This window comes from Pituophis catenifer, unplaced genomic scaffold, assembly GCF_029215685.1.
Source record: "Pituophis catenifer annectens isolate HBS135680 unplaced genomic scaffold, rPitCat1.0.hap2 SCAF_7, whole genome shotgun sequence".
NCBI classification, from domain to species: domain Eukaryota; kingdom Metazoa; phylum Chordata; class Lepidosauria; order Squamata; family Colubridae; genus Pituophis; species Pituophis catenifer.
In genome coordinates, this window is record NW_027256887.1 from 73,761,394 (window position 1) to 73,882,809 (window position 121,416).

The window sequence follows — 121,416 nt, forward strand, 5'->3', positions numbered from 1 at the left end:
TACCCCCCCACCAAGCCATGCCCATAAAATAAGCCACACTAGTAGTAAAAAAATTTAGAACCCACCCCTGCCGTAAGCGCAGAAGTGTTTTGATGACCTCGGGGTCGGTGGGCGGAGCCTCCCACTGATTTTACCACCAGTTCTATAGAACCGGTGCAAACCAGGGGCAACCCACCACTGATTTATAAGTTCACCTTTTATAGAGACCAAATCTGATATCAAACATTTAGGTCCCTTTTACAGTACATGGAATGTACATGGAATGAGGTGAATAATATCTTGTGACAAGCAGGCCTTCTTTATTCTTTATTCTTTGTTCTGAGGCATGCAGATTTTGAAGATTATTGTGAATTGTCATCCATTTGCTTCTGAAGAACCGAGGAATAGAAATTGGGGTGGTATGACAATGCTCATTAGACTTGCATTCTTTAGCAGTCACAAGTTTCAACACTGGCTATAATTTATGTAGATATCCAACCTGGATATCTGTAGGAGTCGGACAGATATAAAATAGCAGGCAGCTTATTGACCAATAACAATTGTTGATGGAAAATTATTAAGGAATTGAGCTGTGCTAAATTATTAAAATGCTTTAAATTTTGCACCTTTGCAGAAAGAATGGCTGGTGAAAATAAGGCTTGGTGTTGGTGATTTAAATGACTGGTGACCTGCAGCAAAGTTTTAAATAAATAAAAAAAACTAGCTATATTTTAAAGGGATGGCTTGCTGATGCCACTGATTACCCAGATTCGTATTAATATTACCCTTTGTGCCAATCAGACATCCTTTCAGGTTATTTTAATTAAAAATAAGAGAAAAGTTGAAATGAAAGTTCCACCTTCCAGCACTGTATTTATTTCCAAGAATGCCATTGAACCAAAGATTGTACAAACAAGGTTTTTTCTTTGTAGCCTTTTGGTTTTTCTTTTTGTTTTTAGCTGTCATTTTCACTGTATTTCCAAAGAATTCCTTTGGATTTATCCCACTTTGGTGCAAATTCATGAAAAGCTAAACAGCCTAGAATTCCTTTGAAAGTTTGGGGAGAGATAAACTTAATTAAGCTTGATTTAATTCTGATTTTGATTTATATGTAGAAAGGCCTTCTACATGTATTCCCCAGTTTTAAACAAGCAGATGGGACATTTAAAAAATAATAATAATAAATTGTCAAAGGCATCCTTTCAGCAAATTTTGGTTACCTGTAGGAAAAGGTGGACTAACTTACTGTATTTTTCAGATGTCAGAGTTGGGATATCTATCTTCGGTTACCTATAGAATTAAGGAACTTCAGACTTAACTCTTCCTTAAGTTGACCCAGAGTTAACCAGGTCAGTTTTTATAGCTGCATTTAATGCTAGAAGTTATGTAGAAAAAAAAAACTGGGTTGCAGATACAATTTTGACATTTCCACCAGTGGTGGGTTTCAAAATTTTTTACTACCGGTTCTGTGGGTGTGGCTTGGTGGGCATGGCATGGCTTGGTGGGTGTGGCTTGGTGGGTGTGGCAGGGGAAGGATACTGTAAAATCTCCATTCCCTCCCCACTCCAGGGGAAGGATACTGCAAAATCCCCATTTCCTCCCGATCAGCTGGGACTTGGGAGGCAGAGAATAGATGGAGCTGGGGCCAGTCACAATTTTTACTACCGGTTCTCCGAACTACTCAAAATTTCCGCTACTGGTTCTCCAGAACTGATCAGAACCTGCTGAAACCCACCTCTGATTTCTACCCATAATAAGCTTTACATTAGAGAATAGCCACAACTTATAACTGGTGAGTAAATTTGTTTCTGGAACAAATGAGACCTGGTTAATGATTAATTTGGATCACTTCATACAGCCCATTGTCCACACAGTTTACAACTGCTCGGTTCCTTCTGTTCACCAATGTAAAGAGGGATTTAATAATCTCCACTTCAGGTTTGGAAGAGGACATATTTCAGATAACACCAAGCTCACACTTGCTTAAATCATCAGCCAAGGCGGTTATCTGGCTGCTCAGAATCCGGTCCAACACCTGTTCATGCACCACACAATTCCATTAAGAATTTTTAATAGACAAGCTTTGCTACAGGGTGTGTCTCAAAACTGGACCTTTGAACAGCCTAAGGGAAGAAGCTTTGTCTTGATTTTGTTATTGGCACATCCACTCTGAACGGCGTAACACGAGCCAGCAATCTATGCAGATTCGCAACATGTTTTATCCACTTATTTCTCTTTTTGAATACTGGGCCACTTCTGTCTTGCTTATATTCTTCATCTTTTAGGCAAATTGTCTGCACAGACAGACCGATATATCAATGCTAAATTTCCCCAAATATATTAGACTGGATGCTTGTAAAACCATGTTTTATAGGCACACTTCAATGCAAAAATATGAGCTTTTTTTTTTTTCAAAACAGGAAAGACAAATCAAACTGTCTTCTTCAGCAATAAGGAAAAGATAAATCTCGCATGAATTCAGTTAAATTCTGGTTTAGAATAATAAAAAAAAATCTCCCCAAGGGCCTGGGAATATAGCAACATCTGTGCTCATCCTAGCTGGGAATTTATTAGAAAAACACTTGAGTGTCTGTTTATCTTGGAATGCAGTATCGCACTTTGTGTTATGAGCTCATTTTTCTGCATTGTGTATTCATGGATTTTGTGCTCAGAAATAAAACTGTAATGACCAATTCATCCATATTTGATGATCAAAAATGATTCCCCCTGTGTATAAACCTATATGTAAGAGATTTCAGTAACATGGCTGGCTAAAATTCATACACTAAGAACTGCAGGCTGGGTTTAAACTAGACCCAGCTGTTTTGCATTATGTTTCAACAGAATACTTGAACAGAATTCACAGTTGTCACCGTTTATTTTGTTTTTAAAAAATTACAAAATAGAAAAGTCTTAATTGTTCTTGGAGGAAAGAAAAACTAAATACAAAATGTATGCTAGGTTCACACCTTCTGCTAATTTATTATTTATTTTAACTTTTAATTCCACAAGCCATAATGTGGATGATTGTGGTTCACCACCCTAATTTATAAAGCATGTTTTATTGACCTCAGAAGGATGGAAGGCTGAGTCAACCTTGAGACGGTTGGGTTTGAACTTCTGGCAACGAGCAGAGTTAGCCTGCAATACTGCCACGAAGGCTCATAAGGCATTAAGTATTTTTGCTGAGTTATGTTATAAAGTAATAGTAGTGGGATAAAAAAATCAAATAAATAAATTAAAAAAACACCTACGTTTGAGATGTGCAGAAGTCGAAGAGAAAGCCATCATGTCTCTCTCACACAAAAAGTTTTTAGGAAAAAATAATTCCTTAGGATTTTATACTGTATGAAGTTCAGCAATATACATTCTCCTGTTGTTGTTTTTTTTGAAACTTGAACTGACAAATTACTTCCTTAGAAGAGCAAATAAAGTTTGTGACAGACTGTAAATTAAGCGGCATCCATCATAAAGGTACAGTACATTATATTTTCTCAAGAGCTTCCAGGCTTCCGGTATAAGAGTCATGTTCTTCTGAACCCAGTTTATTGAGTTTTATGGCTTGTCTCCCAATAAAAAAGAGTGATTAGAAAAAAAATAGAAAGAAAACTTGCAATGGTTATAGCCCTAATTAGCCCACAATCAGGCCTAAGTACATTTTGTAATAGTCACATACATGCAAGATGTGGTGACTTCAGTACAAAGAAAACTATATTAGTGTGTCCTTAACACATTAAGGGGATGCGGTGGCTCAGCGGCTAAGACGCTGAGCTTGTCGATCGAAAGGTCGGCAGTTCAACGGTTCGAATCCCTAGTGCTGCGTAATGGGGTGAGTTCCCGTTACATGTCCCAGCTTCTGCCAACCTAGCAGTTCGAAAGCACGTAAAAAATGCAAGTAGAAAAATAGGGGCCATCTTTGGTGGGAAGGTAATAGCGTTCTGTGCGCCTTCGGCATTTAGTCATGCTGGCCACATGACCACGGAGACATCTTCAGACAGCGCCGACTCTTTGGCTTTGAAACAGAGATGAGTACCACCCCCTAGAGTCGGGAACGACTAGCACATATGTGTGAGGGGAACCTTTACCTTTACCTTTTAATAGGTAAATATTTCCAGGTGTCAGCATAGCCATGGAAAAAGCAATAAAGATGATGTGAATACGTATGTATATCTTTAATATTTTAAAAGTTCTATCCATTGAGCAACAAAAGGCCTTCTAGTGTTTCAGAGAAATCATGGTCATGAAAGATAATGTGGTTTTTAATAAAAACACCACTGGTATTAGCCAACTCAGCATGTAGCAAATTAAAATAAAAAATTGTATCTTGTTGATGGATTCACCACTTGAAACGAGAGATGTACTCTGAGCAGCAACTAACCCTACTCTGAGGAATGGTGTAAATATTTCACTAAAAGTGCCAACTCACAACTTAAATTGTTTTCATTCTATAACTACAAAGCTTCTTAAGGGATTAGCCAGCGGCAAACATGGGTTACATTTAATTATTCATTGCACTTAGTTACATGCATTTAATCAAATTAAATTTGGAGCCTGCATATTTATCTCCATCTGTTTTCACCCATCCTGGTTTCTAGTTATTTTCACACATGACTATTCTATTGTAAAGTAACAAAAGTAATCATTTGTAAACTGCTAAGAGCCTCTGTGGGGTTAGGGGAACAAATGGGTTATAAATAAATAAGGATGATGAGGGTTTGTTAAGTATTCCAATTATTTCCTAGTTCTTCTCTCTTTCATTAGGTATCAGTCTAAAATATTAGAAAGAAAGAAATGGAAGTGATCTACATTCATAATCATTTAAGAAATCAGGGGGAATTTTCCAAGGAGGAAAACTTTCATTAATTAGAAAGTTAAAGAAATGAGGAAATCTACAGCATAAAACAGTGTTTCTCAACTGCAGCAACTGTGATATTCATTTCCCAGAATTCCCTGCCCCACATGCTGGCCAGGGAATTCTGGGAGTTGAAGTCCAACATTTTAAAGTTGCCAGAGTTGAGATATCCCGGTATAAAGAGATAGTCATAGGTACTAACATGGAATTACTCAAAATCCAGCTTCTTATCTGATCTAGACAGAACAGACCATAAAAGAGGTGTTGTGGGTCAATTTACTGCCCCAAATCTGATTTTGTTGTTTTAAGGACTATTGCAAAACTACTTTTCACAAAACTGCCTTTTCAGGATCTGTTGCCCAGATTGAGATAGTTTTTTATAGGGTTTTTTTAAAAAGTTTTTGAAATATGTTTTACTTCTCAAGGTGGGTGGCTGAAGCCACTGCTCTTAACAAAAAGTTTTATCTTCACATTTGCATGTATCAACTTTTCTTCAAAGTAGGATCTTGCCTTTGCAACCAAAATGAAAATATGGCAGTGGAATCCCAAAATCTATTTTTGTTTTTTAATGACATTTTTTTTAAAAAGGGAAATCTTTTATCATTTTGAGCACATGATTCAGACTTTACTATTATCAATAGAATGGTCCTAAATACAGTCAATGAAGCTAGCTTGTATATGTTCTAATTTTTTTTTTATTAGCTATGAGCTTTCAGATTGTTTCAGATCTCACATATATCACCCAAATCATGTACCTGAAAATGCCAGGTAGTCCCAATAATGTTGACATTAGACACTCTTTTCCAGTCCCTAAAATGACAATCTGTCCTCTAATATCTGCAATATGGAATTAAAAATATTGTTTTTTTTTCATCACTGTCATAAAGAATTACTGAGATTCATATTTGGCATTGAGACATCCATGGGGCCATGCTGTTATTGTTCTTGTTGACTATTCCTCTTATGGATCGTCTGTGGAAGCTACCAGTAGTAGTTGAAACCTCTAGTTTTTGATGACTCATTTCCTATGTCTTTGGTAGAAAGTACGGTATTATTGGGAGATTCACTTCTTAGGAAATTTCATGAAGATTCCTACAATATTTTACCTTGCAGTTTAATATCTGGAGAGGAATTATTTAATTACAGTGGGCAGGAGTACATGCAAATAGAATCAGGGCATCTTGGAACAAACTTTACACAAACCAAGTAGGTGATTCAGTTGCAAAAAAATGCAAATGAAAACCTAGGATGTATTAACAGAAATATATTAAGATCAAAAGAAGTCAATATTCCTCTCTGTTAGTGAGATCTACAGTACAGTATAATGCATCTGGTTTTGGACACCGGATTTTAGGAAGGACATTAACAGACTGGAGTGTGACCCAGAAGGCCCAGTCAAAATGATAAGGAACCTGGAAGGAAAAATAATTAAGGAACAATTAGAGATATTGTGTATGTTTAGCCTGGGAAAAAAAAGATTGTTGTTATAGTTGTTCTCAACTAATAGAAAGGTTGTAATGTAGAAAACAGGGCAAAATTACTTAGTTGATCCAAAACAAGAAACAATGCAATTTGACCTAGGTTTGACCTACCAGAGGTAGGGTGTGAATCTACCCTATATGGCTAGTTTACTGTTTAGTGTAACTATAGCTGGACTAACCACTGGTAAACATACCATGCATGCACAGCCTCTCTCATTGCAAAGATCTCTTTGGTTCGAATCAATTTCTGATCACAGGCTTGAGCTAAAGGCAGAAAACTGAACTAAAGGGAGATCAATTTCTCAGCTCAGAATTGAGCTAGAAGGAGAAAAACGCTTGAAGCAATTGAGCATAATGGAATAATGCAAGAGTTCAGCTCTTCACCAAGGAAGAACCTAACAAAGATTTGTAAAGATGGAGTCAGCAAAGCGAATATTTAGACTGAGCTCAGAATGTCAAGGAAATGGGAAATAATAATATGCAAGCTGTCTAATAAAGATATTGAATAGTAAAAATTAGAACTAGTTTGCTTCTATTTTGATTCTGTATCTTCTCTAAGAAGATGATAGGCAATCCCATTGTAAAAAGTTTGTTGAAAGAGCAGGATTCCAGGTTAGAGAGAGATGCACAATCAAGAAACATAACTTTGAAGGAAAAAATACCATGCTGAAAGTTTAGATCTTTTCACATTGCAAATAGTGCAAGACATGAGGTAATGGATTTAAATTACAGGAAATCCAAATCCAGTTGAAACTTTAAAAAAATTTTCTAAGTGTTAAGAACAGTTAAACAATAGAACCAACCACTAAGGTAGATCATAATTTCCCCCTCGCTCAGGAATGCTTTCATGTGGATTCTTGTATTGACAAGTGATTGGATTTAATATCTTACATGGCTCCATCCAACTTCATAATTCTATACTCCTTTTCAAGAAAAAAGTAGACAATTCCCATCTCACACTGAGTATTTTAAAGAAAAGATATGAAGAAACCAATATGGTGTCCACAATAATATCTCTGTTGGCTTGCGGATGTGGTCTCCTGTTTAAGAATGTAGTATCTGCAGCCTCTTGCTGAATATTCAATCTCAGCATTTCCCACTATTGCTCATACTGATTACGACTCTAAGGGGCTGTAATTCAGTAACATCTGGAAGGGTATAGAGGAGGTTTTCCACCCCTGCAATAGTGGACTCTGGTGAATTATTTTTCTCTTTAGCTAATGGGAGCTATGCAGGAAATGATTACTCTTAAATACACAGGATAACCCAAACAGTAAAGGGATTTCCTACTGACAGCCTGTAGATTGAGATAATCCAGTTCTAGTAGCTTTTGAGGAAGCCAGCTGACTTGAACTAACCTTTCTAAACATTAATGCTGCATCTAAAATCACACATAGAATCATAAAATTGTAGCTCCTTGAGTTTAGCCTTTGTACATGTTGGTATCCACCCAAACGTATGGTTTTAAATTGCTGGAATTGACACATAACTGTGTCATAAACAGTGAAACTATAAGTATCAAGAGGAACTACTTCTTTTTGCTTTGTATACACACACACACACATATACACACACACATATACACACACACAATAGCACCATCACATTGCCATCACTGCATTTTATCCCATTCTTCTCCTGTGTCCAAGAAGTTCAAATTCCATGCATATTTTCTCCTAGCAACCATTTATATACCACAGTTTTATGCGGTGGGCTTAATTGATATTCCAACAGTATTATGTAAACCACAAAATTTACTTGAAATTATAGACCACGTCTATAGAGAGAGCTGCATTACGTTGTTAAAGACCACTAGAACTGTCTTTGTAGACCACAGGAACCACGGGGATAATTCATTGGTGAAATCCAAATTTTTTTACTACCGGTTCTGTGGGCGTGGCTTGGGCGTGGTGTGGCTTGGTGGGTGTGGCTTAGTGAGCATGGCAGGGAAGGATACTGCAAAATCTCTATTCCCACCCCACTCCAGGGGAAGGATACTGCAAAATTCCCATTCCCTCTCCACTCCTAGGAGAAAGATATTGCAAAATAACACCATATAACATCCCTCCTGCGTGAGCTGCACTGGTTACCAGTGGTTCTCCGGGTCCGCTTCAAGGTGCTAGTTCTCACCTATAAGGCCCTATATGATTTAGGACCAGGATATTTGCAGGACCTTCTCCTGCCTGCCTCTCACCGTCCTGTTCGCTCACATAGGGCTGCTCTCCTCAGGGTTCCAACGGCGAGCCAATGTCGCCTTGCTATGCCCAGGGGTAGGGCATTCTCTGTGGGTGCTCCCACCCTCTGGAATGAATTACCTACCGAGCTCCGGACAGCTCCTGATCTCCGTTCCTTCCGTCAGGACCTGAAGACTTGGCTGTTCAAACAAATAGGCTGACTCTGATTCCGGGTTTTATTATTTACTATTAATTAGTTATTTGGTTTAAAATGGGATTTTATTATACTTGTTTCTTAACTTGTGTTCGCCGCCCTGAGTCCTTCGGGAGAATGGTGGCATATAAATACATGTAATAAATAAATAAATAATAAAATCTCCATTCCCACCCCTCTCTGGGGCCAGCCAGAGATGGTATTTGCTGGTTCTCCAAACTACTCAAATTTTCCGCTACCGGTTCTCCAGAACCTGTCAGAACCTGCTGGATTTCACTCCTGGGATAATCCCACTGAGATCACTAGACCTTGCTAAAATCTACCTATTCTTCAACTTCAATTTGAGGAGGATTCTTCCTTCCCAATTCCCCTTCCTCAAACATTTTGCATTTTTGCCAGCCCAAATCTTCATGCTGCATTTGTTGTGTTGTAAAAAGGAAAGAAGTACTGCATTTTCTCTTCCTGATCCATGTTTCCAGGATTTCAGGAGCTCACACCTTTTTTTCAGAACAGGGAAAAATAATGAGTAACAGAAAGGTGAGGCAAATGTTCTCTTAAAGCCCATAGCTTCTCTTTCCTCAACAGACAATCTAATCAGTGACCTCAATCATTCCATTTGCTTTAGTGTTCTTTAGAGCTGGCTGCAGAAAAAGATATTACCTATTATTCGGTGGCTAGCAGACATCACTGTGCAAAAATAATTATCGATACTCTGCTTTGCAGTGTTATTCAATTAATATTAATCCCCAAAGGGTGATATCTGCAGTGTTGCTGTTTCTAATATACTTTCCCAGTTTAATTCCTGTGTAAATAGATAGGCTTGCTAGATGTTCCTTTGCTCCTAGTCATTTCTCTGGGATCAAAATGCAGCCTGTGACCGCATCCAAAACATTATTCTGGATTACAAAATAATAATAGAAACATTACCAAAACACTTTCCCTACCAATAACTACAAATTGGCAAGCTCCCAAGCTGGGTTTTTTCCCCAAATTGAAAGGAAGACTGAAAGCTTGTGTATCGCTTTCAATCAAAACCTTCCCTCTATTCAATTTTCTTATCGTGTTGTAAATATTTGCTAATGCACCCTCTGATGTGAAAATGCATTTAGCGCTGAAAATGAGTAGGATCTAAGACTAATACTTTTGCAGCATTGAAGTAACACCATATGTAAACATTCTCTAATATGATTGGTGCTGATCTATTGCTGTAAACACCAGATATGGGATGCAGGACTCTGAGAGAAAAAACCCCACATGGGAGTTTAAATTCGGTTATCTCAACTGAACTGCTTTGGATTACTCAGCTCGTTTCTAATTTATCATAAGCATTTTATCTTTGCTTTTCCCCCCAGTAGAGACACATTCTCCTGAAATTCCTTTAGGGCTTGAAACTGGGATTTAAAGCAGATTCAGAAGTGATTTTCTTTTTCCTGGGGTTAAAGTTCAGTAGTGTTATTTATGCAGGGATGTATTTACTGTCAAATGGATGCCTTCATGCCCCTGGGACCAGTCCTTCTCTAACATAACGGACGATCAATCACTGGAAGTGCACTGCAGAATTTTAGCTTGTGTGAGTTCTGAGATGCAGAATTTGGAGATGAAGCAGAGGAAAGAAAGTACTTTTGTCAAGGAGATTATGTTTCGGGGGAGAGGGGAAATTGTCTCTTTTTTTTTAAGAGGTAACATAAGAATATTAAATAAACTAGTTGAATACCCGTGTTCCGCTACGAAACTATGTGATCGAGCTTGATAAATCGACACTACAGCTTGAAAATTAATGAGTAGTTATGATCAGCCTCTCCTCTCCCCTTCCCTCCCTCAGCCTTGCCCCACAGAAGCCTCCCCTATCCTATCCCCTTCTCTCCCTCAGCCTTGCCCCACAGAAGCCTCCCTTATCCTATCCCCTGCTTGCTACTGTGAAAGTAAAACTGAAACGGAAACTCCTCTCCTCTGCTTGTGTTTTGCATTTGGAACATATTTCTTTTCAGGTGGGGAGTGGGAGTAGAACTCCTTAGCATCAGAGCTTGTTAATAATAATATAGAAAATACTAATGCTCTGATGATCATTTTGAAAAATCCTTACTTAGTGAGCACCTAGAAGCCAAGAGGAACATACGTGGCAAATTTCAAGTTTGTAGGCTTTACTGTTCTGGAGATTTCGTAATGATGCATGAGTGGTATTTTGCTTTTATATATATAGATGAGAGAGAGGGAGAGGGAGGGTGGGAGAGGGAGAGAGATGATAGGTAGGGGATAGATAGATAGATAGATAGATAGATAGATAGATAGATAGATAGATTAGATAGCGAGAGAAAGACAGACTGACAGACAGACAGATACAGACCATAAATAGAACATGAGAGAGAGGGGGAAGAGAGAGAGAGGGAGGGAGGGAGGGAGAGGGAGGGAGGAGGAGGAGGAGGAGGAGGAGGAGGAGGAGGAGAAGAAGAAGAAGAAGAAGAAGAAGAAGAAGAAGAAGAAGAAGAAGAAGAAGAAGAAGAAGAAGAGCAGCCAGTAAGTTGTTTTCAGCTCCTAGTGACACACTGATTTTCTCCATGACTATCTGCCCCTAACCTAATGTTTCAGGTTTTCCAATGGTGCACTCATTGCCGCAGTAACGGAATCCATCCATCTTGCAACTGGTCATCATCTTGTTTTCTTCCTTCTTTTCCAGCATTAAAGCCTTTTCCAGAAAGCTGAGTCTTTTCATGAGTCCAAAGCAGTGGTGAAATCTAAAATTTGTTACTACCGGTTCTGTGGGCATGGCTTGGTGGGGGGGTTATGTGACTGGGTGGGCATGGCCAATTTTTTTTTTTACTTTTAAAACCATTTTTTCTACCACCTCTTCAGCAAAGAGGTTGTTAAAAAAATGCTTTCAAAAGGCTCTGACGATCCCAGCTGAGTTGCCTGATCGTCAGAGGCGTTTTAAAAAACTCAGCTTGGATCGTCAGAGGCATTTAAAAGAAAAAACCCCTATGCCTCTGACGATCCCAGCTGAGCCGTGCGATCATCAGAGGCTTTTTTTTTTTACTTTTAAAAGCATTTTTTCGGCCGAAGAGGTTGTAGAAAAAATTCTTTTAAAAGTAAAAAAAAAAAAGCCCCTGATGATTGTGCAGCTCAGCTGGGCATGGGGAGGGGGGCAGGGATTTTTGCTATCGGTTCTCCGAACCACCCGCCTCCATCGCTACCGAATCAGGCGATCCGGTCCGAACCAGGAGCATTTCACTCCTGGTCCAAAATAGGATAATTTGAACTCGGTCATTTGTGCCTCCAATGAGAATTCTGAGTTTTGTTTGGTACAGTCAGCTGCTGATAACAACAACACATTACTAACATCCTAGTAATAATTCCAGAGGGTATCCATGTCACTGAAAGGGCATCTGGGAATGACTTTGACTGACAAGAACTACAGGCAAGGAAATCAGCATGTAAAAAAAGTCTCAGTCCATAGAAGGACATGGGGCACGAGGGGTTTCAGAAGACACTCTCTCTAGTTTTATGGGGAAGAAAAAGAAAGGAGGGGATAAATACTTTCAGTCTTGCAAGAATCTGTTCATGAGCGGTCCTTGGAGCTCTTTGAACTTGCTTGGTTTCTTGCAGACGTTTCATTACCCAACCTAGGTAACATCATCAGTGCTAGAATTACTTAGTTTGGGTAATGAAACATCTGCAAGAAAACAACCAACTTCAGAGAGCACCAAGGACCACTCATTTCAACCCCGAGCTACAAATATTCTCCTTTATTGGAATCTGTTAATGTAACTTATAATAAAGATAGGAGTTAGTATTCATGGTTGTGCTTCTTGGCTGGACTACCTTGAAAGGCTAACAGCGACAATGTTGCTTTGCAAGCTGCAATGGGCTCCCAAGTGGAGTTCAAGGTGCTGAATTTTCCCTTTCGTGGCACAGGATGTAGTGATCTGTGGGATCTCCTGTCTCCAATTAATTTTGCCCATCCAATAAAATCTGACAAGTTGGGTATGCTCCAGATCTCCAGATCATTTCAATAATCCTGTCTGGTGAAACCCAGGAGACACTCTTCTCTGTCAACATGTCTGCCAACATTGCTAACAACAGCATTGCTAACATTCAGATAGTCTGAACCCTGCCTGGTTTTCAGAAGGCGCTGAAGATCTGTTTTTTTTCTCCTAGGCATTGGCTTGGGAGGTTTAACTCTTTATTTTGACAGTCTCTAATGATTTCTGCTGTGTGTTTTGCTGTTTGAAGTTGCCCGGGTGAGATTTAATGTAATGATTTCGATTGTTATTTGTTGTTTTCAATTTTGTACATTACCCTGTCAATCACACCTCATTCTGACAGCTCTATAAACTGATCTGATGAACAAAAAATAGTAATTACAAAATAGTGTTATATTTCCAGAATGCTTCTACAGGAATTAAAAACATAAAGTCTGCATTATGTTTACCTTACAAAACCTACCAGGTATGCAAAATTAGGTCTGAGAGGAGCTAATTGGTACTTTTAAAAGCAGGGGGGAAAAAATCAGAATGTAAGAGTGAAAGCAGGCAATGTTTTGTCAGTTGAAAAAAAAATCTGTTTTGGCATAACTTTCAAACAAAGGGTTGGATCTGTCTAAAAAAGCATCTAATAAATTTAACAGTATTTTAAAAGATTTGACATTTTGACCCCAAGATACTTGGAACAGAGATTAGCTCATTCCACAAGCACCCAGATCCATTCATACACATTTTTTTTTTAAAAAATCTTACTAAATAGAAACTTAAATTGGGATGAAATGAAAAGGCCATCATTTTACTTTTTAAAATAGTTCAATAAACAAAAAAAACCAACTTGTCTATAATAGAATAAACCTGTCTATTCATAACTTTAAATCTACTCAAAGGTAGATTTCAGAAATATAAGATTTACAGTTTAACTGTAATGTTTTTGACAAGTGAGGCTTAAAATACTTTTGTTTCCAGTAGAATTAAGTGTATCGATGTTTGTCTTTTTAAAAAATACTCCATTTTAAAAAACGATTTTGCCCTTGCCTTCTGTGAGATCATTATGAGGATGTTATGTCCCCGAGATCCTTAGGTATCTTTTTTTTTAACATATAGTCCTTAATCACTAATAGCCTACTCACTCCTGTTTTCCCCAATATATAAAATCTGATTTTCAGTTTCCAGAATTCTCAGCAATGGCCATTTTGAGACCTCTTCAAAATGGAAAATGAACCACTTTGAAAAGTACCAATCAAAATCCATGAACTCTATGTTCTTCCCTTGTTCTTGGCATCTCACACCACAGATATTTTATAGAGTTGCTGAACTTTTTCCATTTTTAGTTGGAATTAGATTTTAAAAAACAGTTCCATAGACCATGTAGTATTTTATTATTGTCTTAAAAACCTAGCTATTGCTACCGATGAATAGAGGGCCAGTTTGGTGTAATGATTAAGGCACCAAACTAAAAACTAGGAGACCATGAATTCTGATCCCACTGTAGCAATGGTGGGTTCCTCCCGGTTCCGCCGAGCTGGTCGTGGTGACGATATGACATCACCGAACCAGTTCTGCCCCCCTGCCCCCAGTTATTCTTACCTTTTATTTGGCCCCACCCCCAATCTATTGCTGCCTCCTGAGTCCCAGCTGATGGCTAGTGGGAAAAAAACTGTTTAAACTCTTGCCGCGAGGCTTCAAAGAGCCGCCCTACAGCTGATCAGTGTTAAAAGAAAACAAATGAGTAGACCGGTGCTTGCAAAAATAAATGGGTAGACCAGTGCCTGCAAAAATAAATGAGTAGACCAGTACAGCTCTGCAAGCAGTTAAAAGCCTGGTAGACCAGTACCTCTGCTAAATCCTAAAGAATTGTCACATGATCATCAAGCCACACCCATGAAATAAGCCACGCCCACAGAACCGATAGTAAAAAAATGTAGAACCCACCCCTGCACTGTAGGCACAAAACCAGTTGGGTGATCTTCAGCCAGTCATTCTTTCTCAGGCCTAGGAAAGAGGCAATGGCAAACCACTTTTGAAAAACCTTACCAATAAAACTGCAGGTACTAATTCAGGCAGTCTCTAGAAGTCAATACTGTTTTGAAGGTGTGCCCACAACCACACCCACTAGACAGTATATATCTTAAATTACATGCAAAAAAAGATAAATGAAGACAATCCCATTCCTTGTTCAGATTCTAACTCTCTTCCTTTTCACACAACAAAGTAGCATATCTTGGCTTGATCTTATCTCAACCATTCTCAGAAAACAAGCAAACAGAAAGTCACACTAAGACACCCGTTTCCTAACCAAAAAAAATTCTAGATGTAACTTTCAGCCACAATTCTAAATTTTAGAATTGCACTGGAGCACATAGTAGTTTTCTTTGTATTGCACAGCCTTTTGGGTATTATACTGTACTCTCTGTTATTCCGCATTCTTCGTGGAACAAAATGGTTTTATTTATTTATTTTCTATAGTTGTAGCCGCCCATTTCAGATAAGTGACTCTGGGCAGTGAACGATAATGAAGTTCTTAACAATATGGTTCAACATTAGTAGAGTATAAAAGGCATGTTGACACACTTACAATATGCTACCTATAACCTTTTCCAAAAATTCAACTTATTTATTTTCCCGAAGCACTAGAAGGCAAGACAAGAAACAATGGATGGAAACTAATCAAGGGGAGAAGCAACCTGGAATTAAGAAGAAATTTCCAAACAGTGGACAATTAACCAGTGGAACAGCTTGCCTTCAGAAGTTGTAGGTGCTTCATCACTGGAGGCTTTTAAGAAGAGACTGAACAGCCACCTATTTGAAATGGTATAGGGCAGGGATCAGCAACCTGCGGCTCCGGAGCCACATGCGGCTCTTTGGGCCCTCTGCTGTGGCTCCCTATCAGGTGATCCCACCACTGGCTGGCCCCACCACTTGCCCTCCCCTCCCAGTCACTCCTCGCCTGGCCGGAGAAGGTAAGGATTATTGTGGGGGATGGAGAAGTGACCAGGGCAGAGATAGGGGGATATAGAGAGAGGGGGAGAGAGAGAGAGACATAGAGAGATACAGAGAGAGAGGGAGAGAGAGAGGGAGGGAGGAAGGAAGGGAGGGGAGAGAGAGAGATGTCAAAAGGATTTTGTGGTTCCTGGTGTTTTTTAACAACGGGTTCTCTGCCCTAATGACCGGCTGGGTAGGCGTGGCTAGGGGGATCATGTGACTGGTGGAAGTGAGTGACATCGAGTTGGCCACGCCCACCCAGGTTTTGTGGCTCCCAGTGTTTTCTTTTCTGTGGGAAACAGGTCCAAATGGCTCTTTCAGTATTTAAGGTTGCAGACCCCTGGTAAAGGGTCTCCTGCTAGAGCAGGGGTTAGACTAGAAGACCTCGAAGGTCACTTCCAACTCTATTCTGAATGATTGAAATTATATAATAAATTCTGTGATCAGAGTCCATTAAAACTATAGTGGCATAATTAGAGGCTAAGTACAATGCTGCCATCTCCTGGAATGAGAGATTGTAGTGATTTGGAGGCTGGAATGTCTCTAGAAGAGACTAGAAGAGACTAGAAGCATTTGAAATGTGGATTTACAGGCGGCTGTTATGTATAAGCTGGGTTGACAAAATCAGAAATGAGGTGATAAGCAGCCTGGGAAAGCAAAGGGAAATAATCAAAACCATTAAAAAGTGAAAGTTAGAATATTTTGGATATGTGATGTGACACCTGGAAAAATTTGCCATACTTCACTTAATCCTCCAGGGAAAGATTGAAGGCAAATGAGGTCCAGGCAGAAGAAAAATATCATGGCTTCAAAATCTAAGGGACTGGTTTGGACAAAACTCAGCAGCACTTTTTCATGCGGCTGCTGATAAAAATAGGATTGCCATCATGGTCGCCAACGTGCAATGACGGATATGGCACAAGAAGAAGAATGTCTCTAGATCAGTGTTTTTCAAGTCTGGCAACTTTTAAGACCTTTTGAAGTTAATTAGCTAGTGCTTTGCTATAATGAGTTGGACTTGTATTATCAACTTAAGATTTAAATAAATAAATTGTTCAAGCTGGTATGAAGCATGCTTGTTGTGGTTCGCCAGCAGCCTGCGGAGCTGGCGGCGGAGTTGGACAGCGATGAGGCTGAGGAAGAACATGGGCCCGTCCTGGAGGCTGGGGAAGGCCCGGATGAAGGCTCTGCGTCGGAGGCAGAGATGGGGCCAGGGCCATCGGGGAGTGATGTGCGGACTCCGGAGCCTCCAGAGGCTGACAGTAGAGAGTCAGAGGAACAGAAGGAGCCTGTTCCTAGTGCACGTATGAGAAGAGCTGCCAGAAGGCAAGAGCAGCTAAAGCAAAGAGGAAGGCTTGGGAGTAGGGCCAAGAGATGATTGGGCCCTCCCATAAGACTTAAAAAGACCAGCAACGGCTCTTGGGCTCTTTATCAAAAACAACGTTGATAGTCTTGCTGCACTTATCTCGTCGGCGTCTTCTGCTTTTGAACTTTTGCCAAGAGAAGCCTTTGGCAGTTTGCCTAATTCTACCAAGGTTGGTGATTAGACTGAAGAATTTGTGTTATGAAGACTTTGTTTTGATTTAGTTTGGACTACGCTGAGAATGAGTTAATTCTCAGCTGTTCTAATAAAGTGTTTGTTTTGGAACTGTTTGCGTCGAATACTACCTACTTGGGCCTGGGTCACAACGGTGCTCTGAGTCTTCATTGTGAAAGTGTCAAGTGGTAGGTCCAAAAAGTATAGCTTCTTTGCCCTTTGCAAGCCCGAGAAATAGGTGGCCCTAACTTTATTGACCTCTCAGGCGGCTTGAACACCTGATTCTTCCCTAGGTATTAGTGCTGGGATGTCAATCATAGTTGCTCTGGCATGGGTATATGTGGTCAATGATCACTGAGCTTCTTTTGGATCTTGGCTTGGTTTCTTTTATTTATTTATTGCCTGCCTTTATTATTTTTATGAATAACTCAAGGTGGCAAACATATACAACATACCTTCCTCCGATTTTCCTCAAAACAAGAACCCTGTGAGGTGAGTTGAGCTGAGAGAGTGACTAACCCAAAGTCACTCAGCAGGCTTTCATGGCCATGGTGGGACTAGAACACAGACTCCTTGCTTCTAGCCTGATGCCTTAATTCAGTGGTTTCAAACTGGCGGCCTGTGGGACGGATGTGTCAGACTTAGGCCACGCTCACCCATTCTGTGAAGGGGGAAAACGTTGTGATACATCACGTGACGGCAACGTGACGCCGCAAGTTTGACACCCGTGCCTTAATTACTAGACTGAACTGACTCTCTTTTAATAATTTTGATTTAATAATTAAAATTAATTTTAATGAAATGCTTTGCTTTTTTTAGTTCACTACCCAGAGTTTCCTTAGATGGGCAGCATGCAAATTGGATTGATAAATACATAAACATGGAAAGGTAAAAGAATATAACGTCAACCCTGGAGACCATCTTTTCCTTCGAACTTCAGGGCTACCACATTTAGTGCCTGGGAAAACGGGAGGGGGGATTTACAAGGAGTTGGTGAAGATATATAGCCATAACAACATTCTTTTCTCGGAGAGTCAAGGACGTTTAGCTTGCGCCTGGATAGCTGTCTCCAGTTTGGACGGTGGATTGATTGGATCGTGTGACGGACATGTGGGTGCAGGGGATGGGTCTTTGACTTTCTTTTGGGTGGGGAAAACCCGGGAATTTTCAGATTCGGGTTTTCCCAGATGTGCCAGTATGACATCTCTAATAAAATGGATCTTTTGAGGAATTGCTAGCCTCAGAGTCTTCTTTAGTTGGGGGTGTTACTTGGAACCCTGACATATAAATTTGGAAATGAGGATAAACAACCCTAAACAAGAGCCGAGGTGGCGCAGTAGTTAAGAGTGCAGTACTGCAGCTATTTCAGCTGACTGCTAATTCAGGAGATCAGCGGATCAAATCTCACCGGATCAAGGTTGACTCAGCCTTCCATCCTTCAGAGGTGTGTAAAATGAGGACCCAGATTGTTAGGGGGCAATATGCTATTTAGTATACTGTCTTTGGTGTAAGCCGCCCAGAGTCCTCGGAGAGTGGGCGGCATAGAAATATGACTAATAAATAAATAAATAAAATAAAATAAAATAAACATCCAGTACTAAAAGAATTAAAAGGATTAATTTCTACAAAAAGGAAAGAGTTGCCAATTTTGGTAAACCGTAAAAAAATGGGTTAGTTTTTACTATAGTCTGATTTTTAAACAAATAGTCCTCAGGTTAAACGGCAATTAGGACTGGTATTGCCTCCTTGCTAATTGACAGTTACAGATCGTGACATCACATGACTGTGTTGATTAGCGACACTCCTGGCAGTCCTGGTTGCCATTGTAACCCCAAGATATGTGGGTCCTAAAGTGGGAAATAGTGGGTGTCCCAAGTAAGGAGGTAAGGACATCATGTGAGGGGGAAGCAGGGTGCAGTGCACCACACAGGAGCGAAGAGAGGCTGAGGGGACTTGCCGGAGCCAGTTTGGTCTAGTGCTTAAGGCACCAGGCTAGAGAGAAAAAGACCAGGATATCTCGTCTTGCCTTAACTCTGAAAATCAACTGGATGACCTTGGCCAATTATTCTCTCTCAGCCCAACCCACCTCATAGGGTTGTTGTTGTGAGAACAATAAGAGAAGGAAGTATGTTGGATATGTTCGCCACCTTGAGTTATTTGTAAAAAATAATAAAGGTGGGATACAAATAAAATAAAAACTTGCAACCTTACTGCTGGCTTCCCCATTAACTTTGCTTGTGGCAGAGAAGATTGCAAATGGTGATTCCATGTCTGTGGGATGGTACAGCTGTTGTGTGGTGCCTGAATTGTGATCATGTGAACGGTGTGACAGCCGGAACTTCTAAAACCAGTTGTAAGTAACAAAAAGGAACTGTATGATTGTATGAGCTATCAGCCAATGGAATGGGTTGTCGTGTGGTGCGTTCCGCCCTAGAAGTCTTCAATCTGAGGTTGAATGAATGATTTGTCAGAGATGCTGTAATGGATACAAAAATAAGCAGGGGTTTGAACTAGATGTTCTCTAGGATGCCATCCAACTCCAATTCTATGGTATTAACCTGATCGTTTCAAAAAATGCTGTGGTGGAAATCTGCATGACCCTTTTTTTTAAGATAAAAGAAATGTACAAGATCCTCACATACGTCAAACATTCATTCTTCATTCTTAACATCACTCCATCCATCCCTGCTGGGAGTGAGGTACCCATATTTACTCTGGGGATACATAATAGAATTTTCTACATCCTTCTAAAAAATGAATGTAGACGCTAATTAAGAGAGGAAAAACTAGAGAGGAAGTCCTCCCACTTATGACTGCATGACTGTAAATTTGTTGCTTATATCCTTACGATTTATATTGATATTGTTTCTTAGTATGATTTGATTGCTTATTTGTACCCTATGACTATTATTAAGTGTTGTACCTTATGATAATTGACGAATGTATCTTGTCTTTTTATGTACACTGAGAGCATATGCACCAAAGACAAATTCCTTGTGTGTCCAATCACACTTGGCCAATAAAGAATTATATTCTATTCTATTTCTATGAGTGTGTTTTCTTTTAGTCTTGGGGGTGAACCAGGCTTCTTTCCGTCTTTATCCTTCAAAGGAAAAAGATCCCATTTCTGATGCTTCTACTGTGTTATCCTCGTTTACTGTCTATATTTTGATACATAAATATTCTGGAAGAGGAGAGCATGACATTCCACATGGCAGCAATTCGTTGATTGGTTGGCTTATATTTAACATAAAGGAACAGCTCTTTTTCTCTAGGGTGGACAGAATGTAAGCAGTTTTGGATGCAGAGGAATCCAAGTGCGGTTATCCCCAAGCTCTTCACAACCAATACTGGGTGAGCAGCCAACACTCCCTCTTCACAATCGATTTGGAAGTTCATCCGACAGGAAATGAAATAGGCTGCAGCCCATTCTGAAATGCATGTCTAAAGCTTAAGGCCGCTGCTTTGGGGGACAATTCCCCACCACCTTCAAGCCAGCAAATTTGGAAACGTGGGAATCTCAAGGAAGCATCCCTGGCCCCTCAGGTTCCAGTCCGGATGATTCTGGAGGCAGCGATTTCTTCCCCCCTCCCCCCTGCCGCTGCTGCAACTAGAGCAGAGGTCTCCAAACCTTGGCCACTTTAAGCCTGGCGGACTTCAACTCCCAGAATTCCCCAGCCAGCTATGCTGAATTCTAGAATTCCAAAGCTGGCTGGGGAATTCTGGGAGTTGAAGTCCGCCAGGCTTAAACTGGCCAAGGTTGGAAACCCCTGCGCTAGAGGGATGGGACGCTTTGGCCCCGCCCCCATCCCGACATGCCTCGCGCTCAAAGCACAGCGGACTTTCCGTAGGCAAGATGGCGACGCCCACGCTCCGGGCCGGGCGCCTATGGTTTCTTTCGGCTCGGAGGCCGCCGCCGCCGCCCCGACTCCTGGTTTCGCAGACGCGGCGGCAGCGTCACGACCAGCAGCCAGACGCCCGTCCGACGCCGGCCTCTCCCGTGGCGAAGGGTCTCTTAGCCACCCAGTACCAGCGCGGTCTGTTCCAGGAGGTGTTCCCGCCTCAGCCCGCCGAGGAGCAGCTCATCGAGCTCCTCCAACCCGGCCGCCCTCCCGTGACGGCTTACTGCGGCTTCGACCCCACGGCCGACTCGTTGCACGTCGGGCACCTGCTGGCGGTGCTGGGCTTGCTGCACTTCCAACGGGCCGGCCACGACGTCATCGCCCTGGTGGGCGGCGCTACGGCGCAGCTGGGCGACCCCAGCGGCCGCACCAAAGCCCGGGAGCCGCTGACGGCGGAGGAGGTCCGGGAGCGCGCGCGGGGCCTCCTCGAGGGGCTCCAGCGGCTCTTCCAGAACCACCGGGAGCTCTTCTGGGCCGAGGAAGGCAACCGCCTGGGCAGCGTCCATTTCCTGGACAACGCCAGCTGGCTGGAGAGCGAGTCGGTCATCGGCTTCCTGGCCGGAGTCGGGGGTCACCTCCGGATGGGCACGTTGCTGAGCCGCCAGAGCTGCAAGGCCCGCTTGAAAAGCCCCGAAGGCATGGGCTTGGCCGAGTTTCTCTACCCGGCCCTTCAAGCTTACGACTTCCTGCATTTGTACCGTGGCTACGGCTGCCTCATTCAGCTGGGCGGAGCCGACCAGTTGGGCAACATCATGTCTGGCTACGACCTCGTCTCTAAGTAAGACAGGAAGGAGTTGGGGAGGTTTGCAGGGCGCCCAGCAACTCTTGATGTGGCAAAGGGATGCGTTGGCATGTCATGTTCATTTACGGTACATATTTGCGGTACATAACTCTAGTAAGTCTAAGGTATGTAAGTGATGCCATCACACAAAATCACATTCATACTGTGAAGCGGTATATAAGTCTAAGGTATACAGCGGGGCAAAAAAGTATTTAGTCAGCCACCAGTTGTGCAAGTTCTCCCACTTAAAAAGATGAGAGAGGCCTGTAATTGACATCATAAGTAGACCTCAACTATGAGAGACAAAATGAGAAAACAATCACATTGTCTGATTTGGAAAGAATTCATTTGCAAATTATGATGGAAAATAAGTATTTGGTCAATATCAAAAGTTCATCTCAATACTTTGTTATATATCCTTTGTTGGTAATGACAGAGGTCAAACTTTTTCTGTAAGTCTTCACAAGGTTGGCACACACTGTTGCTGGTATGTTGGCCCATTCCTCCATGCAGATCTCCTCTAGAGCATCCAGTGATGTTTTGGGGCTGTCGCTGGGCAACACGGACTTTCAACTCCCTCCAAAGATTTTCTATGGGGTTGAGATCTGGAGACTGGCTAGACCACTCCAGGACCTTGAAATGCTTCTTACGAAGCCATTCCTTTGTTGCCCGGGCAGTGTGTTTGGGCTCATTGTCATGCCACGTTTCATCTTCAATGCCCTTGCTGATGGAAGGAGGTTTGCACTCAAAATCTCACGATACATGGCCCCATTCATTCTTTCCTGTACATGGATCAGTCGTCCTGGTCCCTTTGCAGAGAAACAGCCCCAAAGCATGATGTTGCCACCCCCATGCTTCACAGTAGGTATGGTGTTCTTTAGATGCAACTCCGCATTCTCTCTCCTCCAAACACGACGAGTTGTGTTTCTACCAAACAGTTCTACTTTGGTTTCATATGACCATATGACATTCTCCCAGTCCTCTTTTGGATCATCCAAATGCTCTCTAGCAAACTTCAGACGGGCCCGGACATGTACTGGCTTAAGCAGGGGGACACGTCTGGCACTGCAGGATCTGAGTCCCTGGCGGTGTAGTGTGTTACTGATGGTAGCCTTTGTTACGTTGGTCCCAGCTCTCTGCAGGTCATTCACTAGGTCCCCCCATGTGGTTCTGGGATTTTTGCTCACCGTTCTTGTGATCATTTTGACCCCACGGGGTGAGATCTTGTGTGGAGTCCCAGATCGAGGGAGATTATCAGTGGTCTTGTATGTCTTCCATTTTCTAATTATTGCTCCCACAGTTGATTTTTTTCACACCAAGCTGCTTGCCTATTGCAGATTCAGTCTTCCCAGCCTGGTGCAGGCCTACAATTTTGTTTCTGGTGTCCTTCGACAGCTCTTTGGTCTTCACCATAGTGGAGTTTGGAGTGTGACTGTTTGAGGTTGTGGACAGGTGTCTTTTATACTGATAACAAATTCAAACAGGTGCCATTAATACAGGTAATGAGTGGAGGACAGAGGAGCCTCTTAAAGAAGAAGTTACAGGTCTGTGAGAGCCAGAAATCTTGCTTGTTTGTAGGTGACCAAATACTTATTTTCCACCATAATTTCCAAATAAATTCTTTCCAAAACAGACAATGTGATTGTTTTCTCATTTTGTCTCTCATAGTTGAGGTCTACCTATCATGACAATTACAGGCCTCTCTCATCTTTTTAAGTGGGAGAACTTGCACAATTGGTGGCTGACTAAATACTTTTTTGCCCCACTGTATAAGTGATGTCATCACACAAAATCTATGACATACTTGCATCTGGTACAAGTATGTAAATCATGGATATTGTGAGATGATGTCACACTTTTTGTTATTTGACTCCCTTGGTCTTTCTCTTGTGGGTTCCATGGGAGGTAAGCTTTAATTTGACTAGGTGTTGTGGGACAAGGCCTGCCTTAAACAAGGAACCAAAGTGTTTGAAGTTAGATGCAACAAAGCATATTTTATTATCAGACTAGACTAGGGATAGGGATAGGGATAGGGATAGGGATAGGGATAGGGATAGGGATAGGGATAGGGATAGGGATAGGGATAGGGATGATAGGGATAGGTGGGGTGGGATGGGATCAGTGGTGAAATCTAAAATTTGTTACTACCGGTTCTGTGGGCATGGCTTGGTGGGGAATGTGACTGGGTGGGCGTGGCCATTTTTAAAAAACTTTTAAAACCATTTTTTACATGTAAAACCATATTTAAAAATGCTTTCAAAAGGCTCTGACGATCCCAGCTGAGTTGCCTGATCGTCAGAGGGTTTTTAAAAAACCCTCTGCCGATCAGGCAACTCAGATGGGATCGTCAGAGCTTGGCTCGTCAGAGCTTGGCTCGTCAGAGGCATTTAAAAGAAAAAAAGCCTCTGATGATCGCGCGGCTCAGCTGGGCATGGGGGGCAGGGGCAGGGATTTTTGCTACCGGTTCTCCGAACTGCCCACCGCCATGGCTACCTACTCGCCCGAGCCGGTCCAAACCGGGAGCATTTCACCCCTGGATGGGATGGGATGGGATGGGATGCCAAGTGTGATGGGACACACAAGGAATTTGTCTTTGGTGCATATGCTCTCAGTGTACATAAAAAGACAAGATACACTCGTCAAGAATCACAAGGCACAACTCCCAGTGACAGTCATACGGTACAATAAGCAATCAAATCATACTAGGAAACAGTCAATATCAATATAAATCGCAAGGATATAAGCAACAAGTTACAATCATGCAGTCACAAGGGAGGAGACTACAGTGATCTCTTGGCCACAAGAATGTAAAAGAATCCCAAACTATTCAAGGTTATGGGTTATATACTTCCAGAACTGACCCAGGGTTAAGAAAGCAGTGTAAATCAGATTATCATCTTTGTAGCTGGAATGTATCATCTGATAATACTATAGGATGCCCTTACTGGAGTTTCACCCAGAGCCTCTATAAAGACTCCAAACCTCTTCTACTGATACTAGCATCTTTTAACATAAACAATGTCCTTTATTTTTTCTAAATGTCTGTGGAGATTCTCAGTCATCCAGGTCATGGTTGTTCCAAAGGTGCTTTTTCAAGAGACAACTGGACTTTCTGGTTTTTTTTCCTTCAACTCTGTCCTTTTTTGACCTTTAATGTACTCATGTAGTGTCTCTTTTCACACTAGAAAAAGGGCCATAATTTCATTTCAGTCTCCTTCCCCTTTGGGGTTTTTGGGGGTTTTCAAGTCTGCTCTGTCTAATAATACATTTCAGAACCATAAGAAAATAATTGAATATTATTTGTCTCCCAGTGTCTTTTGGGGAGGGAACTGAGGTGAGTGTTAATGAACTTTTATTAGTGGAAGTGTTTTTCAAAATTGTGGACTACATTTCACCACTTCTTTGCAGTTGGATATTCTGGGTAGAGCTGATGGGAGTTGGTCCAGAATATTTGAAGAAAGTAAGTTGTCTACATTTGGACTAGCAATAGCACTTATATACCGCTTCATAGTGCTTTTACAGCCCTCTAAGTGGTTTACAGAGTCAGCATATTGCCCCCAACAATCTGGATCCTCATTTTACCCACCTTGGAAGGATGGAAACCTTGAGCCAGTGAGATTTGAACTGTTGAACTGCAGCTAGCAGTCAGCTGAAGTAGCCTGCAGTACTGCACATTCACCTCGGCTCTTCTCTCTTGGACATACATTCCTTCCACAACCTAATGTGCATCCAATGTCCTAGAGCATAGCTACTGTCATATACATAGGTGATTGAAAATAAAATAAAGCAAGTTGTAGTTTGATATATCAAGTCTCTATATATCAAGATGATATCAGGCTGAGGGACACTGTTATAAAACTTAAAATATATTTGGTTTGTAAATGGTTGGGTTTTAAAAAATATATGCTGGCCATTTAATATGACCTAAGAACTTAAGAGCCAGTTTGATCTAGTGGTTAAGGCACTGTCTAGACTCTAGGAGCAGGGAAACTTGAGTTTTAATCAGGTTTTAAAGGCCTTGGAAGAAGGCAACAGCATACGACTTCTGAAATACTACGCATGAATTTGTCCATGTTGTGTCCAGTGTTAGGTGTGATCAGTTAGATAGTATCAAATATATATCAAGCTCTATTGACAATTAACTTTCCATTTTTGTTCTCTTCAGAGTAACTGACAAAGATGTCTATGGAATAACTGTGCCTCTTATTACAAGTACTACTGGAGATAAACTGGGAAAATCTGCTGGGAATGCAGTTTGGCTTAACAGAAATAGGACTTCTCCTTTTGAACTCTATCAGTTCTTTGTCAGACAGCCAGATGCCACTGTTGAAAGGCAAGTCTATTTCTACATGGAAAGTTATTTTCCTGCTACGAACAAAAGGACTAGTTTGCTAGAATGATGATTTGTAGGATGCTGGACTATCAACGGGGGAAAGCAGAATTCAAAGCTTTATAGCCATAGAGCTCGCTCACTTTCAGTCTAGCACAAATAGGTACGCAGATGCTTTCTAATTGTTTCTATTTACATTTTCAATAATGTTGGTATATAAAGGGCAGAAGACTCCATTTCTTTAACTGGTTTTACAGAATTGTTGTGACAATCAAGTTGGAGTGAGAAAAAAATACTCATCTTGAATGTCCTAGAACAGTGATGGCTAACCTTTTCCAGACCAAGTGCCCAAGCGTGCATGAACTCCCAAAACCACCCGGCCCCCACGCATGTCCCCCCCCCCCCGTGCATGCGCGGCAGAGACCCAAAGATCAGCTAGCTGGTGGGAGACGTACATGTATGCGCAGCGGAGCTGAACTGGGGCGATGGCTCACGTGGCATCAGAGAGGGCGCTGTGTGCTACCTCTGGCCAGCGTGCCATAGGTTTGCCATCACGGCCCTAGAAGTTAGAATATATGTGGTAGGTTGTTTTTTTTTTAAATGATGCTTAGAGCACTCCTCACAATTGGTTTATGCCATCTCAAACTTCAGGAAGTAGTACTTTTGACACCCAAAGAGCCTAGCTCTGTTCAAACTGATCAACTGGATACTCGATAAACTTTAAAATTAAATACTTAAAACACATCCTCAATTTTATGGGTTGATGAATAACAAAGAAAGTTCACTGCTTTGACTCCACTGCTTGCTGTTTAAATTACACTACAGATAATACATTCCTGATTTTCAAAACTTCTCCCAATTTTCAGAGCTGAATGTTTCTGAATTTGCTGTGGTTAGTTTGTCATATATTATTTTAGCTCTAACTGATCAGAAACAATTTTTTTTTTATTTGATTTATATGCCGCCCTTCTCTGAAGACTCAGGGCGGCTTACAATGTGCTCAGCAATAGCCTTCATCCTTTTGTATATTTATACAAAGTCAGCTTATTGCCCCCACAAACTGGGTCCTCATTTCACCTACCTTAGAAAGGATGGAAGGCTGAGTCAACCTTGAGCCTTGGCGAGATTCGAACCCTGCAGTAATTGCAGACAGCTGGTCTTAATAACCAGCTTAATAACTTAATTACTGCTAGTGTCAAGTTTTATTTTCAATATTTCTAGAAAAGGAAACATTAATGTATTTGTCCCACTTTTAAATTATGTACATTTTTTCAAAAAAAAATTGTAAATCTGCATTATGTGACACTGAAGCAAAATAATGCTATTTCCTCTTTAAGGTATTTGAAGCTTTTTACTTTCCTTTCTGGTATGGAAATTGATCATATCATGCAAGTGCATGCTAAAGAACCTGAGAGGCGGGGACCTCAGAAGCGGCTTGCTGCTGAAGTAACTAAGCTTGTTCATGGCAGGAATGGTCTGGAATCTGCCAAGAGGTAAAGACAGATTGAATTTGTTAAATCTCATTTGGTGGACAAAAGTTCTGTTAATGGATATATAAACAAGGCTGTAGCTTTACACATAGCAAAAAGAGAGGCAATTAAATTCTGGATTTCCCATCTTAATTTCTCCATCCCAAATTGGAAACTTCTAAACCAGGAGTGTCAAACTCAATTTCATTGAGGGCCGCATCAGGGTTGTGCTTGACCTTGGGGGAGGGGGGGCTGGGTCTGTGTGGCCAGGGTGGGCATGGCCAGCTCGACGTTACTCATGTCGGAGGCACCTGTGGTGGCCCAAGCGCTCTGCCAGCGAAAACAGGCTCCCAAACCCCATTTTCGGCTGCAACGGCCTCCTGCAACCCTTTGCCAGCAAACACGACCTTGGGAGTGTCGCACACAGCCGTCGTGAGCTGTTTTCAGCTGCGATGGCCTCCTCCAACCCTCTGCCAGCAAAAACGGAGCTAGGGAGAGCCACACACGGCCCTCCCGAGCTCCGTTTTCAGCTGCAACAGCCTCCTGCAACCCTCTGCCAGCTAAAACGGAGCTCGGGAGGGCCCCGTACAGCCCTCCTGAGGTCCGTTTTAGCTGACAGAGGCACTGCTGGCCAATCCGCTGTTTTAATGGTGGCCCCACGGGCCAGATCTAAGCACCCTGCGGGCCGCATCCAACCCCTGGCCCTTGAGTTTAACACCCCTGCTCTAAACCAAGAAAGGAAAATCTAATGTAAAGATACTTTCTCATCATTTATTTCATAAATGGTGTGCAGGGATGTTGAGGCACATGATTGGTGCAGAGGAACTTTGGAACTGAAGCCTTTCCAGTCCTCTAAACCTACTCTATCCCCAAAATGAAAAGAGTTTCTTCCACTGGGAGCAGCAGATATTTATTTTATTTTCTAAAGTGAGGGAGAAGACATGAAGCTGTCATTATTCATGGTATTTTTCCAGCAGGATGATTGTAAACGCTAGAGCACTTTGAAGCATTCAAGTGCTCTTCCTAAATTGAGAAAAATTGGAATAGCAAATATTGGTGCAGTGCGCGTTTTGATACCTACTTCTTTATTACCAGATGTACAAAGGCCTTTTATTACAGCAATGTGGATGCATTAGAAAATATGTCTGACGAAGAGCTACAGGAGCTCTTTAGAGAAGCACCTTACATAGAAATGCTACTTGAACCTGGAACAACAGTACTTGATTTGTGTCGGAAAACTAATGCAATTGCAGATGGACCAAAGGGGTAAGTTAGGACATGTTTTTGTCTCTTTGTACTCCTGCTTTCTATAGGATATGCTACAAATTGCCTTGATGTAGAAGTTATTTTCCATGAATCCTATATACAGGTAGTCCTCAGGTTACAATGGCAATTGGAATTGGGATTGCTATCACTTAAGTGAAGGGATGATAAAGTACATCAGATGGCATCATTGCTTAACAATGGCAATCCTGGTTGCTGTCATAACCCTAAGATATAGGGGTCATTAAGTGGGAAACACTGTGAGTCCTAGATAAAGAGTGAAGGGGTGTCACAGATAGGTAGGAGAAGTCAGGGATCCTTGGAGTTGCAGGCAGCCTGGGAGCCTAGCAGAGGTGATGGTCATGTGTGGGCAGGAGATACTTGCAATTCTATCAGAATATAGGGTGTCTGCTTTTTCCAAGTTTTAAAAACAACAAATCTGCCCTACTTAATGTTCCTGATAAATGCTCATTGCTTCTAAACCATCTGAGATTTATTAGCAGTAAGTCCAACTGTACAATTTCTTCTTCCAGATACCGTGACATAACAGTTGGTGCGGTTTCTATAAACCATATTACAGAAACTAATCCTGAAGCTGTACTTATTCTTGGACAACATATTCTCAGTAATGGTTTATCACTACTGAAGATTGGAAAGAAGAACTATTATATTATAAAATGGCTTCAGTTGTCACATGAAGAATGACAATATTAAGGTTTGTAGTAAGTTATGAAAGTCACCTTCCTTCAAAGATATCAGAAAGGCATAACATACAGAAGTACACATCAAGGACAGTGGAGCAGTTGTGTAAAGTGTTTTTTTCTCACTGAGTGAGACCTGCTTACCTACAGAATCATTTGGAAAATGGATGGTGTTTTACTTCATCATTCAGTCATGAAAATACCCTGTTCCCCCCAAAATAAAACATCCCCTGATAATAAGCCTAATCGGGCTTTTGAGCACATGGCAATAAGGCCAAGTGCTTATTTCGGGGTTCAAAAAAATATAAGACAGGGTCTTATTTTCGGGGAAACATGGTACATGTAATGGTTTCAGTTATAATGGAATTTAAATATATAAATCATTGTGGAAATATTCTCTGCAATAAGTACATTAAAGTGAATTTTCAAAGACTTACTAGTTGCAGTATTATTTGAATTACAAGCTCTAGGTAAAATGGCCTATTCTAAACACTATAACCAATTTTGTTCACTATTTTCTAAGATAATATGCTGAGAGCTTATGCACCTGAGACAAATTCCTTGTGTGCCCAATCACGCTTGGCCAATAACAAATTTTATTTAGTGTCATTTTATGGGGTGGACAGTTTGGACAAAAACGTAAGAATGCCTTGAAAAATGCAGCTAAGTTTCTTATTGAAACATCAGTGGTTTCAGCTTCAAAACAAATACTGGGATAGGTGAGAAATGTTAATTTTATTATAACTTAGCTTTGAGATCTAATCTAAGTGAAAAGTCTAATTTTTAAAATTATCAAATATCAGCAGGAGCTTTATATATCCTATGCTTTCCAAGTAAGATATTACAGATATTTTGCAATAACCAAATGCTGCCTTTACTGCTTTCCCAGCTTGCTTTTGTTTAAAGCTTAGTTTTCTCTGAATCTAGTTACTATCAAATTGCTATTCATCAACAGTAGTGCTGGGCTGTAGCCATAAATTGCATTTATATAATTGGAATCAGATTTGTAGTTTAATCTGACATGCCCAGTCTGTAATAGTGGGGTGTGCTGATCATATGCTGGCAATTAAAATATTTCTTTGGATGGCCTTACTGTCCACAAGAACCAGAATTGCTAACGTCCACATCTTGTGAGTACATTTGATATATTGTTTCTTATTTACTAGGATAATGTTTCACAAAGCTATATTATAATTGTATTAACTTCATGTATTTATCCTTCTTAGACACTTCATTAATAAAGGAGGATTGAAAAACAGTAGTAGCAGAAAAAATTGGGCTACACTTCTTTTTAAACAAATCTAAGCAACTACTACTATCGTAGTTACAACTATTTAAAGCAATTAAAATACTTGCATTTACTGAAACTTCACTCAGCTGCCTTGACAAGTGATTATTAAAACTGACCATACTTTAAAAGTTGATTTATTGGTAAAAAACTATCAACTTTACAGAGTTAGTTAGTTATAACTTTAGCAACTGACAAATTGTCTATGCATAATCTTCAGTTTTTGTAGATTCAAACTGCAAATCATTTATCTTTGCAATGTTTGCTATGGCAGATGAGGTTTACATTGCTTTAGACCCAAAAAATCTATTAAAGAAGAAATATTTCTGTAAAAGTTAACTGTGATCTGATCCAGGACTAGAATACTAAAAAGCACCTTGCCTTGACATACATTTCATACTTTCTATTGTACCAGAACTATTGAAAATTATAGAAATTGGACTAGTGTAAAACATGTACTGGGAATGGAACAATTTGGGAAACATTCCATCTTCTTAATCTTCCCTAGTAGAGAAGGGGTTTACTTGGAACATCAGAAACAATTCCTGTTCCAAAAGAGCTACTTCTCAAGATTTAGGAGACCATCACCAGAAAGATCAATCAGTGTAATCTGAAGAAAGTTGCCATATGCCCAAATAAAACAGTTGTGTTGGCCCATCTCTAAGTAGTCATATCACTCCACTTGAATTGATTCAGAGCTGTTGTTAGTTCTTGGAACTGCCTGTATTGATGTAAATTAGAACAACTTACTTCAGAGACAAACTGGGCAATTAAATATTGCAAGAAATATGAACTTTGCCTTCAAAATTATATTTCACATTACTTTTAGAACAAGACAGATTTTTATTAATGACGGGTTAACATGTTTAGTCTGACCCATGTTCTTGTTTACTTTTGAAGATGCAATGGAAACTTCCAACATCCACATCTCTCAGTCACGGATCAATGCAAAAATTATCAGGAACATGCAACATTACCTATGCGATGAAAAATCTTTAAATCCAGTTGGCTGTTCCCACTTAACACCAATAGCACTTAGATTTATATACCAGTTCACAGTGCTTTACAGTCCTAGTGGTTTACAGAGATGGCATCCCGCCAACAATCTGGGTCCTCATTTTACCCACCTTGGAAGGCTGAGTCAATCTTGAGCTGGTGAGAATCGAACTGCTGGCAGCAGGCAGTCAGCAGAAGTAGCCTGCAGTACTGCTTTCTAACCCACTGTGCCACCACAGCTCTTAAACGCAGGATCCAATCAGAAATTAATATAAACAAGAAAACAATGTTTCTTCCAAAGTTCCTCTAAAACAGAGTAATTTCCCCAGGGGTTAATTTGGGCATGTCCTAGGAGTAATGGAATAATGTATTGCTTGTTTGTGAGTTGGGGATACTGCTGTCAAGACATTTGTGTAAAACAGCAGTCTGGTTTTGTGTGCTTGTGTATGTTTATGGGGTAATGGCAGAGATAAAATACTATAGTACTTCTAACTCATATACTAATGCAATTCATTGAATTCTGCCAGAATCCTGGCATAGCAGTTATTAAATTCAAGACCATCTAGTTCCACAGATTTGCAAAGGCCACAAACGAGATTCAAACACAATTTTATTTTTCATATGATTAACCTGTACGTGGGTGTGAATTTCTGTAATAATTCTGAACGCAGAGACATTTAACAGCAGTAAATGCAACTATGTTTCAGTGTAAAATAACTCATATACTTTCAAACTTACTGAATATTAAAAATGTCCGGTCTCAAATGATTTAGGTCAACTCCTTTTTTAGCCTGTTACGTTGACGCTATCAGCCAAAATTTGGTTTTCCACTAGTATGCATGGAAGAAAGCACTGCCTACTTCCCAATGTGTGCTGCTCAAAGGAAGCTAGAAATATTCATTTCAAACGCGACAGTTAATATGCTTCCTTTAAAAAGGAAAAAAAAAAAATCTGTGATAAGAGGTGTTGTGCTTTAAAATAATAAAATATTCAGGGATCAGTATGCCATTGTTGCTTTTGCTGGTCATCGTAGAGAAGTCAAACAAATTGGCTGTATCACTGGTGGGTGTTTTTTTTTTTTAAAGGCAGTAATACATTCTGGTGATCCAAGTTGATGTGATGGACAGCTGCCTTTACTTCAGTGTTCTTTTTAAGATTTTTAAGAGAGACATGATCTTTCATACTATTTCCACTTATTTTTTTAAAGCCTGGTATTTTAAGGGAACGGTCCCAGGTTTTTGGTCCCATCCAGAGGAAGCTGGTGAATGGACATTTCTTGCCAATTCTATTGTTCCTCAGCTAACTAATCAAATATTCCATATTTCTATAACAAAGAAAAGTTCAATAATACCAGAAGTTAAACCAACTATCTTTGAGCTTACATATCACATGGCTAAGAGGCAATATTTCTCCTGTACTTGCCCATCTGCTTGAGATCAAGGGCATGCAATTAAATTCATAATTAAATATTGTAGGGTCTTTCTTTCATGGTTAAAAACTTATATTGCAAAAGCAGCTGAAAAAGCTACATCACAATACTATACTGCTCATCCTATTCACAGGCAACTAATTTAACCAAACCAGGCACTGGGATTTTAACCTAGCTTTTTTTCCCCCTCCATTTTAATTTAATTCAGTCCCACATAAAACAAGGTTGTTCTTTGCATCAGAAAACAGCTGGGGGGTAATGATGATTAAATATTATTTGCTTTGCAAAGTATAGGATGTTTTTCTGTCCATAGACAACTGAACCAAACTTCTTGATACAAGCAGACTTTACATGCTGCGGTACACATGGAGTTTCATTAGTATATAACACCTAGCCCTTTTCAAGTCTCTTGTTTGTTCACCAAAGATGCGTTTCTCTAATCTCTGCGATAATTTGACTGGCTCGTTGCAGGGCCTGAAAAAAAGAAGAAGAAGAAATCATATACCAATTAGGGCAAAGGGCATCAATTCAGAAGTGCTTTTTGTCAGGCAATAATTTACAGCTCTTAGGAACACCCTGAATCATTCTGCTCTGCAATTTTTTTAAAAGAAAAAGGAGTATATTAAACATTGTAAAATGGTGGAAAGGCTTGAGCACAAAGAATTGTGGTTCAGGTTTTTCCTGTGATGTTACTGTATCTTCACTGACACTTCTAGAAAGAAGGAAAGATATTGAACATGGGGGAAGGAGGGAGATGCTGGCTCTCAAAATTCGCCCACTATTTTATGTAGATTTTGCCCTCTAGTATAGACTTTGCCCTCTATTATAGATTCAAATGCTCAATTGGGTTATTTAGGTTACTTTAAAGAAGCTAATGCTAGGGGAGAGTTGGTTTGTTTAATAAAAACTCAAATTTGATCTCCATAAGCATTATGGTCCATAAATGCATTTAAATATAAATCCAGTTATATCATGCTTATTTCAAAGTAAAAGTAAATAACAGAAATAGAAATTACAAGAGCCTGGGAGATACATACATACTTCCTGCATTGCAGGACATTTACAGGAAAAATAGGATTAAGTAAAGATATTCATTTTTTTGATCTTCATATGCCAAGCCGTGCTAGCTATAGGCATGTAAGTAGTTCTCAATTACAATCGTAACTGAATCCACAATTTTGGTTGTAAGCGATGATGGTTATAAAGCAGATCATGCTATCATCCACAATTTTATGGTTTTTGTGACAGTCATTACGCAAATCCATAGTTCATCATGGGGCATTTTTGCCAGAAACTAGAAGTAAATGCCATATCATAAATTGCAGTCATGTGATATTGCAAACAGTGGTAAATTAGGGCTGGTTCCTAAATGTCCAAAATGCAGTTCTGTAAGAGGGGGAGGAGGGTGGGGAACAGATGTTGGAACTTCGAATCCAGGTCATTAGTAGCTTTTTCCGGATCCATCATAACTTCTAACAGTTGTAAGTCAAGGACTTCCTATAATACTTTTCATGGAGAGGTTCCTTTAGACCTGAAAATTATTCTAAGGGTTCCCCCAGGGTAAAAAGGTTGGGAAAACATGCTCGAGGCATTGGGTCAGAAAACAGTTTTTACATTACAAAACTATTTTGCCCCTTTTCTGAACTACCAAAGAATTTATTTCTTTGCTCACCCTTGTGTCTAGAACAGGGGTGTCAAACTCAATTTCATTGAGGGCCACATCAAGGCTGTGTTTGACCTCGAGGGGCCAGGGTGGGCATGGCCAGCTTGGCATCACTCGAGTCTGGGGCACCTGTGATGGCTAAGTGCTAAGGCAGGACTTCCCTCAGACCCTCACTCACTCTTATTATAATCTCCTTCCTTCTTTTTCCTTCCCTCTTCCTTCTCCCCTTTTCTTATTTTTCCTTCCTTGCTCTGTCCCCTTTTTACTTCTTATTCTTTCTTCTTTCCTTTTCTCCTTTCCTGTCCCTTCTTGGATGCTCAAATGCAAAAGGGGAAAAATTTCCCCCTTTTGTTTTGCTTTTAATTTATTTTGCTAGCCCTCTGCCAGCAAAATGGAGCTGGGGGGAGTGGGGGGGCACGCGCAGCCATCCCAGGCTCCGTTCTCTGCCGCAACAGCTTCCTGCAGCCCTCTGCCACCAAAAACAGAGCCCAAGGGGCCATGCGTACCCCCTGGGCCCTGTTTTCGCTGCCAGAGGCACCGTGGGCCAGTCTAGCTGTTTCCAGGGCGGCCCCGCAGGCCAGATCTAAGCACCCCGTGGAACGGGTCCAGCCCACGGGCCTTGAGTTTTGATACCCCTGATCTAGAATGTATGTAGAACAAAACAAAATGTATATGGATTTATGATGCTTCAGATTTAAACCTTCAGCAAAAGGTCTCTGTACCTGTAACATGTCAGCTGCCTCCTTCCTGCGCTGAGCCATGTCCTCCGATTCAGTTAAAAGATCGTCCAGCAGTAAAGCTTTGTACAGCTTTCCAACTAGCTCACTCTGAAGAGAATCTTTCACGTGGTTGACCAGAAAATGCATCACTGCTTTTGGCACACTGAAAGCAAACAGCAACAATTCAAGCATACCACTGCACCTTTCTGAAGATAAACTGCTTTAAGCTTAGGGGGATAAAGGAAATCTCTCTTTAAACAGTTACATGTGTTTCTGCAGTCCAAGAAGCTAACAATCAAAACTCAAGAAAAGTCAGAGATGTCATCTGTAGTATGGCCATTCCAGTTCTGTAATCAGATGATCAAAATTCAGGCACTTGGCAATTTGCCCATAATTATGACCTCAGGGTTTGCTTCAACTCCCCCCACCTGCCCATCTCTCTCCATCTCGGCCCTTTTGGCTGCCCTGTGCTCTACCACCTGCTGCTCCCAGCTGACTTCTCCATGATGAGGTGTGTAATCATCAATTTAGCAGCTAGGCACACTTCATCTGCAAGGGAAGGACGAAGATGGTGAAGGTCAGCTGGGGATAGGGCAACTGAGCACAAAATGGCCAAAAGAAGGTGGGAGGGGGGTTAATAAAATGGGGAGTGGGGAGAGTTGAAGTAGAGACAAGCATGGCATTGCAGAAACATGACATCCTTGACTAATGGTGTATTCCTTGACTCACTCTTCTAACTGGGTCTACTAGTTTATCTGTATTCCAAAAAATAGTTAAGAATTGTGCAGCAATCCAGATCTGAGAGGCAAACTATGATTGGAGCTTGTGCTGGCATGCATATCCTACCAGCCAGGAACTTTTTAAAGCAAACACACATTTTTCTGGAATCCTATAAAAGCTGCGGAAGACAACTCTGTGAGCCAGGGAAAAAAAAAAAAAAACGACAGTTGCTTTAAGATTCTATTTTTATGTATTTATTCAATGTACCTGGCCACTGAATCACATTATGCTTGTGCCCAGCACTAGAAACTGACGTGCTATAAAATGAAGCACCAGCCTCCAGCAGGGCAAGGCTTCTGAGCCTCAAAACAAGCTTCATGAAGATTTTTAGAAGCTAAAACTGGCAGGAGGCTGCAGATGAGTACCATATTTTTCAGAGTATAAGACACACTGAAGTATAAGACGCAGCTTAGTTTTAGAGGTGGAAAATAGGGGAAAAAATCTGCCTACCAGGTATTCATCTGGCTAGCGTCCTTAGTCTGGTCAGCTTCAGCACATTAGTTTGCTGATTTTGAGCGAGCGAGCACTTTTTATCCCCTGCTTGGGGGAAAAAAAACAGCTTCTAAAGCACAATTGATATTTGGAGAGCGAAGCAATGAGAAAAGCAGGCAAAGCATGGAGATCGCTTCACTTGCTAGCGCGTTAGGGCTGAAAAAAAGCTTCACAGCTGAGAGTGGGAGAGAACAGGCAAAGCACGGAAGCTTCACTGAAAAAAAGCTTCTAAAGCACAGCTGAGTCGGAGGGAGCAGACAAAGCACAGAGATTGCTTAACTCACTAGCGCCTCGTTAGGACTGGAAAAAAGCTTTGAAAAAGCTACATTCGGTGTATAAGACACACCCAAATTTTCAGCCTCTTTGGGGGGGGGGGAAGTATGTCTTATACTCCAAAAAATATGATACTTGTTTTAAATGTCTTTTCGGGGAAAAAAGTCAAAGGGTGGCAGAAATGTAAGTGTTCTCAAAATGTTTTCCCTGCTAACTCCCTCCTCTCCCAAAGATTGGCTTACTCCTGCTTTTGAATCATTGTTTGCTTAAATTCTGAGTTGGCGTAAGGAACTAAAATGGAAGCAAACTGAAGGCCTACATTCAAATCAACCCAGTTGTATCCAAGTCTGCAGAAAAAGACTGCCATCAGAACATCCATGTGATCATGGATGCAAGCTGCAACTGTCACCATGCAAACTTCTTGGGGTTTTAATGTATCTTACCTGTCTTGAATGTTCTTCCTCACAATTAGGAAATAGGATTTGATGAGACGTTCTATCACTTCACAATCTCTTTGTTCCCGGGCTGAAAGCTTGCGTGCAACAGGAACAGGCTAGAAGGAGTGTAACAGGAAAACAAAAATCACAAATACGTTACGTGTAATAGATTAAGCAACATTTGTAAATAAATGCTAACCTGATTTTTTAATAGGATACTGCTATTTATTATTGTTGCTGTTGTTATTGTTCATCGCAGAGTCAGCCAGATGTTCTGACTGGATTTGGCCTTTTTGTCTACCTATCAAATCCTTTCCAAGGATCTGGGATAGGCAGATGTGTATGTTTGATGGTGTGACAGATACCATTGCAGGATGTAAGCTGTTCCAAGTAAAGCTGCCTTTTGCAATTGACTGATGGCCAATTTGTCAAATCACATTTCTGTGACAAATTAGTATAATTGGTTCATAAAATTGCCAAATCAAAAAGAGTCAAAGCAACTTACAGCTTTAGTCTTAGAAATAGTTCAAAAGATGAGCTCTCTTCATTGTAATAGAATACTTGTTTGTGTTCAATAACCTGTTCTTTATCTTCTACCAAACTAGCTTTGCTCAGTCAGGCTCCTCTAGGTACTTACCACATCTAGCAAGTTTACAGCGTGGCCTTTCTGAGGGCTGGCGGGTAGAATTGTTACTGGTTTGGATTTTTCCTCTGCTAATATCTCTTCCGTCCTAGATGTTTTCAGCATTCCTCTCCAATTGCCAGTTCCAGATTCTGGAATTGTTTCTCCGGCAGCAAGAGATGCCTAATTCGAGGAAAGATAGAATATGCAAATTCAATTTCTTATTTATGAGACAAGTGCTTATCTGAACATTTCCTCCAATTTTGTTCAGTCAATTTATTCAATTTTCTTATACCATCACTAAGAATGGAAGGCATATAGTCCTCCCACTACCCCTATTATTTTATCCTTTTAACTCTCTTGACAGGTAAATGTAACAGAGGTGTGCTATTTATTTATTTTATGGGACTTATATGGCTTCCTAGCTCAAATAATGATTCTAGGCAGCCCACAACATCTATTAAAAAATAACTAAAAACAAAAGTACACCCACCCACCCCAAGAAGTTGGATCAAACAGCCTCCCAGCTGAAGTCCCATCCTAGGCTAGTGTTTTGGGGAAGAGCCAGGTCTCTATGGTCCTCTGGAAGACAAATATAGTATCACCAAAAAACACACAAGAGGTGAAGGCTGAGACTGATCCTTGAAAATGTACAATTAGTTTTTAGTGCAACCAACACTCCCTAACATGCAAATCTGTACACCTGTAAGTGGAAACTACAATAATTTATTGTCAGGCTAGAGTGGAAATGCATGGAAAATTTAGCCTAAATCCTAGAATAAGCTTAACACAGTTAATTTCTCCAGAATAATTACCAAGAAAAGGCTAATAAATTATCTCCACTAATTTTGTTTCACCATTCAAATCCAATAAGTTAGAAAGTATGATTTAACTTGAACATGCACATACACAGATTTACACATACATGATAAACGTGACTTGTCTACACTTTTAGCAATCCCATGTTTTAATTCTTAAAACTCATTTCCATTCTTTGTTCCAAGTGCTCAACATCTGATCTTTAATTAACAAAACATCAACTTTAAAAAAATCCCCTTCTCTTAAATTTTTCATTAACTGCATAGATTTGTAAGAATTTCTCAACCACTGTTTTTGAATTTATTACCTTTCCAACAGATAATGGTAGATAACCATTCCTTTTTAACTATCTGCTCAGGTGTCTTGTAAACCCTCCTGGTGCTTTTTAATGAATTAGTCTTAAATTCATAAAAGATATATTTATGTTCTTTAAAAGTTAAGAGCATTGACTGTTAAAACTGGATACCTTAAATCTTTACCTAATTCTTTCTTATAAATTGTCAATATTTATAACAATATGATTCTTCAATTGCTGATAAAGATGAACTGTTGTCTTAGCCATTTAAAAAAAAAAAACCTATGATGATCTGATGCTTCTGACACATTAGGTCCAAACTGAAAAACTAATGTTTTAATTGAATAAATTGCCACGTAGCATTTTTAGGCAGCTCTTATTCAGAGTTTCTTTAAAAAGTATAATTAGCAATAAGATGATACAGGTTATTAACTCCTTTTTAGTCCAATTTTTCTTTTACAGATTTTACTTCTCATTTTTAAATAAGATTTATCCCAGAGAGTCAGCTTCTCATGACAAGGATCAAAATTAAATCACTTTCCCAATAATATCCAAATATAACTTGACTTATGACCATTTTTCACCCTTACGGCCATTTGGCCGTATGGTCACCGTAACTTCACTCTGAGGTAAACACTGAGGTAAAAAGGTACAAGATTCTTGAGTCAGAATCAACTTCTGGAGCCTAGAGACATTCACGTAATTTTCTTGACATCAATGTGGAAGTGGTTTCATATTCCAGGCTTCCTGTTTGTTTTTTAACTTCCTAATTTAGTTTGAAGCTCTATGTCAGTAATGGCGAACCTTTTCGGCATCGAGTGCCCAAACTGGAACACGCGTGTGGAAACTGCAGCCCCGGAAACCCGAAGATCAGGTGGCTGGTGCGCTTGTGCGCGCCGGCCATCTGGTTTTCAGGTTTCCAGCATGCGCATGCGCCGGAAACCCATGCCAGAGCACCGGCCAGCTGGTCTTCATGTTTTTGGGCTTTGGCATGCGTGAAGATCAGCTGGACGGTGCATGCGCGTGCCAGAAACTAGAAGAGCAGCTGGCGACTGTGTGCGTGCCTACAGAGAGAGCTCTGCGTGCCACCTCTGGCACGCGTGCCATAGGTTCACCATCATGGCTCTATGTTTTTCTGATAACCTCTTATCCAAATACACTACTTCCTAGATCCAATCCTACTTAGCTTTCATGCAACAAAGCCACTAAATCACTAAACACTCAGAGCTGCCTAGAACCCCAAGATGAAACCCTTTACCTCAAGGCCATTCAATAAGCTAACACCTGAAGACACACAATCGACCTGAACGATGAATTCTGAGCCATCACATCAGCTGTCTTTGAGAGCCATTGACCAAGGTACAGCACAAAATACTAAGCATGCAGTGCTTAGAAGAAAGAGAGACAGACCTTGCCGTCAACCTCAGCAGAACCAGCAGCAGAAGTCTCCTGGGAAGATGGTGCCATAACACCAGGAGGCTTATTGGACTAAAAAAAGGCAAGAAGGGCAGAGAAGGATATCAGTATTGCTTGACAATACCTCATGCATTAAGTTTAATCAGGCTCGTTTATCCCCCTTCCTTGCTGAGTCGCGGAAATAAGAGGTACACTAAACAGCAATTTGGACTGCCTTAAAAAAAAATAAAAAAAAGCAAGCTGTTTGGCACAAAACCTTCCATCAGTTTTATGAAGAATATCAAACACACACTCACCTTGTCCCGTAATCCAAGAGAAGACATCTCTCTAGCTAATCTGTTCCGCCTTTGTTCCTTTAAGAAAAAAAAAATGCGGAATTAGAAATTAGCTGTCAAAACAGCAATCAAATCCTGATTCTTAAGGCATCAGGATAGCAACTGGGAGACTCGACATTCTAGTTCTGCCTTAAATACAAAGCCAGATGATTGGCCTTAATCCAGTCATTTTCTCCTAACCCTAGGACAGGGGTCGGCAACCCGTGGCTCTGGAGCCACATGTGGCTCTTTCATCCCTCTGGTGCGGCTCCCTGTCCTCAGTCGGCTCCACAATTGATAGGGCTTTCAGTTAGGACAGGTAGAGGAAAAAGAAAGCCATGCTAGGAGGAGACTCTATGGTGGGCTGGGGGTAGGGGAGAGAAAAGGGAACAGGACTTCCAGTTGGCAGAGGAAAAAGGACACTGCGCCAGGAGGAGACTCTATGGTGGGGAAAACCAGACTTCTGGTCGGCTCCAGAATTGAATGGGGGGCTTCTGGTTAGGACCTTTGTGGCTCTTTGAGTGTTTAAGATTGCCAACCTCTGCCCTAGGAAGACGACATTGGCTAAGCACTTCTGAAAACCTTGCCAAGAAAACTGCAGGGATTAACCCTGGTAGTCTCCAGGAGTCCATACTGACTAAAATGCACATACACTTATCTAAGCCTGATTTCTGCAAACTCAGTAAGAGTTAAAGTTGTTAAAGATAAGTTAATAGCAAGCGCAACAACAATAACTTTACCACACTCTCTGAGCGGTTTACAATGTCAGCATATTGCCTCCAACTATCTGGGTCCTCATTTTACTGACCTTGGAAGGATGGAAGGCTGAGTCAACCTTGAGGTGGTAAGACTCTTGCTCCTGGCTGCAGGCAGAGTTAGCCTGCAATACTGCATTCTAACTAGTTAAAGCATGTTCCCCTAACGAAAGGAAGTCTTGCAGCCTGTTCTACCTCCAAGAATTGGAGGCACAGATGTTTCTGTCACACAGGCAAGTTGATCATTTATGTTTGAGCTAACATTCCCAATCAGGCAAACAAAGAATCCATCCTCAGCAGTTGATATGAAAGTCTAGTAAGTTTAATAATGTATCGTAAATGTTTGAGAAGATGAGATTTTCTCCTTTACCTCTATATTATTGTTTATTAGCCCACAAGCATCTGCAAAATCTGGATGCTTGGTGTTGATATAAGCCAACTCAATGGCTACTAAGTTGTGAACCTGGAAGAAAATAACAGAGAGAAAAAAAGCAAAACTTTAATTCCAGTGAAAAAACAACAAAATTCAGATGGCATTGAACACTGCATCTAGAACAAAAATATTTTTTCTCAGCAAATTTTTCATATTAGGTTTTTGTAAGCTGCTTGTTTTCTTTATTTCAAAGTGATTTTATAGTTCTCAAAGTTTATGCTGCTTGTATCATGTTCAATACTTTGCAGCCTTTAGTGTAGATCACTTTTTTTTAAATAAAATGGAAAGTCAAGTTCTTATGAACATTTGATTCAGAGTTAAGCCATATATTTATAAGTGATCCCATGTACTGAATATAATGGAGTTTGTTACCATATAAAGATATAACAAACTGAATCCTAAGTGCTATAAAGGAAGCTTATTCTATGTACTTCTATAAGAAATTGCAGGTGTCACATGCAAAACTGCTATTTAATCACCAAAATATTTTTTAGCAACAAACCTCATAGTGATTATCTCGTAATATTTGTCTCATGTTTTCCTGTAACTAAAAGTGTCACAAAACAAGAATCTCCACCCTCATTACCATTTCATTTGTAATTGGTAGCCTTCGGCGCAAAAGACTGGTCACAACCTCAACAATGGCATCATGGAGTTTAGGAAATCTCAGCAATTCCTGAATACAAGCAAAACAGCACAGGATTTCATTTGCTATAATCAAAAACAGAATGGTCAAAATGAATGAACTCGAACATTTAGTTTCCAGAAGAAGCTGGTCTTCATAAATGATACAATTCCTATAAATCAGCAGAGACGACTTGAGTGTACCCAGGACCATCCCAATTCCAAAAGCTATCTCTACCCTCCTGGTTGTGGACTTCATTTCAATAGCAAATCCAAAGGAGTTTTGCTTGAGTTCCACTTAGAGCAGGGGTGTCAAACTCAAGGTCCGTGGGCCAGATCTGGCCCATGGGGTGCTTAGATCTGGCCTGCGGGACTGCCCTGGAAACAATGAATGACTAGTCTGTGGTGCCTCTGCCAGAGAAAACAGAGCTCAGTGGGGCCGTGCGCAACCCTCCCAAGCTCAGTTTTCACTGACAGACGGTTGCAGGAGGCCGTCGCAGCTGAAAACGGAGGTCGGGAGCCAGTTTTCGCTGGCAGAGCACTTGGGCCACCACAGGCACCCCTGACACGAGTGACGTCGAGCTGGCCCCGCCCACCCTGGGCACCCAGAGGTCAAACACAACCCTGATGCGGCCCTCAATGAAATCGAGTTTGACACCCCTGACTTAAGAGGAATCCATCCCTTTATACTGGTATCAATCACTCTTCTTTAATTATCTCAACAGATCAGAACATGGAAGTATGACTCCTGAAATGCTCATCCTTTTACCTCTATAAAGTAAAAGAGAACCTCTGTGACTCTACTCTTACTCAATGCACTTCTCAAGCTTCCTTAGGCACATATTTAAGATAACGAGCCTTTTCCCATTATGATGTTTTAGACTATACTCTCTTGACTTTCAGCCAATGTTATCACCAACCAGGCTGGACAAATTGTGGAATTTGTCCAGAATCATCTGGGGCACTACACTGTGTAAGAGATGGTGAAGCAAAGCATTTGCTTGCATGTCTATACTAAAAAGATCCCCCTGTGTCTAAGTATGCACATATCCCACTAGAAGAATCTATTATTATTCCAACACCTGTTCGTTTAATTTTTTTTTTCCTGAATGAGAAGAGCTCTCCTTCATCTCCAAGGAGATTATAATTTACAGACTGCATTATTTTGATAGCCTTGGCAGAGAATTTTCCAGCCTGCCCACATCGTGTCAAGCTCTATCAGCAACAACTTCTACCCACCAGCTGCTTCTTTTACCTGGGTGCTGTAATTGCTACAGTGTTGAATAATCCGCTGCATTTCCTCATGAACGAGTTCCACACATCGCAAGCTGGGCTCTTCCAAGCGTTTGATTTGCCTCTTTACTAACAATTCAAATGAAACTTCAGGTATAAACAACGCAGGCCGGGGGCCCTGATCAAAAGGAAAGCAATTAAGTTATTTTATATTTTTTTTGTTATCACAAAAACACCATACTGTTATCACTACTGAATAGGGCAATGAAACATTGAGCAGATCATTCTATTATTAACACCACCACCCTGACCACAGAGCAGGGTGGATAAAAATCAATGATTTTTTTTAAAAAAATCAAAAAAATCGGATTTTTTTTATTTAAATCGGATTTTTTTTATTTAAATCAGGTTTTTTTATTGAATTTATTTTAATAAAAAACTTTTGGGGTAAAAATCTATCATAAGATAGTTTTCTATTTAAGATACATAAATAATTTAGTTTATTCAGCATGAAATGGAGCTTAGTTATGTAGCACAAGGCTGTATATTCTGCAACACTGGGACTATCGGTGAGTCAACAGCGGGTCAAAGGAGTAGCAGAGATGACAGTTGCTCTTTAAAAATTATGATTTAAATCGAATTGATTTAAATCAAGTCTTTTTACTAGTGATTTAAATCATGATTTAAATCATGATTTAAATCGACTCGATTTAAATCAAATCCACCCTGCCACAGAGTATCTATTTTAACCAGAAAAAGTATCTCACTGAGTAGTTATAAAAGGATAATACCTACAGTAGCATTTCTAATGGCAGTCAGGATGTCAATGGTGTTAAGGCCACCTAATGGATCCACAGATTCTAAGGTGCGCCCGAAGGTTTCATGAAAAATGTAGCAAATTCTAGCTCCACCACACCTATAAGATGGGAAAAGAGTAAGCCAAGGTGAGTCTAATTGTAGGAGAGGACCAGGCTGAGACCGAGGGAGGGGTCAAAGGCGTCATCAGACTCGAGACCCTTTGTGCCCATAAGAGATCTAAATCCAGCCCACCTTGAATTCTGTTGATTCTTATCTATCGCCAATTTGCTTTGACCCTTAGTAGGTCAGATTGTTGTAGAGAACAAAAGCTTGCAATAAACCTCTACATTCATTTTAAAACTGCCAGGACTTCTTGATTTTCCTACCTTTGAAACTAATGGTGCTTTTCCTCAATTCTCGAGGCCAATAAATTCTATAAATAAATAAATACCCCAGAAGAGTCATGGTGGAGCCATTATAGGTACAGGGAGTCCTCAACTTACAACAGTTCATTTAGTGACTGTTCAATGTTACAACGGCACTGAAAAAAGTGACTTATTTTTTCACACTTATGACCGTTGCAGCATCCCCTTGGTCACATGATCAAAATTCAGATCCTTGGCAACCCGGTTCATATTTATGATAGCCGCAGTGTTCCGGGGGGGGTGTGGGGATGTGGGGGGGGGGGGCGTGTCAAGTGATCACTTTTTGCGACTTTCTGACAAGTAAAGTCAATGGGGAAGCCAGATTCACTTAACCACCATGTTATTAACTTAACAAATGCAATGATTTACTTAACCACCGTGACAAGGAAAGTCATAAAGTGGGGCAAACTCACTTAACAAATGTTTCACTCAGCAACATAAATTTTGGGCTCAGTTGTGGTCGTAACTCGAGGACTACCTGTACATGGATTTTTGTGAGGACAAAGGTGTTGGACAAACGATAATTGGGACCGGGAACTCTGTTGCTCAACGACACAGTTCTAATGTGTAATGTCTGTGTACCAACAACAGTTCCAGCACTCTCAGCTGCCATTGTTAGATCCATTCTGTGAAGTCACAGTGCCCCAGGGCCACCTGACTGCCATCTGCAAGCTCTAGCTGGCTTCCCCACAGACTTTGCCTCTCAAAAGCTGGCACTGAAGATTGGAAATGGCGATTATGTGACCATCGGACACTGAGACAGCCACAACTACGAGGACCAGCTGTATAGGCAACCCACAACTTATGAACATAACAGAGCCCGGAATTTCCATCATATATCATGATGATTGTAAGTCACGACCGACCTGTTTTTACGTTTTTTTGTGGGGATCATTAAGCTAATATGGCAGTCGTGAAGTAAATAACATGGTTGTAAAGCAAGCCCATTTCTACAATGGGCATTTTTTTTTTTTTTTTGCTAGAAACTGGAAGTAAATGGCAATTTCTAGCAAAAAAAAACCCTATCAAAATTATGGCCATATGACTATGGGATCTGCAGATGAGGCCTGGTTGCCACCCCATCCCACCCCCAAATTGTGATAATGCAACTGGGGGGAGGGAGGAGGGAAGAGCTGTTGAAACTTTGAATCTGGGTCAAGTCCCATCTTAATTCTGAGTAGTCACTAAGCAACCAGTTGTAAGTTGAGGACTACCTCTAATTACCTCTTGTTAAGTGCTGCTGAACTTTGAACAGTCACCAAACAAGCGGACATTGAGCAAGAATTACTTGCAGGTAAGTATCCTCTATCATCTAGAACAGGGGTCTCCAACCTTGGCATCTTTAAAACTTGTGGACTTCAACTCCCAGAGTTCTTCAGCCAGCTTTGCTGGCTGAGGAACTCTAGGAGTTGAAGTCCAGAAGTCTTAAAGTTGACAAGGTTGGAGACCCCTGATCTAGAAGAGGTGTTTCAAATCCGCTCACATTGTGGGCCGTATTGTGACATATCACAATGTTTTTTGCCTTTGTGGAGCCGGGGTGGGCGTGGCCTGCACGGGCCGTATCCAACCCATGGGCCGCCAGTTTGACAGGCCTGATCTTAGAAAAGCTATCATCTATAGCAAAATCTGTAACATTTGCTTACAGTTCTGAAGTCTCTATGTATTTTGCTGTCCCTTCAATGGTGTTGCAATATTCAGTGGCAAATTTGGTAATAAGCTGCAATAATGTGGCACTCTTATCATCTACTGGTTCTCCGTAACTGTTGAGCAGAGACTGGTACTGGGCAGCTAAAACATTGATTCTAGTTTTCAGTTCAGGTAAGCAATCTCTAATGTGATGCATGAGTAGCCTAAAAGCAAAATTTGGAGGGGAGGGAAAGAAAATGTTAGAAAGATGATCAAAGCATGCAATCTATTCAAGTTTTCATTCCACATTTTGGCTATTAAACAAATGAACTTCTAGGAGCCTGAATACCAGCAGTTTTTGATTGAAAAATATATAAAACTAACTGAGATTTGTGAACGAAAAAGCAATGAATTTATAGTAGGCTAAAGTATTTCACTGAGATGTTCCAGACCATTCCTCAAACACTTTAATATTAATAGATGACATACAGTTTGAAAGATTTAACAGTATTCAGCTATATAAGCTACATTATTTATTAGTTTTAATTATTTAAAATAATTTTCAATCTTCAGGCAGGATATTTAAATGCAATAACATATGATAAAAATAGATAAATGTAATAACAAAATGCACAGTATAATAGTGATCATTACCCGGCTGCCAGTGTGAATACTAATCTTTAAAACAATTCAAAGATAGTCCATGTTTTCTTTCTAGGTAAAGGTAAAGGTTCCCCTCGCACATACGTGCTAGTCGTTCCCAACTCTAGGGGGTGGTGCTCATCTCCGTTTCTAAGCCGAAGAGCCAGCGCTGTCCGAAGACGTCTCTGTGGTCATGTGGCCAGCATGACTAAATGCTGAAGGCGCACGGAACGCTATTACCTTCCCACCAAAGATGGTCCCTATTTTTCTACTTGCATTTTTTACGTGCTTTCGAACTGCTAGGTTGGCAGAAGCTGGGACAAGTAACGGGAGCTCACTCCATTATGCAGCACTAGGGATTCGAACCGCCAACCTTCTGATCAACAAGCTCAGCGTCTTAGCCACTGAGCCACCGCGTCCCCGTTTTCTTTCTAGGGAAAGGTTATTTCAAATAATGGGTGCTGATGGCCTTTGCTTATAAGCCGTCCCTCTAGAGAGATTATCAAGTGAGTATTTACAGGATGTGGTACAACTAGGTAAGTCTCTGAGGATCTACTGGGTGGCAACAAACAATGAAATGTAGCACAATTGTGCAGAAGTAATACTCTTAACCAGGTATTGATGTGCTGTAATTAGAGGACCTTGCAATTGTTTATTTCTTTAATTAGCAACCAAGCTGGTTTGGAAGTGAAGATAGTATCAAATAAACCAAATTACAGTATAATAAGATTGACATGAAGAAATATATCAGTAAGGATTCCATTAAATTATGTTAGTTAATCTATCATACAGAATTAGCACTTAAATAGATTTCAAAATCTATCCTTTATAAGCAAATAATTTCCCAAGATAGGGAGGAATCAAATTAAAACTGGCAATTTGTTTACCTCACAAAACTAATCCCATATATCAAATCAACCCATAATAAATGCCAGGTATCCAAGTGTTCCTGTATATATGAGAATCAAAACTGCAAAAAATAATTCTGTACTCAGAACATTATTTTACCTCTGGACATCACTGATAACAAACTCTTCAAGATTTTCCCAGAACATTGTGTTCCTAGAATTGACACTTTGTGCATCCCTTATTATTACTCGTCAGCAAAGGGGGAAAAAATCTCTAATAGGGGCCCGATGGGAGAATATCACTCTGGAGGTGGTTGATTGACTTATAGGAGGCGGCATAGCAGTTAGAATGCAGTATCGCAGGCTAACTCACTGCTCACTGCCAGAAGTTCAATCCTGACTGGCTCAAGGTTGACTCAGCCTTCCATCCTTTCAAGGTTGATAAAATGAGGATCCAGATTGTTGGGGGCAATATGTTGACTCTGTAAACCGCTTAGAGAGCGGCTGTAAATCACCATCGAGCGGTATGTAAGTCTAAGTGCTATTGCTAATAGAGGTTCCCACCTCACCCCCTGTACATTCTCCTCACTTTCTCCCAATCTTTAATTATAACTTGTATTTTATTGTAATTTTAATGGGATTTGATACATTTATATATATATATTTATGGTTCCATTTTAATGTTATAAACTGCCCAGAGTTGCGTTGTGGCGAGATGGGAGAGCAAACAAATTTAATAAATAAAAAATAAGATAATAATAGGAAAAAAATCAAGTTGCAACTTAAGCTCAGAGCAACATCCTGTACCTGTTAAGTGTTCTAGCTAGATATTTTGTCCCATTGCGGTTGGCTAAAGAGGGATACTTCTTCTGGAGAAAACCATACTCATCACGAATCGAATCAGCCACACTCTTCTTAGTGTTGATATCCAGCTGACTCCTGCAGGTTAATGAGATTTTAAGTACTTATTGTGAATTCTGTAATAAAAGACTTCACATCTTATTCATCACCAATGGGAATTGACCATCTGCAGCATATGAACTAGATCTTATTCATATTCTTTTCCTGTTGATGGCCCACCAACAGAGGTTTTTTTTGTATATATTTTGGGATTTATTTTGTCTCTCTTTTTTTTTTTTGCTTTCCATGCAAAAGTGCAACCACAATACCACTTCTATTGCTTTGCCTATATGACAAGATGCAGACCTGGCACAAAACGTGTATCAATATACAGGTTCTGCAATAATGCCAAATTCTAACTGTTTTTTCATTCATCTTATCACAATTTCCCATGTCTTTTCGTTAGATATAGGAACAGACTTCCCAGACATAGGAACACACTATTTATATCAGAAGTGAGCGGGGTTTACCAGCGCTAAGGCATTGCTGACAAACTCTGATTCCATCCCTCCCAGTGAATCATCATTTGCCTTCTCCAGAAGGCCAAGTTGCCACCTAACCTGTTAAATGTTGCCCATCTCTCTCTCTCTCTCTCTCTCTCTTTTTTTTTTTTTTGTATCAGAAGCAAAGGAATAGGCACTTCTAGGGGTAAAGAGTGTGGAGAACAGGAAAAGCATACCCTGTGTGCAGGGCAAGGACATGTTTGTGCCCAGTTTCTTCAAGTTTGGAAAGGGGGGAGGGGAGGATGGTCTTTGCTATTTATTATTATTTCTATTTTGGGACCCATCCTATATGTCTATGGAGATTCTCAGTCATCCAGGTGTCAGGTTCCGACGGATGACCTAATTAAATCATGAGCTTCGAGCTACACTTCAAAAGAAATCCAGTTATTTATTAGGAGCTTCATGTTGGCACATTCCCAAGTGAAGCCAGCTCTGACCCTATGTAATTTACGCCCCAATTATGACCCTGTTCTCCCTCCTCCCCCCAGGGTCTGTCATCAATCACATTCGCCAATGGAGCAATTTAGTGGGTTGTAGAGGTCACTCCCCTCCGGCTGCTGTGGGTAACTCTGGGATACAGCCTTGAGAGAGATAAACATGGAATGGCTGCCGTGCCATTTTGCCGGTTTCCTATCCCCCTTGGCCTATGGCAACTCAAGAGCAGGCCAGGGATGCTTTGCGAGTTGACACCAAGTCATAATTGTCCCAAAGGTGCTTTTTCAAGAGGCAATTGGACTTTCTTTGTTTTTCCTTGAAGACATTTCGCTTCTCATCCAAGAAGCTTCTTCAGAGCTGAAGTCCAGTTGCCTCTTGAAAAAGCACCTTTGGGAGACCCATCTTAAGGTGTTTCCTGTTTCAAAATGACTGCAGAAAAGAAATATCTCCTAACCTCTAGTTTACACAATATAAAAGTTTGAGAATTTTAAATTTGGGATGTGTGGGAATAAAAAGAATTCTTTGGGAATCAAACTCTCATGCCACTCCACACTCACCTGTTGACCACACCAATGATGCCAAGCTTCACAGGTATTACTCTTCCCATAAGTATATCCATGGCATCTGTGCCAGCATCCATGAGATCCAGCTTTGTGATCACAGCAAGGGTACGCCGCCCTATCAGAGCGGCAGGAAAACTGTAATTTACATTAAGCTGGTCATGTATTTAACTTTTCAAGCCTAGGAAATATCTACCCAAAGTAAAAACAAAACAAAAAGGAAAGGGAAAAAGGTGAAAAAGGTGCAAAGTTGCCCATTAAACAAGGCCATGCAGAAGGGAAATTCACTATTTAAAGGTTGAACTATTCTCTGATTTAATGCAAATTGTGAAGTTACTCTAAGCTGCCTCACGCATAGTGCTACGTCAGTGTTTTTCTGACTTGTAGTTTCTTATAATCCAGCTAATGTACTCATTGCTGAATCACCACCTCTTGGCTTGTTCTGCCAATAGGAACTGCCAAGCAAACTAGGAATTCCAGACGCATTTGAACTGGGACCTTTTTGGTTTGATACTAGCTCAGTCTTGGTGATGTACATTGTGTATAAATGGTTTATCTTTATTAAACAAAGATATACTTTAATTCCTTTGTGTTACCATGAACAATAACAAAACCCTCTCTCTCTCTCTCTCTCTCTCTCTCTCTCTCTCTCTCTCTCTCTCTCTCTCTCTCCCTCCCTCCCTCTCTCTCCCTCCCTCTCTCTCTCTGTCTCACACAAGGAAATTTCAATAAAAAAGCTAATGATGATGATTTGCAGTAAGTTTGTACAGAGCAAAGCATCGCAACCAAATCTCTGTTGCTTTGAAGTTTAATGACTAAAACAAAACCGAAACATAACCAGAACATGGAAGCAGAAATAAATCCAAACATAAGAAATTAACAACAGCATACATTTGCAAAGCAAAACACCTCAGCACCTGAGACAATTGTTCTAGGTTTCATAAACAAGGATTCACAAAGTGAAACAAACTTCATGGCTAAGCATTCCTCCTAGTCTGTTATTTATTCTATTCTACTCCCAAGTACCATTCAGCACGTCAAATCTGGCTTGCATTAAGAGAGGGCTCTGAACTGGTGAACTCTAACCTGATACTATAGTTACTGTCAATAAAGTTAATAAAACAAGCAGGGAGCCATGGGGGAAGAGTATTCTGCCTCCCTCGCTTTATATATAATTCTGTAGTAATCCTTGAACTGTTAACTGTATGCCTTCCCAGCTGCTCTTGCTAATTTATGGGATTTAGCCCTGTGTTTTGTCTGAAACCCTCCAATCAGAAGGCTTATTGACTCATTCCAATGGAGAATATGCATTTTCTAAGAACAGATGTTATGACAAAGTGACATCAAACCATCAACTGGGCTTTCAAATAATATTTCCTGGAGATAGACAAGACTATCTGGAATACACCTTTTATACTTACCATCTGGATCTACCTCCCGGGCTATTTTCAGTGCCTCAGAGGTGGCCATGTCTGTGTTGGCAGCAGTGACTGCCAGAATAATTGAATTGGGGTTACTAATGAAGCGAAGGATTAGTTCTCGGATCTGAAGTTCAATATCTTTTGGTTGATCACCTACGGGTACCTAGGAGGGGGGGAAAAAACCAAACCAACTTGAGTAGGAAGAATCCCTATGAATCTTTTTCTTTAAAGTCACATAAGAAAGTCAAAGTGTTTATTTAAACTCCCCAAGTCCTGAACTAGTATAACTGCAATGATAAAAGTTACACTTCAAGGAATGTGGAGGATGAATGCAAGATGATTATTTGAAGAGATCTGTGCTGCAGGGTTAGAAGAAAAGGCTTCATAGAAAAGTGTTTCTCGGCAATTTTTAAGATGTGTGCCAGCATGCGGTTGGGAAATTCTGGGAGCCGTGGTCCACATATTTTAAAGTTGCTGAGGTTAAGAAATACTTCCACAGAAGACAGTGCAAAGTGATGATGTAGACACAGCTTGTTGTTGTTGTTAGTTGTGAAGTTGTGTCCACCTATCGCGACCCCATGGACAACGTTCCTCCAGGCCTTCTTGTCCTCTACCATCCTCTGGAGTCCATTTAAGCTCACGTGTACTGCTTCAGTGACTCCATCCAGCCACCTCATTCTCTGTCATCCCCTTCTTCTTTTGCCCTCAATCTTTCCCAGTGTTAGGCTCTTCTCCAGTGAGTCCTTCCTTCTCATTAGGTGGCCAAAGTATTTGAGTTTCATCTTCAGGATCTGGACTTCTAAACAGCAGTCAGGGTTGATCTCCTCTAGGACTGACCGGTTGGATGGCCTTGCAGTCCAAGGGACTCGCAGAAGTCTTCTCCAGTGAGAAGTTCAAAGGCCTCAATTCTTTGGCGCTCAGCCTTTCTTATGGTCCAACTTTCACAGCCATACATTGAGACTGGGAAAACCATAGCCTTGACTATACGCACTTTTGTTGGCAGGGTGATGTCTCTGCTTTTTAGTAAGCTATCTAGATTTGCCATAGCTTTCGCCACGACAAGGCAGTAATCCATGAATGGGGTAGACACAGCTAGGATCCAGGTAAGAATCATTTTGAAAGTAAGTGCAATACAGTATAATTTGCTATCTTGTAATTTTGCAAACCCAAAAGTGCAGTTAATGTATTCTTACCTTTGTCATTCCTGGCAAATCTACAAGGGTCAGGTTGACAACATTAGGTGAAAAAATCTTTAGGTGAATCGGTTCAGGACTGATTCCCTACGAAACAATGGAAAAAGAAGCCAAGAATAATTTCTAAACAAATGTTGAGTTCCAAGGCATCTGAACCGTAGTACCAGGTAAGGTCATTTTTTACTGAGCAAGCTCCCATTTATTTCAGTTTGCACTTCTAGACCTCAGCTGTTCATAAAGTAGCACACAAGCTTATATACTCTGAGTACATTATTTGATATTCGAAATATATGTTTTTTCCTAAACTTGGTTCATGTGCTATTTTCCTTAAAAATATGACTGACAAAAATGCCTATTTAAAAAAAAAAGTGCTAAGAGGAAAAACAATGCAAAACTTTGCACTGTCAAGGCTAAGCTGTCTGGGATGACATCCCAAACTACTATTTTAGATTTTATGAGCATCATAATCAGTGGCAATTTGGTTTCTGGACAAAGAAAGCTTGAACACAGACATCAAGATTAACTTTGTGTGACTATCTGACCAATGAGAGCTTCCAGTTCATGAATTGAAACGATCCTTGTTTATAAAATATAACTACGAGTTATTATTGCCTACCTTATTATTTCCTGAAATCCTTTCCGTTTCACTTTCTATTTCTTGTCTAATTTCATCAAAATCTGTGTAGAGCTGAAATAATAATGAAAAAGAAAAGGAGCTGAAAGTCTTTTGCAAGTGACTCTATTCTTGTCAGCCTATTTATCTAGAATGCTAACAGGCAACTTAACTCATAATAACTATTTAACAAGTTAAAAACATATCCAATACAATAAAAACAAAGAAAGCCATAACCCAGGCACTAATACATTGACAGGCAGGATGACAGGGTCAGCACCACTTAAATTTCCAGGTGAAAGTGTTCCAGGGGACAAGTATTGTTACAGGAGACATGCCACCTAGGTACCATTGCGTATCACTGGAACATGCCCACTTGTTTTATATTTCTGGATGGACAGAAACAATGGGAAAACATTTGATAACTACATTCTATGCCATCAAAGCTTTATAAGTGACAACCAGCACCTGGAAACTGAAGGTAACCAGTGAGTTCATGCAGCACAGAGGCAAAACTGCCCACTCTGAGGGGTCCTTGATGGTCTCTCAGCTCGCTTGTTTTCTTGCAGATATCCCATTACCCAATCTAGGTAACATCATCAGTGCTAGTCTAGCACTGCAAGAAAGTTTCTACAAGAAAACAAGCAAGCCGAGAGAGCACCAAAGACCCCCTCATTTCAACCCTGAGCTACAAATATTCTCCTTTATTGGTACTGCCCATTCTGCTTTATTCTGGACCAACTGAAGGTTCTTAGTGATGATGAAAGGCTGCCAGATGAAGAGTATATTTAATATTCCACGTGCAAGATGATTGTGGGTTGAGTGACTTATGACAATGGGCTCCTATTCCAGACAATAACACAACGGGCACTCCATATCAATCTGGGCAAAGGCCCCCTTGGCTGATCTGAACTACAGAAGGAAAATCCATGGCACAAGGAAGCCAGAAACAGAGTTATTCAATCTCGTCAGTTTTGAAAGTAAGGTGGGTGCGGATTGGAGAGATGCAGCTTTATTTAACAACTTCCAAGGCCAAGAATGGCTGTTCCACACATGAAAGTGAAAGGCAGTTTTCTGAAGCTCATATTGTTTCACTTTTTTCTCCTCTGCTAGGGGCTGTAGTTTGGTTGCAGTTTTACGTGCATTACAGGTAGCTCTCAACTTATGACCCACAACTGGGACTGAAACCTCTGTTGCTAAGCAGTGCAGTTATTAAGTGAATTGTGCCAATCTGATGACCTTTGTGCCACGGCCATTAAGCAAAACACCATGGTGATTAAATGAATCACACAGTAATTACACGAATCCAGTTTAGCCCACTGAAACCGGTTGGAAGCCTCCTCAGAAGATAACAAATGGCAATCCCGTTGCCAAATGGTCAGATTTTGATCATGTGATCGCAGGGATGCTATAACAGTCCTAAGTGTGAGTACCGGCTACAAGTCATTTTTTATAGCACAGTTGCAATTTTAAATGTTTGTTAAATAAATGGGTATAGGTCCCTGGACCATCCGTATTGCAGCTTTTCTGCAAAACTCAGGAGGAGCAATTTGAAAAAACAGGGTGCCCTGTCTGCAAATTTTGCTAAGATAACATCTTCCTGTCTAAAGTACTCACAAGTGTTCATGCAAGTCTTAAAGAAAGGTGTTTCAATACTTTCATCCATATCTTGTGTTTTGATTGTTGAAATACATAATTATGACACTGTCTAACAGGACAACAAAGCTACGTAACTATGTAGATGCAGGATTGACATGGGGACCTGGAATTCGTTTGTTTTTGCAAATTGCCCATTTCTCCTGAATATAGACAGAAATTGGGAAAACATAGGAAATCTTTGAAGAAGCCAGCTTAGCTGGTTGGCAACAAAAGCACTGATTGCAAGACTAAACTTTGCTTATTCAACTGACTATGATTAAAACAACTATGGCTTAGGTATACATCATGATCCAGCCAGAATCAAAAACAACAGTGTAAAGTATGTTTGCATGTGAAGCAAGCAATCACATTTACATATTACAAGTATCACACTGAGAATGTGTCTCTTGCACACATACATGGCTAGTTTGAAAACCCTAGAGCTTTCAAGGAACTACATTTTCACTCTCAATGCTTAAAAAGCTGCTTTGGAACATTGTTCTGAGCTGCACCCACTGACCATCTCTATCTTCTATTTCTTTTTCATTATGCCCTTGAATGCTTATGGATGATTGTAGAGGAATCAAAATGATAGCATTCAGCCATCTTACACAGCAGGTGCTGGCCATCCTCTTTGTTACTACAGATCATGAAGAGCAAAGCTTACCTTGTTTTTGGTGTGTAAAAATTTTCCCCATTCTTCAGCATCAATCCCTGCAAAGAGATCATCGTGGTATGAGAAAAGAGGTGGGCAACACAAACAAAAGTTGTCCATCTATACATATAGTTTCTTGAGCTCTTTCAGCTATTCAAGATGAAACTAAAAACAAGCAACATTAGTCAACTATAAGCAAAAAAAAATTTTTTAGCATTAACAAATAATGTGCACTCTGCTGAGAACTGGTAATACCATAAATGGCTAAGAATCCAGATCCTGGTATATACCGTATTTTTCAGACTATAAGATGCACTTTTTTGTCTCCCAAAAGGAGGCGAAAAAGTCTGTGTGTCTTGTAGACTGAATATCGCTAAAGTCCCACCTACCCACCAGCCATTTTTTGGCCTCCGCACGCCCTGTTTTGGGGCCTTATTTCAGCCCGTTTTTGAGGCTTTATTCAGCCTGTTTTTTCAGAAATAGCCCCAAAAAAGCCTCAAAAACGCCCCCAAAAAAGCCTTGAAAATGGGCCAAAAAAAAGCCTCAAAAACAGGCTGAAAAAAGCCCCAAAATGGGCCAAAAAAAGCCTTGAAAATGGGCCGAAAAAAGCCTCAAAAATGGGCTGGAAAATCCCCGAAAACAGGCCGAAAAAAGACTGGTAAAGGGCTGAAAAAAGGCCCGAAAAAAGGTAGGCCAAAAACTTTTTGTTGTTTTCCTCTTCTAAATTTAGATGCATCTTATAGTCCGAAAAATACGATAACTGCTTCTTCCATTTAGATCTGTTTTTGGTCAGTCTTTGAAGCAGCTACAGAGCAAGGAAGTACACCTGTGGGTGCATTTTTTTCTTCCATATCATCAATGGCCTTAAAGAGACGGCTGATAAAAATCATAAAACTAATACTGACTAGGCAAAATCTTGTTGACCAAGTTGCCAAAACTTGGTCATAAACAACTACAACTGAATTGGGGCCATTATAACATGCAGCCATATAAGAGAATGCTTCTGTTTCCCTGTTTATCTATACAGGATCTTCTACCATTCCCTTGTTTTATGTGCCAAGAAGAATGTTAGTATAAACTTTCCAGGGGAGAAAAAGTACAATGAAGGGACAAACATTAAAAAGGGGTAACTATAAGAGTATTGAGTAGATGTCTAAAAGGCAGCCAATATCTCTGTCAAGGAATGTCCTTACCTCCTGACTCATTTCAATTCTACGCCCAGTTTTATCTTTATTCTATATTGTCCATAACTGTGGCTTCCTAGGATAACAGTTAAGAATATTCTCTTCACAGAATGATGAGTATCCAGAATTTACCTTATAATAATCCATGAATGGATATCCCTTTTTCTTTAAAAAAAAAACAAAATCCTCTTACCCGAAGCAGAATTCTCAGCTTTTAATGTTCAAAACAAATTACAATTACAATTCTGAGATTTATAGTCCCAATTGTCCAGAGTCGTTTTCAATTGGGTGCCCGTATAAATGTTAGAAATAAAAATAATATAATAATATGTATATTCTATAATACATATAAAATAATATAAACATCTGGGGGGGAAACTATTTGGAAAACACTAGCTTGGAGGCACTGGTACCTATGGTCAAAATTCATCATCCTAATTTGATGAATCTTGTTTAACAAGAAAAGCATGCTGAATTTGTGACTCTACTTTAAAGCAACTTTTAAAGAGTAAGCCAGTTTTTGGGTGGCTTGCAGATCTCTTGTGAGACCAAGCAGCTTTTCCAGAAACTTCGGCAGACGCAAAACAATTTGCTTGCAGATGATTTCTCAAATTAGCCCTCTCATAGCCTATGTCACATTTCCATGACGCTAGACAAGTGTTCTTTTTCCAGTACTACTTATTGCAATTATTCACCATTTTACTACTTCCAAGAAATGCACACTACCATAGCTTCAAGGAAAAAAAAAGAGAAAAATTATATAAACAATTACGTTCAAGCATTATACCACTTTCCAGAAAAAGGATAGGTTTTCCAGTTAAGGTTTCTAATTTGACACAGATGCAGGCAGAGAGATGGAAAGGCCCAGATTAAGGCAGCCAACCAAAACCAGAGATTTAGCAAAGCAGCCAGCGTGTGAATGTGCAAATACAGACAGCAGGCAGCAATAGAAGTGACATGGAAAGCTGGTGGCTACACTACAGAAATAAGCATGCAAATTCTGTGTAGTGGGAATAGAAGTGAAAAGGAAACCTTTAAAAAGGTGCCTTGAATTTTTCCATGTTGCAGGGTCTGCAGTTAAAAAGAAACAGCATCAAAGGTTTAGTTCTACAGAGGGTTGTCTTGTCTGCCCCCCCTCCCCCCCACCCCTTTCAGATCACTACGCGTTACTTCAAGTTGCGGTTTTTTATTAGTCCTACAAAAATCACAGCATGCACAAAGACGAACGTGCTGATTTAAGAAATTATCAATGCGGTCAAGATTTCATCTGAAAAGTTGTAGGCATCGAGCAGATAATCATCAAAGAGGTGAAAAGGTTTGCTGACTTTGAAATGATCAATCGACTATTATACCATGAGGTACCTCCATTTACCAAAAGCAGAATTAAGCACCAGAAAACAGTCACACTAAGAACACAACCATCCATTTTTTAGAATACAGAGTTAATGCCCAATTTGGGTTAATGGGTATAGACGTCAACATGCTTATGTTTCTGTAGCTCAGGGGTATCAAACTCAAGGCCCGGGGGGGGGGGGGGACGGATCCGGGCCACGGGATGTTTAATCTGGCTCGCGGCAGCGCCTTGCAAATAGTGAAGGACCAGCCCGCGGTGCCTCTGCCAGCGAAAACAGAGCTCACGAGGGTTGCGCACTGCTGAGCTTTGTTTTCACTGACAGAAGGTTGCAGTAGGCCATCCCAGCTGAAACCAGAGCTCGTGAGGCCCATGCATGCCCCCCCTGCTGAGTTCTGCTTTTGCTGGCAGAGGGTTGCAGAAGGCCATCGCAGCCGAAAATGGAGCTCGGGAGCCCGTTTTTACTGCAGAGCGCTTGGGCCACCACAGGTACCGCCGACATGAGTGATGTCATGCTGGCCACGCCCACCCTGGCCACACACACCCCACCCCAAAGGTCAAACACAATCCTGATATATATACATACATACATACATACATACATACATACATACATACATATATATATATATATATATATATATATATATATATATATATATATATCTTAGTCTCCTTAGTCTCCCAAGGGGCAGCAGAGTGTTTGCTAGCTGCCAGAAAAAAAAGCCTAGAAACTAGTGGATTGTGATTTCACTGAATTAGGGCTGCATAAAAATCTTGGTTTACGTAGGAAGAACCTGGCTAAAGAGAAATACACATATATTACATTATATATACATACATACATACATACATACATACATGTAGGTCTTTGGTTAATCGGGTTTTCTCCCTCATAAAATTGGAAGTGTCTTGGCGACGTTTCGACGAAGTCTCATTTGTCATCTTCAGGCTGGTGTTTTCGAAGCCGAAAACACCAGCCTGAAGATGACTAATGAGACTTTCGTCAAAACGTCGCCAAGACACTTCCAATTTTACGCGGGAGAAAACCCGATTAACCTAAGACCTACATACAAACACCCGCGAAAACCTCAGAAAACATACATACATAAAATAATAAAATAAAATAAAATAAAATAAAATAAAATAAAATAAAATAAAATAAAAAAATAAAATAAAATAAAATAAAATAAAATAAAATAAAATAAAATATATATATTTAAAAAAAGAGTTTACATGAACTCTATTACAGGCTGCTTCGGCCTGAGATTCTCTGTACAGGTAGTCCTCCCTTAGCAACCACAATCATATCATTCGGTTCCATGTTCACTGAGGGGAAAATCATGTGACTGCAACAGGGTTACCACATCGCTTCCCCTTTGGTTGTTAAGTGAAACATCAAATGGCCACAACTTTTTATTTTACTGTCATCTTCTTTATTAATTGCTTGTTCCAAGTCAGTTGCAAAGCACACAAATGGAGATCCAGTGACCAGGGGATACTGCAATGGTCATCAACGTGCGCCAGTTACAAAGCATCCAAAAGGCAATCATGTGACTGCAGGGCAGCATCATAAATGCAAGAATTGATTGCAATGTACTTTTTTTTTTTTTACACTATCATAACGTCAAGCCACCGTTAAACAAGGCAGTTGACAAGGAGGGACTATAGGTAGTCCACAACTTACAATAGTTCATTTAATGACCGTTCAAAGTTACAGCGGCACTGAAAAAAGTGACTTAGGATCATTTTTCACACTTTGCAATCTCCCCATGGTCACATGATCAAAAATAAGATCCTTGGCAACTGAGTCGTACTTATGACTGTTGCTGTGTCCCAAGGTCATGTGATCCCCTTTTGCGACCTTCTGACAAGCAAAGTCAATGGGGAAGCCACACTCACTTAACAACCATGTTACTAGCTTATCAACTGCATCAATTCACTGTGGCAAGAAAGGTCATAAAATGGGGCAAAACTCACTTAACAAATGTTTCACTTAACAACATAAATTTTTGGCTCAATTTGGCCATAAGTCAAGGACTACCTATACTTGTATATCTTAGGAACACTACTAAAATTCCCTGCCTACACCAGAAAACTGCGATATAAGACTGAATTATATGATTGATCATCTAGAGACATCACTGTCACAACCCATGTAATTAAGCCACTTAAAAAATTGGTGGCTGCAATTTACACAATATACTAACCTTAGTAAGTTTTAACACTAAGGCCATTAACATAGTGGCTACAGTGGTGGATTAGAAACTGGAGATTATGAGTTTCAGTCCTCCCTTAGGATGAAAGCTTTGGCTAGTCAGACTTTCTGTTGACCTAACCCTCTTCACAACATTGCTGTGGCGGACAAAATAAGAGATGGGCGTATTATCAATATTGCCTCAAAATACACGAGAGAGAGAACAGGATGTCATCAATAAAAGTTGTCAGATTATATAAGCATCCACCATTGAGGGAATTTTATTTTTTGTCATAGCTCAGTCCAAGAGGCTCATAGCTCTGTGTGTGTGAGAGAGAGAGAGAGGGAGAGGGAGAGGGAGAGGGAGAGGGAGAGAGAAAGATTGACTTACACACGCACTTACAAACAGAAATATGAAACATCCACATAAACCCTTACTTGCAATGACAGGAAAATTTGCAGGACAGAGCTCAGCTGGCTTGGGAACCCTTGTTTGACAAAGTGGAAAATCCAGGCACTACATAGAATTTACCGTTTCCCCCAAAATAAGACATCCCTTGATAATAAGCCCAATCGGGCTTTTTTTGAGTGCATGGCAATAAGGCCAAGTGCTTATTTCAGGGTTCAAAAAAAATATAAGACAGGGTCTTATTTTCGCGGAAACATGGTATATTTTTAAATTATATTTGATTTATATTTGATTTCCTTCTATTTTTCCTTTTTGGAAAAAAAAGTCTTAAATTCCGAATCATCCTTTTTTTATATAAATGCAGTAACTAGGATTATTTGCTCTGTTCTACGAGGTCGGTTCTGACTGTATTTTATTCTCTTCTTATTCAATTTCTTTATAAATTTCCCCAAATTATAAAATAAACAGGCATCTAAAACATCACAATCCGGCTAAATTCAATGCCTAGTGTCTTCAATGGTAGATGCAGAAAGGGCTTTAAAGTTGTGATAGTTACAGACTTGTTCAGATGTCCTTTTAGGATTTGTCCTGTGAGACAATGTGTGGTTCACATCAGCTTCCCTATATGAGTACACCTGATACATTTGATCACAACTCCCATCATCCCTAACCAATTCCCGATTGTTATCTCTTTTGACTCTGAAATGCCATGGAAAACAACAGAAGAGACTGTCCCAAAGGTGCTTTTTCAAGAGGCAACTGGACTTACTTGTTTTTCTTTGAAGACGTTTCGCTTCTCATCAGTGGTGAAATGCTACCGGTTCGCACCGGTTCAGGTGAACCGGTAATGATAAAAACTACCGGTTTGAGTAAACCGGTAGTTCCGACGATCAGCTGTGCTGTGCGATTTAAAATCGCTAGTAAGCAGGAAACCCTGCTTTCTAGTGAATCTAAACCGTGCGGCACAGCTGATCCCCCCCCCTCGCTATTCTACTTACCTTCCCAAGCCTCCTTTCGGCATGTACTGTGCATGGGCATTTGACATGCACTGTGCATGCATGGTCCCACAGCGATGTATTTGCAAATACATCCTGAGTAATGAAAAAAGGCAGGACTAGAGAGGCTTTAAAAACCAACGCAAAATGTAACAGGTACAGCTTGATCTCAGCCAAGGATTTTGTGAAACTCTATCATATGCAGCAATTATTCTAAATGGGGGTTAAAAGCATTTATGCAGACAAGACAATTCCCCAAATCCCAGTTGTTATTAAAGGACATTTTAGTAAAAACCCAACTGTCTGCAGATGTTATTGCCCACCAGTTATCTCTTTTCAAGTAATAAACTCAACAAACAAACAATATTTTTTCAGGGCCTCTAATACATTTACTATGGACATGCATTTATACAAACTTTTCCTCCAGCAGTCAAATTAGCAGCAATCAATTAAATATGTTTTGTAAAGATGGCAAAAACATGTTATCTTTCTTTCATCATTTAAACCTTTCAATTTCAGTACACTTTTCATGGTATTTTTCATCAAGAGAAATATATGTGAAAAGTGCAGATACTAGTCATGCAAATAATGTAACTTCTTGATATTTTTTCTTTCCATAATAAGAACAGGTCCAATATATTCCACTTCCCCTGTTGCCCAACTAAAATCATTTTCCCCGAAGGGAAAATTACACTTTCTTAATCTCCTGATTAAGCATGGGGCATTGGGGCACCATTTGATTAAGCCAAAGGATGATTCTTCAAGAGGACAAACTCCTGCTTTTACAGTAAATAAATGTTCCTAGAGCTTTAGAAAGTACTAATCAAAATTAGTCTCCTTATTCTTCCAAAAATTATTTGTTCAGCTGTACGTAAAGGGGCCAAAGCCCATAATCCTACCTTCAACAAGGTTGGCGATACTTCCAACCCCCTATCTGCATGAACTGAAGGTAGAGATATACACATACAGGTCCTTCTTTATATGGGAAAGTGTCCCCAGATGCTGGAGCTCTGAATATAATACAATATAATACTAATATACCCTAACTTGCTGTCGGATATAGTGAAAGTTGTCAATAAAGTGCTTTGAACATACTAAAGCAGGAGTTTCCAAACTATTTCAGGCTGTAGAACGTGTTAAAAAAATTCATTCCCAAAATCCTAATCAAGAGACAAAATCTAGTGATAGAAAATTGGCTGCATCCAAATGAATCTCCTCAGCTGCACGGAACCGCCATTAATTTTTCACAGAACCGCCATGTTCCATAGAACAGGGGTCTCCAACCTTGGCAACTTTAAGACTTGTGGACTTCAACTCCCAAAATTCCTCAGCCAGTTTTGCTGAGTTGAAGTCCACAAGTCTTAAAGTTGGAGGTTAAGGTTAGAGGTTAAGATTAGAGATTAAGGTTGGAGTCCCCTGCCACAGAACACCATTTGAGAACCCTTAATCTAAAATACTAATAAAATACTAAGCCCAATTTTGATTCCCCCAATATTCCATGTCCAAAAAGAAATTTTAGAACATCCATATACAATATAAACATATTCCATTAGATCTTCCCCCCCCCGCCCACACACACATATAGACTCCCTTAGACATAAAATTACTGAATTCCTGTTGCAATTTGCTACTGTACTTTAATATCAGAATACATAAAGGGAGAAAAATGATCAAACAACCCTAAGGCACAGGAGAAATTTAAGTTCTGTTTCTTTTCTGTGGTTGACTGCATGACAAAGCCTCACAATCACCTATTGCCATTTAAATATCCATTAATCTCACAGAGGGCAGGCCTTACCGTTCTCATCTCCAGCAGTTTTCCTGCTTTCTTCTGACGTAACATGTACCAGCTGCAGGATGAGGGGTCTTCGAGTAACAATCCCAGTACCTCTTGGGAGCAGATCTCTCCCCACTAGGCTTTCTAGTACAGAACTTTTGCCACTGCTCTGAAAATGAGAAGAGAGGATTTAAATACTCATGCCACCATTCCAATAATACTCATGCCACCATTCCAATGACTTTGAACAGAGTTTCTTGCCTCTCAAGCAATCATCAAAATAAACTCCCAGTGAGGTGGATTTGTCCTGGGAAATCCAGATTCAAAGGGGGAGAGGTGACGTGAAGTGGGCAGGATGCTCATGTTGAATCCGCTGACACACACTTACCTACCTTTCAGTACAAAGTATGAATATATCAAATCAGAATCTATTGCTAACTAATGGTTGCAGAACATTCCTGGTGATGTATGGTTAATATTACGTTGCTGAGTTTCAGAGGAGAACAAAAACTTTATCTGTACTTGGAAAAGAATCCTGGGTGCCTTTCATTGATGGGAAGGCAAGGTATATATCAAAATGAATAAATATTTTGGGACTTTGAGATTGTGTATTTGTTGATTTTCATAATGATATGAACCATTTTAATATGCCTTGTACCAAGTTCCTTTGACTGCTTTTAAGTGTATCTTGTCTATTTAAATCTGCCTGACATATAAGAACACAAAAACACACACACAACTTCCCTACTGCTATCACTGATACCTAAATATCACTCTTACCTGGACCTTCAATAAGAAGGTGACTTGCAAAGTTTGAGCCATGTGTAGGCATTCTAGTTACAGAAAAGTAACACATTAAAAATATAATTCCTTGAAGTAAACTCCCCTTTAAATATTCTTTTTAAAATTTTGAATTTTTACTTACTCACAACTATGTAAAAAAGAACATTTGGAACTAAAGTCACTACTCCACCATTTAAGACTCTTTTAAGTAGATCATCTTAAGCAGCATGAATGGATAAACCATTGTTTTATCAACACCAAACAGTTATCAACAAAACCAGTTTCAGAAAGCAGATTTCACTATTAGTAAGGAAACCATACCAGGAGGAAAGAGAAAGCAGAAGTCACATTCTTGGAGTATAGCCACAATGAGTCGCTTGACAGTGAGATGGGAAGAACATTAATTTAATAAGTAATCAACTAAATAAATATTTGTGTTTAATATTTATGCTTAACAAAGCAACGCTTATGCAGCCCTGCAGTATAATATTAAACACAATTTAACTGCATCCATTACAAATTTCTTCATTCAGTATTCTCTGGGATGTAAAGAATCAACAACTAATTAGTGTCCGTTTCATTTATCTGTTCTTTCTCAATACATAGACCAGAGCAGGAACAAAGCTATCTCGCAGACCAGAGCGGGAACAAAGCTATCTCGCAGAGACCAGATATAGACAGAAATAAGAAATTTCTTCTGCCTAAGAAATAAGAGTAGCCATGTTGATCTGTTGCAGAAAAAAAATAATCCACCATCCACCTGTATTGGGACACAGGATTTATGGACTGCAAGCAACTTGGATTAGATAAATGATATCTATTCCTGAGACAAAAATATAGGAGTATCAGAGACTAGGGGGGTTATGTGGTCTCAAAAAGCAAAGGCACTTATTTAATAGTGATTATTCATTAAAATTGCTAAGTGGTATACCAGATATTCTTGTGGTTTGCTGGTTAATCTAAGTCAAGGGTGTTAAACTCACAGCCCATGGGCTGAATGCCACGGCCATGCCCGGTTTAGCGAAGAGGGAGAAAAGTTGTGATATGTTATGTGATGACGTGAGTTTGACACCCCTGATCTACTGTATTTTTCGGAGTATAAGACGCATCTTTTCCCCCCCCCAAAAGAGGGTGGAAATATTGGTACGCCTTATACACTGAATACAGCCATTTTTGGCCTCCCGAAGCCCCGTCTCACTCGTTCCATTTTTGCGAAAAACAGGGCCATTTTTCGCCCAAATTTCACAAAAGCAGGGGCGTTTTTGCCCTCCCCCAGCCCACAGGAGCACTCTGCAAGCCTCCCAAACCCTCTGCACACCCAGTTTTTCGCAAAAATGGCCCGTTTTTCACCCATTTTTGCAAAAAACAGGGCACGCAGAAGGCTTGGGAGGCTTTTTCTTACTTACCTCTTAAAATCTTGGTGCATTTTATACACCAGTGCATCTTATAGTCCGAAAAATATGGTAAGTACATCACAAAGAAAATTTAAATCCAGATTCAAGGTACAATAGTGCTATCATTTCAGATCCAATTCCCACTTTACATTTTCTGTTAATGAATTACCACCTTTATGTCACAGAACGATAAACAGGTCACAGAACAGAGTTGGAGGAAGCATTTACGCCATCAGATTCAAACAGCAGCGGGACTCATATTAAAGCATCCCTGACAGATGGCTGTGTCACCTCACCTGAACACCTGTATGTACTGAATAGAAGACTATGACCTCTCTGGGTAATTTGTTTTATTGTCAAATCACACTTATCTGTTAAGAACTTACTTTAACCTTCAATAAGGCATTATCTTAAATCCATTATTGGTATTCTTTACTCAACTACCTAAATTAGGACTGGAATTTTATCACTAAGTGAAAGAGTCATTAAGTAAAACATCATGTAACCATGCTACTCAGCAATGGCAGTTTCAATAGTCCAGTAGTCCCGGTTGCAGTCATTAAGCAAAGACTATGCTGTTGTTGGACAAGGATCTCATGTTTCTCTGCGTGAATTGCTGGCAATTGTATTCTATTCTATACTATGAAGCGGTATATAAGTCTAAGTGCTATTGTTATTACAATACCATGTTTCCCCAAAAATAAGACCCTGTTCTATATTTTTTTGAACCCTGAAATAAGCGCTTGACCGTATTGCCATGTGCTCAAAAGCCCAATTGGGCTTATTATCAGGGGATGTCTTATTTTGGGGGAAACAGGCTAGAAAGTGCCTTATAAAAGATAAATGCAACAAATCTGGCTAGCCAAGAAAAGCAGTTTAGTAAAAAGATACTGTAACCTTCTGTACAAAGAATTTTCCTTCATAGAATGATACTGGCCAGAGAGAACATTGTGAAAGTACCCTACTTGCTTACTAGCCTTTCATGCTTTTTGGATAATTATTATGGGTAATTTCCAGTTAAGTACATTCCCAGGAAACCCCCAGCTCAGAGCAACCACACACATCCTTCATTTCAATTAGCAAAACTATCATCCAATATTTATTTACTAAACGTCAGTAAACATTTAAAAAGTTAACTGGCACGCCTGAAGTAAAAGGCAGGCTAGAGCAGAGAAAGATACTAATAGCAAGCAACAGTTTACATTAAATACAGTATACTGTATGGAACACGGGTGTCAAACTCGCAGCATCACGTTGCCATCACATGACGTTTCACATTTTCCCCCTTCATGGAGCTGGAGTGGGTGTGGCCTACACGTGACATATCCGGCCCGCAGGCCGCCAGTTTAACACCCCTGCGTAGAACAAGTGTAGAACTTTCCAGAGTCACTGGAAACAGTGCTATTGGTAATTAGCACATATAATCCAAAGACTTGGGTTATTCTAACCTTAACCCTTTTAGGAGAATACCAGGTGAACCCTCTCTTTCTCTGCACATTAAAGAAATAATTTGCTGGATGGAGATGATGTAACCAGCAATGACACAGGCCCATTTCTATGAGGGTAAGAGACTCTGGGTAACAAACAAAGTGGAATATCCCCCAGTCCTTCCCTGTCCTGTATAAATGAGGTTAGATTTCTATACAATTTTCTTGTAATCTGCAGTATTAATTTAAAACTTATTTAATATCTTCTCAGACATCCTAACAAACAAAACTCTATTTGTAAAAAAAGAAAAAGGATGCTACCTGGAACATTGTATTTTCTTTCTTTTTTTAAATAATTAAGTTTAATGTTGTTTTTCTTATGTGAGATTGGTCTATCTCCGATAAAGGGAAGGAAAAGCAGGAACCTTTGGACATTATGCCTATACTTCACAAGACCAGGAAACCACTTTAAGAAAAATATTTCAACTATTGTATTGTTTCCTTGATCTAGAAAGCACAAGATATGAGAACTTACGTAAAGTACTAGATTTAGGGTGTAAACAGAAGGTGTGGTGTGATCCTCTGTCTGATTAATTTTGTCAATCAAAATGTAGCCTTTTTCAACTGTGACTTTCACATGCTTTGGGTTACAACTTCACATGTGTTGGAGGATTACAACTTCCATCATCCTAACTAGCATGCTTGAACTAATATAAGCAAAGGCTGGAGTCAGAAAATTGTAATGATAACCTTCAGGATGGATGAATAGGAAGAGAAAGGAATATTAGGTATGTTAGCCACTTTGAGTTATTTATCAAAATAATAAAGGCCGGAAATAAATATAATAACACCGTTCCCATTTGATTAAATACATCATCGATTTAAACTATTTTCCATTCTGTAATACACTACACAAATTTTCTGAATAAACACATATCCTAATTAACTCAAATAACTGACATACATTGCTTTGCATTTCAGTTTTTAAAAGTTAATTAATGTAAAGATTTCAATGGATTTGATTTTCTCCATGCACACATAAGGAGCCTAAAAAAGATCCCTTCATTAAAACTATGAGCTACAGAGAGTTTGAATTAAGTTGCTGGCATTTTTCTGCTAGTAATTAGTTCTTCAATTATACTTAAGACTCAGTGGTGAAATGCACATTTTTTTACTACCAGTTCTATGGGCTTGGTGGGCATGGTGTGGCTTGGTGGGCGTGGCAAGGGAAGGATACTGCAAAATCTCCATTCCCACCCCATTGATCCGCGCATGTGTGCATGCATACATGCATGTTCGCATATGTGCACATTTGCACATACTTTTAGTTTGGGCATGCACATGCGTGCACAGTTTGGGCATTCAGTGTCTAACAGGTTCGCCATCACTGGTATGGAGAAAGAAATAGGAAAAAGAACTAAAATACATAAAGGAAACCCTCAGAACCTGTGGCTATCCCAAGTGGGTCTTCATCAAATCTCAAAAAAGACCCTACAGGAGCTTCTCCATAACAGACAACAATAAACAAAGCAATGTTGTCACTCCATACATTGCAGGAGTATTGGAAAAGCTCAGGAGGATCTTCAGCCAACACAAGATACGTGCACATTTCAAATCCAAGAATACACTAAGGCAGAAGCTTGTCCACCCCAAGAATAAAACACCCAGCTGAGCAACATGGTATATGCAGTACAATGCAGTGAGCCATGTGCAGATCTGTACATTGGGGAAACAAAACAACCACTTCATAAACACATGGCACAACACAGGAGAAAAAAATGCATCAGGACTAGATTCAGCAGTCCATCTGCATTTAAAAGTCAAAGGCCACTCTTTTGAAGACAGTAAAGTCCACATTTTGGACAGAGAGGACTGCTAGTTTGAAAGAGGGGTCAAAGAGATCATCTATGTCAAAATTGAACAGCCCTCTCTCAACAGAGGAGATATATGACATCATCTATCTCGGGTATACAACACAGTCCTTTCAACGGTTCCAAGAAGGCTCCACACCCAATTGCACCACTTAGCTGACCTTGATGATACAGATAAACTTCCAGGTGGCCTTAACTCGTTAAAAGAATGCAAATGACCAGCTGTCTGCAAGGAGTATAAATCCTTCTATTTCCCACCATCTAGTCAGAGCTGAAGAAGCTTCTTGGATGAGAAGTGAAATGTCTTTGAAGAAAAACCAGAAAGTTCAGTTGCCTCTTGAAAAAGCACCTTTGGGATATTTGGCAAAGGATTAAAAGTGCCTCACCCAACTAAAATTATATCTCAGAGGCCTACAAATCCTATTCCTAATTTTACTTTATAAGATTAGACGATAAGTCAGGCTTTCCTATTTACATAGGCACAAATAGTGCCATGCTTTTCTAATGGTGGTAGAAATTTCTCAATAAAGACCAATTTTATCTTGCTTGAAATTATTTATTGAATAAACTATCTGTCTCCAATCTGGTTATATCTAAATGTATTCAACTTCAATCTCCAAAATTTCTAGGCTGCTCAGCTGGGGACACTTCTGATTACTTTTTGGTATATTTGGGGAAATCAACTTTTGGAACCAGGTTACTACTATGCTTGCAACACATTTTATGAACAGCCTTTATAACAAGATCATAGAATTGATGGAACCTAGCCAACCTTCAGTTATCTAGAAAAAGCTTGGCAGAATTGGACTTGGTAAGATCTAGGATGGGAAATAACCAAGATTATCCAGGCTCCAGAACAGACTAAAAAATAGGGGGGAAAGACGCAGAAGATGGCAATGGCAAAATATTTAGAAGCTCTTACCCCCCAAATTATATCAATCTGTAGGAAATAATTACAGGGGTTTTTTTTTGTTTGGTTTTTTTGATAATACAGTAAGACTGTAAGGAAGAAAGCAAGCAACCAAGTACCAACACCAATATATGGTGGCAGCAAAGGATGGCAAGACAAACCAAAGATAAGAGGAATCAAAGTTAAGGGTTCATCTAACTGATTCTGATTGGGTGGTCAGGATGCAGGCCTTATTAGACAAGAGAAAACAAGGGAACTGAAGACCTGTATTTTATGGTATGCTTCAGATACATTTATTTATTCATTAAATTTATATCCTACAGTTAAAATATGTTTCTACTGAATTAAATCCCACATATCCCAATTATATCCAGGGTGGAACTTACATTCAGACCTACAACTCCAATAGTGCTCATTATTCACCACTGATGATAGGGCTTCTGGGAAATGTGACTTAGCAGAACTACCATGGCATGGAATTATCATCAATAACTTCTTTAAAAAGATATATTTATCAAATATATTTATATGCATATTTATATGCACATAAACTTGTTTCTCACTTAGAATGCATAACAGAACCCAAAATCTTTGCTATATGGAGTGTACAATATAATGCATTGTTACGTTATTTTATTTCATTTGGAAATATTTTATTTATATTGCTGCCTGCTCACTCACGCAGACTCAAGGCGGCTTACAGGAAATAAAAACACAATATAAAAGATATTAAAATAATAAAAAATTAAAATAATAAAATAACCCTCCCACCCTGGCGACAATACACATTTGTTAACAGCCATTTAATGGGCTCCATCCCGCTCTGGGTTCCCCAAACCCAGAATGTCTTCAGGACCTTCTGGAAGAGTGTCAGAGTGGGGGCCAATCTAATTTCCAGAGGGATGATGTTCAAGAGCCTTGATAGTACAGTGGTCTAAGCACCCTGTTATTAACACAGCTGCCTGCAATTACTGCTGGTTCGAATCTCTCCAAGGCTCAAGGTTGACTCAGCCTTCCATCCTTTCTAAGGTAGGTAAATTGAGGACCCAGTTTGTGGGGGCAATAAGCTGACTTTGTATAAATATACAAAAGTATGAAGGCTATTGCTTAACGCATTGTAAGCCGCCCTGAGTCTCCGGAGAAGGACGGCATATAAATCAAATTAAAAAAAAAAAAAAAGAGGGAGGGAGGGAGCCACCACAGAGAAGGCCCTTCTTCTGGGTCATGCCAGACGTATTTCCTTATGGGACAGGACCCGCAACATCCCTTGCCTCCCTGCTGGAGTGGGTTAGGTGGATGTGAGCGGCAAGAGACGGTCCATCAGATAACCTGTTCCCAAGTCTGATATTCCAATTATCATAGTTCTACAACTTGAGACAATGGAATGTCCAAGATGCCTGGCTTATGCATTTTGGGAAATAAGTAGAAATTGCCTAATGGGAGATCCTAGATCCTAGGATATCTTCATGTAGATACAGTCTTGTATGTTTCATCACATTGCCTAATTTTCTTTGGTATGAAGCTGTGGAATATGATGGTGTTAGTTGATAGACTGCTGTATTAGAAAGTTGTCTTCCTTTACATAATCCACCACAGTCATAAGGACAACCACCCCATCTTTGTCGGCTTCTCTGAGAGTGATGTAATTGATATACTTGAAACCTTAAATGGCATCTTTTGCTACTCTGCTAAGAATGTTGCGTAAGGTGAGTTCTTCATTGGTGATTGATGAAAGCATTCAATGTAGAAGTGCAGAAAGTTGGAGAAAGGGTGCCAGGTAAAGGAAGATAGGTGGCAGCAATAACTGCTCTGTATATTTATTCTGGATGTTTTCTTCGGTTTTTATTGTTTAAAAATATTTGTAATGTTTTAACTGTATTATATTTTGAACAGTAAGCCACCCAGAATCATTGATTGAGATGGACAACTATAAAAATTGACTGATTAATTGACCAATCGAAATGAATGAATGAATGAATGAATGAATGAATGAATGAATGAATGAGCAAGAAAATTACCAAAGGGCTATACCAAGGCAAGTCAAGGTAGGTATGAATCTAGAAAGTTCCGGGAGAGAAAAACTGAGATCTCCAATCTTTCTCTGTACAAGTTTAGCTGCGACAGAGCAAAATCTCAGTAAATTTAGTCCTGAATTTACTATAGAAAAATGTATAAATCTCTTACATTGAAATGCTCTAAACTGTTTTTCCCCCCCAGAAAAAATGACACATTACAATATACTTTTCATAAAGCCTGTATACATGCTATGAAAAAACTCAAGATTGTTATTATATACATAGATCTCTTTTCTGTGAGATTCCAACTTTTTTTTTTTAAATCAAGTTTCTTGTCTTTATAGGTACAAAGTTATGCTTGAAGGAATCTAAGTGATACCAATTGGAAGTTAACAGACAAGGCCAAATGAAAATGGCAGTCATTAAAATATATTCTTCTTCTCCTCCAGAACCAGCACACGTAGCAAACAAGTGAAATAGTTTATAAACAATTATGGAAATATTCAATTTATACAGAACTCATTTCTTTTGAGAAGTGCCTACAGACGGTACCATTAGCCTATCAATGAGAAACATTTTCTCTACTTCCTTTGCATTATGACTTTTAATAATTTGAAGCCTTCAAAGAACTCTGAAGTTGCTTCTTGGATGAGAAACGAAACATTTTCAAGGGGAAAAAAATCAAATCCTGCCATCTTTTGGAAAAGCACCTATGGGGCAACCATGACCTGGATGACTGACTATCTCCATAGACATTTGAGTTTCTACTAATTCTACCCTGCTCTGTTCCCTCAGTTTATAGGAGAGGAAGACTGAGATCTTTAACCTTTCATTGTACAAGTTTAGCAGCACCAGAGCAAGATTTCAGTAAATTTAGGTCTGAATGTATTATAGAAAAATAATACAAATCTGTTAATTGAAATGCTCTATTTTTTTCCCCTGGAAAATGCAATCCATGTATTTGATCCTTTGTCAATTTGTTTTTATATTTATAAATTTTATATTTCTGTATATATTAAAATGTAGAGGACAGGAAGGGCTGGAGGAAAGTTGTCCATGGGGTCGCGATGGGTCAGACATGACTTTGCAGCTAACAAGAACAACATATATTAAAATTTTAACTGTCACTTTAGAGAAGGTTGAGTGACAACTAAATTTAACAAAGAAATATATTAACTTAACCTTCTGATTTTCATATTCTCTAATTTTCATAATATATCCCTGAATTCTTACCACTGAGATCTGATCTCTTGTGGTTTCTACAGTTTTAACCCTTATTTATCAATCATAATTTATACATATATTGTCCTCTGAAGAACAGGGTGTGGCATTCATATTTTCCCTAGCTACTCACCTCTGCAACTGACAGAATAATTGCTGTTTACAGCATCACCTCCAAATTGTTCTCTGAATAAAATATTTCTCATTATCACTTCCAAATCCCTCCATAGGACTTTATACTGTCTATATAAGAATGCATGTGTTTACAATGTGCATTTCCTTGTTTATAAAGTGACAGGATACAAACCTATTTAACATAGTTGTTGCAAGGATAAATCTTTGTGCATAGTAGTTCCAGACAGCATATAGTATGCCAGACACAAAAGACCTACAAACTTCTCTTACCTTAGTATAGAGGGACAGTGTGTTCCCATTTTTCTTTTTAGCTTTAACAAGCTCAGGACTTCCCCCCCCCCCAACATTTAAATACATTAACTTTTAGCACCATTGCAGAATATCCAAGCATCTTCTCCCATTCAGTTTAAATGTTAGTTACCTTAAACGGTTTAACAAATTTAACTAATCCCATCCTTAGGATTTAACAGCAACACAAACCACCAGAGGCGTCCTGATAACCTTAAAATATAGCCTGAATACAGCTTTCCCTAAAGTGGTCAGTATCAATCCTCAAGGATGGCTGGCACTATCCAAGGGGTTACTGTTATTATTGTTAGTAGCGGTGCTATTCAAATAGAATTTATTTAATTTTTTTCATACAATTGTTTGGGAATTGATGAACAATCTGAAGGGTTCAATGAGCTGAAGAATTGGAGGATTTTAGGGTGCTTTCCCAAAAATTTATATTGCCTATATTCAGCCTTCAGGATGCCAGGCCTGTTGCGTTCCCCTTAACTTGCTAGCAAAGGGGGAATTATTAATTATTAAGTCAGGCCTGGAAAGAGTCTCTCCGGCATGCTTCTCCTATTTGAGAGTGGCTTCTTTCATTCTGGGAAGGGAATAACAGGCGGTTCCAAAAAATAAAAAAGAAAAGAAAAGGCGTTTATGTCAATGCAGCTCTTAATACCACTAAATAAACCCATCCCGACCGCTTAATTTATTTATATAAAATTTAACCCTACACCTCAAGAAGCCTCTAAGAAATACTTCAATACAATTACAATAAAGCTCAACTTCCAGACCCTAGTACCCCTGGAAGGCTGCCCATGCTAATCACAACTGCAATAGCCATAAATGCATTTTTTTACAATTTTTGCACACCTCCCAGTCTGGCTGGGAGTTTGGGCGGCATATACATTTAAGAGTATGAGAATTAACAACCCCCCCCCCCCACAACCCGTTGCAAGACTCGCACTGGCCGGCCAATATTTCCTTCCCTCTCAAACACCCCCCCCACCCCCAGATCAGGAAGGAAACAACCATCTCTCCCGCATACTGAAACGCTCCGCTCCCCCCCACGGCTGGAGGGCTCCCCCAAGGGCATCTGTTCGCCTCCAGCCCGGGCGGAGGTCACCCCTGGCTCAGGCCCCGCTTGCCTGCCTGCCTGCCTGCCCGCCTGCCTTACCTGCGTCCCGACCACCACGATCTGCGGCAACTGGATGATATCGGCGCCCACCGTGTTGAAGACGTCCTGCAGCTTGTTAATGACCGGAATCAGCGCCTCCATGGCGGCGGCCGGCGGGAAAGAAGGGCGCGGACAGTCCCGCAGAGCAGCAATGAATGGACGGGCAAGGAAGAGAGAGAGAGAGAGAGAGAGAGGAGAAGGCGCCAGGGAAGGGCGCTCGCTCCGCCACCTTCCCCGGCCGCCGACACAAACACACACACACACACACACACACACGAGCGCGCGCACGCGCCCTTTCCCCCCCCACCCAACAGGCCCTGCGCGCGCTTCTCCCGTCTCCAGATGGGAGCCGGCGTGGGCGCAGAGCATGACGGGTATTGTAGTAAGGGTCCTTCCTGGGGGCGGAAAAAACTGCCGGAGGTTTGTCACGTGCAGGAGCGCTTTAGGGTGTGTATGTCTTTTATCCATCTCGCTTGGGGTTAGTTAGTTAGTTAGTTCACTGGATGTACTTATTTTAAATGAAGGTCGAGGTCGGTCAGTGAGTTTGTCTACCTGAGGAATAATGTTTTCAGAATTCTTTGGTTTTTGGCTTTGCTTTCTGTAACTACTTCGGCTCTAGTTTAAAAAAAAAAATAATAATTGTAAAATAAGTGTATTCTAATACTTTTGCTGGTGTATTTTCAAAATCGAAACATCCAAGCGTCAAAATGGGACGTTTAAATTTTTTTATTGGGTATTTCCCCCAAGCCAGAAACAATTACCTTATTTTTAGAAGATAAAGAGTTCTTTATTGGACTTTATAAGTGTGATGGACACACAAGGAATTTGTCTTAGGTGCATATGCTCTCAGTGTAAATACAAAGACAAGATACATTCGTCAAGAATCATAAGGTACACTTAATGATAGTCATAGGCAGAGGTGAAATCCAGCAGCTTCTGGAGAACCGGTAGCGGAAATTTTGAGTAGTTCGGAGAACCGGCAAATGCCATCTCTGGCTGGCCCCAGAGTGGGGTGGGAATGGAAATTTTGCAATATCCTTCCCCCAGGAGTGGGGTGGGAATGGAGATTTTGCAGTATCCTTCCCCTGCCACACCCACCAAGCCACACCCACAAAACCGGTAGTAAAAAAATTTGGAATTCACCACTGGTCATAGAGTACAAATAAGCAATCAAATCATATTAGGAAACAGTCAATATAAATCATAAGGATACAAGCAACAAGGTTACAGTCATACAGTCATAAGTGGGAGGAGATGGGTGATAAGGAACGATGTGAAGATTAATAGTAATGCAGCCTTAGTGAATAGTTTGACAGTGTTGAGGGAATTATTTGTTTAGCAGAGTGATGGCGTTTGGGAAAAAACTGTTCTTGTGTCTAGTTGTTCTGGTGTGCAGTGCTCTATTTTCTAGACCTATCGCTTGAATAGTACAAATTTGAATAATTTGAATTTATGAGCTTCATTAATTCCATTAATCATGATCTACCTATATTGAAGATTTACAGTGCATTCAGAAAGTATGAAACACATGAAAGCCCTGAAGAAGCTTCTTGGATGAGAAGCGAAATGTCTTCAAAGAAAAACCAGAAAGTCCAGTTGCCTCTTGAAGGAGCACCTTTGGGGCAACCATGACCTCTGGATGACTGAGAATCTCCATAGACATGAAAGCCCCCTTAGAATTTGTTCCTCACAGTCTGAGAGTCCTTCAGGTGCTTTTTTGCAAACTCTTAAGGGGGCTTTCATGTGTTTTGCACAGAGGAGTGGCTTCCATCTAGCCCCATCATGACGAACCTATGGCATGCGTGCCCGAAGTGGCATGCGGAGCCATGTCACTTGGCATACGTGGCGTAGCATGTTCCTCTTCCGGGCTTATGGTGCACATGTGTATATGATGATCAGCTGGCCTTCTTGTGTGTGGCAGTGCCAGAAACTGGAAGAGCTGGTCTTCCATTTTCCTGTGTGAGCATGCTCACCGGCCAGCTGATCGTCATGTGCACATGCGTGCCAGAAACCTGGACGACTAGCTAGCCACTGCACATAACATGCGCCGGAAACCAGAAGTTCATTTTCAGGTGCGTGCATGAGCCTTGGGCAGCTCCTCTTCCAGGTTGCAGCCCTGACAAGCGCTCTCGCCTACACTTCCCATCAGAAGGTGGGACAAGGCAGGATAATAAGTATTATCATCTAATAAACATTTCAGTAATAATCTAACAATTTGTTCTATTGGTCTCTAGCCATCCGTATTCCTAAACCTTGGCTAATGAATGCTCCAGGAGTTATCTAATGCACATTCTATTTGCTCCAGGCCATCTCTACTCCTAACTTTTAGCTTAGCTATGCAGGATATCTAACTCTTTGTTACTGTTATCAGTCCTCTAATCACCTAGACTTGCTACAAATGTTACCCATGCATATTCTCTGTGAATAAGCATATTCTTTGTTCTTGCCAGACGGACTCCACAATTACAGGCTTCCCGAGTTCCTTTCAAGTTAGGCCATATCCTTGCTTTGTTTTAGCAGCCAGCCCATCAGATTAATGAGGGGGAAAAAATGAATTTCAACAACTATAGAATCAGGCTGCAGCACAACAAAATTGACAAAAGTGAAAGGGGTATGACTACTTTATGAATGCACTGTATGCTTTTCAGCACCTGAAGCTGTAGTCCCGCTTATAAATTTCCTGAAGTCACATCAGGGGTAGGCTCCTGGGAGTTCGGAAGGGTTCGGGCGATCCTCTAGCCAGGGACCGCCAGGGTTCAGCGAACCCCCAAATGCCATCCCTGGCTGGCCACGCCCACCCCGCCCCTCCCAGGAGTCTCCACACGGCCCGTTCATCATTCCAGGTAAATGCAGGGGTCGTGTGGAAGGTCTGGGATGGCAAAAAAAGGGCCTATTGGAGATTCAGGAAGTCCAGAAACGGGTCTGTTTCTGGCCTCCGGAGGATCTCCGGACCCCGGGAGAAGCTATTTTCAACCTCCCGGAAGCTCAAAAGCTTCCGGAGCCTTGGGAGGGCAAAAAACAGGCCTTCCAGAAGTCTGGAAACGGGCCTGTTTCCGGCCTCCGGATCCCGGGGGAAGCAGTTTTCGCCTTCCCGGAGGCTCGAGGAAAGCCTCTGGAGCCTGGGGAGGATGAAAAACATCCTCCCCCACCATGGTGCAGGTGGCCAACCAGGCCACGCCCACCATGGCCACGCCCACCCAGCAATGGGGCAGCAAACCCGTTGCTAAAGGATCTGAAGCCCACCCCTGAGTCACATATAGTACTTGATGTATCAGAGCTACATTCAAAACAGCTGAGCCACTGCTTGAGATCTCCACAGATATTTCAGTTCTACTTGCTGTGCTGGATGAGTTTCAACAACTGTTCCATGTCGTCGTATGTTACTTTCATGTGCACAGCATAGCCAAAAGTTCCTGAAGGGGTCTACTGTGTAAAAACAGACAATTTATATAAAAAGGAATATGATAGGTTAAATTACAGGTTGCTTTTGTGATTGGCAGCCAAAAATCTGTAAGATATACCGTATTTTCCGGCGTATAAGACGACTGGGAGTATAAGACGACCCCCGACTTCTCCTGTTAAAATATAGGATTTGGGCTATACTCGCGTATAAGACTACCCCTCTTCCAACGCACAGCAGATAAAAATTAAAAAACATCAACTGGCTCACCCACAATGTAAAAGCAGCTGTGCTAGACCCAAAATGGCCCCTGCAACAAGCAGGAACCTCACACAGCCACAAAAAGCCCAAAAAAACAACTTTGACACTTTACACACACACAACACAACACAACTGGCTCACCCACAATGTAAAAGCAGCTGTGCTAGACCCAAAATGGCCCTTGCAACAAGCAGGAACCTCACACAGCCACAAAAAGCCCCAAAAAACAACTTTCACACTTTACACGCACAAAATTCCACATACAGCTTTGTGAGATTTTGTGTGTTTGTGTAGTTAGAGTGAAACACTACAGAAACACACTAAATCTCAGAAAGCTGCACAAATATTATTTTATTTTATTTTTATTTTTATATGAAAACTAAATTTAAAACTTCCTAAACTTTAAATGGCTAGGTCTAAAAAAGAACAACTAAAAAAAACCCCAATTAACTATTTTTTTTAAAGATCCCAAAGGGGAAAAAAACTTACCCAATAGAACAGGGGTCTCCAACCTTGGCGACTTTAAGACTTTGTAGACTTCAACACCCAGAATTCCTCAGCCAGCTTTGTTTTGCTGGCTGAAGAATTCTGGGAGTTGAATTCCACAACTCCCTGCTTGCTTGATTGCAGGCAGGGAGTGGCTTGCTGATGGATTCAGGCAAGCGAAGCAAGGCAAGCGTTGTGACTAGCAGCTAAGGTAAGCAAGCTGGAGGGGGAAAACTTTTTCCTTTTACATGGCTCTGGCGATCCCAGCTGCGTTGCCTGATTAGCAGATCGTCAGAGCCATTTAAGGCTCGTCAGAGCCTTTCGGGCTGGTCTGCCTGGTTACAGGAGAATGACACCCGGCGTATAAGACGACCCCCGACTTTTGAGAAGATTTTCATGTGTTAAAAAGTCGTCTTATACGCCGGAAAATACGGTACCCAAAAGTGTTCAGGTAGCAAAATCTTTATTGTCCAATTATATTATAAAGACGGGGAAAAGGAGTCCAAAGAAAATTATCAAGGAAGATGATGATTTCATATTATAGTTTGACAACTAAATGGTCAAATCTAGATTGGAATGTTGAGGGAGACTGTAATCATTCAAAGCAGGGTTTACCGACTCCTGTGATACCAGTAAGGTTATAAAATTAATCAAAAGAAAGAGAAATGGCAACAAATCCCCCACGTTAAAAAATAAAATCATTCATACTCTTTGTGAACTATCCCTCTACAGTTCCCACTGAAATGAAGAAAAACTAAGTAGCAATCTTTATATTATGGTAACAACTTGATAATAAGAACTCATAAGAATTGTATTTATGTTATTAAAAAGAGAAAGCTATTTTGTTCTTGCTGCAACACTATCCCAAAATCTGCAGTACAATTAATTTTATGGCTTCATTTATTTTTATGGACTATTTGAAGGCAATGGCAAACTGCTTATTGCTGCTAAGAACACTGCAAGGAACCTTTAAAAGGAACTTTTTCTATTTTATTAGATTCCTCTGTTTTAAAAAAATTGGAAGCATAAAAGAAGTTTGATAATTGAATATCCCCAAAAGAAATATTCTCATAGAAATTTCTTTCACCAAATAATTGAGAGGGATTAATTTACACAAATTTCAAACTGGATTGTGATCACTTTCAAAAGCATTTAAAGAGCCTTGGTGGCGCAGTGGTTAGAATGCAGTGCTGCAGGCTACTTCTGCTGACTGCCAGCTGCCTGCAATTTTGGCAGTTCAAATCCCACCAGGCTCAAGGTTGACTCGCCTTCCGTCCTTCCGAGGTAGGGAAAATGAGGACCCAAGTTGTTGGGGACAATAGGCTGACTCTATAAAGTGCTTAGAGAGAGACCTGTAAAGCACTCTAAAGCAGTATATAAGTCTAAGAGCTGATGCTATTATTTCTTTGCCAAGGCAGGATTTTCCTTAGCCATAGCATCTATTGAATTACCAGACTGCTGTCCCCCCCAAAAGGTACTCATCACCTGGTTTCAAAGTTCTGACAGCTGGGCATCGCCCCCCCTTGCAGTCACAGGACAGTGTTTTGGATGTTTAGCCACTGGCCACATTTACAATTGTTTGCAGTGTCCTGTGGTTATGTGACTGCAGTTTCCGATGATTTTGCCAAAAGTTGCGGCAATAACTGGTCCATAGCAAACAGTGGGTTTGCTTAATAACTGCCACATTCATACTATGACTGCTGTATTCACTTAATGACCGCAATGAAAAAAAGTTGCAAAATTGGGTCAGTCAGATGATGACCCACTTTATGACAGTCACAACTTGTAACCATAATTGCTAGGCTCAACTATGGTCATAAGTCAAGGACTACCTGTATCATGGCTGAACCATCACTGAATTAGCATGGATCAGAACTGAGTATCTTACTGAAAGTGTAAGGAAGCAACTTAACCCTAGAGATATTATTTCTTTGCCAATTAAATATCTGCAGTTTCCTAAAACAAATTTATGTAAACTTAAAATATTTAATGATAAATAAAAGTATTATATTGTAATAAAATAATCAAAATTTACAAAAGCAAAGCAAGCTGAATATTGTAGCATAATAGTTTTAAATCATATTCGATGAAAAAAGTTGTAGTTCACAAATATATGCCTATTAATAAAATATGTAGGTTCAACTTCCCTAATACAATGTCTATAATAGTTTTATCTGGCTGGCCATAAGTAAATTTTAAAATATGAAGTAGACTTTAACTTCAGTAGGATAGGAGGCATTTTAGACCCAAAGGTTTAACTGGGTTTGTGTTTACACAACACCTCAATCCTTATATTCTGGTTTACAAACTGATCAACTAGGTTCACATAGCATACTTAATTGCAAATTACATTTGTGTTTGTCATGTGTAAACTTAGCCATAGAAAATAGTTCCTGTATTTCCCACAAACTTTCGCAGTGAATTCTGACACCAATGGACGCATGGGCAAACCTTGTGACACTATGCTTTCCCAGTGTTGCTGATTAAATTTAAAGATGTGGGTATTTCTCAGAAGGACCAAAATTTTTGGTCTACACAGGCAAGCCCTAATAGAGAAGTTGAAAGAAACATAATAGGCATTTGAACAGGAAATAAAACATTTAGTGTAATGAATGGAGAGGAACCTCGTTCTAAAAAATTCAGGCCCAAAAGAGTTAAAGGAAAGCCAAACTTTAAACCTGCTAATCTAAATCCTGTACAGAAACAACCCTGGAAAGCCTCCTATTAAATTGCTAATCAAGAGCAAAGAAACTTCTTTAACACAGCTTTTAAAAAGGGAGGAGAACTCAATAGATACAAACTTAAAGTGAAACGCTCCAAACTCAATTGCAGAAAATATGACTTCAGCAACAGAGTGGTCAATACCTGGAATGCACTACCTGACTCTGTGGTTTCATCTCAAAACCCCCAAAATTTTAACCTAAGACTGTCCACTGTTGACCTCACCCCATTCCTAAGAGGTCTGTAAGGGGTGTGCATAAGAGCACCAGCGTGCCTACCACTCCTGACCTAATGTTTCCTCTACTTGTATCTATTTTATGTATTCAGTTAATGCTTATAATTATATAAATTACCTAATACGTTCTTGACAAATAAATAAAATAAAGAAAGAAAATTAAATAAAAAAAATAAAATAATAAAATAAAATAATACAATAAAATAAAATAAAATTTGCATCCTTGTGTCCCTCTATGTCCCAGGAGGCGCACCTATTTATCTGCTACTTCTAAAGTCAGTTAAGCGGGGAACTGGAATTGAGGTTGCTATAAACCAATAACAAAGGTGAGGATTAGGTTCTTGATATTTTCAGAGAAATGGCCTGCATTTTGGTCTTTTAGCTTTTCTTGGTCTGTATATTCTTGTCTGGAGGAACAGTCACTGAGGTAAACCCTGCGGGTATCAATCTTTTATTTGCCTTTCTCTTTAACATTCAGTTCTGGTACCGTTCCAGAACCTTGATCCGCATAATAAAATCTTACATTTCTTATTGAGCCAGCCCCCTCATGCCAATAGGGAATTTGGCTTTCATCATACGTCTTAGCTGCCATGCCTAAAAGTACAGATAGAAAACAGAGCAATAGAGGGCTAAATCAGGGCAGAGAGGACATTCTCTAGAAGAAAGCAGATGGTGGCCTATTTACCAATTAGCCTAGCTGCCTAGCATAGTAGCAGCAATTCTTCTTCCCACGTTGTATCCAGAAACTGAAGACAATGATCCCAGCATTCTTTCGTTCAGTTATTTCCTCACCACATCCCTGTGAGGTAGGCTGGGATAAAACTAACTGGCCAAAAATTGCTGTGTAACTTCCAGGGCTGGACTTGGATTATTCCTCCAGTCCTTATACAGCACCCCAATTGCTTCATCATACGGGCTCTTGGGAGTTGCAGACGATGGAGGAAGGTTGTGGGGAGAGGATGTAGGGACCCCGCTTATTGGAGCCTGCGACCCCTGCCCCCAACATCCCTCTGCTTTCCAAGTGCAAATGAGTATTGCAATTAGCAATTCCCCTGAGAAGAGTTTGATTTGAGAGTAAGTTACACAAAAAGACAAATCACTCCTGTGCTTTTAAAAGTCATGATAGTTTAATTACTGACATTCAAAGAAGGCAGGGTTTCTGTTTACACGTACTTCCCTTTTAAAAACAGGAATAAAGTCAGCCAGAACATAAAAAGGAAGAATCTACCAGATTCTTCTCATTTGGGATTCATTGGTATTGAGGGGAGGTTGTGCAGAAGTTGAGTGTCTGGAAGGTAAGTGGTTTGCCAAGCCTATTTATGTGGCTGTCGAGATCCCCCTTGGCTGGAGCTCCACAATCTAACACGGGAGCATTTTTGGTTTCGTTTCAAGCTCTCACTGGGCATAACAGAAAGCTATGCAAGGGAAAACATTGTAAGCATGGCTTCCTATGCAGAAGCCTTTTCTGTTGCATCCAGGACAGGCTTTTGAATGGGTATGTATATAATTTGAGATGGTTTGCAGTGAATTGTTCATTCACTTCTGGGCTGTAAATATTTTAATTGTTTATGGTGTTATAATACATTGGGTTTCTTTGCATATCATGTTATTTCCATTTATGCTTAATATTAGATACATAATACATAAAGTCACTGACAACTTTTTGGAATAATTTAATAGACTTTTAGGAGATATGGTGACATTGGGCTTGGGATGCTGCTAAGAGAATGTTTTGAAAAACCTGAATGTAATATTATCCTGATATTAACGACTGGATTCAAGAGATGTTTAATTTATTTAGTTCAAAAAGGAAATGTTATCTGTTGGTCAAAAAAGGATGTAGTTTGTTTTCCTTTTGCATAGAATTCATGACTTTTTACAATAATTGAGTATTACCATTTTTTTTCTTTAATTTCAATACTTTTAAATATTTAATGGATATGTGATATGTATTGATAGTTTGTAATTCCTTTTAGTTGTTTTTTTCTGTTTATTTTCATATATATATATATATATATATATATATATATATATATATATATATATATATATACTTTTTTCTTTCGTAGGTTTTATGTGTGTTTTTCTTTTAGCCAGGTTTCTCCTACGTAACCAAGATTTTTTTTCTACAGCCCTAGCTCAGTGGAGTCACATCCACTAGATTCTGGGCTTTTTTTTCACTCACTAGGCAGCATAGGGCAGCATATGGCCTGCTGGCTGCCAGAAGGAAAAAAAAAAAAGAAGCCCAGAATCGAGTGGATGTGACTCCACTGAGCTAGGGCTGTAGAAAGAAAAATCTTGGTTACGTAGGAGAAACCTGGCTAAAAGAAAAACATACATATATATATTATACATACATATATATATTATACACACACACACACACACATATATATATATATATATATATATATATTATACACGCACACATATATACATATATATTATACATTATACATCATATATATTATACTATGTGTGTGTATGTGTATATATATGAGGGCTTATAAATCTGAAATAGATCTATCTTAGTCTCCTTAGTCTCCCAAGGGCAGCAGGGTGGTTGCTGCTGCCTGAAGAAAAAAAGCCTAGAAACCAGTGGATTGGGATTTCACTGAACTAGGGCTGCATAAAAATCTTGGTTTACGTAGGAAGAATCTGGCTAAAGAGAAATACATATATGTATGTATGTATGTATGTATATGTATATGTATATGTATATGTATATGTATATGTATATGTATATGTATATGTATATGTATATGTATATATATATGTATGTATATGCAGTTGTGCTCATAAGTTTATATATCCTGGCAGAATTTATGATTTCTTGGCCATTTTTCAGAGAATATGAATGATAACACAAACACTTTTCTTTCGCTCATGGTTAGTGTTTGGCTGAAACCATTTATTATCAATCAACCGTGTTTACTCTTTTTCAATCATAATGACAATTGTGCGCAAAGCGTGTGCACGAAGCGAACCGGTGGTAACACCGATTGGAACCTACCACTTCCCTGGGGGGGTGTGGAGCGGAGGGAATAAGAGCATAGCTGTTAACTCAGTGCTCTGAAGTACGTCCACTTGTTAAAACAAAAGTAGAGCAACGTGGAAGAGAATATTCTGGGAGAGCAACTTATTACATTGCCTTTTAATTAAAGCCATACCCACCATTATAACTGTTCTGTTGAATGGTCACCCAAATATACTTTCAAATTTCCAGAGTTAGCTCCATTATATATGATGTATAACTGATAATGTTGATATATAAAGAATGCTTTTGGTTTTCTGTTGAATAGCTCATGGATACTTTCCCTGTCAGTCCCCAAAACCTTTAAAATTGACTCCTAAAGCATTGATAACACAAGGCAACAAAAGAAACTCTTCGACTTACAACCACAATTGAAGCCAACATTTCTGTTGCTAAGCGAAACACTTGTTAAGTGAGTTTTGCTCCATTTTACAACCTTTCCTGCCACAGTTGTTAAGTGAATCACTGCAGCTAGTAACAGGGTTGTGAAGTGTATCTGGCTTTCCCATTAACTTTGCTCGTCAGAAATTTGCAAAAGGCGATCAGTTGACCACGGGACATTACAACCAACATATAAATATGAGCTACTGGTAGTTGCCAAGCGGTTGAGTTTTGATCCCGTGACCACGGGATGCTGCAATGGTCATAAGTGTGTGAAATGGTCACAAGTCGCTTTTTTTCAGTGCTGTTTTAACTTTGAATGGTCACGAACGAACTGCTGTAAGTCAAAGGCTGCCTGTACAGAAAGTGGAAAAATATAGGCATGAAAGTGTAGTTTAGTAAATTAAAAGAAAGTGGAACTAGATGGTAAGATTTTCAAAACCAGCAAACCAAATACTTTATCCAAATAATAGGATATTTTTTGTAAAGGTTGCTCCACCTTCAAGAACTGGTTTCTAACAGTTCTAGACCGTCTTGTCTATAGCCGTGATGGTGAACCTATGGCACGCGTGCCACAGATGGCATGCAGAGCCATCTTTGGGGGCACGCGAGCTGACGCCCAGGTCAGCTCCACCGTGCATGCCTGCCGCCTCCCACTGGCCAGCTTATTTTCGGCCCTCTGCATGTGGGGGGGTTGCGCGTGCATGCGTGGGGGAAGGATGGGGGTTGCGGTGCCCCCCCCATGCCCCATTTTGGGTCCCAGGAGGCTTCAGGGAGGCCTGCTAGCACCAAAGCGAGGCATAGGGGGTGTAGCGCCCCCCCCCCCCGTTTTGGTGCTAGCAGGCCTCCCTAAAGCCTCCTGGGACCCAAAATGGGGCGTGAGGGGGTGCGGCATGTCCCCCGATTTTTGGTCCCAGGAGGCTTCAGGGAGGCCTGTTAGCACCAAAATGGGGGTCACACGCGTATGCACGAGGGCATGGGGGGGACACGTGTGCATGCACAGGGGGTGGGGGAGCACGGGGGAGTCACATGTGCATGCACAGGGGGTGGGGCTGCGGGGTATTGCATTATGGGTATTGGCACATGTGTGTGTGCTGTTGCACGTGCATGCGTGTTTGTTTTTGGCACATGAGGAAAAAAAGGTTCGCTATCACTGGTCTACAATATGGTGTTTTCCAGCTGGAGTTTAATTTCTATTGTCACTAGCCAGAATTTGACAACTTATGGGGAGGTGGTCCAGCTAACTAAAAGGAAACTAGACTGGGGTTGATCAATAGTTACACAGGTAGCTGCAAAGAATGAACTCCCACCTGTATTGTTCACCTTGTCTTCACTGTATTTTTAATTCTTTAGTTCTCTTGTACGTTTGATTAAACTGTTGCCTTCTCCTTATCCCTGTCAAATCTCTTCCCTTCTTCTGTTTTTTTTTTAAATGACCTTGATTGTGCCCTTCTGCATGCCACAGGGTTTATATAATAGAAAATGGTTTTTTTTCCCCAGCAAGATGTGGACAGACAAATTAACTTAGAAGATTGGGCTGAATTGGTTTGCATGCCTTCATTATTATTTTCCTTTCTTTTTTTTTTTTATCATAGTTCAGGTTTTCTAAACGCAAACCAATGGACCTGCGGGATTATCAGTGGGAGGTGATTGGGCCTGCTTTGGAAGGAAAGAATATAATCATATGGCTGCCAACAGGAGCTGGAAAGACCCGAGCGGCTGTCTACGTTTGCAAGAAGCACTTGGAGAGTCAAGATAAGAACAAGGTGGTTGTGTTAGTCAACACAGTAAGTACCAGTAGATAGAGGGTGGTGGAAGATCGTTTTCCAAAATCCATGGCTTCTTGGATTACAAACAGCTTAGAGACGAAACACTTTGGACCTCAAAATTCTCACCAGGCTCAAGGTTGACTCAGCCTTCCATCAGGGTGGATTTGATTTAAATCGAGTTGATTTAAATCACAATTTAAATCATGATTTAAATCACTAGTAAAAAGGCTTGATTTAAATCAATAATTTTTAAAGAGCAACTGTCATCTCTGCTACTCCTTTGACCCACTGTTGACTCACCGATAGTCCCAGTATTGCAGAATATACAGTCTCATGCTACATAACTAAGCTCCATTTCATGCTGAATAAACTAAATTATTTATGTATCTTAAATAGAAAACTATCTTACGATAGATTTTTACTCCAAAAGTTTTTTATTAAAATAAATTCGATAAAAATCAAAAAAATCCGATTTAAATAAAAAAAATCCGATTTAAATCAAAAAAATCAGATTGTTTTGATTTTTTAAAAAAAATCATTGATTTTTATCCACCCTGCCTTCCATCCTTTCGAGGTAGGTAAAATGAGGACCCGGTTTGTGGGGGCAATAAGCTGACTTTGCATAAAATAGAACACCGCTCAGGGGCCCCCCAAAAGCCCTACTAAGCAGGTATATACAAAAGTATGAAGGCTATTGCTTAATGCATTGTAAGCCGCCCTGAGTCTCCGGAGAAGGGCGGCATATATAAATCGAACTAATAAATAAATAAATAAATAAATAAATAAATAAATAAATAAATAAATAAATAAATAAATAAATAAACAAGTACAACACCTCTGTTAATTTTAAAGCATCCCCTTTTCCAGGTTTCTGAACAAGTTAAAACAAAGGAACAGGTTTTTTTTTGTCTTCAGGCACACGTACGTCTGAAGAAAAGGAGTTGCTTTAACAGAAAAGAGTTGTGCTCTTTCCAGTTCAAAAACGCCTCTTCCCAAATATTTTGGAAACGTACACAGCCTAATGGTGTCTGTTTTATCCCCTGGAAAATATTTCACTACAGCACCTTTGTCCTGGCAGGTACCTCTAGTCGACCAACATCTGAAGAATGAATTCAGTTTCTTACAAAGTCAATTCCAAATTACATCTATTTGTGGTGATAGTATCCAGAAGCTATTCTTCTCAGATATGGTAAAGAGCCACGACCTGATAATCTGCACAGCCCAAATCCTGTATAATGCCCTCAGCAACCAAGAAGAAGAAATGCATGTGGAACTGACTGGTGAGTAGTCAGTGGTAGTGGCTAAGGGTATTGTGATGCACAGAAATATAATGTCTGCCATAGCCTGGAGTTCGATCCTGATGGGGCCCAAGGTTGACTTAGCCTTCCAACCTTCTGAGGCCGGTAAAATGAAGATCCAGATTGTTGAGGGCATATGCTGACATTTTATAGCATCCAGAGAGTGCTACAAAGCACAATGGCGCAATATGTAAGTCTTAAGTGCTATTGATATTGATGTAATGTGACTCATTCTAACAGTTTTGCTCATTGTTTTGATCAAAATACATTTAATCAGAATTATTTAATCACTTAATATAACAACCTATCAAAATATGCTCTTGTTTTGTAATTGCATAATAATTAAATACAAGCTCTCACACAATTTATACTCGGCATTCTACTGAATCATTTTTAAGACCTATCTACTCTAGAAACATGAACTTTTTGTATCTGGACTACAAATAGCAATCAAGTTATGAGCTGCCCCAGATTCCTGTTCCACAACCAGATCACTTTATTTCTTGGAATACAGGTGGTCCTCAATTTACGACTACAGTTGAGCCCAGAATTTCCATTGTTAAGCAAGACAGTTGTCGAGTGAGTTTTGCCCATTTTGCAACCTTTCTTGCCACCGTTGAATCGCCACAGTTGTTAAATTGCTAACGTGGTTGTTAAGTGAATCTGGCTTTCCCATTGACTTTGCTTGTCAGAAAATTGCAGAAAGACAATCGTATGATCCCAGGACAGCCCAGCCGTCATAAATATGAACCTGTTGCCAAGCATCCGAATTTTGATCATGTGATCACAGAGACGCTGCAACAGGTCTTAAGTGTGAAAAACGGTCATAAATCACTTTTTTCAGTACCGCTGTAACTTTGAATAGATATTAAATGAATGGTTGTAAGTTGAAGACTCCCTGTACGTGGAAAGAGCTTCTATTTATTAGAGCCTATAGAAAAAAGTGTTCTGGAGAAGGAGTAAGACCATGTTGTGGCCCATCAGCGGCCTGTGTGGATTGTAGCTGATTCTGACAGTGAGGAGGCTGGTATGGTGCTGCGCCAGCAGCCTGTGCAGCTGGCACTCGAGTCAGACAATGCGGAGTCTGGAGAAGATGTGGTGTCAGAGGCAGGGATTCAGCCAGGGCCTTCAGAACCTCCAGAAGCTCCTTTAAGTGAAGAGGAAGTAGAGGAGGAGCCTCTTCTTGATGCACGGGCGCGCAGAGCTGCCAAAAGGCAGGAGTGGCTCCTCAGGAGGAGGTCTCCTCGAGAGTAAGGCTTGGGGCTAATTGGCCACTCCCTTAGCCTATTTAAGGAGGAACACCGACTGAAGCAAGTTGTAGGGAATAACTTTAGTTCATTCTCCAAGCAGGTTATAGCAGATTCACAGTAGACCATTACTGGAACAGTCACAGTCTCTTCAGGGAAGGGGAGCAGCAGCATACAGTAATAATAATCCAGTTTTAGCTGTGAATCACCAATTCAAGATCACGGTTGTCTCTATTGTCCCAAAGGTGTTTTTTTTTTTAAAGAGGCAACTGGACTTCTTGGTTTTTCTTTGAAGACATTTTGCTTCTCATCCAAGAAGCTTCTTCGGCTCTGATTGGATGGTGGGGAATGGAAGGATTTATACTCCTTGCAGACAGCTGGTCCTTTGCATTCTTTTAGTGAGTCGTTAAGGTCACCTGGAGGTTTATCTGTGTCATCAGGGTCACCTGAGTAACAATAACAGAGTTGGAAGGGACCTTGGAGGTCATCTAGTCCAACCCCCTGCTCACGCAGGAGACCTACACTAGGGATTCAAACTGCCGAACTGCCAACCTTTCTGATCGACAAGTTCAGTGTCTTAGCCACTGAGCCACCTGGTGCAATTGAGTGTGGAAACTTCTTGGAACTGTTAAAAGGACTTTGTTGTAGATTGGAGATAGATGATGTCGTTGAGAGAAGGCTGTTCAGTTTTGACATAGATGGCTTCTTTGACCCCACTTTCAAACCAGCTGTCCAAAATGTGGACTTCGCTGTCTTCAAAAGAGTGGCCTTTGTCTTTTAAATGCAGATGGACTGCTGAATCTAGTCCTGATGCGTTTGTTCTCCTGTATTGTGCCATGCGTTTATGAAGTGGTTGTTTTGTTTCCCCAATGTACAGATCTGCACATGGCTCACTGCATATACCACGTTGCTCAGTTTGTGTCTGGGTGTTTTATCTTGTGGTTGTTTTGTATCATTTCTGTTGTCTCCTTTGAACATAGCCCTTTGATCACTGATAGAGCAATTGGAACATCCAGAAATTAGCAGATCTTCCTTCTGAGAGCAGGGAAAGAAGATCCAAGTTCGAAACTGCTTTTGTAGAATCTTCCACAATCTTGGGGGATAATTCTTCACTATCAAAAGTCCTAGTATTAAAGAAAAAGGAGGTGAATCATATTTGAATATCACAATTTTTGGAGACCCCTAGCAAAGAATGAAACACAAATTACATTTCAATTTAGCCACATTTCAGGTTGCACTCTTCACTGAGAACTCTGTGACCAGTAACTGACCTACCGGTAATTTTTCTGGGAAGTAAAATGGATAATGAAGTAAATGGAAAAGGATTCCTTTCCATGGTTAGCAACGTTTGATCAAGAATAATTGGGAACGGAATCTCTCCATTTCCCCTTCCATGTTACATTGTATGTCTACTCTTCTCTAAATCCAATTGCCAAGTGGCTTTTTAGAGTTAGTACTATAACCGAAAAGTTACACCACACGCTTGCAAAGCTCTGTTATGCCTAGTGACAGCTCCGTGGACTTTGGTTTTTGCTAAAAAAAATGAAACCAAGAACTGGTTTTAACTGGAGCCCCAGCCAAGGGGGAATTTCGACAGCCACAATCCACTTGCAATAGAGACATTCTGCCTCTTGACAATCCTCCCAATGTTATAGAATCCCAAATGTGAAGAAACTAATACAGCGGCCCCAAACTTTTTGAGCACCAGAGACAGGTTTTTCCACAGACCAGAGGGGGCATGATTTCACATGCTGCCTGCATCTCATGGATGGGGGCTTCACTTGTTTGTGTGGCCCGGTTCCTAGCATGCCGTGGCCTGGTACCAGTCCACGGACCAGGGGTTGGGGACCCCTAAATTCTAATTCTGCTGTAGCTAGGAAGCCAGCTGGGTTACTTTGGGCCAGAGGTGGGTTTCAGCAGGTTCTGAGCAGTTCTGGAGAACCGGTAATGGATATTTTGACTAGTTCGGAGAACTGGTAAATACCACCTCTGAGTGGCCCTGCCCCCATCTATTCTCTGCCTCCCGAGTCCGAGCTGATCGGGAGGAAATGGGGATTTTGCAGTATCCTTCCCCTGGAGTGGGGTGGGAATGGAGATTTTACAGTATCCTTCCCCTGCCACACCCGCCAAGCCACGCCCAGCAAGCCATGCCATGCCCACCAAGCCATGGCCACAGAACCAGTAGTAAAAAAATTTGAAACCCACCACTGCTTTGGGCCTGTTACTTTCTTTTAGCCCTAGAAAGAAGGGACTATAAGAAACCACTTCAGAAAATATTGCCAAGAAAAATGCAGGGACTAATATGGCTATTTCCCAACACTAGCATGAATGGTGTGTGTGTGCACATGCACACACACACGTGCCCCTGCCAGCCACTCAAGCAGCCCGGTGGCCAACAGACCATGGTCCAGTAGTGGGCTGCAGCCCACAGGTTGGGGACCCCTAATATAGACACAATATAGCATTTGACAGTTTTTTCCAAGGCTTTCATTGCTATTCTACCAAATACTAGTCTATGCTTTATTTCCTGACTATTGGTGCTTTACTGCTGATAATCAGTCCTAAAAGGCAGAAGCTATCTCCCTCTTCACTATCAATTACAAGACTAGTTGCTATTCCAGTTGTCATTAATTTGGCCTTCTTTGTGTTTTAGTCCCAGTTTTTTTCACTGTGTTCCTTGACTTTCATTACTAAAGCTTCCAGATCATTTCCATTTTCAGCTATTAAACTGTGTTGGGTACAGTATAAGCACAAGTTGTTGTTTTCGTCCAATTTTAAAACCATACTCTTCCAATCCAGCTTTTCAGGAACCGTAACAGAGTTGGAAGGGACATTGGAGGTCATCTAATCCAACCCCCGGCTCACGCAGGAGACCTGTACTAGGGTTTCGAACTGCCGAACTGCCTACTTTTCTGATCGACAAGCTCAGTGTCGTAGCCAATTGCATATTTAGCATACAGTTTGATCCTAAGTGGATCAGGGGTGGGTTCTACTCACCTTTACTACCGGTTTACAACAGGGCCGCGCGCATGCGCAGAAGTGTTCTGATGATGTCGGGGTCGGTGGGCGGAGCCTCCCTTCGGTTTTACTACCGGTTCTATAGAACCGGTCCGAACCGGGGGTAACCCATCACTGAGGTGGATCCAGAGTTCGATCCTGGGTAGAGCAGATATTTCTCTCTCTGGGCACGATGAGAATATATCTGCTGAATATAACTTCACATTGGCGACAGGAAGGGCATCCGGCCAGTAAACACTCAGATCCATTCAGTTGCCCAGACTCCACCAACACAAGGGATAATGGGGTAAATAAAAGGAGATGATATTCAGCATACAGTTTGAATAAATAGGACAGATTATAAAGCCTTGTCCCACTTCTTGCTGCCAAGAAGGTACCACAAAGATTGTGGCTTCCTATCCGATGTTTAGGTTTCACATAAGCACAAAGAGATAACAATAGCAATAGCACTTAGACTTATATAGTTCTTCGTAGTGCTTTACAGAACTTTCCGAATTTGTTCTCGGATTACTGTTTTTCTAAACCCTGTTCATCGATTAATATGATTGACACATCCAAAGGCCTTTCTACAATCAATGGAGGACATAATGACATATTTCTGATTTTTCCCAATTATCCAGCGTGTGTGTCAACATTAATATCTTTTGATATTCTAAAACCAGCTTGAATATGTGGTACGGGTAGTCCTCAACGTACAACCTCAATTGAGCCCAAAATGTTAAGTGAAAAAATTGTTAAGTGAACTTATTCCATTTCACAAAGTTTCTTGCCTCATTTGAATGAATCACTGCAGTTGTTAAATTAGTAGCATGATTGTTAAATGAATTTGGGTTCTCCGTTGACTTTGCTTGTCTCAAAGGTCTCAAAATGACTCCTGAACCCTGCAACTGTTAGAAATACAGTTGTCAATCATCTGAATGTAAAACATCTCCACCCCGGACCACCCCAACGATGCCCTTGATGTGATGTCTCGCTGCCTGGAGGCCGTGCGGGTCTGGATGGGGAAGGACAGGCTCAGACTCAACCCCTCCAAGACCGAGTGGCTGTGGCTTCTGGCGCCCCGATATAGTCAACAGGTGCCATCGTTGACTATTGGGGGTGAATCTTTGCCCCCCACGGAGAGGGCTCGCAATCTGGGTGTCCTCCTGGATGCACGGCTGTCTTTAGAAGAGCATATGACGGCCGTGGCCAGGGGGGCCTTTTATCAGGTTCGCCTGATCCGCCAGTTGCAGCCCTTTCTGGACCGGGACGCCCTGCGCACGGTCACTCACGCCCTTGTTACCTCCCGGTTGGACTATTGTAATGCTCTCTACATGGGGCTCCCCTTGAAGAGCACTCGGAGGCTCCAGCTGGTCCAGAATGTGGCCGCGCGGGTGGTTATGGGCGCAACTCGTTGTGCCCACGTGACACCCCTCCTGCGCGAGCTGCACTGGCTCCTGGTGGTCTTCCGGGTGCGATTCAAGGTGTTGGTTACCACCTTTAAAGCGCTTCATGGCATAGGACCCAGGTACCTTCGAGACCGTCTTCTGCCACCAATAGTCTCCCACCGACCAGTCCGCTCCCACAGAGAGGGTCTCCTCAGGGTGCCATCGGCCAAGTTATGTCGGCTGGCGACACCCAGGAGGAGGGCCTTCTCTGTGGGAGCCCCAGCCCTGTGGAATGAACTGCCCCCAGAAATACGTAAGATCTCCGACCTCCGCGTGTTTCGCTGCGCACTGAAGACCCTGTTGTTCCGCCAGGCCGGGCTGTCAACATAATAGTTTTAAATTGGGGTATTTTAAATTTCTGGGGTTTTAATTGAGCCAAATTATTTAATCATTTTAAATTTTAATTGCTGTTTTGTCTTGTGTTTTTAAATAGGCTGTACACCGCCCTGAGTCCTTCGGGAGAAGGGCGGTATAGAAATAAAATTATTATTATTATTATTATTATTATTATTATTATTATTATTATTATTATTATTATTATTATTATTATTATTATGTTACCATGGGGATGCTGCAATGGTCATAAGCATGAAAAATGGTCATTATTTTCAGTGCCGTTGTAACTTCAAATGGTCACTAAATGAACTGTTGTAAATCGAGGACTATCTGTATCTTCCTTTCCATGTTGAAATAAACAATGCATCAAAACCACCATTTGAAGATCTCCAAGCAGTGGATTTTGTCTGCTGCAGGCCAAATTTATACTTTAATACGCACTATCAACACAAACTATGTAAAGGTGATCCTCAATTTAAGACCACAATTGCGTCAATTTTTTTGTTACTAAGTGAAACAGTTGTTAGGTGAGTTTTGTCCCATTTTATGACTTTTCTTGCCCCAGTTTTTAAGTGAATTACTGCATTTGTTAAGTTGGTAACACGGTTGTTAAGTGAATCTGACTTAATCTGACTTCCACATTGACTTGCTTATTAGAAGGTCACAAAAGGCAGTTACATGACCCTGGGATACTGCAACCGTCATAGATATGAGTCAATTGCTAAGCATCTGAATTTTGATCAGGTGACCATAAGGATGCTGCAACGGTCATCAATGTGAAAAATGGTCATAAATCACTTTTTTCAGTGCCGTTGTAACTTTGAACGGTCACTAAATGAATTGTTGTATGTCAGGGACTACCTGTACTCTCCAATTCAGCAGATATTCCTGAATAAGGACATTTCCTTCCCACAAGCAGTCTATTAAAAGAAGAATGCATTATAATTAGCATAAAAGCTGATTTATCACTTTCTATATCTTGTGCAGATTTCTCTCTATTGGTGATTGACGAGTGTCACCACACTCACAAAGGAACTGTTTATAACAAGATTATGGAGAACTACTTGGATCGCAAGCTGAAAGGCCAACAGGATTTACCTCAGATTTTGGGACTCACAGCCTCTCTAGGTACTGGAAGTTCAAATACCCTGGAAGCAGCTAAGGCCCACATCCTGGAGGTGAGTCTGACAGAAGACACTCGGCTCAAGTATTGGAAGTTTGGTGGCATTATGGGTTCCTCTCTTTTTCCCCCCCGCATAGTCATAAGTTTGGAGGTTGCTTTGCATTGCAAACACAGTTCTCTTTCATACTGATAGTGGGATTTTCAAAGAGCATACCATGTTTCTCTGAAAATAAGACCTATCCAGAAAATAAACCCTAGCCTGGTTTTTTACACGTGTGCCTAATATAAGCCCTACCCCAAAAATAAGCCCTAGTGAAGGCAGATAGTCGTGGCCAGCAAAGGCGGTGAGCGTGCATGGGCCAACAGTGTCTGGCAGCAACCGCAGCCCGCGCACCACATTACCTGTGCAAGCAGCAGGAGCAGAGCAGAGGCAAGAGGGGGGAGGCAGGCAGGTGATCTGGATGTGCCACACAAGCTGTGGGAAAGCCAAGCGTTGGTGGGCTGGAGCAACGGGTTGCCGCAGGAGGCTCATCTTGATGTCTCTTGGCTTGCCTGCAGTCTGCGCTGCGCATCAGGATCCCCTGCCTTCAGCTCTGCATGTCGGGATCAGAGGCAGGAGGGGAGCAGAGGCAGGAGGAGGAGGCAGGTGATCTGGATGCGCCACACAGGCTGCGGGAAAGCCAAGCTTTGGTGGCAGAGGCAGGAGGGAGCAGAGGCAGGAGGGGGAGGCAGGTGATCTGGATGTGCCACACAGGCTGCGGGAAAGCCAAGCGTTGGTGGGCTGGAGCAGCGAGTTGCCGCGGGAGGCTCATCTTCATGTCTCTTGGCTTGCCTGCAGTCTGTGCTGCGCATCGGGATCCCCTGCCTTCAGCTCCGCATGTCGGGATCACCTGCTTTCCACTCCGTGTCTTATGCTCTGCGCAGCCTCAGAGTGCGCCAAGGGACCGGCAGGCTGCAGCTGCTGCCAGATACCATTGGTCCCAGCATGCTTGATGGCTCTTGTGTGTGCGTGCCGAGAGGGTGGTGCGTCCAGCCGGACTGATCACTCTGAAATCATGTTTCCCCAAAAAATAAGCCCTAGTGCTTATTTTGGGGCCCAAAAGAAAATAAGACAGGGTCTTATAAAAACCTGAATCCTTGTCATCTCCAGTTAAGATATATAAAGTGCTTTCCCTGGGGAAAAGAAGATAAGGATCCAGAACAACTCTTCCTCACTGGCTGCTCCTGCTCTTTGAAATATTTAAACCTCCAAAATAAGGAATGCCTCCAACATCTTGGCTTCAAGAAGCATCCTGAGCATTTGGTTGCTGATGGTACTTGGGCAGTTTACTTTACTTTACTTTACTTTACTTTACTTTACTTTACTTTACTTTACTTTACTTTACTTTACTTTACTTTACTTTACTTTACTTTACTTTACTTTACTTTACTTTACTTTACTTTACTTTACTTTACTTTACTTTAGTGTCATTACACATGGTACAACAAAATTAAATGCCGTCTTCAGTGTACATTATAACTATAAAAATAAAAACACAAACATACATCCTTTACATTCTATATAATTGAAATTGAAAACCCAACATTGCACTATACCGTAGAATTCAATATGGTTATTGCCCTGGGATAGAAGCTGTTTTTCAGCCTATGTGTCCTTGTTTTTATTGACTTGTACCGTCTGCCAGATGGTAATAGTTAAAAAAAAAGGGTGCCCAGGATGAGATGCATCTTTAAGAATGTTTTGAGCTTTCTTAAGGCAGCGGGAGCTATAAAGCTCTTCCAAAGAGGGGAGAGGGTAACCAATGATCCTCTGGGCAATGACGTTGACCCTCTGGAGTGCTGCCTTATCTGCCTTATCTGCAATTACCATGCAATTGGCAAACCATACACAGATGCAGTAAATTAAAATACTCTCTATGGTGCAGCGGTAGAAGGTCACCAGCAGTTTTTCATTCAGTTGTTGTTTCCTGAGAAGTCTCAGGAAGTCTAATCTCTGCTGGGCCCTTTTGACCAATGCTGCAATGTGAGTGTCCCAGGTCAGGTCCTCTTTTATGATAACACCCAGAAATTTAAAACTGGCCACTTGCTCCACTCGGTCTCCATTGATAAGCAAGGGCTGGATGTCTGATCTATTAATTAGATTAATTAGTTTAATTATATAATTCAGATTGGTTGGGATATCGGTTGTTTTTATTGATAAGGATTACTACTGTCAATCACTTCAAGTGTGAACCGGGCAGCTTATAATTCACTGTATGTATAAATACACAGGCAAATTTGTTTTTGTCTCTTTCAACCATCCCATCACTTAAAGGCATTCCAACTGGCATTTAAGACCAATTGGCTTAGGCCTATTTCCTGAAGTAGTCACACAGCTGTGATCATTCTTTCCAGATCTGTGCTAACCTGGATGCTGAAAGAATTATGTCAACACATAAACAGAATCTGGATGATCATGTCCCATGTCCCAAGAAACAGTACGATCTGGCGGAACCAAGGTTGCAGGTAAGATCACCAGGAATCTGTTGAAACAAAACTAATGAGCAGTGTAGATGAGAAGGTTAACATTTCCTCCTACCCCACTTTTCTCCTTTTATCATCTCCAGGACCCATTTGGAGAAAAGCTCAGGGAGATAATGACCCAGATTTATACTTACCTAAATGTACCTGACATTACTGCAAACTTTGGTACCAAGGTCTTTGAGCAGCAAATTGTGGCGCTTGAAATGAAAGGTGAGAATCCCACAGGAGGCTTTGTAATACAGATAGTCCTCGACTTAACAACAGTTCATTTAGTGACTGTGCGAAGTTACAGTGGCACTGAAAAAAGTGACTTATGAGCAGTTTTCACGTGACCATTGCAGCATTCCCATGGTCATGTAATCAAAATTTGGATGCTTGGCAACTGACTCATATTTATGATGGTTGCAGTGTTCTGGGGTCATGTGATCACTTTTTGCAACATTCTGACAAGCAGAGTCAATGGGGAAGCCAGATTCACTTAACAACCGTGTGATTCAACTGTAGTGATTCACTTAACAACTCTGGCAAGAAAACTCACTTAACAAATGTCTCAGTAACAGAAATTTTGGGCTGAATTGTGGTTGCAGGTTGGGGACTACCTGAATACATGGATTTGGAAGAAATTTATTATTTATTTATTTATTTATTTATTTATTTATTTATTTATTTATTTATTTATTTATTTTTATATGCCGCCCTTCTCTGGAGACTCAGGGCGGCTTACAATGCGTTAAGCAATAGCCTTCATACTTTTGTATATTTTATACAAAGTCAGCTTATTGCCCCCACAAACCGGGTCCTCATTTTACCCACCTTAGAAAGGATGGAAGGCTGAGTCGACCTTGAGCCTGGTGAGAATTGAACTCGCAGTAATTGCAGGCAGCTGGATGTTAAATGCTGCCTTAGTAGGAGGCATTAGCCTCCTACGCCACTCAGGCTCAGAAATGTTCAGAGACAGATTGAATATCTTCTTGATTTTTTTTCCCACCTCCAGCCCTATGTTAGTTGTACTACCTAGAATACATGTGTGTCAACCATCCAATTAGCGAACCCAAAATAAGGAAACGCTCTTGAGAAAATTGAATTCCCAAAAGTAAAACTGTATTGGATACACCATGTTGGTGCTAAAGAAACAAAACCAGCTCTGGTTTCCCGCACAAATGCTTGCCCAGTGAAACAATACTTTCTCCTTCTCCCCACCCCTGGATAATCACATTGTCCAATTATGAGATGTTCTTTTGTTACGGGAACAGTCCATCTGAACAAGCACCTGCGGTGGTGACCTTGATGGCTGCCATGCTCTCAAGATCTCTGCATACATTCTCCACATTTCCATTTTCCTCCCCCCCCCCCCCCCCCCCGTTCACTGGCAAGTTGAAAAGCATTAAGGTTTGAAAGAAGCAAATGGATTCAATCTTCACGAGCTGAGTACAAGCTTACAGAAGATAAATTAGCTATGGCTTCTTTGGATGTGTTATTCCCCACCCCTGGCTAATGTGCTGCAATGAAATACAGCTGCAGAGAAGAAATTACAGCCTCATATACTCAACTTTTAAACTAGAAACCTTATTTTTTTTATTTATTATTATTATTTATTTATTATTATTATTATTATTATTTTTACCAACTCTACTTAGATAAGAATGTTCTGTTTTACATATGCAGAACAAGTGAAGAGGTTATAGATGAGATGGACTGAAACAGATCAATGGAAAGATAATGTGACAGACCATTATCATGACATTTGCTCTCTTTGTGGTATTAAGGAGCAAAAGAATGTTGCCAAAAAACCCGGGTTTGTGCCCTGCACCTTCGGAAATACAATGACGCCCTGCTGACCAATGAAACTGTGCGCATGATTGATGCCTTCAATATGCTGGATGAGTTTTACCACATAGAACGTGCTACTAAGAAATTGACACAGAAAAGCGAACAATATCTTTTCCAGCTCTTCGATGGTAAGTGTCCGTCAGTAATGGAAATGCTAGAGAAAGAGAAGGGATGGGGTAGTCTCACATTGGTGGAGGTGATGGTGTCGGGTTCTTTTTTTGATTCAGAGTGAATTCCTAGATATCCGTTTGTCCCTAAGGTGATAAATAACAACATGGTTGCCAAAAAAATTCATAGAATTATAGAACTAGAAGGTTTTAATTCAGGTTTTGATTTTAATTCAACCTGCCATGTATTTTGAAAGCCAGGAATGTCTACAGAGTAGTCTGGCTGCCAGCAATTACTAGTTCATTTAAGTTTAGGCTTAGGTTTAGGTTTAGGCTTAGGCTTAGGCTTATGGTTTAGTTTGGTTTGGTTTTTAGATTTTTAGGTTTTTAGGTTTTGTTCACACTGTTGCACTATCCAGGATGCATCATGAAAGGGCAAACTAGCTTCACCCCCCCCCATTTATTTATTTATTTATTTATTTATAGATAGATAGATAGATAGATAGATAGATAGATAGATAGATAGATAGATAGGCAGGCAGGCAGGCAGGCAGGCAGGCAGGCAGGCAGGCAGGCAGGCAGACAGACCTGTCATAGCATCCCCACTGTCATGTAATCAAAATTCAGTCTCTTGGCAACTGGCATGTATTTACAACAATGGCAGTGTTCTGGGGTCATGTGATCCCCATTTGTGATCTTTCCAGCCAGCTTCCAATAAGATTGATTCTTCTCAATGGGAGAAGCCGGATTCATTTCATGACCACATGATTCACTTATCACCTACAGTAATTCACTTAAGAACTGTGGCAGAAAGGTCATAACATGGGATACGCAACACAGCCACCTTGCTTAGCGCTTTCTGGTTCCAATTGTGGTTGTAAATCAAAGTCTCCCTGTAATGGCTATTACTGTCATATAATCTACCGCACTCTATATTAGTGTTAGGTTATGTTTTTTCTTGTCGTTGTTCGTGTGATTTTGATTTTCTTATTCACTGCTACCTACGCTAATCTTTTGGGTTAAATGCTAACCAAGATACAGGATCAAGAAATATTATAGATACATGTCAGATTCAGGGATGATTCCCTTGCTGCTCATCCTTATTTGAGACCACACCATGCTTTTGGTTTATAGAGAACAGGTTGTCTCTCTTGGGCCTTGCTAAAGACAGTCGCTACGAGAATCCCAAACTTGGCAAGCTGCAACAAGTCCTGCAAGACCAGTTCCAAGAACTGAAGAGCTCACGGGGCATCGTGTTTACCTGGACACGCCAGAGTGCCTATTCATTACATGAGTGGGTCCTGGGTAACCAGGCTTTGTGTGCACTTGGGATCAAGTCTGATGTTCTAACTGGGGCTGGTTCCAGCAGTCAGACGAAACACATGACGCAGGTAAGTCTACAAAAAATGTGGAAAAGCCTCCATCCCTGTGCTGGGGAACCTATGGCACGCGTGCCAGAGGTGGCACGCAGCCCCCTCTCTGTGGGCATGTGAGCTATCGCCCCAGTTCAGCTCTGCTGCGCATGCACATATGCCTCCTGTCAGCCAGCTGGTCTTCCAGTCTCTGCCGTGCATGTGTGGGGGGCACGTGTGGAGGGCCATGTGCACATGTGCAGGGGGCGGGCGCATACAGGGGGCCGCACATGTTGGGGTGGGGGGCATGCGGGGCAGGGGCATGCATATGCAGGGCGCATGCGCGGGGGCCCCGCACGCATTGCATTTTGGGGGTTCGCACACACTTTGGGTCCGGAAAAAGTTAGCCATCACTGCTCTATCCCATTCCCAGGTCTACTGTAAGTCTAATTGGGATGAGACCCCCCCCCCCCAAAAGACTGAAAGCCAATTTATAAGGGTATGCAAGGTGACAAAGGACATTCCACAGGCATAATTTCATTTGATCTTACAGGATCCAATCTGAGTCGGTTATTGGGACCAGAGGTTCGTTCTTCCAAGCCTTTCGGGCTCATGCTGGAGCCCATCCTTAGGAATCCAGCACAAGTCCGAAAGCTTGGAAAAACAAACCTCTGATCCCGGTGACCGACTCAGATGGGAACCTGCAACGTTATCCTTTGCCTTCATTCATTTGATCTAGTAAATATTCTTTTCCAAATCAAAGTATAGAAAATATCCAAGAAAAAATATTTGTGTTTAATTTGGTTTGGTATGACCAAGCCAGGAATCAGACAGCTAATTTGATAGGAAATAACCTTTACTCCTTACCTTAATTCCAAAAGTGAAATTAATGCTAAAGCCACAATGGACAGCTCAATTCCTTTGTTACTTGTACATGTTTCAAATGGACTCTGACTAGCTAAGTTTTAATGTATCAGTTCTGTGCTGTGCAGGGGTGGTATTCACTTATTTTCACTACCGGTTCACAAATGTGAGCGTAGGACCTTCCGCGCATGCGCAGAGTGTCAAAATCGGGACGTGATGACCTCCAGGTGGGTGGGTGGAGCCTCCCGCCATCGCCGCTACAGGTTCACCTGAACCGGATAGAGCCGGCTAAATACCACCACTGGTGCTGTGTCATGCCAAGCTATTTTTTAAAAAATGCCTTCCTTATTTTGGTGTGGAATAAAGCCCTGTTGAGTAAATACACAGAAACCTTTCACTCCAACATTATTTAAACGGGAAAAAACTATTTAGGGTCCCAAAAAACACATGACTTGGGGAACTTTGTTTCAAAACAATATAGTAACTATATTTTGCAGTTTTCTGAAGTTCATTCAGAGGCTTTGCAGGGCAGACTGGATAGGAAACACAACCAGATGAATTAATTTTACTTTAGTGCTACAGTGACAGAATCCTGCAAGTTTAAAAAGTATATTTTTCCCTTCTCCTTCAAGGGGCTAGAGAGGGTCTTTGCCTCATCCACTAGCCAGCTTTGGGCTATGGTGTTTCATTATCTGATTGCTGCCCAGTCTCCCAAGGTCATTTTCACATACCATTACATACATAAAAGAGCTTCTTTGAATATCAGCAGTCTCACAAACAAGATGACTTGATTTCTCGTGGTTTGTGGCCTGGTAGCTGAATATATCAAGAAACTCCAGCAGCAATGATCAGTGTTAGAAGCAGGGGTGAAATGCTCCCGGATCGGACTGGATCGCCTGATCCGGTAGTGGTCCTGGCCAGTGGTTCAGCGATCCGGTAGTGATGGCGGAGCAAAGCTTCGCCCACCCGCCCGGGTGTCATTACTTCCTGGTTTTAACCAGGACGTAATGTATTTTTTACCTTCTGCGCATGCACAGAAGGTCTGTGTGCACATGTGATGCGAGCGAAGCACGCATGCGTGGGGCGTGTGCGCTTCCGAACCAGTAAGGAACGTATGTAGATTTCACCCTTGGTTAGAAGTGATGTTCGGTGAAACTAAAGTTCTTTCTATGACAACTAATCTGTAATGTAGGGTCACATGTACAAGCTATCATTTGATGTAACTTAGTCAAGAAGTTACATTCGCACTTCCCCATACTTTAAAGCACCTTTTTGCCTTTGAATTGAAAATCTTGCACAGCCCTGATTTATAAGCACTGCTGGGGACACATCAACTTTTTAAGTAGTCATTCCTTAAACCTGATTTTCTGCTCACCAAGGATGCCTCGGGTGGCTCCGGAGAGGAAATCATAGCAAAGTGCAGCCAGATAACACTTTTTTACTACATTATATTACTATACTGTTGTGGATTTAATAAGACAAACACAACTTTTGGGTTAATCAGAGACAAATTTATATATTGCGCAATAGGTTTAAGGCTCTGTACATGAAGCGTTGAACAAAGACAGAAATTAGGTACAATGGTTTTGTACCCTTCTAGACAAAGGATTCTGTTAACTCAGCAATTCATATGGTCATATACATTTGTCATTTTTAATTGACATTTCCTAATTACTGAGTTTCTTTGCAAAACAGTTATAATTCTTTTTGTAGATTACTGAAGCATAGATTCAAATCATCTTCTGACGATAGACAACTTTTAACTCATGTGGATCCCCTTGACCTAACCAACCCTTAAGATGTATGTCATTAGAATGTTCCTTTCTTCTGACAACTTAGAGGCCTCCTAGAGGAACCAAAAGGATTTTGGCTGAGTTTGTACTTCCAACCGGATGCATTGCTTTTTAGAATAGAGTGAATAGAAAGTTATCCAGTGGTCATCTATCAGAGCCCGCTTCATTTACATTAATACAATACTACTGATAGTATTGATTTGTTTTATTAGGTTACTACAAAAGAAGAGTAAATACAGTAACGCAAAATGACATTTTAAATCAAATTAAACATGCTATTGTTTTGGCAAGACAGAAACATACCAGTGCAATGAAATCCTATGGCACAGAATGCCTTAAGAAAAAAGAAAGGCCTTGCCAGATGTAGTCCATACCAGGAGTGGGGAACTATGGCCCCTTTATGACCTCTGGACTTCAACTCCCAGAATTCCTGAGCCAGCCAGCCATAGTTCCCCACCTCTGGTCTATAGATTAGTTGAATAAGGTCTGGTAAGAGTGTTTAAAGGAAGCCCGCTTCTGCCTTCTGGGATTGAGCATCCCAGTTTCACTCCAGGATCAAATTAACAAGCTTTCTAATTTTGTCTTGGGTGTTTCTTTCAGCAAGAACAACAAGATGTTCTCCATCGCTTCCGAAAGGGGCTACTCAACCTTCTTCTTTCCACCAGCGTGGCTGAGGAAGGGCTGGACATCCCCGAGTGTAATATCATAATCCGTTATGGGCTGATGACAAATGAAATTGGCATGATGCAGGTCAGTCCATTTTGACAACCTTATTCCAATGCACCTTGACACCTGCAGAAGGTGTCTGGAAAGGAAAGGAGGAGTGTTGTTAATGCTGGGTCATTGAGAACAATAAGAGTTCAACTGAAGGGTGGTTTTTGATTGATCCATGTATGTTCTTGAGGACAAGTGGAACATTAGTGGGCTTGATCTTTGGAGATGAATGCAGGTGCTCTTCTTTCTCTTTCTTAAGGCCAGAGGCCGTGCCCGTGCCCCAAACAGCATCTGTTCTGTTTTGGCCAAATCCAACAGCAAGGAGGTGGCCCGTGAGAGGCTTAATGAAACTTTGGAGGTCCTGATGGAGAGTGCCATAAAATGGGTGCAGGAGATGCCCGAGACAGAATACCACCAAAAGGTAAAAGAACTTCCAGGAAAGGCCAAGAAAGTAGCCTTTGATATTTAGGCTTTGAGAAAGAATAACAATAAAGTACTAATTTAGTGGGAAACACAGCAAGCCAGATTCTGACATGCTGTGAGAATGTGCTCTTATTTATTCTTTTGCTGCCACTGTACATCACCTTAATCGTAGGTCATAGTCTCAAATTACAGTCTTCTAAAGGTGGGGGAGGGACTTTGAGCTATTTGTTAAGGATTGGGACTTATGGAATCCCTAATTTGGAAGCCTGGTTTCAGTGTTATCTTAGGGATGTAGCTGGGTACTTGTAAAAAAAAATAAATTGCAGGAATTTTTAGATAGTTCCAGTTCTTATCTGAATGTGGACCAGTTGAGCATTATGGAACATTAAGGATGAACTTCAGGCTACTTACATGGATTTTGAAACCATACGTGCCAGAAGATTGGAGAGTTGTTTGATTTTACAACCACTATCCCTTTTTAAAGAATCTTTTAAGAGAAAGCTGTTATAAGGTCTTTTCTTCCAGAGTTTGAGAAGTTACTGGTTCAGTGAGAGGTTTCCAATTCATGTAGTCCTCAGTTAATAACTCCTCATTCCATGACTGTTCAGAGTTATAATGCAACGCAGTGGTGGGTTCCTCTCAGTTCCTTCCGGTTCCGCCGAGCCGGTAGTGGTGACGATATGACATCACCGAACTGGTTCTACCCCCCCCACCCCACCCCCGCGTTATTCTTACCTTTTATTTTGCCCCACCCCCAATCTATTGCTGCCTCCTGAGTCCCAGCTGATAGGCTATAAGGAAAAAAACTGTTTAAACTCTTGCCGCCGGCTTCAAACGGCCACCCTACAGCTGATCAGTGGTAAAAGGCAGTTTGGTGGTAGACCGGTGCCTCCCAAAACAAATGAGTAGACCGGTGCCTGCAAAAATACATGAGTAGACCAGTGTCTGCAAAAAATAAATAGGTAGACCAGTACAGCTCTGCAAGCAGTTAAAAGCCTGGTAGACCAGTACCTCTGCTAAATCCTAAAGAATTGTCACATGACCATTAAGCCACGCCCATGAAATAAGCTACGCCCACAGAACCGGTAGTAAAAAAATTTAGAACCCACCCCTGATGCAACGGAACTCATATTTACAATTGGGTCTTGGGCCATTCCATCATTTCCATAGTCACATGATTAGTCACATGATTGCAATCTGGATGCTTGACAACTGACTTTTATTGATGATGGTTGCAGCATCCCACAGTCACGAGAAGAGTCAATGGGGAAGCCAGCAGGGAAAATCACAAGTCACTTGGGTAAGGCTTTCCCACTCTGCAGCAACCACCTCCAACCCCCACCCTCCCACTGATGCAATGCCTCACTGGCTTGTCGTGCATCCTTGTACATCCTGCCACAGCCATCCCATGTTCATGTCATGCTACATCAGCTCCTCACACATTCCTTCAGCAGCCACTCCAAGCCCCATCTTGCTTTCAGCATGCAACACCAACCCCTTGCATACTCACCTGCACCTGGCAGCAGTCACTTATGTCAGTCTCCTTGCCAACCATCTGGCGCTTGAAATTTCCTGCTGGCTTCCCCATTGATCTTGCTCATTGGAAGCTGGAAAAAAATTGCAAGGAAGTCCTTGCATAACAACCCATGATTGTTGCTTAACAATAGTAACCGGGAGTACTAGGCTTGCCATCACTTAGCAATCTTGCATACCTGCAGAATGAAGTCACAATATACCATACGTTCATATGCATGGGACACAGATTCTTTGATTCTTTCCTATAGATTGCAAAATTGCAGCATGAAGCCATGATCAGCAGGAAATTGCGGGATATGAAACTTCAGCAGCAGCGCCAGCTACACGACCCAGACAGTGTACGTTTCTGTTGCCTAAACTGCAACCTGGCCGTCTGCCGTGCCAGTGACCTGCGCAAAATAGAGAATATGCACCACATCAACATTAATTCCAACTTCAGGTGAGGGAGTTGCTCTGTGCTTTTGGACTCTATTTCCAATTACACCTGGCCAATAAAAAAATCTATTCTATTCTATTCTATTCTATTCTATTCTATTCTATTCTATTCTATTCTATTCTATTCTATTCTATTCTATTCTATTCTATTCTATTCTATTCTATTCTATTCTATTCTATTCTTTATAACATTGGGAAGAGCCAGTGGCGCAGTGGTAAGGATGTAGCATTGCTGGCTAATTCTGCCATGCCAGGAATTCAATTCCTTCAAGCCTTACCAGCTCAAGGTTGACTCAAACTTCCATCCTTCCAAGATCGATAAAATTGTTGGGGACAATATGCTGACTCTATAAACCACTTAGAGATTACTGTAAACCACTATGAAATGGTATATATTTATTTATGTATGTATGTATGTATGTGTGTGTGTGTGTGTGTATGTATATGTCTTAAGTGCTAGTTCTATTGGGAAACATGTCTTACCTTCTCCATTTCAATAACAAGTTTGTCTCAACTCTGCAGCAGCCTTCTTCAAGCTGATGCCCTCCAAATAAATTGTGGAATTACCTCTCATGAATGGGAGCTGAGAGAAATAAGAATTGATATCCAATATCTGAAGAGCACTAGGGTGGAGAAGGCTAGTGCTGTGATTCAGTTTCAGAAATAACATTTCTTGCTTAATGTATAGAGAATTAGGAAAGAAACTCATTTTAGCTCTTTCTCTTTGCGGCCCTCCTGAGGTCTTCTTCTATGTATGTGCACACACTGAAGTTAGTTCAGTCAAGAGTCTGGTTGACCGTTCCCCAGGAATTTTCTAGAAGGAAAAGGTGCTTGCAATCCAAGTAACTAATAAAATATGTGTACAGCCCCATTTATATAAAAAAGGCATCATTGGCATTGGAAAATCACCATCAGTTTACTTTACTTTACTTTACTTTACATACCGTGTTTCCCTGAAAATAGGACCTACCCCAAAAGTAAGTCCTAGTTTGATTTTTACATGTGTGCCCGATATAAGCCCTACCCTCAAAATTAGCCCTAATTAAGACCCCACCCACTCCAGGGTGCACAGGTAAAAATTAAGATAGGGTGGGAATGGAAGGGTGGAGCTGCCCTACTACTTACCTTTGGACATTTGCATCCCGACACCTGCCTTGCTGGCCCATTTCTTCTGCAGCCGGGAAGGCTTTCCTGAAGGCCTCTGCAGCCAATAACAGTTCTGGATTGATCCGGAGCTCTGTTATCAGCTGCAGAGGCCTTCAGGAAGGCCTTGCTGGCAGCAGAAGTAGTTCCTGAAGGCTTCTGACAGCAAAAAGAAGGCTGGGGATGAAGTGCACAAGTGAAGTGAATCAGTGGATGACCCGCCCTGAAAATAAGACCTGGTGCCTTTTTTGGTGGCAAATACATATATACTCTAGGAGGCGGTGCTCATCTCCATTTCAAAGCCGAAGAGCCAGTGCTGTCCGAAGACGTCTCCGTGGTCATATGGCCAGCATGACTAAATGCCAAAGGCGCATAGAACGCTGTTATCTTCCCACCAAAGGCGGTCCCTATTTTTCTACTTGCATTTTTTACGTGCTTTCGAACTGCTAGATTGGCAGAAGCTGGGACAAGTAACGGGAGCTCACCCCGTTACACAGCACTAGAATTTCGAACCGCTGAACTGCCGACCTTTCGATCCACAAGCTCAACGTCTTAGCCCCTGGGCCACTGCGCTCCTTATATATATATACCTATATATATATATATATATATATATATATATATATATATATATATATATATATATATATATATATATATACCTTTAACACAACATCTGCCTATCTCACGTCTATAAAAATGCCAAATACTGAAGTCTGAACATCTGATTGACTGAGGCCAACTATAATAAATGTTATCCATATGTAATTCCATATGTGTACAGAGGCACTACTCTCAACCTAGGAAGAGAAAGGTCAGCAAAGAAGCCCCTTCCCAAAAATTGTCAGTTAGGTCTTGCTTTTTTTCCAAGAATCGCCTTAGGAATGAAAGATTACAGAATGCCCAATTGTTCTCTATGCAGCCTGTATTACAAAAAGTCACCCAATTGTGTGGCACTTTCCCGCGAATTCAAAGACTGGAAGCCAGGCAGTTCCATCAGTTGTGATAAATGTGGGCAGGTAAGCACAGTTTGAATTCATTTTTTTTCTAAATATACTTATTTGCTTAGTTTTTAATGAAGAAAGAGATGTTAGAGAGGAGAAAGCGGCAGGCCAGTGGGAAGGACTAGGCAGATGGACGTTGAATTTAATTTTTCAAATCAGACTTATTTCTAAAATCCCAAGGTTCAGATCAGGGGTGAAATCCAGCAGGTTCTGACAGGTTCTGAAGAACCATTAGCGGAAATTTTGAGTAGTTCGGAGAACCGGCAAATACCACCTCTGGCTGGCCCCAGAGTTGGGTGGGAATGAAGATTTCACAGTATCCTTCCCCTGGAGTGGGATGGGAATGGAGATTTTGCAGTATCCTTCCCCTGCCACACCCACCAAGCCACGCCCACCAAGCCACGCCCACAGAACCGGTAGTAAAAAAAAATGGATTTCACCACTGTTCAGATTCTGTAAATATTCCATTCCTTAGTCAGACCTTAATTTGTTTCATGGCAGACCTCAGTCAAGTTTCCCTCTGATGATTGTTCCCTCTATTATTGTTGTTATTTTGGGCTTCTGTAAAGGATCTTGCAGAATGTGTTCATCAAGGACAGGAATTTAACAGGCTTTTTCTGTCTTTATTGATCTGTGGAAATCAAGAGTGTGAAGCCAAAGCTTGTCAAAGGTTTCAGATAACACAATGGGTCTCAGGTAAACTTCCACAACTTGATGGTTGTGCATTTAGGAAAGCTTTACAGGGTCTTTACATGGCACAAGAACTCAGTAGATAATTATTTGGTAGCCTCTTGTTCAGATTATGCTTAAAGCCATAATGCATTTTATTTTGATTTAGCTTGTCATCGTGGGTGAATCCAGAAATTCTAGTTTATCTAAGAAACTATGATCAGCATAACATGTAACTTTCAGACTATAAAAAAAAATGGGGTAGGGGCAGAGAACATCTGTCCTTTTAAATGCTATGTATCCTTGAAGAAAATCTCTAGCAGTCAATCTATAGGCTCTGGAAGGAATTATTTTTGTTCTGCTCTTTGGTAAAACCAGGCAACTCAAACACTGGGAGATGAATGTTTCTGTAGTTCACTGACATTTTCCCCAAAGGTGGAAATCTATGCTTGTGACTTACTTAAGCTGGTAAAGAGGCTAACTGTATTTGTGTTCCTGCAGATTTGGGGAATGGAAATGATCTACCGGGATTTCACACTTCCAATGTTGGCCATTAAAAATTTTGTGCTGGAAACTCCCAATGGCCGCCAGAAACCCAGAAAATGGAGCAAAGTTACTTTTGAAATCAAGGCCTTTGATTATACTGAATATTATAATACTTGTTTGAAACTGGATACACAAGACTTGGCAATTAAATGAAAAAATAATTCAAAATAATGGAATGTGCCCCTTTTGGCTAATAAATATAGCCTCGTACATCTTCCTTATCTACTGAAAATCAGCAACCCCATTGAATAAATGCTGATTCAAAATAATTTGAAGTAGGCTGCTGAACCTCTTCGCACTAATTCCAACCCTGAATGCTGGGGACTTCTTTCTTCTTTAAATGTATTTGTGGGCTGACTTGTCCCAAAATAAATGTTTGCAATGGGTGAAGGTACCCGGCTACATAATCATTCTTCTTTTTATTAAAGATCTGAATTGAGTTGGGAAGACTACGTGGCATCTTCTTTGCTACTGTGGGTTTTCTGAATGCCTTGAAAGAACATGATTATCGTTTGCAACATTGACCGAAATGGCAAGTTCCAAACAAAATTCATGCTTTTTAGGCTGCAAGAATTGGAACTCATTTTGAAGCATTTCCACATCATAATTGGAGTAATCCCACCTTCACCTCTTACACAAGACATGTAAAAGTCCAGATAGCTAGTACTTAGGATGCCTGCTTTCTCCTGAGAGGACAAGAGATAAAACTCCTATCAATTTATCTATTTCCCTTAACTTAGGCTGAAACTGCCACCTGTAAGAACGGAAGTATTGTCACAATCGGGAAATTATCTGTCCTCAATTTTGTCAGAACTTAACTGGTGTCCAGAGACAACCAGAAAATCCATGCGATTGTGTTGTTCTGAAACTGATTCAAAACTCAGCTCAGTTATGGAGGGGTTAAAACCCAGAGCTGCTTTTGAGCACTCCCTATGTGGAAATACTCTCAGAGTCACAAAGGCACTACAGGACTGGGAGCTTACTGGAATGAAGATGAACTAGAAGTTGGGTGGAAAGGGTTCCTGATTTGGAAAATCAATGTATGAGTAAAAGATGTTCGGAGAATGAAGAGGAAGAGAAGGTTCATACAGAGCAGCTTCAAGGATATGTAAATGGAGATCTACCTGGATTTTAAACAGAGGTCTAGTAATCCGTGACAAATCTGTGAAAAATATTTTGCGAATACTAAAGTGTATGTGAGGAAGGAATGTAACACATATTTCCCATCTCTCACACAACAACCTAATTTCATGTTCTGCTACTTACAATTTGGTTTCTAAAGTACATTTTGCAACGCCTCAATCCTGTCTGGTAAAATCATTGCATTCTTTTTTTTTTTTTTCCAACCAAGTTTGTAGATTGCCCCAATTAAGGAAAAAAAAAAAAACATGGCAGTGATCAGATTTGTAATTTTATAATTGTCAAAGCTTCTTGCATCTCAATTGAAATTGTATGACATAAACGTATTGTCAACTCACAAAGCATTCCTGGTCTGCTCTTGAGCTGCCATGTACAGGAAAGGGGGGAGGACTGACAGAGCAGTTCAGCAGCCACGTTCAAAAGCACATTCCACACATATCTTCTTCAAGGTTGGATCTCAGTTTACCAGAGCCGGCATGTGAGGCGTGGTTTCTACAGAGTGCGAAAGTGCTTCATTGAAGAATGTGATTTATGACACAGACTGAGAGGAGGGGGGAAACAGGGTCAAGAGTTGAGCCGTAAATTATGTGCGGCAGAGTTGACTTCACTTGGGAAGTTGTTGACATGTTGCTCCTCATAAATAACTGGATTTCTTTTGAAACTTGGCTCAAGGCTCATACGTTAATTAGGACATCCGTCAGAACCCCAACACATCCATTTTTGTCCTCCCAACAGCCACTCTATGAGGTGAATTTTCCTGAGATTAATCTTATATATGGGCCTTCCCAGTCTTAGTCCAATAATGATAATTATTAGACCACACTGAAGCTGCTGTTATACAGAATATGATTTTAAGAAATAAGATATTCTTGTGTCTTTTACCCAGACCAAATTATTCCTTAATTGTTTTTGAAAGCAAACTATAACATTGCCTGCAATTTACACATGATTCTTTTCCACCATTAATATGGCCAGTCTTATTTTTTTAAAAAAAATATCATAAACTCCTCAATATGAAACTTGCAGAACAATTATTGATGGATAGTTGTTTTTATTTTACAGGATTACAAATTTCTTTAAAATTTTCAACAGAAATTAAAGTGCGTAATTTTACAGTAGTCCAGCTCCCACCATTATTAACCAAATATACATATATTACAGAAATGTATACAAATATCTGCAAATATTTTACATTCATGTACATATTATCAACTGGTAAAGCTAAACACATTCACCATTTTAAATATTACTTTTTCTTTTCTTTTTTTCATATATTTTAGAATCTATTTGTGGTAAAGAAAAAAGTGAAAAAGCCCTTCTAGAAATCACTCTTTGAATAAATAGACATATATCCCAAAGCATTGTCTGTAATGATATTGTCACCTAAGCTTGACTTGATTATTATTCAGGCAGCATTCAAAGTATAATTCCCACAACCTTTAAGTCTACAATACTCTGAACACCTCTGTGAGTTTGGAATAAGATAGTTAATCGCTTTTATACACATCCATTCTCCCACTCCAGGCCCTCCCTGCTTATAATGCAATATGTCCTCAACTTGCGATCACAATTGAGTTCAAAATTTCCATTGCTAAGTGAGGCAGTTGTTGCATCTCATTTTTGCCGCCATTAAGCGAATCCCTACAGTGGTTACATGAATCATGCAGTTGTTAAGTGAATCTGACTTCTCCCTATTGACTTTGCTTGTCAGAAGCTGGATGCAAAGCTTGCAAATTGTAATACACAAGGCCCCAGGATAATACAACTGTCATAAAGACATGGCAGTTGCCAAGTACCCAAATTTCAATCACGTGACCAGGATCGTGAAAAATATCAAGTCGCTTTTTTCAGTGCTATTGTGATTTCAAAGAGTCGCCAAACGAATGGTTGTAAATCTAGGATTTTACCTTTATCACCACTCAGTATAAAACATGAGCTTCTGAGTATTTTTTTGGGTGAAGGTAAATTAGATTTGCTATAGTGGGTCATACAAATTACCCACTATCAGCCTGTTCTTTGCTAGGATACTGTGAGAAAATCTACTTCTCTGTTGGTTTACCACAAATATTGTATGCATCTGATAGAATCCCACATCGAAGACAACAAAACATGTATCTACACTTTTTTTTCTCTAAAAATTCAAAAGCAATTGCTTCGACAATGAACTAGCGAAAACTGTACCTCTACTCTTTAGTAATGGGAGCAGAACAAATTAAGCAAGCTCTTCAAGCCAGTTTCAAAAGTGACACTGAAAATATATACAATGGGGACTTGCTGATTAATGTTTAAATATGCTGCAAAAAATATTGTCTGTAAAATCTTTAATGCTAACCAACATTCTCTCTCCAAATAATTATAAAATTATAATACTGTTAACATCTGTTCATATAATACAACCGGGAAGAAGAACTTTGATTCCTCAGCAGTTGTGTGTGTGCGTGTGTGTGTGTATGTGTGTATGTATGAATGTTTCAGTTTATCAAATTACCAAGAAATAAGAGTGAAATGAAAGGGATGAAATCTAACAATTATTCTCTGATTGACCAGTGGTGGCTCTTTATTCATATTAACAATCTAAGTGCTTCTCTACTTCAGTCACTTTAAGATGTGTTCAACTTCAACTCTCAGAATTCAGCAATGCTGGCTGAGGGAATTCTAGAAGTTAATGTCCATACATCTTAAAAGTGACTGAGATTTAGAAATACTCATCTAAATAACTTTTTCCTTAGATACAGAGACAGGAAAAATGCCCCAGTATATTCGAAAAACAACAGTATGATGTCTGCTGAAACAACTGATTATTTCTGTTGTACTTTTTTCTATAAGGAAACCATACATACCATCTAGGTGCTTGATTCCATCATCTCAACATTAAAGCTGAGCCTGTTTAGTTAACATAGGTAAAGGTAAAGATTTCCCTTGTCCAGTCATTTCCGACTCTAGGGGATGGTGCTCATCTTCATTTCTTAGCAGAGGGACCCAGTGTTGTCCGAAGATTCTTTCTATGATCATGTGGTCAGCATGACTATGCACTGAGGAACATGGAACACCATTACTTTCCCACCGTAGTGGTACTTATTAATCTACTCACATTTGCATGGTTTCAGACTGCTAATTTGGCAGGAGCTGAGGCAAGTAAAGGGAGCTCACCCCATTGCGTGGCGCTCATGTCTCAAACCCAGGCTGTCAGCTTCCAGCTGACAAGCTCACGGTCTTAACTGCCGAATCAACAGGGCCCCATTTACTTAACACAGGTTGGCTCTAACCTGAAACTACATTGATTTCAAGTCATTGGAACGTTGCCAATAGTACTTAGTTTCAGCTTAACATGTTGTATAAAACAGGCTGCTGGTTTATATAATTCACGGTTGGGTTTGCGCAACCAGCTACTATAGTTTGATTCAGTAAACCATGTTTAACTAAACAATGGCTTAATGATGTGCGAGACTCTAGATCCAAGCAATATTTAATCAAAATATTCCATCAGACTGAGATATACCATCTACTGTATTACCGGAAGCTAATGGAGGGCAGAACTATGAATGATGGCAAAAAAAAGAGATACCAGGATATCTCTTATAAATCAATTTGAAGCAATCATTTGAGTAGCAGATTTCAGAGACAGCACTGTTTTCTTGACTCCTATATCCAGCTATTTATTATTTAATACAATTGCCACCCAATTTAAAGCTCAAGTATGAATTAATCTCAATGCTGGCCATAACAAACATAAAAATACTTTATACTCATTTCTACCATATCAATATATAAATCATAGCATTGTGATAACTTCCGGATCCAACATACATGAGTATGCAATACAAATTAAGGATTTTAAAAATGCATGTATGGGCCAAGAGGAAATGTTGTTTAGTTATTAAATAGGTGGGTGCATTTACCATAATGTAAAACAATGGCATGTCCTAGAATTCACATATTTTTTTTCTGGTGTCTCTTCCATAAAGAGACAAATAAGATCCTTTTTTTGCCGATGGCAATAATTCTTAAGCATGGAAGGCTTGACTTGGCACCTCATCCATCAGAGGAAAATCCTCATCATCAGGGAGTATTTTCACATTTGGTGCCTGATGTGCTTAAGTTGTGGGAGGGGGAGAGAGAAATAAATAATATATCCAGCTGTTTAGTATTTAATACAGTTGCAGCCCAACTCAGAGCCCAGATATGTATAAACCTTAATGCTAGGTATAACAGTTGACGACAGGTAGAAGGAAAAGTTGGAAAATACTTTCTGGACTTCTCTATTCAGGCCTTCCCTGTCCATGGCAAAAAAACAGATCCACATATGGAAGATCCAATTAAACTGATTTGTTGCTATTTATGCCTATGCACAAGAAGGGACGTGGTGGCTCAGTGGCTAAGATCTGAGCTTGTTGATCAAAAGGTCGGCAGTCCAGTGGTTCGAATCCCTAGTGCTGCGTAATGTGGTGAGCTCCCATTACTTGTCCCAGCTTCTGCCAAAAAAAAGCACATAAAAATGCAAGTAGAAAAATAGGGACCATCTTTGGTGGGAAGGTAACAGCGTTCCGTGCGCCTTTGCCATTGAGTCATGCCAGCCACATGAGCATGGAGACATCTACAGACAGCGCTGGCTCTTCGGCTTTGAAACGGAGATGAGCACCACCCCCTAGAGTCAGGAACGTCTAGCACATATGTGTGAGGGGAACCTTTACCTTTACCTTTTATGCCTATGCACAGGAATATACTCAACGAACAGCACCTGCTTGGAATTAAGTAAGAGTCAATGGAAATCAAGGGGGCTTGTGCTTAGTTTGCTTGAGGCTACATAGGGATTCTATGCTGATCCCTTTTTTAATTCTGCCAGTCTTCTATTTCCCCCTTTGAAAGAGGGCTAGCCTTGAAACAGCTCCCTTTCCTGATGGCAAACTAAGTTGTTCTTCCAGAAACGGGCTGTGAACTGGGAAGCCAAGCTGAAGGCCAGCCTTGAAGAAAAAGACCATTTCAACTTCCTCAGATGAAGCATGCATTCCAGACTCGCTTGTGGGGCAAGGGAGACTGAAGGAAGTCAACTTTTACAACAGCTAGCTGCTCATTATAATTTGATTTAATAAATTAATGGATCGACTAGAGAACATAGTTTTAAATTCTCATCCTAGAAACAGCTTAAAGAGAAGCGGTGAATCAATCTCTCTTCATATTTTTTTAGGGTAACTGGCCTTTGCTTTTTAACAATTGTGGCATTTCCAGATAGAAAAATGGAAAACTAACATGATTTTGTCTAATGCAGGGGTGTCAAACCCAATCACATCGTGGGCCGTATCGTGACATATCACTATGTTTTTTTGCCTTTGCGGAGCCGGGGTGGGCGTGGCCTGAGCAGGCCACATCTGGCCCGCAGGCCGCCAGTTTGACAGCCCTGGTCTAATGGCAGAGACAATGCTTGCGAATGAATGAATGGGACTTTTCTGGATAAGGAGAAGCCCATAAGATCACCCACCTGTGTTGTGGAAGGCTGTTCCTTAAGAGAAGACTGGCAGGATTCAAAGGGATCTTGCCAGCTCCTCTTGAGTGCCAAGAAGATGTGCAGCTCCAAAATTTAGTATGAGATTATTAATGAGCATTGGGCTCCCATGTCTACCTTTTTATGCACTTTTTTTTAGGGACACATATAACAATGGTCTATTCTACAGGCAAATCAATTACTTGCTTTGGTTACTCACTTTCCAGTTTATTTGATTCTTTAATATTAGCATAAATCAAACCTTGTCATGAAAGGAGTTATTCCAGAGAAGGGAAAGGACTTGTACATGCAATGTGATGTGCTACAAACCTATCAAAACGATAATTATGAAAATTTCTAACAGTACCACTAAGATCATAGCTTTGTTTAAAGGTCAAGAATAATAAGTCAATAGTGCTAAAGCTATCAAAAAAAGCATTGTGTTACAGACCATTTTATTTATTTACACCCGAGAATATGAACAGAAGTGCTATTTTTAAAAGTGATAGTTACGTTTGGTATCCCTGTGCTTAAATAACTTCTTTTGTGACACAGAAGCTGTTTTTCAGTGAGACTGACCTAACCTAAGTGGCTTTCTCATTGATAGCCATTTACCTAACTTTGGCAAGATGATATCCAGTGTTTATCTTAACTTACATCAAATCAATCTGACTGTCAGCTGTAGATTCACACTGAACACATTGAAATGAGAAAATTAATATAGCTTGCAATTCGTTTATACTTGAGCAATAATAATCAGATAGTAGAAACATTTCCACGAATGCAGGGAGCAAAATGTTTAAATAATGCACTAAAGAAACATGCTTCATCATATACCACATGCACACTCATCTTTTTTTTATAATTAGCTGTGATAATATAAAATGTTCCAGAAATATTCCATCTTTATACTGTATTGGCTGGGAATAGGAAAAACTGAAAGTAGAAATATTCAGAATTGCTGGTTACTATATTCTGCTATGGAATCCATTCGCTGAAATAAATTCATGTTGGGTTTCCTTCCTATCATTATGCAACAATTATTTATTAAATAGCAAATAGCTGACATAAAAATAGTCAGGAATTCATACTAAATTCTGTAATTGGCCTATGCAAAAATAAGTTTCCTTGCTAAATAATGAGCAAACTGGGAGCCAGCCTCAGCTATTAATGAATGTCACTCCATGGAACACGTTCTCCCCTTCTCCACTATCCTTGTTAAGCAGTGTTACAGACATTAACTATAATTATTTCTGATCCTTCTAGTATCCACACCTGCCATTTAGACAGACTTCAGTTCTTGGGTTAAGAAGAATTTCTGCTAGATCTTCAATTGCAATTCAGAGCATGTTCATGAAATGCTTAACAACTGAAAGCCAAAAGACATTAAAAGTATCCCTTTCAGCTGTTGACCAAGGTGCACAGTGAATTATAAAGGTTGCTCATTTAAATGCCAGGCATATCAGAATGATAGATCATTAAATAAAAATGAAAGATTTGGGAATTTCACAGAAAGAGCACCAACTCACATCTGCAAAAGCACCCAAACCAAGTTCATGGAAACTTCACTGGCAATTAATGCGAACTGAAATGTTTTACCAACCTATTTAAAAAGAGCTTTAATCTAGAAAAGGTTGTAAAGAAGGAAGTTATATGTGTGCTTTTAAACCAGATTAGTTTAACTACTGAATTTTTATGGAAAATTGGTTTTTCTGTTAATGCACACTTTAATTTAAAAATAGGATATTCTGACTATTATACCGTATTACTTAAAGACAAGCGTACCAGGAAAAACAAAGGGATGAGTTGGTTCCAAAAAGAATCCCTTAGCTCAGGGGTCTCCAAACTCAGTAACTTTAAGACTTGTGGACTTCAACTCCCAGAATTCCATAAGTCTTAAACAGTGGTGGGTTTCAAAAAAATTTACTACCGGTTCTGTGGGCATGGCTTGGTGGGCGTGGCTTGGTGGGCACCCCAATCCAGGGAGAGGTTACTGCAAAATCCCCATTTCCTCCTGATCAGCTGGGACTTGGGAGGCAGAGAATAGGCGGGGGCGGTCAGAATTTTTACTACCGGTTCTCTGAATTACTCAAAATTTCAGCTACCGGTTCTCCAGAACTGGTCAGAACCTGCTGAAACCCACCTCTGGTCTTAAAGTTGCCAAGTTTGGAGACCCCTGCCTTAACTTATACATACACAGATCCACCCACTGCATTCATAATTCCTGCTACAAGATGACTATGTATTGAAGGAACTATGGTAAACAGAGATTCCATGTGAAGAAATAGTGACTTAATCAGCAACAAGACACATCCAACAAAAATAAATACAAAATCCAATTGTCCCTAGCGATACAATATCTTTAAACCTACTTAGGGTAAAATCATTCTTACCCTATGGGATTGTTGAAAGAAAAAAACCTAGTATTATCATCATTTTCTAAATGCTTACTTACATATGTACATTATTTTCAGAGAAAGCAATATTATGTAGAACGAAATAGAAATAGAGAAATTAAAGTCAGCAGGTAAGAAAAAGGAAGGAATTTTACAACTAGTATGTAATATCAATATTAATTATCTATCTTCATATCTTTCCAAATACTTCAGGTGGAAAAAACACAATTTAAAAGATTTTGGAGACAGATTAAACTACAAAAATTAGATTATAGCTTTATCATATCTTCATTTCAAATCACCATTAATTGTGCTTTACATTAGAATCTAACAACTTCAATCACATTGCAATAACATTCAAGTACTATACATCTCATTGATTTATTTCAAACTTTTTATCCGAGAGTGTGCTTAGGAAGTTCAACATCCTGAAAGTGCTCTCTCTTAGGACTATGCACACTTGGAAAATTATTTTGAAGAAATGCACTATTTCTCAGCTCTTGATTAAAGTAGACTGACTTTGCAGCCTTTACCCTGAACTTAAAAAAAAATGGTGCTGCTCCTTTAAGGAATCCTCTCCTTAAGGCAATATTTCTCAACCTTAGAAGCTTGAAGATATGTGGACTTCAACTCCCAGAATTCCCCAGCCAACATGGTTAAGGCTAAGGAAACTCTTAAAGCAGCGGCACATCTTTTTCAAACTCATGAGAAGCTTGAAAAAAGTTGGGGTATTTTTTAGGAGTAGTAGCACACCACCGTCCCACCCGAGTTCCGAAGCACTACTTCTACATCATTTTTGAAGCCTACACCACCTTTACTCTCTCCTAAGTGCTAATCATGTGCTTTTTATTATTCATCTATGAGGGAGAGGTTAAAGGAAATCTCTCCCTTATCCACTCCTCAAGGGTTCAAATGGAACCCATATGAGGTAGTATGCTGCATAACTGAGATCAATGTGAATTCTAAGAGATCATTTATCTTAATATAAGAAAGCCTGCTTTCAAATATGATTCCCAGGAGACAGGCTACACTATTTTCTGAACGATAACTAGAAGCCCAAAGTTCACCCTCCAGGTTGATTTTCTGAGACAAGTACATATAGAATGAAGTTGCTACATGCAAA

The 121,416-nt window shown here is 40.5% G+C and overlaps 3 protein-coding genes across 7 annotated transcripts; 2 read left to right on the forward strand and 1 right to left on the reverse strand.

The window, feature by feature from the left end:
• Positions 1-21,052: 21,052 nt before the first annotated feature.
• YARS2 (tyrosyl-tRNA synthetase 2) lies at positions 21,053-30,072 on the forward strand. The gene is made up of 5 exons (XM_070947205.1): positions 21,053-21,876; positions 26,045-26,212; positions 27,547-27,702; positions 28,774-28,944; positions 29,475-30,072. The coding sequence occupies exons 1-5, from the start codon at positions 21,053-21,055 to the stop codon at positions 29,644-29,646; spliced, it is 1,491 nt and encodes a 496-aa protein (XP_070803306.1). The 3' UTR covers positions 29,647-30,072.
• Positions 30,073-32,560: 2,488 nt separating this feature from the next.
• DNM1L (dynamin 1 like) lies at positions 32,561-75,801 on the reverse strand. 5 transcript variants are annotated; one of them, XM_070946636.1, is made up of 20 exons: positions 75,604-75,801; positions 64,422-64,569; positions 58,704-58,742; positions 56,500-56,546; positions 54,198-54,269; positions 53,582-53,668; positions 52,389-52,551; positions 50,965-51,085; positions 49,377-49,508; positions 47,097-47,303; positions 45,026-45,146; positions 44,253-44,408; positions 42,960-43,049; positions 42,311-42,403; positions 41,168-41,224; positions 40,866-40,943; positions 38,357-38,524; positions 37,726-37,835; positions 35,741-35,900; positions 32,561-33,829 (listed from the first exon to the last, which is right to left on the reverse strand). In XM_070946636.1, exons 1-20 carry the CDS (start codon positions 75,703-75,705, stop codon positions 33,773-33,775), a joined length of 2,208 nt encoding a protein of 735 aa, XP_070802737.1. In that variant the 5' UTR covers positions 75,706-75,801; the 3' UTR covers positions 32,561-33,772. The 5 variants fall into 5 exon arrangements, with proteins under 5 accessions (XP_070802737.1, XP_070802738.1, XP_070802739.1 ...); XM_070946637.1 differs by lacking the exon at positions 58,704-58,742; XM_070946638.1 differs by lacking the exon at positions 40,866-40,943.
• An 11,930-nt stretch (positions 75,802-87,731) lies between these two features.
• DHX58 (DExH-box helicase 58) lies at positions 87,732-111,642 on the forward strand. Its single transcript, XM_070946672.1, has 12 exons — positions 87,732-87,908; positions 88,969-89,170; positions 96,204-96,394; positions 98,734-98,844; positions 98,946-99,072; positions 100,629-100,820; positions 101,934-102,190; positions 105,409-105,558; positions 105,782-105,943; positions 107,730-107,920; positions 109,982-110,078; positions 111,234-111,642. Exons 1-12 carry the CDS (start codon positions 87,741-87,743, stop codon positions 111,429-111,431), a joined length of 2,046 nt encoding a protein of 681 aa, XP_070802773.1. The 5' UTR covers positions 87,732-87,740; the 3' UTR covers positions 111,432-111,642.
• The last annotated feature ends 9,774 nt before the right edge of the window (positions 111,643-121,416 follow it).

What these genes read in the sequence shown, in the direction of transcription:
- DNM1L (XM_070946636.1), bottom strand. Translation starts at nt 75,705, where the DNA reads ATGGAGGCGCTGATTCCGGTCATTAACAAGCTGCAGGACGTCTTCAAC. An exon ending in CCGGGAGGTAGATCCAGATG is followed by an intron (nt 51,086 to 52,388) that starts GTAAGTATAAAA and finishes CCGCTCTGATAG; the next exon opens with GGCGGCGTACCCTTGCTGTG. An exon ending in CTGCCATTAGAAATGCTACT is followed by an intron (nt 44,409 to 45,025) that starts GTAGGTATTATC and finishes CCTTTTGATCAG; the next exon opens with GGCCCCCGGCCTGCGTTGTT.
- YARS2 (XM_070947205.1), top strand. Translation starts at nt 21,053, where the DNA reads ATGGCGACGCCCACGCTCCGGGCCGGGCGCCTATGGTTTCTTTCGGCT. An exon ending in GGTCTGGAATCTGCCAAGAG is followed by an intron (nt 27,703 to 28,773) that starts GTAAAGACAGAT and finishes CTTTATTACCAG; the next exon opens with ATGTACAAAGGCCTTTTATT. An exon ending in ATTGCAGATGGACCAAAGGG is followed by an intron (nt 28,945 to 29,474) that starts GTAAGTTAGGAC and finishes TTCTTCTTCCAG; the next exon opens with ATACCGTGACATAACAGTTG.
- DHX58 (XM_070946672.1), top strand. Translation starts at nt 87,741, where the DNA reads ATGGACCTGCGGGATTATCAGTGGGAGGTGATTGGGCCTGCTTTGGAA. An exon ending in AATGCATGTGGAACTGACTG is followed by an intron (nt 89,171 to 96,203) that starts GTGAGTAGTCAG and finishes TATCTTGTGCAG; the next exon opens with ATTTCTCTCTATTGGTGATT. An exon ending in TGTGGCGCTTGAAATGAAAG is followed by an intron (nt 99,073 to 100,628) that starts GTGAGAATCCCA and finishes TGTGGTATTAAG; the next exon opens with GAGCAAAAGAATGTTGCCAA.